The sequence below is a fragment of the Erythranthe guttata genome, chromosome 9 (assembly GCF_056151865.1).
Source record: "Erythranthe guttata isolate IM_541 chromosome 9, IM_541, whole genome shotgun sequence".
Classification (NCBI taxonomy): Eukaryota; Viridiplantae; Streptophyta; class Magnoliopsida; order Lamiales; family Phrymaceae; genus Erythranthe; species Erythranthe guttata.
The window spans coordinates 13,868,575-13,993,038 of NC_142541.1; the positions used below are offsets into that span (position 1 = coordinate 13,868,575).

General features: G+C 35.6%; 21 protein-coding genes across 39 annotated transcripts; 8 read left to right on the forward strand and 13 right to left on the reverse strand.

The window, feature by feature from the left end:
* The first annotated feature begins 1,058 nt into the window (after positions 1 to 1,058).
* Positions 1,059 to 8,132, forward strand: LOC105975943 (Protein kinase superfamily protein). Of its 13 annotated transcripts, none has more exons than XM_088822993.1 (22): positions 1,061 to 1,307; positions 1,377 to 1,430; positions 1,571 to 1,873; positions 2,451 to 2,705; positions 2,882 to 3,006; positions 3,258 to 3,302; positions 3,386 to 3,467; positions 3,567 to 3,635; positions 3,721 to 3,891; positions 3,982 to 4,047; positions 5,154 to 5,222; positions 5,314 to 5,457; positions 5,527 to 5,576; positions 5,758 to 5,907; positions 6,187 to 6,293; positions 6,374 to 6,468; positions 6,551 to 6,592; positions 6,977 to 7,099; positions 7,201 to 7,249; positions 7,332 to 7,375; positions 7,708 to 7,769; positions 7,876 to 8,132. In XM_088822993.1, exons 3-22 carry the CDS (start codon positions 1,709 to 1,711, stop codon positions 7,949 to 7,951), a joined length of 1,989 nt encoding a protein of 662 aa, XP_088679119.1. In that variant the 5' UTR covers positions 1,061 to 1,307; positions 1,377 to 1,430; positions 1,571 to 1,708; the 3' UTR covers positions 7,952 to 8,132. The 13 variants fall into 13 exon arrangements, with proteins under 13 accessions (XP_088679118.1, XP_088679119.1, XP_012856655.1 ...); XM_088822994.1 differs by having other exon boundaries at positions 1,090 to 1,260; XM_088822987.1 differs by having other exon boundaries at positions 1,096 to 1,307; positions 7,332 to 7,408.
* Positions 8,133 to 9,443: 1,311 nt separating this feature from the next.
* Positions 9,444 to 13,896, forward strand: LOC105976129 (very-long-chain aldehyde decarbonylase CER3). Its single transcript, XM_013001423.2, has 11 exons — positions 9,444 to 9,589; positions 9,681 to 9,907; positions 10,834 to 11,066; positions 11,166 to 11,385; positions 11,616 to 11,743; positions 11,840 to 12,090; positions 12,638 to 12,745; positions 12,845 to 13,051; positions 13,205 to 13,315; positions 13,407 to 13,580; positions 13,678 to 13,896. The coding sequence occupies exons 1-11, from the start codon at positions 9,503 to 9,505 to the stop codon at positions 13,831 to 13,833; spliced, it is 1,902 nt and encodes a 633-aa protein (XP_012856877.2). The 5' UTR covers positions 9,444 to 9,502; the 3' UTR covers positions 13,834 to 13,896.
* Positions 13,897 to 13,998: 102 nt separating this feature from the next.
* Positions 13,999 to 15,828, reverse strand: LOC105975570 (ABC transporter I family member 17). The gene is made up of 4 exons (XM_013000771.2): positions 15,583 to 15,828; positions 15,151 to 15,483; positions 14,431 to 14,618; positions 13,999 to 14,329 (listed from the first exon to the last, which is right to left on the reverse strand). The coding sequence occupies exons 1-4, from the start codon at positions 15,593 to 15,595 to the stop codon at positions 14,075 to 14,077; spliced, it is 789 nt and encodes a 262-aa protein (XP_012856225.2). The 5' UTR covers positions 15,596 to 15,828; the 3' UTR covers positions 13,999 to 14,074.
* A 1,312-nt stretch (positions 15,829 to 17,140) lies between these two features.
* Positions 17,141 to 19,781, forward strand: LOC105975997 (uncharacterized). The gene is made up of 2 exons (XM_013001268.2): positions 17,141 to 17,560; positions 17,746 to 19,781. Exon 2 carries the CDS (start codon positions 18,238 to 18,240, stop codon positions 19,321 to 19,323), a length of 1,086 nt encoding a protein of 361 aa, XP_012856722.2. The 5' UTR covers positions 17,141 to 17,560; positions 17,746 to 18,237; the 3' UTR covers positions 19,324 to 19,781.
* Positions 19,782 to 21,110: 1,329 nt separating this feature from the next.
* GNL2 (GNOM-like 2) lies at positions 21,111 to 25,757 on the reverse strand. The gene is made up of 3 exons (XM_013001316.2): positions 25,126 to 25,757; positions 24,503 to 25,053; positions 21,111 to 24,430 (listed from the first exon to the last, which is right to left on the reverse strand). The coding sequence occupies exons 1-3, from the start codon at positions 25,609 to 25,611 to the stop codon at positions 21,349 to 21,351; spliced, it is 4,119 nt and encodes a 1,372-aa protein (XP_012856770.2). The 5' UTR covers positions 25,612 to 25,757; the 3' UTR covers positions 21,111 to 21,348.
* A 610-nt stretch (positions 25,758 to 26,367) lies between these two features.
* LOC105975567 (elongation factor) lies at positions 26,368 to 28,461 on the reverse strand. Its single transcript, XM_013000767.2, has 2 exons — positions 28,132 to 28,461; positions 26,368 to 26,815 (listed from the first exon to the last, which is right to left on the reverse strand). The coding sequence occupies exons 1-2, from the start codon at positions 28,211 to 28,213 to the stop codon at positions 26,601 to 26,603; spliced, it is 297 nt and encodes a 98-aa protein (XP_012856221.2). The 5' UTR covers positions 28,214 to 28,461; the 3' UTR covers positions 26,368 to 26,600.
* Positions 28,462 to 32,534: 4,073 nt separating this feature from the next.
* On the reverse strand, positions 32,535 to 36,030 carry LOC105975995 (P-loop containing nucleoside triphosphate hydrolases superfamily protein). Of its 2 annotated transcripts, XM_013001267.2 has the most exons (13): positions 35,527 to 36,030; positions 35,358 to 35,443; positions 35,229 to 35,238; positions 34,834 to 34,896; positions 34,560 to 34,673; positions 34,409 to 34,470; positions 34,173 to 34,227; positions 33,858 to 34,059; positions 33,615 to 33,721; positions 33,445 to 33,500; positions 33,200 to 33,292; positions 32,969 to 33,079; positions 32,535 to 32,770 (listed from the first exon to the last, which is right to left on the reverse strand). In XM_013001267.2, exons 1-12 carry the CDS (start codon positions 35,852 to 35,854, stop codon positions 32,972 to 32,974), a joined length of 1,284 nt encoding a protein of 427 aa, XP_012856721.2. In that variant the 5' UTR covers positions 35,855 to 36,030; the 3' UTR covers positions 32,535 to 32,770; positions 32,969 to 32,971. The 2 variants fall into 2 exon arrangements, with proteins under 2 accessions (XP_012856721.2, XP_088679104.1); XM_088822978.1 differs by lacking the exon at positions 35,229 to 35,238 and having other exon boundaries at positions 35,348 to 35,443.
* A 1,485-nt stretch (positions 36,031 to 37,515) lies between these two features.
* On the reverse strand, positions 37,516 to 41,219 carry LOC105975982 (4-coumarate--CoA ligase 1). Its single transcript, XM_013001250.2, has 5 exons — positions 40,086 to 41,219; positions 38,914 to 39,112; positions 38,125 to 38,338; positions 37,913 to 38,015; positions 37,516 to 37,794 (listed from the first exon to the last, which is right to left on the reverse strand). Exons 1-5 carry the CDS (start codon positions 41,088 to 41,090, stop codon positions 37,675 to 37,677), a joined length of 1,641 nt encoding a protein of 546 aa, XP_012856704.2. The 5' UTR covers positions 41,091 to 41,219; the 3' UTR covers positions 37,516 to 37,674.
* A 1,702-nt stretch (positions 41,220 to 42,921) lies between these two features.
* Positions 42,922 to 44,252, reverse strand: LOC148768168 (F-box/RNI superfamily protein). Its single transcript, XM_088823557.1, has 2 exons — positions 44,053 to 44,252; positions 42,922 to 43,315 (listed from the first exon to the last, which is right to left on the reverse strand). Exons 1-2 carry the CDS (start codon positions 44,106 to 44,108, stop codon positions 43,063 to 43,065), a joined length of 309 nt encoding a protein of 102 aa, XP_088679683.1. The 5' UTR covers positions 44,109 to 44,252; the 3' UTR covers positions 42,922 to 43,062.
* A 3,175-nt stretch (positions 44,253 to 47,427) lies between these two features.
* ACR11 (uridylyltransferase-like protein) lies at positions 47,428 to 50,740 on the reverse strand. The gene is made up of 10 exons (XM_013001055.2): positions 49,976 to 50,740; positions 49,279 to 49,336; positions 49,080 to 49,205; positions 48,868 to 48,962; positions 48,648 to 48,732; positions 48,475 to 48,534; positions 48,228 to 48,283; positions 47,988 to 48,093; positions 47,819 to 47,887; positions 47,428 to 47,724 (listed from the first exon to the last, which is right to left on the reverse strand). The coding sequence occupies exons 1-10, from the start codon at positions 50,125 to 50,127 to the stop codon at positions 47,662 to 47,664; spliced, it is 870 nt and encodes a 289-aa protein (XP_012856509.1). The 5' UTR covers positions 50,128 to 50,740; the 3' UTR covers positions 47,428 to 47,661.
* A 2,900-nt stretch (positions 50,741 to 53,640) lies between these two features.
* LOC105975577 (cytochrome C oxidase assembly factor) lies at positions 53,641 to 55,610 on the forward strand. Its single transcript, XM_088822996.1, has 3 exons — positions 53,641 to 53,773; positions 53,972 to 54,076; positions 55,310 to 55,610. Exons 1-3 carry the CDS (start codon positions 53,705 to 53,707, stop codon positions 55,349 to 55,351), a joined length of 216 nt encoding a protein of 71 aa, XP_088679122.1. The 5' UTR covers positions 53,641 to 53,704; the 3' UTR covers positions 55,352 to 55,610.
* Positions 55,611 to 56,253: 643 nt separating this feature from the next.
* FRI (FRIGIDA-like protein) lies at positions 56,254 to 59,833 on the forward strand. Its single transcript, XM_013001182.2, has 3 exons — positions 56,254 to 57,490; positions 58,604 to 58,776; positions 58,898 to 59,833. The coding sequence occupies exons 1-3, from the start codon at positions 56,506 to 56,508 to the stop codon at positions 59,681 to 59,683; spliced, it is 1,944 nt and encodes a 647-aa protein (XP_012856636.2). The 5' UTR covers positions 56,254 to 56,505; the 3' UTR covers positions 59,684 to 59,833.
* A 561-nt stretch (positions 59,834 to 60,394) lies between these two features.
* Positions 60,395 to 64,258, reverse strand: U2A' (U2 small nuclear ribonucleoprotein A). Its single transcript, XM_013001321.2, has 8 exons — positions 63,969 to 64,258; positions 63,743 to 63,783; positions 63,448 to 63,577; positions 63,145 to 63,350; positions 62,269 to 62,442; positions 61,850 to 61,900; positions 61,500 to 61,673; positions 60,395 to 60,732 (listed from the first exon to the last, which is right to left on the reverse strand). Exons 1-8 carry the CDS (start codon positions 64,048 to 64,050, stop codon positions 60,727 to 60,729), a joined length of 864 nt encoding a protein of 287 aa, XP_012856775.2. The 5' UTR covers positions 64,051 to 64,258; the 3' UTR covers positions 60,395 to 60,726.
* Positions 64,259 to 69,711: 5,453 nt separating this feature from the next.
* Positions 69,712 to 74,637, reverse strand: ERD1 (Clp ATPase). Its single transcript, XM_013001042.2, has 12 exons — positions 73,653 to 74,637; positions 73,035 to 73,198; positions 72,710 to 72,939; positions 72,481 to 72,589; positions 72,272 to 72,402; positions 71,993 to 72,094; positions 71,605 to 71,886; positions 71,379 to 71,479; positions 70,990 to 71,284; positions 70,668 to 70,901; positions 70,358 to 70,591; positions 69,712 to 70,263 (listed from the first exon to the last, which is right to left on the reverse strand). The coding sequence occupies exons 1-12, from the start codon at positions 74,339 to 74,341 to the stop codon at positions 69,952 to 69,954; spliced, it is 2,883 nt and encodes a 960-aa protein (XP_012856496.2). The 5' UTR covers positions 74,342 to 74,637; the 3' UTR covers positions 69,712 to 69,951.
* A 1,794-nt stretch (positions 74,638 to 76,431) lies between these two features.
* On the reverse strand, positions 76,432 to 81,689 carry LOC105975514 (forkhead-associated domain-containing protein / FHA domain-containing protein). The gene is made up of 12 exons (XM_088822979.1): positions 80,274 to 81,689; positions 79,961 to 80,095; positions 79,739 to 79,883; positions 79,157 to 79,459; positions 78,789 to 79,050; positions 78,328 to 78,494; positions 78,082 to 78,192; positions 77,882 to 77,933; positions 77,672 to 77,778; positions 77,462 to 77,590; positions 77,256 to 77,345; positions 76,432 to 77,121 (listed from the first exon to the last, which is right to left on the reverse strand). The coding sequence occupies exons 1-12, from the start codon at positions 81,524 to 81,526 to the stop codon at positions 76,603 to 76,605; spliced, it is 3,273 nt and encodes a 1,090-aa protein (XP_088679105.1). The 5' UTR covers positions 81,527 to 81,689; the 3' UTR covers positions 76,432 to 76,602.
* A 6,620-nt stretch (positions 81,690 to 88,309) lies between these two features.
* LOC105975792 (respiratory burst oxidase homolog protein C) lies at positions 88,310 to 93,949 on the forward strand. The gene is made up of 11 exons (XM_088822995.1): positions 88,310 to 89,486; positions 89,573 to 89,621; positions 89,928 to 90,041; positions 90,128 to 90,553; positions 90,760 to 91,146; positions 91,234 to 91,329; positions 91,415 to 91,530; positions 91,644 to 91,746; positions 91,930 to 92,003; positions 92,653 to 93,227; positions 93,416 to 93,949. Exons 1-11 carry the CDS (start codon positions 88,774 to 88,776, stop codon positions 93,523 to 93,525), a joined length of 2,763 nt encoding a protein of 920 aa, XP_088679121.1. The 5' UTR covers positions 88,310 to 88,773; the 3' UTR covers positions 93,526 to 93,949.
* Positions 93,950 to 96,993: 3,044 nt separating this feature from the next.
* Positions 96,994 to 99,329, reverse strand: IPK2A (inositol polyphosphate kinase 2 alpha). Of its 2 annotated transcripts, none has more exons than XM_088822980.1 (2): positions 99,054 to 99,329; positions 96,994 to 98,235 (listed from the first exon to the last, which is right to left on the reverse strand). In XM_088822980.1, the coding sequence occupies exon 2, from the start codon at positions 98,184 to 98,186 to the stop codon at positions 97,275 to 97,277; it is 912 nt and encodes a 303-aa protein (XP_088679106.1). In that variant the 5' UTR covers positions 98,187 to 98,235; positions 99,054 to 99,329; the 3' UTR covers positions 96,994 to 97,274. The 2 variants fall into 2 exon arrangements, with proteins under 2 accessions (XP_088679106.1, XP_088679107.1); XM_088822981.1 differs by lacking the exon at positions 99,054 to 99,329 and adding an exon at positions 98,773 to 98,993.
* A 1,485-nt stretch (positions 99,330 to 100,814) lies between these two features.
* On the forward strand, positions 100,815 to 105,301 carry LOC105976009 (Amidase family protein). Of its 4 annotated transcripts, none has more exons than XM_013001285.2 (13): positions 100,833 to 101,211; positions 101,545 to 101,819; positions 101,904 to 102,017; positions 102,094 to 102,318; positions 102,426 to 102,508; positions 102,830 to 102,930; positions 103,030 to 103,153; positions 103,235 to 103,389; positions 103,750 to 103,886; positions 103,968 to 104,138; positions 104,224 to 104,448; positions 104,544 to 104,777; positions 104,880 to 105,301. In XM_013001285.2, the coding sequence occupies exons 2-13, from the start codon at positions 101,733 to 101,735 to the stop codon at positions 105,018 to 105,020; spliced, it is 1,797 nt and encodes a 598-aa protein (XP_012856739.2). In that variant the 5' UTR covers positions 100,833 to 101,211; positions 101,545 to 101,732; the 3' UTR covers positions 105,021 to 105,301. The 4 variants fall into 4 exon arrangements, with proteins under 4 accessions (XP_012856740.2, XP_012856738.2, XP_012856739.2 ...); XM_088822982.1 differs by having other exon boundaries at positions 101,909 to 102,017; XM_013001286.2 differs by lacking the exon at positions 101,545 to 101,819 and having other exon boundaries at positions 100,815 to 101,211; positions 101,909 to 102,017.
* Positions 105,302 to 106,537: 1,236 nt separating this feature from the next.
* On the reverse strand, positions 106,538 to 111,642 carry LOC105975614 (NFU1 iron-sulfur cluster protein). Of its 2 annotated transcripts, none has more exons than XM_013000810.2 (3): positions 107,346 to 107,483; positions 106,810 to 107,243; positions 106,538 to 106,727 (listed from the first exon to the last, which is right to left on the reverse strand). In XM_013000810.2, the coding sequence occupies exons 1-3, from the start codon at positions 107,361 to 107,363 to the stop codon at positions 106,673 to 106,675; spliced, it is 507 nt and encodes a 168-aa protein (XP_012856264.2). In that variant the 5' UTR covers positions 107,364 to 107,483; the 3' UTR covers positions 106,538 to 106,672. The 2 variants fall into 2 exon arrangements, with proteins under 2 accessions (XP_012856264.2, XP_088679109.1); XM_088822983.1 differs by lacking the exon at positions 107,346 to 107,483 and adding an exon at positions 111,520 to 111,642 and having other exon boundaries at positions 106,575 to 106,727.
* On the forward strand, positions 109,079 to 111,769 carry LOC148768170 (sucrose nonfermenting 4-like protein). Its single transcript, XM_088822984.1, has 13 exons — positions 109,079 to 109,180; positions 109,279 to 109,366; positions 109,447 to 109,596; positions 109,694 to 109,831; positions 110,095 to 110,154; positions 110,267 to 110,356; positions 110,462 to 110,599; positions 110,702 to 110,840; positions 110,924 to 111,097; positions 111,180 to 111,243; positions 111,328 to 111,397; positions 111,506 to 111,602; positions 111,678 to 111,769. The coding sequence occupies exons 1-13, from the start codon at positions 109,113 to 109,115 to the stop codon at positions 111,767 to 111,769; spliced, it is 1,368 nt and encodes a 455-aa protein (XP_088679110.1). The 5' UTR covers positions 109,079 to 109,112.
* Positions 111,453 to 113,471, reverse strand: LOC105976085 (Pentatricopeptide repeat (PPR) superfamily protein). The gene has a single exon (XM_013001374.2). The coding sequence runs from the start codon at positions 113,469 to 113,471 to the stop codon at positions 111,813 to 111,815; it is 1,659 nt and encodes a 552-aa protein (XP_012856828.2). The 3' UTR covers positions 111,453 to 111,812.
* Between the last annotated feature and the right edge of the window lie 10,993 nt (positions 113,472 to 124,464).

The following is a 124,464-nucleotide window of genomic DNA, read 5'->3' on the forward strand; positions in this document are numbered from 1 at the left end:
GTTTACCATTTATAATTCACCTAGGTTACACATAAAATATATGAATTTTCCTAAGTTAATGAAATACATATAAAAATCTCATTTTTTACGAAATCATATTAATTTCCTCGCATCAACTAAACGCAAAATATTTAAATAAAACTCCATTTTAAATAATTTCAAAAATACTTTAAAAGATTCTGCGAAGATGGTTTATTTGATAAAGTAAAGTGTGCTGATGTCTAATATCCAAGGTTGTAAAACGCGGGAATTGGGTTGGACCGCCTCACGATTAATCGATACAAATGTAATTAATCAATAATAAATCAGAAATAGATCGGTTTTTCATATTTAATGTCATGCATATCTAGATCTTATTCGTAAATACTTAAAACATACATAAAAAAATACATAAATATGGATATATCCCCATCATTTATATTTCGTAATCACATAACAAAAGTTTAAATTTGTAATATCAAATTAAAATAGATCCACACTAAAAATAAGTACAATTTTCAACAATCCCCAACGTATCCCTTTTGACTTTGATGAAATCGATGCTGATTTTGGTAACAAACTAATAAAATTAGGGTAAATTGCAAAAAACCCCTAATTTTAGGCTAAATAATGAAAATACCCTTACCTATTTATAATTATCAAAAATCCCCTAATGTTTGTTTCCATCTTACACCAACCCCTTGACAATGTGACTTTTCACGGATCTTTTTTATTCATGAGAATAGACTTTACACAATTTCAGATTTTTATTTTTTATTTCTCGTCTATTTAACATAAGGTATAATAGAATGTACACATTTTCTATTAAAAAACTCTATCAACAGTTAATCAGAGGGGGATTTTGGTTTTTACAGATAGATGAGGGTGTTTTTCGTTATTTAGCCTAAGTTTAGAGGGATTTTCGTAATTTACCCATAAAATTAAAAGTCTTGCCCCGTCTTTTTACCATAGAGTCCCAAAAATAAAATAAAATAAAATAAAAAAGAAAAAGAAAAAAAGAGTCGTGGGGAAAGCCAATTGGCTAAAAAGTACATAACGTAACAGGTGGCCGGGTTTATATGTTACAAAACGAACGCTCCCTCCATTCTTAGCGGCGATCCGTTTAACAACTTTCTCTCTCTTCTCTCTCTCTTCTTTCTCTCACACACACTAAAAACACACACACACACACGAGAACATTCAACAAACCCTTCGTCATCATAATCAAAATCCTTTTTTGCTTTCACTTTTTTTTTTCCCCCCAGAATATCTCGCACGCCTGTACGTACAATCGAATCTGTATCTATATTTAACGGCCTTGATTTCAGGTTGCTTCTAATTACTACTATCACGTTTCCTTTTCTTTTTTTTTGAAATTTATTATTTCGTATTTTTAGGTTCACATATTATTTATTGCTTCCGCCTGTAAACGAAACGCAAGCTCGTTCCCCGTGAGTTTCCCCCCTTTATTCCGCCTTTTTACTCGCGCCATTGACATCGCATGCAGCGAAACGAATCGAGTTGGGGAAAATTTCTCTGTATTTTTTTTTATTTTTCTCGGATTTTAATGGGTAATTTTGGGTAATTGCAGTTCGGATCTGTGGATAGCAAGCGGAGCTGCATTTGGAGTGTTCCTCGACGTTGATTGGCTGCAATATATTTGATTTTTTGCGTATATTCGCGTACATTGTGATTTGTGTGCGTGTATATACGGGTAATTTTGGGTGGAATGGAGAAGGAGAGGAAAAAGTATCCGATTGGAGCAGAGTATTATACTCTGTATGAGGAGGTTGGGACTGGAGCCAGTGCTTCGGTTCATCGTGCTCTGTGCACTCCACTCAACGAGGTCGTTGCAATCAAAATTCTCGACTTTGAGCGCGATAAATGTGATCTGGTAACATTCCTTTGTAAGAGATTATGTATATATGTATAATCATATGTATGTGGATACTGGATAGAGTTTAAATTGTTTCGCGTATTTGTTTTCTGTGATCCTTTTTTATTTTAAATTTCTGTCGGAGAGGCTACGATTTTGGAATATGGATGCGTCTTCCTCTTAATTTTGTTGTTTGATGTTTATAGATTTTCATTTTAATATGATTTGAATACATGTGAAACAATGAGTTATTGAATCAAAAGATTATGAGAAACACGGACACGGAATTCTATTTTTGAAGTGACGATTACTAGCTAGGCTGTAAAAGTGTACAACAATAGCCATTGGAAAGTGAATTGCAATGAGAACTGTGGTGTGCAGTTTCAGTTTATTCAGTAGCATTGTAGTTCGATTAGGCTAGACGTCCTGCAGTTTGTAATTAATTGATTTGGTTAATTTAGCTACAACTACGTTGCAGTTTGTCTTAAGCTAGGAGTGCATGAAGATTTGTTTAAATAACAAACTTGGTTTGGTTTATTCCTTCATCTGATGAATATAATATACTGGATGATCTGATTGTTGAATTTTGCCCCAGAATAACGTTTCACGGGAAGCACAAACGATGGTACTTGTTGACCATCCCAATGTTCTCAAATCCCATTGTTCCTTCGTTAGTGATCACAATCTGTGGGTGGTAATGCCTTACATGGCTGGAGGTTCTTGCCTACACATTTTGAAGGCTACACATCCAGATGGTTTCGAGGAGGTTGTTATTGCTACGATTTTGCGTGAGGTATTGAAGGGCTTGGAGTATCTTCATCAACATGGCCATATTCATCGGGATGTCAAAGTAAGTAGTTTGAACTTTAAGCAAGTGTCACCTGCCAATTCAGACAAGCTTCTAAAATAAACAGAGCTATATACTCACAGCATAGGATCGGCATATCTTTTAAGATTGTCGTTACTCGTATATGTACTTTTATCATCTTAATTTGTGCATCTACTCTGTTTTTTGGGTGCTTCCAGGCTGGGAATGTTCTGATTGATACACGTGGTGGAATCAAACTGGGGGATTTTGGTGTCTCTGCCTACTTGTTTGATGCAGGTGATAGGCAACGCATGAGGAATACATTTGTGGGCACTCCTTGCTGGTATGAGTATCTGTATACCTCCATTTTTTTCTTTCCCATCATTCATTATGTTGAAATGTACTATTTATCTGAGGTGTGTGAGCGAAAGGTTACTGAATATAGATGCATGTGTACACGTACATCATAGATAGTGATGCACACATTTTTTGTAAACCTGAATTTTATAAAATTATTTGTTAGTAATTTCAGGTAAACATGTCATCAATTTTATTTTCTTGTCATTCTAATAAGAGGTGGTTTGTGTTTTCTAGGATGGCACCGGAGGTTATGGAGCAACTGCATGGTTATGACTTCAAGTCCGTTCATTTACTTCTCCATTTTTTTTTACTACAACAGAATATTAAACCATTTTCTTATATAATGGATTGGCAATTTACAGAGCTGACATTTGGTCTTTCGGCATAACTGCTTTGGAGCTTGCGCATGGTCACGCCCCGTTTTCAAAGTACCCTCCAATGAAGGTGCTTCCACCGTTACATATATTCCTTATTTTCTCTACACGGAATCAATTTTAATAAGTTTAAATCCAACGACATATACAATACAGTTTACTTCTGTAGGTATTGCTTATGACATTGCAAAATGCACCACCTGGTCTTGATTATGAGAGAGACAAAAAGTTTTCGAAGGTATGCTTGCTTAAAGCGTGTACTTGTCAGCTACTGATTAATGTTTTATCGATAAGCTATTTATGTCAATATATGGTGTGTTCAGTCCTTTAAGCAGATGATTGCTAGTTGTTTGGTGAAAGATCCTTCAAAAAGACCTTCAGCTAAAAAATTGCTAAGGAATTCTTTTTTCAAGCAAGCTAGGTCAAATGATTATATTTCTAGAACTCTTCTTGAAGGGCTGCCAGCTCTTGGTGATCGTCTTCAGGCATTGAAGGTCTGTGCTTATAAAGATATGTTGAGTTAATATAGGGTAACGTGTTCTCTTTATTAAGTTTTATCCTGATAGAAGTATACATGACTTCAGAGAAAGGAGGAAGATATGCTTGCACAAAAGAAAATGCCGGATGGACAGAAAGAGGAAATATCCCAGGTTTGATTCCGTACCACAGAAAATCATTTCTGGTATTATCTAGTAAAGGAGATCAATCCTGTCAATTTTCATGTCATCCGTTTGAAATGCTTTATAAATAAATTCCTTAGTTTATGTAAGGGGAACGTTGAATAGAACTTTTCTCTATTTATGCAAAGCCATTAAAATTTATTTATCAGTGAGTAATTCCTTACTCTGATTTTTTTCTCCGAGCTGGTTTGTGGCTGAAACCGTACATAAAAGCGTTGGCAGAAATTTATAAATGACATAAAAATATGAGGAGCCAATAGTAGGACGTCCTGAAATGTTAATTCAAAATGACTGCCCTGAAATATTTTCTATCAGATCAACAAATAACATAGGAGTGATATGCTCAAATCTCCGCTTTGACTTTTACCTTTAGTTAGATTAGCGGTTGGGTGAAAAAAATTATATTTGATTTGGGCTTACAACTGGAAGGAAAAAAAATTATATTTGATTTAGGCTTACAACTGGAAGGAAACTTGCAGCACAAGACTATAAGATTTCATCTTTCGTGGCGGCAGAGAAGGGTTTTGGTTCTCTTAATTTTAAATTTTCACCACACTTCAGCTCGAACCTTCAGTTTAGGTAGTTATTACTAGTATTCATACTCTTAAGAGCCCACGCATATCTGAGAGTTGTGTCTTCGCAGTTTTGAATAGTGAGACGTAATAAAGACTCACATTCCCTCTGTTGTAGTCTTGTATATACCTCACATCATGGTCTTCAAATTTACCTTTACTTTTGCAGTCTGAACTTTGTCAATGATCTCATCTTTTAGAAGTAGATTGGCTACTACTGAGTATGAGGTTGCTAAAAGTACTTTCACCTGGACACGAGAATAAATTTGTGTTACAGGTGTAAAAGGCCTCTCCATTAGTTAAATGTTCCAGTAACTTGCAATATTGTCATTAGGGAAGGGAAAATATTCTGGGAACTTCGAATAGGAGCGTTAACTGTAGTAAATTTGTTCATTTGGAATTATTTTAGCTTATATGGTTATGTAATTCTTTTTATGATGCCCTATGGTACATCCCCGTAGTTTCTGACTTTCTTGTTTGTTTCCTTTCTTTTTATGTTCGCAGAACGAATATAAACGTGGGATCAGTGGTTGGAACTTCAACCTGGAAGATATGAAGGCGCAAGCTTTGTTGGTATTCACTGTTTTCAGCTTTCGATTAGATGATTTGTTGCTGCCAAAGATTTCTTATGGTGAGAAGATAATACATATTTGCTTGCTTGCAGGTACAGGATGATGATGTGGTTTGTGAAAAAGATGAAAATATGCAAACTAAACAATTGCAGGACCAGCCATCTTCTTCCAAAAGTTGTAAAGTACTAGAACACCAGTTGTCCTTTGCAAGCCAATATTCTGATGCTGAAGATTCCGTAAGTTAATAATGTTTTTTTCCCGGGCAGGTAGTTCTTCTCTTTCTTTAACATTCCAGGTCTTCGCAGGATGATAATACCGTGCCCTTGAACACATCATTGAACTCCACAACTAACATGTATGTCATCATAATTGACAATACTTCTATATTTCCTGTAAAAATATCATTTGTATCCTGTATTATATACCGTATAGCTATTTTTGTGTTGCCTATATCCTTTTCTGTTGTTTCCATATAACATCTAGCTCTGATTATTTCCTTGTATATTCTAATTAAAAATTAATCTTCTCTTTCTTAGTGGTAATTGTGAAAAATCCAATGACGACGGGAGTGTTCCTGGTTCAACTTTAGAACAGCCAAACACGAATATGTCTATTGGCCATGGGAATCGGACAGAAAGCAGTTTAGCGTCAGAGGTGAATAAATCATCAGAGGGAGCTCCCACAAGGTATAATCAGAAGTATGTTTCATTTCTATCTATACTATAATGCTGACCTTACATTTCTTGTATTGTGTTTTACTCTTCTCTTCTATTCTCAAGTTGTTTTTTTTTGTATGTTTACTAGAAGTAGCACCAGTATATATACTTCTGTTTCCCAGAGCATGATCTAGTTGCATAAATAATTTGCTTCTCAAGTTGTTATCGCGATACTTGCATATAAATTTTCTCCTCAATATCACATGTCCTTTTACATTGACAAATTTTATTATGACTTCTAATACTCAGTGACAAGATCCAAAATCAGTCACAGAGTTTGTTACATGCCGGGCCTACCAATCTGCAATCGATAGACTCACAGTCGGACATAATTTCCAAAGGTTCAAAATTATTAGGCAAGTCATCTATCTCATTCAGAACTTTGTCTTACAATGAAGATTGCTCTGTACTTTAAAATTGCATATCTGTAATGTAGTTAATGGTGAAGAAGTTGACGAGAAGGCAAAGAATCCAGTTGTTCAGCAAAAAGGACGATTTAAGGTTACGTCAGAGAATGTTGATATGGAAAAGGTTAATATCAGGTCTTAATTGGAGTAGTGTTTTTCACATTTATGTAACATTTATTTTAACATTGATTATTTCCTTCCTATAGGCTGCTCCGGCTCCTATACTACAGAAAAGCCACAGTGTACAGGTTGGTGTGAAATTTTAAGTGTAATGGAAATGCAAGACATCTCAATTTTTTTTCTTTTGGAATTAACTAAAGCATGTCATCTGTTTGTTCCTAGTTGGCAAGTGACTAAAAATAATTTGATTCTGTGATTGGTCATTTCTTTTGATCTTTCTCCGTATAATTTGAATCTTTAATAAGAGAGTTACTAAAATTTGATTATTGTTGTCAATGAGATCCTCAAAGAAAGAATATGCGTTTATATTTTGTAACACATGATTTCGACCAATTGGACACCAACATGTGTAGACTAAGTCAACTTATGGCTTCCGTATTCATTAAACATCATTAGAATGATATATATGTGTGCATTAGAATATGTCTTAAATTAAGATTTTGGATATTTAGGTGATGGCTCAACTTCCTGGCATTTCTTCACCATTGACTTCTGAGGCTGCTCCAGCAAATTCTCCGGGTCAGGGCTTGTTTTACCCTCTGCAGTCTGTTCTAAATACAAATATTCTTCAAAGGGTAAATGGTTCTTCTTGAGAAAAAAGTTGTCGTTTGTTTTTCTGTCTTTGAATAATTGGTCAATGTCCTGATATTTTCATTCTACGTTGCTCTCTTGGCAGGAGACTATTCTTTTTCTAATGAAGCAAGTAGTTCTTGGGGAAGCTTCAGGTATCATCAATCTATTCACCATAGCATATTGTATATGCATACATAGAATCTTCCAGTATAATGCAACTATCCTTCTTTGCAGGCTCAACGGGCACATTAAACACGGAGATGGCAGAGAAATCATTGGTATGCAAAAGTTTAGGGATATACTATAACCAAGTATGTGGTCTGAAATTGTATTTATCTACACATTGGTAACAAGTGAATAACAAATTGATCAGTGCATTTGGGTTATTAATATAAGTTTGAAGCAGAGACGAAGTATATTTGTCAATTCCTTCCTAACATTCTTTATATTTTTTTCAGCCTAGTACATTTATGCGTACTTTAATTGAATAACGGGTGCCGGTTGTTGATTGATTTTGTTTGCAAATTGTTTTTTTTTTGCCAACTGTTTTGTCTTGCAGATAGTTATATGTTTTCTATGTTCACCAAGTTATTTTTTTTTCCTTTTGTAGTTAGAGACTGCTCACGAAAGGGAAAAAGAGTTGCTCCGTGAGATAAGTGATTTACAGTGCAGGTATTTCTTTTCCCTTTTCTTCTGCAGAATATATGTTATAGCAATCTTACTGAATATAGATAGTTTTTTTTTTTTTTTTTTAACGGGACTGATATCTATTGTGTAGGCTTCTAATCACCCAAGAAGAGCTCCAAAAATATAAATCGATACACGGCGAACTCTCGAATTTGACACATTTCTAGGTAAAGTTTATATATAGCTCTGCTAACTTGCGCAGATACCAACAGGATGCACTTGGTCATGTATTATCTTCCAAGTTTGTATCGTTTAGTTTTACTACTAGACTAGCTTATTCGATTATAATTTACGATTACGGTTTACGATTTATGATTTATGATTTATTAGTATTCTTCCAGCCTATCATTTTGAGCTTTGTTTATCACTCTGCATTAGACATTTCTATTTATATATCATGTGAATGATGCATATTTTCACCAATCAAAAGATAGGGCATAGTTGTTTTGCAGTAGAGCTTTCACGATTTGTTGACACTATTTAGTATACGAGGTGTTCTACTACGAAGAACACGTCGACCGATAAGTATAGATATTAAACTCTGCGTTTTTTTTTGACAAATTAAAAGGGGGAAACGCGTTTTTCAAACAACATCAATCACCGAATTTTCCTTTAGTTTCATGGCAAGAAAAAGTTTGGTTCATGTCATTCGGAAGAGATGGAAAACATGCTTAAAATGTATTCGCCTTTTTTGGTCGCTTTCGCATACCTTAACTATTCATAAATGTCCATATATGTACTAATGCATGTTCACGTTACATGAGCGTTAATGCTATAAATTGACACGTGGCTGCATGCCATGTCACAGCAGTAGTACACACTTTTGGAACATTGTGGGGTGTCTTAGATATAATGAAAGATCTAAGACTCATCAGTTTTTTTTGAGGCACGAAAGAGTCCCAAAAATTAATGAGCTGAAATCAGTTATAAGGATCAATGCCTATGAATTATGATGTTTGTTAATTGTTTCCTCACACTATATCAGTGACCACTTTTTCGAGCTGTAAATCTTTTGTTTTCGACAAACAATAGATATATACTGCACGTAATGTATTTCATCTGATGTAACATCGACCAAACATATGACTTAAGATTTGATTGAAGTTGAGGCCTGGGGCAAGCAAAGAAAAAAAAAGATCCCTATAGAGATAAATACAGCCACCCCGAGATAATTCTAAATTATAAAAAACCCTTCTTATTTGAATAATTACAGCCACCTCCTCAACTATGTAATTTTTTTACGAAAAAATCCCTCATAGTTGAGGGGTGATTTCCCAAACAGGAGGAAGTGCTCGTAATTTGGACTTACCTTAGGGGGTTTGCTGTAATTTGCTCATATGTATATAATATGAAAGAACAAAAGTATTGAACATCTCAACTGTAATCTGCAAAGCTACCATTTTCAGATTTTAGCAGGTTGAAAAACAAAGAAGCTGACAAATAGTAAATGAATAGTCCAATTTTGTGCTAAAAAAAGAATTCCATTTATTGCTGTACAATCGGTTCTTGAGAGAGAGAGATAAGCGAAGGGACAGCATAGACAGCTTCCATTAAAGAAGTAGTTCACAATTAATTGCAAGGTTTTCAATTTCGTTTTCTCTTCCTGTACACATAGTTGTACTTTTGTACTTTGCATATATATATATATATATATATATATATATATATATATGTAAAAGTATTCTTTTAGAACATGGTAGAAAAGTAGAGAGAGAAAGATGAAGAATAAGAGAATCATCACTCCAAACACAAGGGAAGAAGCTCCTCTGTTTTCTTGGCCATGGGACAACTTGCAAAATTTCAAGGCATGCATCTCTTTTTTTCATTCTTTTTTGCTTATACATAATCTGATTAATTAATTAATTTATTTATTTGTTTTTGGTAATTTGTAAACAGTATTTGCTATATGGACCACTAATTTGCAAAGCCCTACATGCAATCTACACAAAAGAAATCACCAAGAATGACAATATTTGGTGCCTACATATTCTCATCTTGTTTTACCATAGAGCACTTGTTCATCAGCTTTGGTCATCTTACACAAACATGCTCTTCCTTAATCGCGCTCGTCGAATCGACCAACGGGGCGTCGAATTCAATCAAATCGACGCAGAATGGCACTGGTATATGATTGCCTTTTTCGGTGAATTACACCTGCACGAAATAACTTTAAGGTCCATGTGGTATCAGTAATTACAATCACCTCTAAAACATTGTTAGAAATCCTGACGGAATACTGCGTTAGATAAGTTATTCCATTAATGTTCTTCCGAACTATTAGTTTCAGACAGTAGTGAGAACAACATAGAGCTAGTGGGTGACATGGCTCCCCCAATATTTCTTAAATCCTTATTATATAAGATTTATAAATAAAGTCTCTGGTAGCATTAACGGCCCGCGAAAAACAAATATAGTGCATATCGGTCCCCAGGACATGAAATCCTGGCTCCGACAATTGTTTCAGGGGTGGGGCTATAATTATCAGTACCAGAGGGACCTTAAAATTATTTTAACATACATCAGGGGTGTAGATGTAATTTACTCTTACTTTTTTTTGGTAAATTACACCTACACCCCTTAGGTATGCTAAAATAACTTTAAGGCCCCCGTAGTATCGGTAATTACGATCACCCCTAAAACATTGTTAGAAACCTTAACAAAATAATGCATTAGATAAGTTATTCTGTTAGGGTTTTAACAAACTACAAGTTTCAAGAGTGGTAGAGACAACATAGAGCTAGGGGGTGACATGGTTCTCCTAACATTTCTTAAATCCTTGTTATATTATATAAGATTTGCAAATTTTCCTCTATGGTAGCCTAACGGCCCCGCAGAAAACAAATATAGCCCATATCCATCCCCAGGACATGAAATCCTGGCTCCGGCAATTGTTCCAGGGGTGTGGCTGTAATTACCAATACCAGAGGGACCTTAAAGTTATTTTAGCATACCTCAGGGGTGTAGGTGTAATTTACCCTTACTTTTTTTTTTTCTTTTTTTTTGGTTTCCCCCTATAAATTTTCTTGATTTTTTGAATATGTTAAAACAGGGATAATTTTCTGATACTTCAAATTACAGTGGCTTCTCTCTCTTACATGAGTTTCTCTCTCTTGGCAAATCTCCCATTGTGGGATTTAAGGGGTATTATTTGCTGCATAATACTCCACGTTGGAATATCAGAGCCATTTTATTACTGGATTCACAGATTATTACACACCCCTGTTTTGTTCCAACACTACCACTTTCTCCACCATAGCTCGAAAGTCGTAAATCCTTTCACAGGTAACCGGAAAAAAAATCGAAAAAAAAAAAAAAAAAACCCATCAATCTTATTGTATCTTGTAACAATTTGTCAGACACGTTTCGGTTTTTATGTTACAGGTGCACATTTGTCGTTCTTGGAGCATATATTACTTTGTGTAGTCATAGGAATTCCGACTCTGGGAACCGCGTTAATCGGATATGGATCGATTGGCCTAATGTACGGTTACCTCTTCGTCTTCGATTTTCTGAGGTGTTTGCAACACAGCAATGTTGAAGTTGTCCCTTGTCAACTATTTCAGGCTATTCCTCTCCTCAAGTATCTCGTATGTACACCGACGTAAGTTTAATATAAATTAGGAATTGTCATTTTCAACTTACAGGTAAACCTCCATAAATTAATACAGTCGAGACCAGACATGAAATATTAATTTAACACATTGTCCTTGAGTCGTGGTCGTGACCAGAAGAAAGTATTATTTAAACGAGGTTATTAATTTATCGAGTATATTGTACATAATTTATTTTTTGTATTTTGCATTGTACTAAAGTTCTGTTTGGTTCTTGCAGATACCACAGTCTTCACCACGCGGAAACGGGGACGAATTTTTGCCTATTCATGCCGTTTTACGACAAGTTATGGAATACCTTAAATGGAAAATCATGGGATCTTCACGAAGAAATTAGTACTAGAACAAGTGAGTGATCTTTTTTTTTTCCTATTGTCTCGTAAACGAAAACGGGCTTATGTTACTTTAAATGCTTATGTTTTTTTTTTTAAATAACCGGTACAGATAGCAGAGTGCCTGATTTCGTGTTTCTTGCGCACGGTGTGGATATTATGTCGGCTATGCACGCGCCGTTTGTTTTCCGATCGTTCAGTTCGATTCCGTTCAGTACAAAGCCGTTTCTGATTGTGATGTGGCCTTTTACTTTTGTTGTGATGCTGGTTATGTGGGCGAAATCGAAGACTTTCTTGTTCAGCTTTTATAATCTTAGAGGTCGTTTGCACCACACTTGGGCGGTGCCTAGGTTCGGTTTTCAGGTACTCTTTTTTTTCGTCTTTTTTTTCGAGATGTTGGTTTTATTACATTATATTAGGTAGGGATGGAAAACGGACAATCGCATTGGAATTAGCACTTTCGGAAAAAAACTGTTTTTTTTTCGGAAGTTGGAAGCTGATTTCAATTATGTTTCAAAAAAATCGGAATTTAGGGAATTGGTATGTAAAATTGCCTCCAAAATCGGAATCTTTTGCATCGAAATCGGCGGGATTCGGAAAATTTCCGATTTTTAATAACCTAAAATATAAAATACATGAAAATTTTGATATTCTAAGTGTAATTTGCAAATTTTTCGAAATTATTTTTCGGAAAATACAATCGGACCAGAAATCGGAATCTAGTTATTCAATTCCAAATCAAAACATAAATTGAAAAATTGAAAAACTGAAAATGAGAATTACAGAATCCGGAAAGAAAAAATTGTTTCGAAATCGGAAATTTACAGATCGAGATTGTCTGAAAACGAAAATTCCGTTCAAATTTCCAGCACCCCTGGCATTATTTCTTATTTTATTTTTTCGGTTGCAGTATTTCTTGCCTTTTGCTGCAGAAGGCATAAACAACCAAATCGAAGACGCTATCCTTAAAGCCGATAGAATCGGAGTTAAGGTCATTAGCCTTGCCGCATTAAACAAGGTAACCCGTTTATTTCGTTTTCATTATGTAATGTGTTACTAACTAATACTCAACTATCACATAGTTACTAAATTCTCGAAATAAACTAACGATTTGCAGAACGAAGGCCTAAACGGAGGCGGGACCCGTTTCACGAACAAGCATCCAAAACTTAGAGTTAGATTGGTCCATGGTAACACATTAACCGCTGCCGTTATCCTAAACGAGATTCCTCGAGACATTGACGAGGTTTTCTTAACCGGAGCCACTTCTAAACTCGGTCGAGCCATCGCCCTTTACCTTGCTCGTCGAAAAGTCAAAGTTATGGTAATAAAAACTACTCACTCAATATACAGTAGAACCTCGACAAATTTCCCTGACTCGATAATTTAATAATTCGCTAAATTAATGGAATTTCCCTAGTCCCGACTGTATTAATTTATAGAGGTTTGACTGTATGTATATATTATTCTGGGGTAGATGCTAACACCGTCTGAAGAGAGATTCCTGAAGATAAAAAAAGAAGCACCACTAGGTTTCGAAAATTACTTGGTTCAAGTTACTAAATATCAAGCAGCTAAAAATTGCAAGGTATGTAATGCTATATTTCGTATTTGGACGATTTCGAATTATCAAATAAGACTCGATAAACTTAATTAATCGTACGATTTTTTTTTTCTAGACATGGATAATCGGAAAGTGGACAACGCCCAGGCAACAGTACTACGCTCCGTCCGGTACACATTTCCACCAGTTTGTGGTCCCGCCAATTATTCCATTCCGACGAGACTGCAGTTACGGGAAACTAGCAGCAATGAAGCTTCCGGAAGATGTCGAGGGACTCGGTTCGTGTGAGGTATTATAATATATATCATAACATATAACGAACTTCACTCGCAATTATATTATATTCCATAAAAAAGTACAATTTTTCGATAATTTTTGTTTTTTAGTACACGATGGAAAGAGGAGTGGTGCATGCTTGCCACGCTGGCGGGGTGGTTCATCTTCTAGAAGGTTGGAAGCACAACGAGGTGGGCGCGATCGATGTCGATCAGATCGATGTCGTCTGGAAAGCTGCACTTCGACATGGCTTCAAGCCCTTGTAGATTTTTCTTTTTTTTTTTTCTTTTTTCTTTCCAACAACAATATATATACACTTCCTTTATATATGTTGTTCTTGGTGTGTGTGTATATATATATATATATATATATATATATATATATATATATATATATATATATATATATATGCACAAGTCACAACAAAAATGTAAAATGCAAAAACAACATAACATTAATAATTTCATAAATAAAAACACACACACAGAAAGAAAAAGAAAAAAAAAATCAAGAACTAAGGTGAAGAAAAGTTTGAGCCATGGGATGCTTAGCCTGAGAGAGGTGATGAGGTGGCAGAATCTCGACGATCTCACCGTTGACAAGTAGGCACGCCACGTCAGCAATCCTCTGTATCTGTTTGATGCTGTGAGAAACAATAACAACGGTCAAACCGATTTCATTCTTGAGCTTCACAAGCACATCTTCTATGTTCTGAGTCGATATCGGATCCAACGCGCTCGTTGGCTCGTCCAGTAACAATACCTTCAAAAATAAAACAAAATCGGACATTCAATCACAAAAAATAAATAAATTAATTATTTTAAGAAATTTAATTTAATTTTTTTTTTTGTTTGTAAATTGACCTCGGGTTCATTAGCTAAAGTTCTGGCAAGAGCAACTCTTTGAGCTTGTCCGACGGACAATTCTGCCCCCGATTTTGTGTAGAAAGAAGAATCGAGATCCGCAAGAGCGAGTAATTTGTATATTTCGTTGTCGCTTAGCTTTTTCCCACTTAATTCCGGTCCGTATCGCACGTTATCTGCAACGGTGCCTGCGGGTTTAACCGTAACCGTAAATTCATCGAATATCTTCCTCAACTTTATAATTATTTTCAATTTTCATTTCGAGACAATGAACAAAAGAGAAGAATACATCAGAGTAGGTACATCATCAAATCTGCATAGTCTTGAAATTTTTGTAAGCTCAGACGTGTCGAAAAATACGGATCCCGACATTACACAAGTAGCACCTTCGGAAAAATTCTAATTGGGTTCCGAAAAAATCAGGAAATGTTGGAAATTGGAAGTATGGAATTCGGAACGAGAAAACTTTGTTCCAAAATCGGAAAATTCTCGGATTCGGAATCGTGGAAACACGATGAATACATTGATATTACAAAGTGTAATTTTTCGGAAATTGATGAAAAGTATTATTCCAAAATCGAAAACATTCTGATCGGAATCTCGTCAAAATTTGAATATTCGGTTCCGATTTCCATTAATGATAATTCATAATTCATAATTCAAAATCGAAAAATATTATTTTTTCATTATTATTATTTTTTTTATTTTTCATTTTTGTACCTTGGAAGAGAACAGGGAGCTGGAAAAGCATGCCGACTTTGCGGCGGAGGGTGAGCACGTCGATATCGCAGATGTCGACGCCGTCGAGGAACACGGTGGCGGAAGCGGGCTCCCACAGCCGGTTCAGGGCCCGTAGAAAGGTTGACTTTCCACTCCCGCTCGGCCCGATGACGCCCATTATCGCTCCTCTCGGTATGTCAACGCTGACTTTGTTCAGAATCACTTCATCCTTGTCAGATACCTTTGTCAGATCCCTCACCTCGATCTTCGCGCTGGCCGAGTGCCACTTATCCGGCGGCGGCGCCGCCGCTAGCAGCTGCTCCTGTGCTTCGTCTAATCAGTTGCCAAAAAAAAAAAAACTTCAAATTCATCAATAAAAACAGTTTAAAAAAAAAAAATCAGAGGATTAAATTCGAGATATGGGGTTTTGACCTAGAAACGGCATTGCAATTTTGCACGAATCAGAAGATGGAGATCTCAGAAAATTTAGTGATGTTTGTAATAGGAAATTAATTGCACATATTCTCTAGTATTTATTTAATTATTATTGAATATTTTAAAGGTGTGGCTAAAGAAGAACAAGAACAAGTAAACCTTCCTGAGGTAGAACAACGTGGGGATGAATAAAATCAAGAATCTGGACACAAGTGTTACACTACCTACATAGTTGTTGAATTCATGTGTATATATATATATATATATATATATATATATATATATATATATATATATATATATATATGTATTTATTTTATATAGATAGAAGCACATTTTGGTATATGAATATATGCAACACCTAATAATTTTGAATAACAATTTGATTCACCATACAACTACATAATTTTGAATTAAAACACTTGATACCGTAAGGTTGTTATTTTTAACTAATGAGATTGAGAAGTAGTTAAAAGTTTTAGGCCCAAGTATTAATTTTGGGGTCGGGCCCAGACTTGGTAAATTCTCGGAGGCCCGATTTATGGACATGTCAAGCCAACTAAAGTCTAGTCCAGAGTAATCCTCTTGATCTTGACCGTTTAGATTAGTTCGTTTAATTGTGTACGTTCACTCAGTCAAGCTTAACTTTCTTCTCTCAACCATACTCTCAGTTTGCATGCGCTGCGCCGTTTCTCTCTCCTCCTTTCTCCATCTCTTTCTCTGAACATTACTTTCGTCATCAACTTGTTTTTTTTTTTTTTTTTCCAGAAACTATTTACAAGTTTTTGCCGTAAATAGTCAACTTTGACTTGTGAGCAGATTTGTTGTCTCCTACTGTTGGTTATGTGCCTATTTATAATGCCCTAGCGACAAATGTACAACTTATCTATACGCGTCTCTAAATTTTCTTCATTCAATGTTCTTCTATAAGTGATTGTATCTCTGAGTGAAAGAAAACTGAGGTTTAGTGTGCGTGAAAGTGTCATTTCGACTGATTAACTGTGAATGTGTTGGTGAGTCAACTCAATGTGAATATTGGAATTAATCTAGAATTTTCTAGGTTCGAGCGATTGTGTCTTGGTGCTGATTTCCGATTTGAGTCGTCGCTTTCTTGGATTTGTGGACTGAACACGAAACAATATAGTACTCAATCGGAAAATTACTTAGAAGTGGAATGTATTCATTTAGGCCAACATTTACTTACCAAAATGGAATCATCAAACCACACTTACATCATAACGGAATCGTTTTCTTCTTCTTCTTCCCTCCCAAAATTTCATGTTTTAGAATCTTGAATTTTGACAAAACCATAACAACAAAAAATGAAAACCCAAAAAAAAAAAAAACAGCACAAAAATAAAATATCTTTAACGTTGTTATCCAATAGTCGCATTTTAGGAGGAATTGTTTATTCACCCAATAACACGAGGACACGTCACTCCTCAGTAGCTGATGCTCTGGCAAGTAGCGCTCACGGCCGCCAGAGGCGCGTGGTCTCCACAAAAAACACTAAGCAACGACATCTAAAAACGAGACCTTCCTATAATCAGAAATTGTTAATGCCCAACTGTTTACACCTCCGCCAAGTCTAGGTACAACCATCTAAGCACAACGTACTACATTATACAATCGTACTCTCTGCATCAATAGTTGTACCCTAGATTAAAATTAGACAAAACCATTACTTTCTAATCAGATACAATACGGGAAGAGAGAGAAAAGGGAGTGTTTGAAGAGGAGAGCGATCAGAGAGAGAAAAAAAACGAAGGAAAGGGGTATTCAATTTTCTGATTCTTCGGAGAAAATCGAAAATGCGAGGCGAAATTTGAAGGGATGAGAAGCAATGGCAGGAAAAACTGCGTGGGTTTCTTCTGAGGAGAAGTGAATAGATACAAATACAGCTTGAGAGAGTGTGTTTTGGGATGAATTTTTGATTATTCCCCCCCTGAATCTCAATTCTGGGAGCTACAATAAGGTCAGCCCATGTAATTTGTCGTTTCTGTGAACTCATTTTTTTGCCCGACGAGTTCGAATTTCTTAGTTCTGCTGATTCGTTGTTTTGTTCGAGTTTGAATTTTTTTGAGTGTAGAAGTATTTGGATTTGAAGTTGTGAATTCAAGCTTGAATCTTTTGTTGATGTGATAGGGATTGATTTTTCAGGTTACCGATAAATTGTGGCGGTTTACTTGAGAGTGGGCAAGCAGGGAAAGTATTCTTTAATTTGAATTTTTGGGATTTAGGTCAATAAAAGGGCTCGTTTGGATTGTAGTGAATTTGGGATTGGCAGTGGAGGAATTTGAATTTTTTTCTTGGAATTTGGGTTTTGGAGGGAGAGTTTGGTTTGATTGAGAAATCGAGATCTCATGGTGTGAACTTTTACTCCGTCTGATTGTTGTAGTGGGTAATAGTTCATCAGCCCGTTGAGATGGGTTTTCGTTCGGCGGTGTTAGGGTTGTTACTGGACAGGCTAAATGTTATTTGGAAAACGAGCTTTCGGAAATGGAGCGAAACAACCCTAATTTAGTTTAAGGTTCCGGGGCATTGTTGTGCATCGTGTATTTCTTTCTGTTTACATGTATATTTAGTGTGGAAGGAGAGATAGAGTGAGAGTGATAGAGAGAGAGATATATATAGATAGATAGATACAGAGAGATGCAACCACCTCATCAGCATCCGCGAATCAATCTTGACGAGCTGAAAGCACAGATAATGAAGAAACTAGGGCCAGAGGGTTCAAAGCAGTACTTGTATTACTTGCACGGATTCTTGAATTTAAAGCTGAATAAAGTCGAGTTCAACAAGCTCTGTCTGAGAATACTCGGGCGGGAAAATATCCCGCTCCACAATCAGTTCATTCGTTCGATACTGAAAAATGCATGTAGTGCAAAAACCCCACCGCCAATAGCAAGTCACAAGGACGATGTTTTGAAACACGTTACACATGTCGGAAGCAAGGAGACCTCGGACCACCAGAACGGGTCCCACATGGTACTACCTGTCTCGCCCCGTAAGGCTAGAACAGGCTCTCGTGATAGAAAAAGTGGGGACCGCCTCAGTGCTCTTGCACCTTACACGAAGATCGGTACTCAATTGAGTGGTTCTCATGTTGTTTTGGAAAACGGGAATTTTCAATCAAGTAATCAAGAATCTACAGTAGTGAAGAGATTGCCAGATGGTTTAGCTCCTGTACATAGCAAGGACCAGACTGAGTCGGTAGTTAGAAATGACGTGGAAAAAACGGCTTCTGCCAGGAGCCCGCTCGTGGCCCCACTTGGGGTTCCGTTTGGCCACATCAGCATCGGTGGGGCCCGCAGAGGTTTGGCCCCGGCGAGTAGCGGCAAGTTTGTACGCGAGGATGCATTGTTGGATAGTGGTACATTAAGGGAACAAATTGAGCAGATTGCTGTTAAACAGGGGCTTGAGGGGGTATCGGCTGACTGTGCGAATATACTTAACCATGGTTTAGATTCTTACTTGAAAGGGTTAATTAGGTCTTGCATTGGACTCGTGGGAGCAAAGAACAACGCCCACGAGCAAAACCCTCGTACAAAACTGATAAACGGTGTGAAACCAGGTCATCATTACCAAATTCAGAATTCGGAAGTGCGAGAACAAAAAGTCAACCGAGCGATTTCCTTGCAGGACTTTAGAGTTGCTATGGAGATGAATCCACAGCAACTCGGTGAAGATTGGCCTTTGTTGTTAGAGAAAATATGTACACATGCATTTGAAGAATAACACGGATTATGAAATTCCCTGTTTTACAAGTTAGTACTGGATCGAAAGGCCTGCTTTGTGGGCCAGGGTGTGGCATTCATTGTTCTCTGTGTATTACGAACAGGGAACAAAGCAGGGCATCTTTATGCCATTCTGCTATCGGGCTTTTCTTTTAACTGGAATTATCGATTATCAAGCAATCATCTGGATGAGAAGAATATGCCCAAGTTAGGCTGCAGTGTTGTATGATTAGCATTATCTCCTCTTATAATTTTTTTTTTAATCCTTTTCTTTTTCTTTCTTTTTTCCTGTAATTTATAGCCAATGAGAAATTCTAGAACAGTTTTGCAGGAAATAATTTGTGTAGTTCAGTTATTTAGAAAGAAAGGGTGGGATGCGTGTTGCAGTAGTCGTATGTATGTAACTTCGTTAATCAAGATTTGTTGAAATTTCTAAATTTAACAACACGATTTGACCAACTGCACACTTGTTTTTAGTTTCATTTTTTTTTCTTACATCATATAAGTTCTTGCTTCGGGTGTGTTTTCGTTTATCTTGCCGATGTAGTATCGTGCAGCCTGGTGGTTATTTGAAATGTTTGCCAAGAAAAGGAATAACTATACTTCATCTAGTATATTAAAAAAACTTTATGCCATTTCATCAATGATATGGAAATAACTTCCAACGAAAAATCCGGATTCTCTGTAGTTCTACACATCTTGCAGGTTATATTGCTTTCCGATACTATATGCTGAGGAATTAAGTGTTCAGACTACACTGGTGAAAGGTCACAGGTTATTTCATAGACCTTTTCTCCTATTTATGTAATTATTACTTTTTATTTTGCAAATTTCATTAGTATCAGAACACGTCTCGGAGCTTTCCGAAAAGAACGAGTATACACTTCTGAATCAATCATCTTATGTAAAAAAAAAAAAAAAAAAGGTTTCTTTGTTTGTTTTACAGCCACAGTGACATACACGACTCTTACTTTTTTTCGTTTATCTTGTATTCCGTTTTCAGGAAAAAATCGCAGTGCTGATTTTCTCTATGTAGAAATATTTGGTGCACAGCTCATTTCTCTAACTTGCTGTGCAAAATTAGGCCGTTCAGCATGCCGGGACAAACTGCGTTTGTGTAAGTTATTTTTTTGTGCATGTGCTTATTGTTTTTCTTCTTTTTTTTTTTCGTTTTCTTTTTTGCTGCTGTTGTCTTTTCCAATGTGCTTATTTAGTTCTAGTTATGTAGTTATTATGTTAGTGTTGAACTTCATTTCTTTCACTTTATGGCCTCGTCTGGGAATGTTGATCGGGATTTTTTAAGTATGCTACCTAGAAAAAGGAAAAATAAATAAATAAAAGGGAGTTGGTTAGGATTACATCGTCCGATGTCCATGATAATATAATGCCATTATTTTAAGATAAGGAAAAAAAAGAATACATGTATCAGTTATGCAGTCACTTAACACCAGGTATTCAGTAAGAACTGAAAATTATAAGCCACAAACTTAAAGAAATCCGTGAAAGATATTCTTTTTTGAACATGAAAATTCTCGTAATTCGACATGCTTTTATCTTGTTTCCGTCGTCCTCGTTGATAAACATTAATCTTCTTGTAATGAACTCATGATTAATGATGGTATTGTCTCTTTTTTTTTTGTCTTCTTTTTCATTATCGGTCACTGCAATTTCCGTTGTGGTCTCTAGTTATCAGATTTTCTGTATATATATATATATATATATATATATATATATATATATATATATATATATATAATCTACATTATTTACGTGGTTTTATGTCGTTCATTTTAATACTGTGCTGCCAATTTATATATTGAAATTACAATGAATGAGAACCGTTCGATCCTTCAATGGTCGAGAATCGAAGCAGTCAACTGTCGATAATTTAACTTCTGCTGCTTACAGATTTTCGTCTTTATTTTTTCACAATCGTTTCTCTGATGCAGGATATGCCCTGAAACATTCTCGCAAGACGAACAAGAATATATCTATATATATAAAATATAAAAAAAATAAAATAACTCTAAAGAAAGGTTTTCAGCCCCTCGGAAAACAACTCATCAGTAAGAGCAGGAGCAATCCACTGTATCTGATAAAACGTCGTATCCCACAAATCATCTTCACCCGCATGCGAAAGTATACCCTTCTCCTTCATACTCGTGACAATCCTTCTCAAAAGGTTCGGAACAATCTCCGGCACATTCGAATCTCCATAAACCCCCAACTCAGCCTTCATGCACGTGTCCATCCTCCTAAGCAACCCTAACCAAAAAGTCCGGAAATTCGGAGATTCTGAAATCGGCCTCAAAAAGTGCAAGTACACTTCTGTCAAAACCTCCATCGACACCTTCAAGGTACCTTCCATGCTCCTCGTTTCTCTCTCCGCATTCTCTCTCCTCGAGTACTGCAGCATCTTCTCGTGCAGGTCGTCCACCATCGCGAATATAATATTATAAAACGAGTTTATGCAATTCGTCGGCGTAAAAAGAAGCTCCTCTGCCAATAAGAAGCTCCTCTGAAGAGAAATCACCGCATGGTTCCTCACTTCCTCTCGTCTTGCTAAACTCGTCTTCTTTAGAGATTCTCCGAGCCTCTGAAATAAACTGATCGGATTCTGATTCCTCGTATCTTCAACCGAAGAAGAAAGACTAGCATTGCTTGCGACGCTCGAACAGCTACCCGGATCGGAATATCCGGTTCTATACCACTCGACCAATAAACTCGCTGACTCAGCTAATAAATCCATGATCTTGATGTTTTTTTCGACTCGGCTATTTCTCAGGGCTACGAATGCGAACGCGCAGTCGATGCAATGCGAATAGTTTGTTTTCGTGATGTGGGTTTTGTCGGACATGAGTGTGATCAACGCCTCGACTCCTTGGTCGTAGGTTTCTGGGTGTCGGCCCGTAGCAGACAGCAGGTGTAAAACCGACATCCATCCTAGTTGCGTTTGCAGTTTTTGAGGATGTTCGGTAACGATTGTGCTAGCCGACTGTAATAGAAACTCGCAGCATGTTTCTAGAATCTCCTTCTCCATTCGCCACATCAGATTTATTGACTTGAATATGAGTTCTTCGGCACCTTCCATTTTATCCAAAGCAAGAATCTTGAGGCACGTCTTCATCAAAGAAACAATGGCCTTTTCGGCGAAAGGTATAGGCGAAAAGAGCGGAAACTGCGCCACTTCAAGCAAGTAATCGTTGTAATAAGGCCAAAACGAAGAGAATCTGTGCGTATTTGCCACAGCTATGGAGCCAATCAGCTCCCAGCAGAATCCGACTGTCTCCTCCTCCTCCACCGGGGTGCTGAACTTCTGCCCTTTTCCGGCGGCAGCAAATATGATGCAGCGGCCGAGGTTCAAAAGAGAATCTTCCGGTAGGGTCGAACTCGTTGTGAAGATGCTTCCGATACGGCACTGTTGGATGACGGTCATGTTCTGTTCGAATTCGCCCATTCCGAGGTTTAACGCTTCTTCGACGCTCTCCATCGACATGAAATTTAGAAACCTTGCCATAATTCCGGAACTATGCCGTTTGTTTCCGAATTTCGGATCTTGACTTGGTTTCTCGACCGGTGTGTCTGAAGGCGAATTTTCTGTCTCGACGATAATCGACTGTGGAAGCAACTTCAGCCTCTTGAGCTTTAATAAACACTCGATTATTGTCCTCCACCCCCCTCTAATTGAGTCTTTGAAAGTATTTGCAATAGTGAAAACAGCTAAAATCGCCATCTTTGGCTTCATATCGTGGCTGAAAGCGTACAACGTTTCATCTGCAGATGCGTAAGGGTTTAACAATGTCGTGAATTTGCAGAACGAGCAGAGGAGTTCGTCTAGTATATCTTCGAGCCCGTATTGTGCTATCCTAGCTATCGAAAACAACGCCTCGATGCATTCATGTAGCATATCCTCATCGTCGGATTGTTCGAAAACTGCCGCCACAGTTGCCACCGCCGGTCCGGCAATGCAGGCAAACATATCCCTACCCAATCTACGGTCGAAATTGCACATGATGAACGGTTGGATGATCTTGGCCCGGTTTATCAGCTGTATCCATCTATTCGGGCTCATTTCGATTATCTTTCCGGGCTGGTCGGACAGGCTTATCGCGTTGCCCGAAATGGAGTGGAAGAGCTCCGATAGGTACTCGCGTGGCAGATCGCTCCCTCCGTTGATCGAGCGGTTGTTTCTGATGAAGTCCTCTTCGGTCATCTTCTTCTTCACCTGCGGGTTGTGCTGGTCCGTGTTAAGCATGATTATTGAGTAGCAGAGGATCATTACCGAGTCCTTGCTGACGAAGATTTCCGACGACTGCTGGTCATAGAATCTCTCTGAGAAAGCTTCTAGAATCCTCTGGATCTTTTGCGACTCCCCGGGCAGTCGGAAAGTCTCGAGGTATGTTCTTAAACCAGTGTCGAGCACCATACCGGAAAACTCGAACGTGTCGGTGAATTCTTTTAACACTCGCATGTGAAATTCTTCTGGATCGCCTAAATAATCTCCGATCATCGTTTTGTCTAATTTCGGAGTGTATCGAAAGAAAACGGCGTATGCTTTAGGGTCCGGTGGGTCCGATATCAACTGAGAGTATTTCAGATACTCCAGTCCCTTCTTATCGTCCCGATTGAAATGGCTCCCCGCAATTAAAATCTTTCTCTTTTGGACTTTTCTCACCCTCACGTAATCGACCCAATTGTCGTTATTGGCGTCGTTGTCCTTTTTTGTCTTTTCCTCCCAAAAGGGTCGGTACCCGGATATCTCGACCGGGTACGGGCCGGACGGGCTCGGGTCGTCTTCTTTGTCGATGTTGTCAGCAATGTAGTGGAAAATTACGGATAGGCCCTCGAAGGCTTGGACTTGGATGCTCGTTAGTAGGCCCCCCGTGGGGAATGCGTACTTGCATAGGAGCTTGCCCATTTCCTCGAAGACGTTCCGGAAGGTGGGGTCGCAGTCGTAGTTGACATAGACTTCGATGATGAAAGACGGTTGCCTGCAGAAACTGATGACGCCCTCAACCGCGACTTCTTGGAGCTGGAGGGGGCTCGTGGGGCCCGCTACCCTAAATAGCACGAACGAGAAGAACGATTCGAGCTGGAGACGAATCGACCTGGTTGTGATCGGAAAATGTTATGGTAATGATTTTTCGAGAATAAAAAAAAACGAAAAAGAAATCGTTTACCCTCGAAGGAAGTGGTATATGTTGAGAACTGTGCTTGAGATCATGGATAAAACGAGTGGACTCGAAGACGCTCCGTAATGGATTAAATGATGGAACAAATCGTCTTGGATCATGCGAAGGAGCTTCGGATGTTTCCCGATGCTGTCTCCACTCAACTCTATAGCCGAGTTGATGAGGTACAACGCGAAGACCTGCGTGTTCTCGTCGGCGATTTGGAAAGTCAACCCGTCGGTCTCCATTATATCGACCACGTTAAGCAAAGAGCAGAGGAAATGGAAGATGTCGACGGCGGATCGGATGCCGTATCGCGAGTCGAGGTTATTGTCCTCGGTGTCGGATTCGGAGTTCTCCCAATCCTTCACCTCGATATCGGGCAACCTCGAGTATATCATCTGTATAAGCTCGTGCATCGTGTGCCTCGCGTTCCGCTGGAGGAGGTCGCCCCGCCCGGCCGACTGCTGGACCACCTGAAAGCACGTGTTCACCACCGTGCACACCGAGTTGTCGGTGAGGAGAATCGAGGCCTCATGCCGCATGATTGCCGTCAGGACCTGCGGTATTAGGTCATTTATACAGCCAACATATATATAAAAAAAAAAAAAAAAAAAAAGAAAGAAAGGAACCTGTAAAATCCTCATCATAACGGCATCCTCGGTAATGGGGTTGGTTTTCTCGAGGCGGCAGCCGGTTATGGCGGTGACGGCGGAGTTGATGACGTCTTTGGCGCCAGGTGTTTTGGTGTCGAAAATGCCGAGGCGGAGGATTTTGAGGATGGATTGGAGGGTGACAGCGGTGGCGACGGACGGAATGTCGTCGCTCTGGATGACGTCGAGGAACGGGGAGAGGTAAAGGGAGGGGTCGACGGAGCGCCATGGTTGGTTGGGGTTGAATAGGAGCGCCCGAAGGGATTTGAGGGATTGGATAATGGCTGGGTCGCATGCGTCGTCAGGGTGGTGGTGGTGGTGGTAGTTTGATTCCGGCGAGCGGCGGATGACGGCGAGTAACGCCCCGACCTCGGTGTTGAGCATGCATGATAGCCCGAGTTCTTTTCGGTTGGATTTGATCTTGTTGTTTTCGTCTTCTTCTTCTTCGTTGTTGTTATCGGCCATGGTAGTGTGTAAAGCTGTTATTTATGTCCAGTTAGTTATGTGTGGCTTGGGAAATTATAGGGGTATTGTTTTTTTGTTTTTTAATTTTTAATTTTTAATTTTTTTTATTTTTAATTTATGTAAGCAGACAAATAGCCGGAATGTTTGCTAATGAAGAGGCTGGCTTGTGAAGTTATGGTTTTTTTTGTTTATTAATTTGTATGGTTAGGATTCAAGAATTGAATATTTCTAACTACTAAGGTTATTTTTCAACCTTAAATAGGACAGAAATAAATACTTACAAATACAAATTATGAAGCTAACTTGCAAGAAGATAATTGTCAAAATAGTCTAGGACTAATCTCTAAGTAGAAAAATAATTTTCAAATATTTTCGATTCAGCAATTATCGAGTACATTTTTTTGGGGGAAATACAGTTTTCGTCCCTCAAACTTGCACCGATTTCATATTTGGTCCTCATGTTTAAAAAATTCAATACTTAGGTCATTTTCGTCAATTTTTCGTTAGTACTAACATAATCAATCGTGTACCCTTCACTGCCTAAACGGACAGACTAACGGTAAGTTGACGAAAATGACCACAAGTGTTGAAGTATTGAAACATAAAGGATCAAATGTGTTTTTTGTGAACATTGGGGACCGAATATTGAATCACTGCAAACTTGAGGGACTAAAACTGTAATTTTCCCATTTTCTTTTAGGTGTGGAAAAATTCATCTAAACAAAATACAAACAGATGGTCAAAAGTCAAAGCAAGTGAAATCAGCCCAGTCAAAGGTTCTTTTCCACTGTAAAAACTCCCTTGCAAAACAAAGTGAATATGTACAAGAAATGACTTTTGTGCAGTCATTTTACAGAGCAGAAACTGAAAAGGACAAGTACATACATACATAACATATATATATAGATATATTATATATATAGTTTGCTTATAATGTACACATAATGGCACATTTTAAGAACCATTGTCATTTCTACCACATAAGAAGACTATATAACCAAACCGGGAACTGACGACGATGCTTCTTGCTGAGCTGTCGTGCCGTGATTGGACCACGCGAAATTTCTCGAGAACCAGCGGTTCTTCCGCTTGGCGTTCTGCGAGATTATTTCCGATTCAGTCCTTCTCAACATCTCCCACATTATCTGAACATCCTCGTACTCACATGTTTGCACATCATCGTGTAGTTTCAGAAGCCCCGCACCTAATTATTAAACAAAAAATAAACAAGAAAATTAAATTGTTAGAATATAACCATCCATTCATTCGCATCACCACTATTTTATTTGAAATATCTCGTCTTTGAAGTAGTTACATTAAGGGTAAATTACAACCACATCCCTAAGGTAAAGACTATTATGAAAAAAAATCCCTCATCTTTTTATAAATTACATCTAGCCCCCTCCAGTTTGTAAATTTCTCATATCCACCCCCCTACAAAGGTGTTAATGTAAAAATCTACAAATGACAGTTGTGGAACGTAATTATGAAAAAATGAGGGTTTTTTTCCATAAGTAGACCTTACACCAGGGACGGTTGTAATTTACCCTATTAAACATTAATTAAGTAAATAAGTGAATGATTAGGCTTATTACATTAGTGATGTCATTTTTTGGAAGCTAGCAAATTTATGTTATTAAATTGATGATGTCTTGTCACACTAAGATCTCCAATATCTAATATTTTAATGTCTTGTGGTGGAATTTACCTAGTGGATTTGATCAATCATAAATCATAAGTGGATTCTTTATATATAATTTACTATCAACCAATATTTTTTTTTAAAAAGAAAAATGACTCTTTGCCAAACCCATCATTATATTAGTGCCTCTTGAATATATATCTAACAAGTGTCATTTTCGACTTGTCGATTATTAAAACCGAAAACTTGTGTTACACTAGATAAAAAACTGACTTTTCGTCCAATAAGCTCTAAAACTCGACCCGACTCGAGCTCGATTAGAAGAAAAAATGTATGAAAAGCCGAACTATTCAAGCAATTCAATTCATGTTATGCTTGATTAAAGCTCGTTCTCGATTTAACTATCAAACCAAGCTCAAACACTTAACTTTTAAAACTCGATAAGAAAAAATATGAAACAAGTTTGAACAACCATACATTCGGCTCAAAACTCGATTCATTGGCAACCCTATCACCAAGGTGTACATGTAATGTAATTATAAGCATTCATCTACACACCACCACCAACATTAATGTTGGTGGACCCATAGGGTCAAGGGGGCCTTGGCCCCCAAAATTTCTCAAATTCCTATATTATTTTATAGGAATTATATAAAAAAATTCGTGTATAATAGCATTAACAACCCCTCGGATTCTTTTAACGCATTCGACCCCGGACTTAAAATCCTGACTCCGCTAGTGCATAAATTAAATAAATAAGGTGTTGCCCTATTCATAAGTTATAAATTGATGAATCAAGAAATCATTATAGAGTAACATAATCAATATATAAATTATTGCGAATAAACACAAAAAATCCCAATTAATTTAGGGCTAACCGTTTTTGCGAGACTTGACACGAGCAGAAACAGAGCACCAAACTCTCCGAACAGGGAAAACCACTCTGTGCCACCACTCCATCACCTTCCTCCGCCGCCGAGTCGACTCACCACCACCGCCACCACCTAACCCGCCCCACAACAACTCTCTACTACTCTCTCCACCCCCTTTCAAATTCTATCCCAAAAAACACTGCAGTATTAGTAGTCTGTACATATACACAAAAACACACACACTTGTTATTTAGAGAGAGAGAGAGAGGAGAGAGAGAGAGTCTTGTGAAGAAATTCTTTGGCTTTTGTTTTGGCACTAAATAATAATAAAGACGTAATACTTTTTGGGGGTTGCGCACACATGTAAACATTTCTTTATGTTTTCACCGACACGTGACACTGTGCGGTGGGATTTTTTTTTTCTTTTTCTTTTTCTTTTTTTGGGGAGGATATTTAATGAAATTAAATTGTTTTCCGACACGTAATCCGTGTTGAGACCCGGTCTTTCTTCTTGGGATTTTTCGAATTTTTATGTATTTTTAAATTCAAAATAAAATAAAATTATATATTTTCTTTATTTAAATACAATCTGTTGAGATTTCAATTCGAAAGAATTTTGACTTTGGTGGAAAAGAAAATTAATAGTGAAGACAAGTGGATTTAGACACAAAATATTCAGCAATAATCAACGATTTTTCTTTTTATTATGGGAGGTGACGGTGGCTTAATTACTTCATTAATTAGCTCCTCCAAAAATTTATAGTAAAAATGACACACAACTTTTTGCTGTTTGCTAAAAGTTATATTTGAGAGTTTAGACCAAGTATTATACATAGAACTTGGTTACATAGTTTAGTGAGAATTTAATTACAAAACTTAATTATACACGGTGGTCATCTACCAAAGGAAGGAATACTTATATAGTTGTAATAATCTTTCTTCCAAATCGTGTATCTAAACAAAGTGGACTAACAAAATCCGTAGATCTGATCTTTCAAATGAGTATTGTGTGAGAACACGATTATATGCATGTGTGTGACTGTGCGTGTGCCTATGGTGTGTGTGTGTGTGTGTGTGTGTGAGACATATGTGTGTGCGTGTGTGTCTAACTATGTATGGAAGAGTTTTGATGATGACATATGGCAGAAAACGAGAGCAAAGCAGATCCCAAGAGCTGCAACAAAGATAATTGGAGCAGTAAAAAAAGAAAAATGTGAATAGAGGACTTCTAGCAAAATACCAAAATCTCATTGATCTGATTTAAAAATGTGTTAGGTGGTGTTTGTAAAAACGTTTTGAAAGTAATTATGGGCTTTTTTTTGCTCATAATTTGTTTTTAAGTGTTTTTAAAATTACTTTTTTTTTTTTTTAAAGTAAGTTGCTTTAAGTTATCATTTTCCAGAATATTTGCAAAAAGTTCCTAACTTTAAGAAATAATCACTTAAAATCAACTTAACTCACAGTTATTAACTTCTATTTTTAAATAAATATTTGCAAACACCAGCTTATTGTTCGAATGTGTTATGCAAATTGCCCAAAATAATTAAAATGCATAAAAAGTCAACGCTTGTTTTTTCAAATAAAAACATGGGTCGTGTCGGCAAGGAAATAGGGCACCTCAACTCAATCAAAATATGGACCTACAAATATGATTGTTGAAAAATACTACAAATTCCTAAAGTTAACATTGTCCTTTTTCTTTAACCAATATTTCTACTTTTATCCTATGCATTTTATGTCTCTTTCCTTTTAAAATAATATTTCTCATTATTTTTATATTATTTCCAAATAAAAACCAACTAGTAGAGTAATAGCTATGGTATTACAATTTTACTCTATTATTAATCGTATCATCTATTCAAATCGGAACCGTTATAATATTTGTCGTAAATTTGTGATTTTGATGAAAACCCTTTTATTGAAAAAAAGAAAAAAAATACTTTTTCGTGATTTTTAATCATCGAATGCATATAATAAATAGTTTTGTTTAAAGTTCTTCGCATGTCATTTTTTCAAAAATAAATATGATCGCATTTTTATTAGTTAGGATGCGTCTCTGAACAGTGCATGGTTCACGTCATTTGAAACAGATGAAATGTGAAATAGTCGAAATATGTTTTAAGAGATTAACCAATTTCGACATTTTAACTTAATTACACATACTAAATAAACTCATTTAAATAATAACTATTTTTAACTATTGAGGACCCCAAATTTGAAACCTAGAATATGAAGTAAATGATTTTTAAATAAGGGGGCAAATATTATCATTATTGCATAGTGGTTACTCTGTCCAATCAAATTCGTACTCATAATATATAGTTGAAAAAACTGAATATCTACGAATATTGGTCGAGCCAAATGAAGTCTTTTTTGAAGTGGGGTTCCATTCTTCAATAATTGAATTGTTTCATCAAATTTTGTCATATTAATTACTCACGTGCTTACCGAATTCAATACATGTATACTAATCGGGACTGAGAGAAATTATTATTTAAGTGATGTTATTAACTTATCGAGATTAATTTTGTTGTATTAAAATTTTGGTGCTTGATAATATTTTTTTCTAACAATCGTAATTACAACGGGATTGGGAAACATCGGATATTTAAAGTTGTTTTAAAATCGAATATTCATCGAATCAGAATGGACAAAATTAAAAAGTTTCACTTTTGTATTCACATGTAATATGAAATACATAATAATATCGATAAATAAGTAAATGCAGTCTTATATATGTTCCAATTCCAATTTGATATGTAACTGCAAACTGGAATTACAAAAAATCAAAATTAAAATATTGTTTCAAATAAAAAGTAAATCAAATCAAAATTGCAGAATTTAAAGATTTCATTCTAATTTTCATCCCTAAATTCGTACACATTTTAGTGCCAAGTGTCATTACTAATCATGAGTAGGGTTGATCATTATTCATTAGTGACATCTAATTTCTATATAATCTCATTTTCTTTTTGACAAAACATATTTTTTCTAAGACAAAGTTATTATTAGGTATTATTCTTATATTGAACTTAAGTCCCACTAAATATATGATCATATAATTATCGATTGTATGGACCATGATTACAAAATATTTTTCAATTTTATTGCATTTTAGAAGATTTGTGTGACAAGACATTATTATTGACTCATGACTACGAGAGATGGTGAATTATTCTTCAAGAATATAATAAACAGTTAAATCTCGATAAATTAATACAGTCCCCAATCAAATTTTATTAATTTAGTAAAATATTAATTTAACTTTATTCAGTCTAAAAGTGGACCTCTGAAAATTTAAATTGAAGGATATTTTCTTGTGAAAATTTAAGGGTATTTTGGTACTTTTCCGTCATATCCAACTTGCCAATTTCATGTTAAAAAACAGATTACTGTAGATGGAAGGTTGCACGAAGTGCTAAATTGTGACAAGACAAAAAGTTAGGTGAAGTGTTTAATTCAAGAAGAAAATGACTTTCTTCTATATTTCTCTCTTTTTTATTTTCTTTTATTGTAATGTCATTATCATCTAATTATACATTGTTTCATATAGCATTAATTAAATGGAGTGAATTGTAAAAAGAAAAATGTTATTTAAAATTACTAAAAAAAACCTCCATCTCTTATTAACATTCAAAAAAGTTGCCCGTATGATGATGCATAAAGGGAGGTTTTAATTTATGATTTACAATTGATATTTTCAGTAAAATTAAGATTTCCAATTAAATTTTGGATCTAACAATCGTGAATGTAATAATATCTAACAATTAAAATCGGATACCAACAATTGTAATGATTGACACAATACCTAATAAATGAATGTTATGACTTATAAATATTGATGATATAAGGTAAAAGTATAATGCATCTAGAGGTGAGCAAATCGAACCCATCAACCCGTTAAATTTGTCAAACTCGAGAAAAATCGTTCTGCTGGGATCGGATATTTAGATCCATCAATAAGATTGGATCTTAGACGAGTTCAAATGTTTTTTAAAAGCCGTCTTGCTCCGCTATATATATAAAACTACGTTGTTTTGTTTGTATTATGTGGTATAATAAATTAATGGTACATAAAGCATCTCTTGTATGGCAAAATTTATATCCATAACGACGAGGTCGTTTCGTTTTGTTTATCTTTTATCTATTTTATTTTAAATATTGTCTTATAAGCTTTGAATTTAGTAACTTCTTTAATAAATTTATGGTTAAAACTTGTATTAATTTTTTATTTACTCTTGACATTCATCATTGGTGTTAATGATATTGGTTTTAATTTAAAATTTTACACTTGATCATTCATTTTCATTTCTTAATAGTTTCGCATAAAACTTATATGTTATAAGAAAAACGATAAGGGATTTTGACCCGTAAAGGACTCGTAAAAAAATTACTCCTACCTAAACCTATTGAAAACTCAGAAATTTAATTCCTTCAAATCAAGAACCGTTGTTTGACTGGACGATACGTATTACATGAAGACGTTAAATGAAATTTGAAGCACAATGTACGAGAATTGGGACCCACTTGCTTTGAATATCAGATGTCTGCATAAAGACAAGTAAACTACCAAAATCCAATTTAATTATCCTCTTATAGATTTTGTGAATGGCATTACTCCACCAAATGCATCAATAATCAACACCTACAAAGACATGAAAATCACATCTAACATTATAGTGCGTTTTTATATTCTTTTTCGGGATGATTTTGTCTAAACCCGAGACCCCACCCTCGAAATAAAAAAAATTAAAACTCCAAATAAAATATAATTTTCAAATTTTTTTTTGTGTGAAATATCGTATTGTGCGCGCGCGCGTGTGAAAGATCAAATGAAACTTACTAATTAATCCTCCATGTTTTTCATGTATTCCTTGGAAAGCTTATTTTCCATGATCAGGTTTTGCTCTCTGATGAGATCGTATCCCGCTTCAAGTAAAGCATCCACAGTTTGCTGTCGTTACACGTAAAACACGAGCAACAATTAGCAGATTATATAGTACACTTAACAAGAAACTAACGAAAAAAATAATAGTAAAATTAATTAATTGCTAAATTTAATTCAATACGATACCGTTGGAGGAGTAAACACTGGAAGTTTTCCATCCTTTTGCTGTTTCAAAAGTCTGCCACCGAGATTATCGGCACCTCCAGCATCGTTCACCCACTGCCTCCCAAAAAAAATAATTAAAATCAAATAGTTAGTTGATTCTGTTTTTACGATCGAAATTGATGACATCATCAAGAAAATTAAATGAACTCCCTATTTTTCTATTTTTCAACGAAGTTGGACCTTGAAATGTATTGATATATATGTACCTTTAGGATTGAACGATCGTATGTTCTTGACCTTAGAGCACCATAAAAGTCCAATGCTGCCACGCAGAAAAAAAATGTATAAAATGAAGAAACGCAAAATGTGAAATTTCTTCGCTCGTATTCATGTGTATGAAATTTTGGAACTTTTTAATAAACAAACGTGTTGTTACCTTGATTAGGAAATTTGCGCACAATGGTAACAACCTCGTCTTTTGTGATGCCGTCTTTTTCGTACATTCTTTGGACAATATTTACAATGTCTTCTTGGGTGGGCTGCCTGTACCAGAAAATGCGATTCTAAGGCCAAATGACAACATTAAATTATTTCTTCGCGATATTCAAAAACATTAACATGGCTGTTTTAGGTTAAGGCGAAAAAGCCAAAAAAAAAAAAAAAAAAAACTCGGAGTTACCAGTAGAATTTATCCATCCTTCCATCACGAACCAACGGAGCATAAATTGTAGTAAAATCATTTCCTGTGACGATAATCGGAATCCTATTCGTAATATCCGTTTCTCTCCAAACTTGCCCTGTACTTACTCTTGTCGGATTGTCCGCTAAATTCATTAGCGTACCCACCACTATTTGGTTGTTCACCGTCATTTGAGTGTTACCTTGCTCAACCCAAAAAAAAATCATATTAATTATCAGGTATATCGAATCATACGACAGTCGAGAGTTTCAATTTGAAAAAAAAAAAAAAGAAAAAAAGACGAATTCTTCTCACCAAATCGACCGAGTCCTGCGTCAATATCATTGACCACCAAACAGCTCATTTTTCCCTATGGCCATTCAAACAAAAAAAAACGAGACTCGTTCTCAAATTACATTGCTAATAAACTAATACGGAAGATAGAGAGAAATATAATTAACAAAATAATACGAAAGCAGTAACCAAAAGATGGAAAAAGAAATGTTAGAAATCGAGAGATACATGGCAGGGAAAGTAATATGGTATCTAACTTGGTTCTGAACCACTTGAGAAGCAGTTCTGTACCGTTCACGTATCAGTTTTCCTGGTTCTCCTACACAGAGTAGAATAAATCTCGAATAATTACCACTTAGTAAATTTGTCGAAAGAAATAAGCACGATTTCCGAAATCACGTTACATACCAGCTCTTTCGGATTCCAATTCACCAGCTGACATAATAATAGGTTCGACTCCCATTGCCTGGAAAATAAGTTCGGTTTGAAAAGTTTTGCCTTGCCCTTTTCCACCCCAAACTCCTGCCACACGAAAAAATTGCAATATTATTCTCCGATTATTGATAGTATATTATATACAAAATCTTGAAACTACGGAAAAATTGTTAAAATGCTAAGTGAATATATTATCTTACGTAAGCATAGAACAAACAAGAAAAAAGTTCTATTCGAATATGCTTACCTAAAATTAACGGAACTTTGACGTTGAGATGATGCGCAATGTAGTTCTTCACAATGTGGCAAACTGCAATTGAACAAAATATAAATGTTGAAAAGGAATGGCTCAAGGCAGAATTTCGATTGTTTCGTTAGTTTTTATTGTGTGCCTGTTTTCTCGAAATTCCGTTTTATTTTCCCGAAATAAAAAGCAAAAATATACCACATCTCCTAAGATAAATCAAACATCCATGGAAAAATAAACACTCCCGATTTCCTAAATTGTAGGATAGACGAAAAGTGGAAACGAACATGCATTCCTAAAACTTATAGCAACGGAAAATTATCACTTCTTATGAGTGCATTTTCTTCGACTTGAAAACCGGTCTCTTTTACGTAGATCGAATCGAATGACCTTACCCACTTTATCCTGTCGTATCAAAAACAAAATACATAGCAAGATCAGGCCAATTACGCAAAATTCATAACAAAAAAAAAAAAAAAAAAAAAAAAAAAAAAAAAAATCAACCGATTAACACAACAATGTACCAGGAAAAGCGGCGCTATGTAATAATCGCCTTGAAGGTACTCGAAAGTCCTCGTCGCCTTCTGCCGATAATCGAACACAATATCCGCTGACCAAATAAACATAAGCCATCAAACTACATTCGATTTCCAAACTCAAGAGATAGATATAGTACAATAGTTACTCGATTACCGTCTTTGCCGAGGAAATTGCCGGTGAATAGGTCATCGATTACGCCAGCCCTAGCTCCGACGGCGATATTCATGTTGTCGGCCTCTGCGCCGAGCCTGTACAGGTAATCTTTGCCCTCGGAATCCTTCGATTCCCACGAAGATTGTTCGGAAATCTTCTTCTGCTGCTTTTCCGCTGCGTTTGAGGTTGGATTCTCATTTCTTTCGCTCTGATTGCAGCAAATTGCCGGGAAATTGGAGGGGTTTCTGTGGGTGAATTGGGGATTGTAGGGTTTTGGTGAGAATTGGGGTTTGATTAAATAAGGGGGGATTTGGAAGCAGAGTGCCATTGTTGTAATTTGGGGGGTTTTTTGGTGTTTTTTTTTTTTTTTTTTTCTTGATATTTCTATTTATTTGATTTTCATTATTGCAAGAAATTTTGGGCCTTACAATTTGGATTTCACAAAATTCATAATTCCGTTAACTTTATCTTGTGTTTTGGCGCCACACCCCATCTTCAGTCTTCACATCCAAAGGCAAAGCAATCAACTTTTCTGTAATTCGAATTGGGAAAATTACAACTTTCATCCATCAACTTTGCACAGATTTCACATTTGGTCCCCTATATTTACCAAAAAACACATTTGGTCCCTCATGTTTCAATAGGTTAATGCTTTTGGTCATTTCCGTCAATTTACCGTTAGATTTTCAGTTAAGCATTGATGGACACACTCTTGATTCCATTATTTTTAAGGGAAAATTGACGGAAATGACTAAAAGTGTTGATTTTTTGTAACATGAGGGACCAAATGTGATTTTTGTGAAATGAGGGACCAAATGTGAATTTGGTGATCACGTGAGGGACGAAAACTGTATTTTTCCCAATTCGAATTCCATAAAAAAAAAAGTCTTAACTTCACTCTGCACCCTCGAAATGTACCATTTTGTACCCGAAAAATAATTTATGGCACTTTGTATCCTCAAAACATATTTAATCGTTCAAAGTGCACCCTTGTGTATTTTCTGGCCATAATTTTCCGTTGTCGACTTATTTTATGATAGTCAACATGGTCATTTTTGTGTATTCAATTGTTTTTTCTTCGAGGTGCAAAATGCAAATGTGTTTTCAAGCATAAATGACTCTATTGACGATCAGAAAATAAGTCGATGATGGAAATTTTGGCTGAAAAATAAATTAGGGTGCAATTTGAATGATTAAACATGTTTCGAGGGTATAAAGTGTCCCAAATTATTTTTGGGTGTGCAAAGTGACAAAATAGTACATTTTAAGGGTGCAAAGTGAAATAAAAATAAATAAAAAATAAACTTTTCTATGAATCAAGTAAAAACAAAAAACAAAAATTGGTAAACATTCAATTTTTGTTTGTTTGATTGATTGTTTGGTAACCAACTTTTATTTTTACTAATCCGCTTTCAATTATTTGTTTGATTTTAGATGTGTGATGGTGGATTCATGGTTCGTCAGAACGGTGCATATCATCTAGGTTTTTTCATTTTTTCGGTTCGGATTTTCGGTTTATCGTTATTTTTGCTCACCCCTAATTACAAGTCCCAAAGTAAAGTCATATCAATTTTGTAATATATGTTAGAAATCAATAAATTTTAATCAAGAATGAAGAAATGTACACTGTTGTATGTTGTCATTGTGCCATCAGCATTGCATCAGGCTCTAACTAACAAATCGAAATTAAAATTAAAATTGATTTTTCACTTTCGGAAAAAAAAAAAAGAAAAAAAAAATTCCGAATGTGCAGATTCTGATTCGATCCATTCTATTTCTACAATAATTATATAGAAAATCATGTGAAATACACACGCGACTTACACCAACATCGATTATATTACATTGAAGATGCATGAAAGTTAAAAATTGTCGATGTTATTTACATTTTCAACCTAACCACATCGATATATGTATCGAGCACACATTAACATATTTGATATATTATTTATATTGATAGTTTGTGCTATACATAAATTCATCTCATAATTTGATGAATAATTCGAAGTGTACTATATAATAAACATTGTCGAATTTTTCGTATTATATTCTTTCACATATATATAATATACAAGCATAAATTTGTACTTGAATTAAAAAAAAAAAAAAATAACACGCAAAACATATGATAACACGTGATTAAGATTCTTAATTAGCAACACCAACTGCTAATTTTGCTCTCAAATCTTTTCTCAATATTTTGCCTGCTGGAGATTTGGGAATTACATCAATAAAGAACACACGATTTATCCTCTTGTAGAAGATCACCTGCCCCAAAATTAAAGAACACAACATTATATTTTTAGTATTAAAAAAAATCATTAATTAATTATTATAAAATCGAAAATTCATTAAAAAAAATAATAATAATAATAATTAGGTTGACCTGCTTAGAAATGAATTGCTTGACTTCATCTTCAGTGATGGTGGAACCATTTGATCTCACAACAAAAGCAACTGGCACTTCTCCAGCTTGCTCATCAATCATGCTGCAATAATTAATAATTAAAAAAATTAATAATTAAAAAAAGCAATAATTAAAAATCCATTTTTATTTTAATTATGTTAAATTTTAATCAATTTATGATTGTAACTTACGAGACAACTGCAGCATCGGAAATGTAGGGGTGGTTGAGGAGAAGGGCTTCGATTTCAGCCGGTGCAACTTGGAACCCTTTGTATTTTATTATTTCCTTTAGACGGTCAACGATGAATAACTCGTCGTCAGCGTCGATGAACCCTATGTCTCCGGTGTGCAACCACCCTTCTTTGTCGATTGTTCTCTCCGTCGATTCTCGATCGTTCAGATAACCTAGACCAATACCAATTAAGAAAGTAATTATATTTTTAAATTGTTTTTTTTTTTTGGGGAATTATGTTTAATTTTCTTTTATCATCCTTTTAGTAATTGAATGTTACAAATTATAATAGTGTGCTGAAAGGAGTAATAAGTGAGAAAACGATTGTTAGCAAAGATTAGGTTAAAAAGATCTTTCCAAAAAAAAAAAATACATATATATATTAGGTTAAAAGAAATCTAATGAGTAGGTATTTATTGCCCAAATGTGTGTCTGTGCGTCATGCTGATGTCAATCGTGGCGTCACGCTGTTGGCTGAATTCATTGTTTTTTTTTTTCAGGAATATAATATTTTTATTTAAATTAAAATTACCAAAATTGAATTGAGACGATTTATTAAAAAAAAAAATGTGTCAACACGATTAATTTGTACGAAAAACAAGCCAAATTATAACTATCATGGCGTAATTATTTGAATATAATATAGGCAAATTGATTTGTAACTTATATATATGTATGTCGAATTTAAAAAAAAAAAAAATTCGAAAAGTTATAAAGATAAATTTATTAATTACCGAATAATACATACCTTTCATAATTTGATCACCTCTGATACAAATCTCTCCGGCGTGATTCCGGCCAAGAGAAGCACCGGTTTCGGGGTCGACGATTTTCATTTCAGCGTTTCTTACGACGGTCCCGCATGCACCTGATTTTATCTCGAACGGCTCTTTCGCAAATGCCAAGCACATTGACAAAACTGGCCCTGCCTCTGTCATTCCATAGCCCTAAAATTTCATAAACACAAAATTAATTTTTATTATATTATTTATTAAACAATACAAATTATTCTCTCTCTCTCTCTCTCTCTCTCTCTCTCTATATATATATATATATATATATATATATATATATATATATATGGGTTGTAATTTATATATATAGTCATATTTTATGTGATTTGATTTTGTATCTTGATTCTTGGAAATTTCCTATGTACCAACAAAGAAATAATCGTTTTTCTTATTAATTAATTAATTTATTTATTTTCAACGCTCCAAATATTGTTGAATTAGTCCAAAAGAGTAAAGACTGCTTCTTTTATTAGGCCGATTTCTTAAACGAATTAAAAATTCAATATAGCAATTCAAAAGGGGAATAATAAAATTTCCACCCTCAAGTTTGCACTCATTTCACATTTTGTGCCACATGTTTCAAAAATTCAATATTTTTAGTCAATTTCGTCAATTTTTCGTTAGTACTAACGGAATCAAACATGTGTAGATCACTGTCTTAACTGACGGACTAATTGTAAATTGACGAAAATGACCAAAATTGTGAAATTATTGAAACATGAGGGACTAAATATGTTTTTTTTGTAAACATGATAGGACCAATTGTGAAATCAGTGCAAACTGTAATTCTCCCAATTAAAAAATGTACTAATATAAATGTGAAATCAAGTGTGTGCCCGTCATTTCCGTCGGTTTCTTCCGTTAGTACTAACGGAATCAAGTGTGTGCTCGTCATTTCCTTAACTGACGAATTAACGGTAAATTAACGGATATGACAAAAAATGTTAAAATATTGAAATATGAGGGACCAAATGTGTTTTTTGTTGACATAGGGGACCAAATGTGAAATCAGTTCAAACTCGAGGGGTGAAAATTGTAATTTTCCCAATATAAACTGATTTTCAAAAAAATAATTAAATATGGTTCTAAAAATAAATAAACAAACAATAAAATATTATTTAATTACCTGGCCAAGTTTGGCATTCGGAAACTTAACTCTGACGGCATCCTCCAGCTCCTTACCCAGCGGCGCCGCCCCAGACATCACCGTCCGTACAGACGAGAGGTCGTATTTCCCGACCAACGGACTCTTCACAATCGCCAAAACAATCGGCGGCACAAACGGCCCAATCGTCACTTTATACCTCTGAATCAGCTCCAGAAACGGTTCGATTTCGAATTTCTGCATTATCAGAATCGCCGCCCCGACCCGCAACCCGCACAGCAGAACGGAGTTCAGCGAGTATATGTGAAACAGCGGCAGAACGCAGAGCACCACATCGCCGCCGTGGATGTACAGATTCGGATTCTCGCCGTCAACCTGCTGCGCAACGCTCGTAACCAAACCCTTGTGCGTGAGCATCACCCCCTTCGGCAGCCCCGTCGTGCCGGAGGAGTACGGCAGCGCCACCACGTCGTCCGGGTTGATCTTCACCGCCGGCATTTCCCGCTCGTCCGCCGAACTCAGCTCCGAGAACGCCACACAATAGTCATCATTTGGGGGCGCGTCTGTACAAACCACCCTCACGCGCTTCTCAAGCGCGTAGTCCCTCACTTTGTCCACGTAGGACGCCTGCGTGACAATAACCTTTGCCCCCGAGGCCTTTGCTTGCTTGATGACCTCAGCAGGGGTAAAAAAGGGATTTGCCATGGTGGAAATCGCGCCTATGTACGATGCGCCTAGGAACGAAAAAACGAACTCGGGGCAGTTGGGGAGGAGCAGCATGATCGTGTCGCCTTGTTGGATTCCGAGTTTACTCAAACCCGTCGCCACTTTACGGGCGGTCAATTCGACTTCCTCGTACGTAAAAACCTCGTTCGTCGCACCGTTTATTAAACACGGCCTCGTACTGAATTTGGAGATATTCTCGAAGCAATACGAGTGTAAGGGTAGATGTTTCGGTATGTATATATCGGGTAGCTTCGATCGGAATATGATGTCATCATCTTGCTTGGCTACAATATTCTCCATTTGTGTTATTGAAATTTAGAGAGAGAGAGAAAAAATATTTGGTATCAACTTTGTTTTGGTACCTAAATTTGAAGGTTGAACATTTTGGAGTATAAATATGGGCAATGTATTGGTAAAGGTTGGTGAGGTGGGGAGGGATTTGATGGGAAATTATAGGTTGTTTTAAGGGTAGATTAGGGAATTGAGATTTTTTTAGGGTAAATTACAACCACCCCTATGTATGGTCAAATTACGAAAAATCCCTGCATGTTTTGATAATTAAAACTACCCCGTAACTATGAATATTCTTACACATCCACCCTTATGATGTCAAATTCAACATAATTTTCTAGATTCCGTGAAATGTTCTCCAGTTTGTATTCGTGTGCAAAAATGCAGTTTCTGATGCACCACAATCTAATATATATATACAAGCCAAAAAACACATTTTATGATCGTCTTGCTTCAAAATGTAGAGTTCGAATGAGATGAAACGGGTACAAAATTGAGAATATTTCATATAATCTAGAAGATTCCACTAAATTTGACACAAAAAAGGTGGACGTGTAAGAAGATTTAATAGTTGAGGAGTGGTTGTAATTATCCAAACAAGAGGGAGGTTTTCGTAATTTGATCATACCTGAGGGTGGTGGTTGTAATTTACCATTTTTTTAATTAGTGAAATTGTGGTGGGGTTGGTGAGAAAGCGTAGGTTTGGGTGGGAGAAAAGTGGGGTCCACGTAGATTAGGTAAAGATGTTATTGAAGTTGACTTTTTTGATGATGGTGTGTGTGGACTTGTTCCACGTAAGATATTACCTACTAATTAGAGCGACGGCCGTTGGACGACGACGTTTTTACCTACTACAATTCGTACGTGTTGTGTAGTATGTTGGCGTGAAATAGATCATTTTTTGTAATTTGCATGTTTCATGAGAATTATAATTTGGATTAAGTAACAACACTTTTAAGTTTGAGAGAGTGAAAATTAGAATGGAAGTTTTGAATTCAGTTGATTTTGATTTGATTATGTTTTGTTTTATAACAATTTTTTTCGTTTTAAGATCGAAATTCGAATGTATAATAATTTAATTGTCAAATTAGTTGTGAAAATTTTCCAAATGGTTTTTTATTTCAAATTTACACTTATAATGTTAATATTACCATTTTTTTTTAATTATAGGCAAATAGCAAAATTGGAATTTCTGAATTTTGTCCATCGATTCAAAATTTTGCAGTTTAATTAGGAACAAACTATTCTATTTCAATTTTTGGACTTTTGAGTTTATTTTATTTTTGAAATTATATGGAATTGTACTGAAATTATTTTTTCACGTTCCAAAGAACTTGCAATTTTTTCTTCACGTGAATGAGAAGTATACATAAAATTATTGGAAAAAACAATTTTCGATTTGATTATAATATATAGTAAATTCTGTTTTTTTTCCTTCCCAAAAGTAGTCGAAAAATGGTACGTTCTAGACTACACCGAATGAAGTACACCAAGTATGTGTGTGTGTGTAAGTGGCAATGTTGTCCGATTGCACTCTCCATTTTCGCCTTTTCTTTTTCTTCCTTCCACTTTTCATGTAAAACGACGTCGTTTCATGTCTTCTCACCAATTTACCCAATATGGACTACATCACATTCATTATATATTATATACACACAGTTAAACTTTTATAAATTAATACAGTCGAGACTATCAAAATTCTATTAATTTAGCAAAATATTACATTATCGAATTAACAATCTAATGCATTTTTACCGAATCGGGACTCGAAATAATTATTACTTAGGCGATATTATTAGTTCATTGAGGTTCTACTGTACTTTTAACCTGTACTTTTAACCGGAAAGATAATACACTTGAAATTAACAAATAAGAAACCATTAGTGGTAGCAATTAAGTTCAATCAAACCAATTACCCAATGTACATAATACACTTGAAATTAACAAATAAGAAAGCCATTATTAGTGGTAGTAATTAAGGTTAATCAAACCAATTAACTGCTCCAAAATCTTTCCCTGCCCCTTGAGGAACATCTTCTATGACCTTCTCTTGTCCCTTCGGGAAATATATTCCGGTCCGATCGTCCCGGACCCACCAACTACCGTCTCCGTTTCTGGCGCCGGTGACGGAAACGGTGGCTTTCTGCTTCACTTCCTCCCCGTTCAATTTCACCGTGTCGCTCACCATATCGGGGGACCCACTTTTCTTGTGATAGGCCTTCCTCAGCATTGGCCTATGGATTTAATTGACAAATTAACAAAATTAAAATGGGGTAAATTGGAAATTTAAATAATAATAGTTTGTTAAATTGTTACCCAAATTTGTAACCTTATTTTTCAGCCAAAGAAGGATACTTCCTCATATGGTCCAATTTAATTATGCTATGCTTAGTGAAATAGCCTGTTTTATCCCCTTTGAGTTCGGTTACATAGGTCAATTAAAGCCATTAAAAAAATATGAATTTAACCAATTAATATTGTAGTATAGATTCACACATAATAAGAATAAATATGAATAAATTTGAATAAATTTGACAATATCGTATATATAGTATAAATCATCGTTAGACTTCACCGGTATATTCTAACAATATTATTTAATTTATATAACTAATTTATAAAATAAAAAATCACCATCCCCGAAATCCAAGATTTCGTACATAACTTTATTACAAGAAGGAAATAAATAGTAAAATAATATTTATAAAAAAAAATTCAAGATAAACTAAAAAAAAACCCATCATATTTTATATCTTTCATCGTTGTCACAAGTCACCGTCTCGATTATTTACATGTAGTGCAGGTTATATATACCGCGTATACGTTTACTCTATGATGTATCAAACAAACTTCATCGGGGTTTAATCATACCGTACACATGTATTTATTCAATACGCGATATGTTACCCTGGTTTATTTCATTGAGTGTCGCATCTACAAAACGAGATCGCGTAATAAGTCGAAAACTTACTTGAAATACATAGAATTCATGGTTTGTGCCCCTCTACCAGCTGTTGCAGAAGCCATTTTTTCTCTTATCTCTTTACCTAAATAATTTCTTCCAAGAAACAACCAATCATATGTTATGCCTAAAAATATTGCACAAATTTATAGTGAAAAAAATTGCACAAAGGGACAATTTATTATCTCCCCAATAAAAATAAATTAAATTAAATTAAAGGTGTTCATCATGCTTGGATCAGAGAATGGGCTGTGCTTGTTTTTTAGTTACTTTATTTTTAATTTTTTTGGATGTTAGTTTAAAAATGAATATTTCAGTTCCATGCTGTTGGGAAAAGGGTGTGGTGAAATACAAATATTTTATTTTATTTATTTTTATCAAAATAATTAGAAGATAAAATGAAGGTATGGGCTTTATTTATGGGCGGGCTTCCCCAGTTTTGCATTCAATGGGGTTAACTTTTGTGGGCTACATTGGGCCGAAGTCAAATTTAGGTAAATCAACCGTTTAGTATGGCAAAATTACAATTTTCGCCCCTTAATTTTATACTAATTCCATATTTGGTCCCTAAAGTTTCCGTAATTAAAGAAAAAAAAATCATCTTCGTCAATTTACCGTTAGCCCGTCAGTTAAGACAATGGCGGGCACACGCTTGATTTTGTTAGTACTAACGAAACATTGAAGGAAATGACTGAAATTGTTGAATTTTTGAAACATGAGGGTTCAAATGCATTTTTTGTAAACATGGAAGACCAAATATGAAATAAATAAAAACTTGAGGGACTGAAAATGTATTTCCCCGTTCATAATTATATATTCTCATTCTAAATTGTATTTTAGTTCATATATTTTTGGGAAAAAATTACGAACGCCAAAAGAAATTGAACCATCTTATTTGAGTAATTATACATTTACCCTCTTTAGCTATGCATCGTCTAACATTTTTTTCCCCTAAGGTAAGGTCAAATTATAAAAAAAAATCCCTCATGTGTTGATAATTACAACTATCCCTCAACTATGAATCTTCTTACGGATAAATTACAACCACCTCCCTGTGGTATGGTCAAATTACGAAAAAACCCCTCGTGTTTGGATAATTAGATGTACCCACCTCAACTATTAATCTTCTTACATCTACATCCTTATGGTGTCAAATTCAACATAATCTTCTAGATTTCGTGAAATGTTCTCCAATTTGTACTCGTTTTGTGCAACAACGCAGTTTCTGATACACCACAATTTGATATATACAAGACAAAAAACACAATCTTATAATCGTCTTGCTTCAAAATGTGGAGCTCGAATGGGATGAAACGGGTACAAAATTGAGAATATTTCATATAATTTAGAAGATTATACTAAATTTAAAACCGCAAGGGTGGACGTGTAAGAAGATTTATAGTTGAGGGGTGGTTGTAGACATGGCCACGGGTCGGGTCTGACCCGGACCCGCCCCGGACCCGACCCGGCGACTGCCCCGCCCCGTTGACCATGGACCCGGCTAGAAACTCGGGTCCACCCGAACCTGAACCGGACCCGACCCGAAAAGAATAAAATTAAATTAAAAAAAAAATTAATTCAAGAACCGATTTTGGACCCGGACCCGGCCCGGACCCGGAGGACCCGAGTGGACCCGACCCGGACCCGGACCCGCCTCCACGCGGGTCGGTTTCGGGTCCCAAAAAAGTAGGACCCGGACCCGGACCCGACCCGGCCCGTGGCCATGTCTAGGTGGTTGTAATTACCCAAATTGGAGGAGGATTTTCGTAATTTGACCATACCTCAGGGGGTGGTTGTAATTTACCCATCTTCTTACACATTCATCATTGCGGTGTCAAATATAGTGGAATCTTCTAGATCATGTGAAATATTCTCCAATTTGTAAATTGTTTAACCCTATTCCAGCTTCACATTTTGAAACAAGATGATCATAAGATTTGTCTCTTGGCTTGTAAATATCAGATTGTGGTGCATCAGAAACTGCATTTTTGCACAAAACAAATACAAACTAAAGAACATTCCACATAATCCAGAAAAAATTCTGTTGAATTTAACATCACAAGATTGGACGTAAAAAAAGATTCATAATTGAGATGAGTGGTTGTAATTATTCAAACAAATCTTTTTTTTTTTTCTGTAATTTAATTTTATCTCGAGAGGTGACCGTAATTTACCGATAGAAAATATTGATTCTCTGCCACTTCAATGGTTTGATGATGGGATAAAAAAGCAGCACCTTATCCCTTTGGCACCAACAGCCAGTGGACTATAAATCTCCATAACAACTTCCTTATCCATCTCTTGTCAATTGTCATCCCACTCTCATTTTTTTTTTCTTTTTTTCAGACATCATCATATTTGCTGTAATAATATTGACAGAAAATATTGTCAATAAAATAAAATAAAAATTAAATTAAATTAAATTGTAAAACCCTTAAATATAATGTTCAAGGATCAGTAGCTTTTCTAATGATCCATGCATGAGTATATATGTATGTATAATTAGTATGTATACAGTTGTGTAGATGAGGATTTATTAGCCACGCGCTGTTCTTTCTAGTTCAATCATGCATGTGTTTAACACAAGTTTGTTACGTGTACGCCATACGCGCGCGCCGAATGAACTTCACTCGATTTATAATATATTTTATAGATTCATATGTATTTTACACACGCTCGCTCACTTTCATGAGTGTGATTGTGGTGGTGTGTTACATCCAATGAAACACAAAATTACAAACTATCATCAACGAACAAAAAGAGGTTACAGTTTTTTTGTTATCGGCGTTTCTCCGTCAGTTAAGAGAGTGATGGCACACGCTTGATTATGTTAGTATTAAAGAAAAATTGATGGAAACGACGAAAAATGTTGATTTTTTTTAAATATAGAGCGACAAAATCTACTTTTTTTGTTAACGAAGATAGAATGTGAAATCCAGTTAAACTTAATGGACGAAAAGTGTATTTTTTTTTCAATTTGTATATAATAAACTTTATATAAAATATTAATGGAAAAATACAGTTTTTATCCCTAAAGTTTGCACTGACTTCACATTTGGTCCCACATGTTCACAAAAAAACATATTTGGTCCCTCACATTTAAAAAATTCAACACTTTTAATCATTTCCGTCAATTTTCCGTCAGTGCTTATCGAATCAAGCATGTGCCAGTAAATGCTTTAACCGACCGATAATGATAATTTAACATAAAGGACCAAAGCGTAAAATTATTGAAATATGAGGGATCAAATATATTTTTTATGAACATGAGGGACCAAGGTGAAGTCGATGCAAACTCGAGGAAAGAAAACTGTAATTTTCCCAAATATTAATTTTTTCAGAAAATTTTCCACCATTGTTTAGATTAAAATGATTAAATCCCCATTTTCGACGAAAAAACGACACTTAATCTGCGAATAATTAATATCCTCCGTTTTAAAAGATATCATTTACATTCATATATAATGCCGAAATAAACAAGTAATACTTCGAAAAACAGTAATTCTTGACATATATATATTTTTTTACGCTTTCTTTTTTTGTCGAATGAAAAATGCTACAAGAAAAAGCATATTCGTTAAACTGGTTTTATTAAGACATCTCCCTCCTCAAAATGTATCAAAAACTCCCTTCCTCTGTGCTCGGTCTCCTCAAGAAGTATCGAAGACTATTCGCAAGAACCTGTCAAATTTTTTAATTAAATTTAAATTAAACGATAATCGAGCCAAGATCATGCTAATTAAGATTTCTTCAATAATGAAGTAGCGTTGCGTACCTGCTGAAGAGGCTTAATGATTGCCTTATTTTTGTAGTTCACATGAAATTTTGCCTTTGCCAACAATCCCTGGAATCGAAAAAAAACAAAACAAGTAACATTTACACGCTTCGTGTTATAAAAAATAACCAGCTTTTATTACAAGAAACGGAATTTCTTTCATTTTTACCTCGGTGTCAAACTCTCCAGATTTAACAGCAATATTTATTTCGGTTATGATCTTGACAAGATCCACCAGTAAACCTGGACGATCCGCTGTCTCTACAACGAGCAAGCTGCAAATAATGGAGAATTACATTTCACACTCCCCCGCAAAAAATATCCATAGCTTTTTTTATTTATTTATTTAATTTATAATTAAAATAAATAATAAATGATAAATGTTTTTAATCATGTGCTTTTTAATTACCTTTGCTCAGGACCATCATCGTAGACATGGATATGTGTCGCTATATCAACATCAACCTGCACACATTAAATGTGTGTGGTTAAATGTCACTATACAAACACACACACACACACACACACACACACACACGAGCGTAACGAAAGGGTAGGATAAGGGATCGAAAGGGTAGGATAAGGGTAGATTAATAAGATATTACATATATATGTTCGATTTTTAGGTAGGATAAGGGATCGAAAGGGTTCAATACATTTTCAGGTGGTGGTATCATTCCGAACGCAGCTCCCATTGCTAACTGAGCACTCGACTCCTGAAAAATTTAACTCGGCAATTTTTAAGATCCAAATAAAAATAAAATCACTAAAAGAATATCGTGTATCAGAAATTCCACGTGCCCAAGAAGTTAAAATCCAAGGAATATACCGGATGATACTCGAGCATATTATTGATAATAGTCAAACGGATCGCCTCAAGCAATTCCGGGTCGTCAATTTTCCTCCCCGTTGAACTGAAGCGTAAAATAAAATAAAATAGTTATAGAATTAATTTGGAAATAAAACAAATTATATAACATAAAAAAAAGGCCAAAATTAGTACGACGAAAAAATGAAATTAAAAGGTATGATATTAACGAAGAACTTACGCTCTAGTGATCACAAACTTGTTGTGCTTGCCAGAAGAATCGAGATACACATTCGCCTTGACAACGTTTAGTCCGAGATTTTTCAGAGCATTCATCTGACACGCGTATCAATAAATGGTCACGGCATATATATTATGCAAATTAGCAATATTATTCGAATACTAAAATAAAATATTTAATATTTAAAACTCGAAAAAAGATTTGTGTCGTACTGTATCGAGTAGAGCTCCAAGGCGATCACCAAAGGTGATTTCGACAATAGTGGCATCTGGATCGGAATCTTGATCTATTGTGACACTTGGTGTGGGAATGACGTCGGTTTCATTCGAGCTTCCGTCCTGTTTCAACAATAAAGATTTTAACTTTATCGAATGTACAAGCGACAAATTCATTTTAGTTGATATTCGATACCTCCACAGCAGTAGCCGATGATGCTTTTGGTATAAATATACTCGTCGAAGATGATAAGCTGACACATAAAAAGTTGCAACATAAAACGACAGACGAGTCGAATGCACGCCCCAATTAACAATTGGCGTACAAGTAAAAACAAAAACTCAAGCAAAGTGTGCATATATAACGGTCCAATGAATTATTAGCAAAATCTAACATCGGGATTTGGATAAGCCGCAAAACAGCACAATCGACCATCCACGATTATCGGAGAGATTTCTAAAACAGAATTTTTCAATTAATGTGCATCACACTTAAATCAATCGGCAATAAGTAACATTAGCTAATTAACAATTCAAAATCTTGAGCAAGATCTTCAAAAAAAAAACATGTCTTTAAACGAGGAGGGTCCTAGTTACTTCGCCACCTCATTCAGATTCGTTTTTTCGAACTGAACTTTCAGCTAATTAAACCCAATAACTCGAACATAATCGGACCAAGTACATCGAACTAAAGAGGCGCGACACCGAATGAAATCTTGAATCTAATTGCACAACTTTACATAAGAAGATAAACAACATCAAGAACCAAAAATTGCCCATACACACACAAAATGAAAAAAAACAAAAAAAAAAAAAGGAAAAACCATCCACACATTTATAGATACATACACATATACATACAAACATAATGAAAAGGGCAAATGAATTTATACCTCTTCTTGGAAACAATGCATGAAAGGTGAACCGGATCCAAGCCAAAAGAGCAAAGCAAAGGAGCAGCCCTCAAATTGGGCTGCTTCTCAATTGCTTTCAAGTTGCTATACATCCCAAAATTACTCCCACAGAAAGCCATTGACACAGCCATTTTTTTTTTCTCTTCAAAAATCCAATATTAACAAAAAAAATTAAAAAAGATTAAAACTTTAAAAAAACCCAGAAAAAAAGATTCAATCTTGATCAAAGGGAATTTGTGATTAAAGAGGAAGGTGAACAAGAATGGGAGAAAAAAATGAAGAGAAGAGGTGGTGGGATATAGGGGAAAAGCAGATATTGTGGGGGCTAGATTCCAGAAAAATTATAAGCTGCTGCTGTGTTTTTTAGTTGGGGTTGTGGTAAAATTTACTTCTTTTAGTAGTTTCCGCCATTACTCATCAGAAAAAAAGGAAAAAGAAAAAAAAAAAAAAAAACTAACTCCCAAATATTTAATTTTATTCTCTCTCTCTCTCTCACAAAAAGATAAAGAATTTATGGGCCTGTTTGCTTTCTCTCTTTCTTTGTTGTTTCTGCTTAAAAGCTTGGCCTCAGAAAATAAATCTATCCATTTGAGCAGAAAAAAAAAAAAAAAAAAAAAAAGAAATCTTTAGTCTTTGCAAATTGCAGTTGGGGAAAGTATATGTAAATCTAGAGAGAGAAAGAGAGGAGAGAGAGTGAGTGATGGAGCTGTTTACAGGGCTGTCTGAATATCCAACGGCTCCAATGGTTTTACTATAGGCTGCGGCTATATGCAAGACTAATTCCACTTGTGCAAGACCAAATTAAAATTTTCAATGTATAAATACTATAATACCCTTATTTATTAAAAAAATAAAAAATTCCAAATATGCAAGACCAAAAATTCAAAAATACAAAAAACCCTATCACAAGACCACAAAACCACAAGACCAACTATCATCTTCTCCATCTTCCAAAACTCACAAGACCTTTCTCCTTCCTCCTTCATTAACCCACAAAACCTAGAAATTCAAAATCATCAAAACTCAACAAATCTTACAAAGATGGCAAGTATGGAGTCAGAAGACATCAAAATAGAAGATTCTACGATGGAAGAACCCAATAATGTATGCATTTATGGGTTTTTTTTAGCTAGAATATCGATTTTTCAAAAAAAAATCCCGCGCAAACGAATTCGACATGTACAGGTCGAATTTTACAGGTAAAAATCGACATTTAGATGTCGAATTTGAGGTATAAAATTCGACATTTAGATGTCGATTTTTAGGTATAAAATTCGACATTTGAATTTGTGCTACAAATTCGACATGTCAATGTCGATTTTTACCTATGAAATTCGACGCTTAAGTGTCGATTTGTAGCATAGTTTTTCGACACCTTGGTGTCGATTTTTGTTTTTTCTCATTATTTGTATTTGGTCTTACATGTGAAAAAAAAGCCAATTTAATTTATGGGCATATTTGTCATTCCATCTTAATAAAATAGAATCTTTTGGAATCTTTCTTTAATTTGGTCTTGCACAAGTGGAATGAGTATTGCATATAGCCGCAGCCTTTACTATATTCGCGTCTCCTTTTTATTGGTAATAAACGGGGAAAAATAGAGTTTTGGTCCCTAATATTTGCACCGGTTTCATATTTGGTCCCCCATGTTCATAAGAAATACATTTGGTCCCTCATGTTTCAAAAATTCAACATTTTTAGTCATTTTCGTCAATTTTTTGTTAGTACATAACGGAATGAAGCATTTGCCCATCACTGCCTTAACTGACGGAGTAACGCTAGATTAACGAAAATAACCAAAAGTGTTTAATTATTGACACATGAGGGACCAAATGTGTTTTTTGTGAACATGGAGGAACAAATGCGAAATCAGTGTAAACTTGAGTTATGAAAATTGTAATATTTAATAAAATAATGATAGTGACGTTAGTGATTAATAAAAGTTTGCAATATAATTGTTTGAAAATAATTTCTGGTCACCAACTAGGGAAGTGCATTATTAGTGTTTCACGTGTGTAATTAACTTTCTAATATATAATATGTAATTCTTTATTTTGTTGAATTGTTAGTGGTTCCTAAAACCCTGTCATCATATAATAATAATTAAACAAAGAATAATTGTCCAAATTATTCAAATTTTGTTTTTATTACAATTTGATGTTGATTTTGAGATTTAAATATTGCACCGACGTTATGTAAAATCTATTAGCACATGGTATAATGGTATAAATTTAGTTTTCACTATTAGCTCTTGTCATTCATTCTATTATTGATAATATGATTTTCAAATTAGTATTAACAAATCTAAGTTGTCATTGACTTATTTATTGCATTAATGTACACTCTATTACAAAATAAAAATACGGATGATCAAACGATTCAAACTCATCACCATATTCTATAAGTAAGATTAGTATTTTACATCTGAAATATTATGTCGTTTTAATTTTACTAATATCATTTTAATCTAGAATATGATTTTGACTATGTTTTACTCTGATTTTGGGAAAACTGAAGACTTGGAAATTGTAGTCATTTTGAATTAGCTCTCTAATGCAACTTGAATCAGTTAAACTGAATGTTGATGACAAAGTTATGCATGAATGAGCTATATTTTGAATTTTATATAACTATCAAAATTATGGATAGTGTTCATTAATTCATGCATATATCTTTCTCAATTGACATCCAATATTGATGATTCTAGTTATATTAGAAGACTAATTCAAAAAAATACTAATTTTGTGATTGAATTTTGCAGAATTAAACCTTATAAATGGTCAAAATTATATTTGAAGTTTAAGCGGTATTATTAACGTTGAAACGACATTTATCGCATCCTTACATCTACAGCCCCACGGGCATGATACAACAGTAACTTATGAAGATTGTAGATTGGAATATTTATACATGTAGTCAGCATACATGTTACATATCTCTTTAACTACGAAAGTCCTTTGTAAATGCGTATAGGTTGTAATTACATCAGAAATTTTCACTGCAAGTGTATAAATTATGATTTTTCGAGTAGACAAAGCATGGGAAGCTTGTTGCCTCCATAGTTACTTAGATGGAGTTTAGACATCTTGATTTAAAAAGAAAATTGTACGCGTATGTTCGATATTAGTTATTACATACTTGTATATATAAAAATATATTTGAAATGTTGGTATCCTCATTGAAAAATAATTAATTTTGATTTAAATTTTGGTAAGTGTTGGATTTTGATTTAAATTATTTACGAAAAGCCCAATCCCGTTGTAAAAAGCTACTTTCAGGCCCAAACTCATCGTCAAAGGCCCATTAACTAATATAGGAGAGAGTAAGAAACAAAGTAAAATAAAAATGGGAAAATTACAGTTTTCACCCCTCAAGTTTGCACTGATTTTATAATTGACCCCTCATGTTTTACAAAAAACATATTTACTCCCTCATATTTCAAAAATTTTACAGCTTTGGTCATTTCCGTCAATTTATCGTTAGTTCGTCAATTAACAGAGTGGTGTACAAACTACACACGCTTGATTTTGCTAGTACTAACGGAAAATTGACGAAAAATGACTAAAAATATTGAATTTTTTAAACAGAAAGAATCAAATATGTTTTTTATAAATATGGGGACCAAATATAATTGAAAATTTGAAAGACTAAATCTCCCAAATAAAAACACAGAGTGAGAGAAACAAATTCTTCAGAGGTTTTAGAAAAATGGCGAAGTCGTGCAAAGGTCTGGCTACGGAACTCGTCAAATGCCTCAGCGAATCCGATTGCGTCAAAGTACAGCGAATCCTTTGTGATTTCTCTTCTTTAATTTCATTTTTTTTTTAATTGGTGAGATGAGATTGGCTAATTGGAAATGTGTAATCGAGAATCGAACCGAATTCGTTTGAATTTAGGTTATATCTTGCAACTGGGGAATTTTGTATTGTAGAATTGGGTGATTTAAATCATGATTTTTTTTATGAATTGATGTAGGTAGAGAATCGGCCGTATAGAGAATGTGCGAAAGAGAAGAGCCCACACATTTCCAGCGAGTGTGTTGGGCTTAGAGAAACCTATTTCAACTGCAAGAGAGGCCAGGCATGTTTTTTTCCTCTCTAGTTTCTTATTATGTGTGTGTGTGTGTGTGTGTGTGTGTGTGTGTGTGTGTGTGTGTGTGTGTGTGTGTGTGTGTGTGTGTTTTCCCCGAAATCACTACGAAAAAGGGGAAGAAGTTCTACACTTGAAAGCTATGAACAAATTATTATGAATTTTCGATATGTTATTCCCCTTGATTATGAGTATAATCCGGTAATTTTGTAAGCTTATTATGTGTCTGTGTGTGTTGTGTGTGTGTATGTGTTTTCCTCGAAATTACTACTAAAAAGGGGGAAGAAGTTCTACACTTGAGAGATGTGAACAAATTACTATGAATTTTTTCGATATGTTAGTGCCCTTGATTATCGGTATTATCTGGTAATTTTGTAAGCTTATTTGCAATTAATACGATACGCATTGAATCTATATGAACGGAAGCATCTTTTGGGAAATGAGTTGCGTTTAGGGTTTTGACGTGGAACTGGGAGAGAGGCAGATAGCTAGTTATCCTCTTTTCGTTAACATTTGGTGCAATAGAAAATCGTTCGTTTTGTGTCCTTTGAAACATGACTATGGTTTTATGGTATTCCTTGAGCTCATTGGCTGCCGTGTTTTTATTCCGACGGGCAGTTATTTGTGTGAGTTTTACTGACGAAATTACGTGTACTCTCGTTGAATATTAATATTTGCTTTGCTTCTATTTAGTAAATGCATCTCATCTTGTTTTCTAGAAGGTCTTCCTCGATTCTTGAATGTTTATGGAAACAAATGGGCGTAGGTGGTATATCCTAATATCCCGATTTAAATCCCGGATTTTACGACTTTACCACCCTCTAGCTTGTAAAATCCTAGTCCAAGCAAAATCATCCAAGATTGGGAGTAAAATCAATGAAGCTTTAAAATGTGTGATTTATATGGATTTTAACGATTTTCTGTGATTTTACATCTGGATAAAAATTGTTAATAGGATTCAACGTGTCTGAATGGCTATAAGCAAGTGAATCCGAACTAACCCACCCACCAGCCATTTTCAGCCCTCCACTAAACGTTTTCGTCCACTCGAATAATACGACTAATTCTAAATTTGAGGAAGACTGAATCCAGTAATCCAATACGACTCAAATAATCACCTTTTTTTTTTGCCTTGAAGATAAATGTTAAATGTGCTTATTCTTTTTTTTTTTTTTTTTTTTAATTTATTTTTTAAGTTTATTAATATTCATTTTTCTTTTCCAGGTTGACATGAGAGCTCGAATTCGTGGAAACAAGGGTTACTAACTGTTGGTGTTTCACATAACCGAAAACGTCGAATTTAAATTTTTTTTCCCGTGTCTTTGTTTTGTCGAATTGTACAGATAGCAAACTCAGAATTTTTGTTGTAGAGCTTGTTGGAGTGGTATAAGTATTTATAAGCATATCAGTTTCGTTTTTATGCAGTTAAATTGGAAGTATTCATACCACTAGTTTTTCTGCTTCTGTCTCAGTTTTACTGTAAGTTTCATTGAGAAGAAATATTTCAGATTTTTTTGTTGGATTATTTGTATTTTATGTCAGATTTAATCGTTTTATTTAATATTTATGTGCACTCATCTATTACAAGATTGGCATTACTTACAGCTTATAAGTTTGAACCCATTTATTCAAATATTTTAGATATAACTTTAAAACTTATAAATTCTAACAGGGTGTTTGGCTAAGCTTATAAGATGTTAAAAGAAGCTTATAAGATGTTTTAGAGCTTATAAGCTCTTCCAAAGTGTTTGGTAAATTTTTAAAAAAAGATCTTAATTTTTTTTTAAATAAGTTGTTTGAAACCAAATAAGATCTTTTTAAATAAGTACATGTACCCCACCTTTTTATTTAAGATCTTATAATGAGTAAAAATAGGAAATAAACTCATTATCCAAACACCTTAAAAATTAATTATAAAAATAAGATGTAACAGCTTATCAGTCCTAAAAACATTTTATCAGACCAGCTGTTTAAAATAAGCTTAGCCAAACACCCTCTAAGTATGACATTCGTATGATCTTACTTAATAATTAGTTAGAGATTATATCCGATAATCTTTGGAGCTTCACAAATTATAGCTTAAAGCTGTTTATTTTAAGAGGAGTGAAAACAAAAATTTATTTTACAAAAGCCTAAAAATAGATAATAAGAAAAAAAGGAAAAAAAATTATAATCCATTTCTAAAAGCTTTTGCAAAAACAGAAGGCATTTTTTATTACGATATTTTTAATTAAATTTTCTTAATGAAAGATAAGAAACTGGCTGCACTGTGGAAATTATTACTGTTCTTGTCATCCTTGAGCCACGTGTTAGCAGAGCAAAATTAGGGCTTTTTTTCCTACGAAAAAAAATAAATCATAATTAGGGTTTTCTGCAAATCACTTTCAATAAAAACTCTACCTTTGACATTGCAAATCCCCATGGCGACCACCGCTGCCGCCATTGCTCCGCCGCCCCTTGTGCCGGAGGAAAATCGCTGCGATATGTCCCCAGAACCAGAAGAAGAGGAAGAAGAAGATCCCGAAGAGCTACCCTTCGACGACGATGAATCAAACAGCCCTCCTCAGTCACCACAATTGGAAACCCTTCCGCCACAGCCGGTGCCATCGCCGCCGTCTTTATTCAATTCGTTAGCCGAATTGAAAGACCTCTCCGCCGCCATTTCTTCCTTCCAGCAATGCTACGACGATCTCCATAATCACCTCGATTCCATCAAAGCCGCTATTTTGTCCAAATTGCCCCCGGAAGCTCCCGAAATCGCCGCACTCGCCCCTTCTTCCTCCTCGTGCAGACCTAATTTACTGGAAGAAACGATTTTGCAGAAGCAGCAGCAACAAGAGGAGCAGAATCCCCCAAATTCAGAGCTTGATAACCTGTGCAAAATTATGTGCAGCCGAGGAATCCGGAAATACATGGCCACTCACCTTCCTCAGCTTCCGAAACTGCGGGAAGAAGTGCCGAAGGCTTTGAAACTGGCTTTGAATCCTCCGAAGCTGGTGTTGGAATGCTTGGGTAAGTTCTATTTGCAGGGGAGTAAGGCGTTTACGAAGAACTCGCCTATGATACCAGCTCGCGAGGCGTCCATTTTGATATTGGAGTGTTTCTTGTTGATGATGGGGATGGATTCCGACAATCACAAAGATGATGGGGTGATGGATATCGAGGAGGCCGTAAAAGGGGAGGCGGAGACAGCGGCATTGGCGTGGCGGAAAAGGTTGTTGTTTGAAGGTGGTCTGGCGAAGGCCAATCAGATCGATGCACGTGGGCTTCTGTTGTTTGTTGCGTGTTTTGGGATTCCGAGCGCATTTAAGAAGGAGGATATTCGGGATTTGGTGATTGCCGGCAATGCCAAGGAGATTTTGGGTGTACTGCAGAAGTCGCACGAGCTAATGAATAAAATTCCAGGTGCTCCTTTCTTTCGTCTGGTTGTTGATATTGATCGTGCATGTTATATTCAGTATGTGGTAATCTTGTGTTACTTTATCGTTGGTTGTTATTTGTGGTTTTTGAATCTATTGATTGCCACTGGAGAAAAGGCGCGCATTTGATAGCAATGTGCATTTGATAGCAATGTCGTATGAGATATTGGAGAAATGTAGGTACAGTTTAGTGTAGGAGACACGTGTCTCTACTAACTGAACGAAATGATTCGTTGCATTTAAAGTTAGTTAACCGAGGCTATTCAACAATGGACCTGAAATGCTCAATTTATCTAGACACGTGGAGTTAATAAGGGTCGTGTATCTGCAAAATCTTGCAAAAACCTATATTGAATGGGGTGTTACCTGTCGTCCCGGTTACCTCCTTATTTTGGTGGCCTTTATAGAAAAGAAAATTAACATAGAAAAATAAAAATATTATCTTTTAGAATGTAATTTGGAAATAAGTGGTTTCTTGATTTATACAGAATACAGGTATTTATTGCATTTCAACATATTCTTTATCTATTTAGGCAATTTTTTTTTAAATTTGAAATATAAACAAATAAATTGAAGCACAAGTTTTAAATATTTGACATGAAGAAGAGCGAAAGATGGTACCCTATTAGACTCTTCCATAGATTTTTTGCAATTTTATAGAATCTGTATTCGACTTTTTTTTATTTCCTTAATTTGGTAGAATCTGTATTAGACTCTTTTAAAGAGTTCTCGCAGTGCCTGTTTGTTAATGAACATTTTTATTATGGTCTTTGCCTGTTGTCTGTCAATAAACGGGATTTTCTTGCTTCAAATAACTGATGTGCAACAAGTCTGCCCTTTCTTCGCCAACAGGGAGCTCGCACTTGTCATCCATTAAACATTGCCGAGCCTCCGTAACACGTGTTTTAACAGCCTAAAATGTTTGGACTAATAATATTTGTATGCGCACGGATATTATCTAGCGGACAATACCTACGTGATGCTTAATGTGTATTTGTGAATTGTTGTTACTCGTCTGCGCACTAGTAATTTAAAGGCGTACTTGGTATAATTGCTTTTTAATTTTAAATTCTAACATCTATTGTGATGGTATCTGCAGAAATAGTGGAAGGGATGATGAAGAATAAAATGGAAGTAGATGCTATTGATATTGTTTACACCTTCGGGCTCGAAGCGAGGTTTAATCCTCATAAAGTTTTGATGCAGTTTCTACGGGAATCTAAAGAATCTTGGAAAAAGCCGAGGAAGGGACAGGGCTCAGAAGCTACGCAGGTAACTAATAGTCTGCATTTTAAAATCATTTCAAAATAAACGACATCTTGGATTTTTCTTTTCCGTTTTCCGACGACTAGTAAACGATTTTTTTATGGTGTGTATCTTGCCTTTCATGCAGAACGATTTAAACAAGAAGTATTTAGCTGCTCTAAAATCCGTCAGCAAGTGCTTGGAAAGACACAAGATTGATCCAACAAAGCTTCTTTCTGGATGGCAAATCAAGGAAAAGATTGCAACTTTGCAAAGAGAAATTGCCGAATCCGAAAAAAAATCGGCAGATACAACACCGAACAAAAGAAAAGCAATCGAAAACGAGACATGGAAGAGGCCGAAACCCCAAGAATTACCAAAACGACCCCGGTATGTTGACCACGGTCAACACCACCAAAGCATTCCTACTGCTCATTTAGACAGCAGAAGGAACTTATTGGATATTGGTCGCCCAATTCACACCAACAATTATCACGCTTCTCAAGCTGCACTTTACGGTGGGCCAGGTGCATTGAGCCACGGTGCCATTCTTTCGACACCTTCTTACGCGGGAGTTAATGGAGGAATGATAGTCGATACAGCTGGACAAATTATAAACCACGGGACCCACCACGGTGGGACCCACTCGTACGACTGGCGTGCTGATTCGGCCCTAGTCGAGAAGTATGCGAGTCAAACCTCTTCGTTGGGGCTTACTAGCTTGTACAGGGCATCGACCTCTGTGGAAGGCTTTCCTGGAGGAGTGGCTAATGCCACATCAGCAGGTCATGGAAATCGAGCTGCTCAGTCTGATCTGTATCAGTTTGCTGATGCAGTTGCGGAGAGTGAATCGTATAGGAGCGGTGTTACGCACAGCGCTGCTGCTCCTACTGCTTTGCCTTCGCATTATTCGTCGTATTTATACCAAGTATAGGCAGCCTATTGTGGATACTCTGAGATATGTTTTTTTTTTGGGAACCATCTCTAGTTAGATAAGAGTAATTGGTGATGTTGTTTATGTTAATTTTATTTATAACCTTTAATAGTACTTTAATGAGAGATGGTAATCTGGTTCGCAATAGAACTGATTTTTCTTTTTTTCTTCTTCGATTTCACCAACTAATGTTAGAATAGCTTGTATATTCAGTTTGATGTCTATAATAATATAGGGTAAATTACGGCCAGACTCCTGAGGTAGGTTGAAATTATTAAAAACACCCCTTATGGTTGGATAATTACAACCAATCACCTCAATTCAGGATCTTCTTACATGTCCACCATTGCGGTGTCAAGTTTAGTGAAATCTTCTAAATTATGTGGAATATTCTCCAGTTTGTATCCGTTTTACCTCATTCGAGCTTCCACATTTTAAAACAAGATGATTATAAGACGTGTTTCTTGACTTGTGAATATCAGATTGTGGCGCATCAGAAACTACATTTTTACACAAAACAGGTACAAAATAAAGAACATCCACCGAATTTAGAAGATTCTGTTGAATTTGACGCCATAAAAGATTCATTGGTGAGTGGGAGCTATAATTACCCAACAAGAGGTGTTTTTTTGTAATTTGACCTTACCTCAAGGGTGGTCATAAATTACCCTATTTTGTAAGCATCTAAATCCTTGTTTAAGAAAAAAATCATAACTCAAAGAAACCATAATACACGATTATAATACCGCAAAATATAATTTCCGAATACAGGTTAATCTACGGCCACCTTTCAACAACTAGAAAGAAACTCAATAAGATAGAATTCATGCATGACTCAATACAATAAGCTGTTTGTTTAAAATGTAATCACCGGTAGCAGCGGAAGTTGCCTTTCGACTGCATTTCTAATAGTTCAGATTCTCCTTCCACAACCATTTCTGAAATCTAATATGAGGAACGAACACAAATGTTACACATGCTTACTACAGGCTGATAGATTTTCCATTGACTAAATTTTTGGAAGAATTCGGAATGCTGTCAGCCTATTCCTGGAAAAGAAAGAAGTAAATAAAAGATGTTAGATCCATTTCGTTAAAAGATCCTGAAGAGTGGAAAGATAATTAATCGAACATTGACAACGAAATTCAACAAAAAACAAAATTGATAAAAATGTACAAGAGTGAAATGCATTAATTAAGAAAATGTAGGTTGTTTAGTATTCACTTCAACGCATTTGTAACTATGGCACGTTGCAAGACACTACTATTGTGAATTCCCTAAGATCTTCTGCTAATTGTGGCTCAATGAGTTATGCATTAAAATGTCACAATGAATTCACTTTTTAGTCTGAGAAGTATCGTAAAAATTTGGGTCGGACTGGCAACCGACTCTAGAAGGCCATGTAGAGAAACGATATATTGAACATGCAAAAAATAGAAGAAATAACATTCCATTTTTTTTCCTTTTGAGGAGACTTGCTTCAGTGAATTATATGAATGCATTTCCATATCCTTCAGTTTCATAAGCATCCCAAAGTTGAAACAGATCAAGATAAAACTCTCTCGTTTAATTTTATTTTCTCGGTATGTTTCTTTGGTAGATACAGAGAATCTACTAAAAAGTAAAATATTGCTCGCATCATGGAAAGGGTGCTGGTTTCTCTATCCATCCAAAGTACAGACAAATTCTAACCGACTTTTCTCTGGTGAAACAGGGAGGAACTAAAGTGTATAAGCACTTTGAATAAAGCCCAAGTGCATATGCAAATTATGATATCAAAAACTATTCATGTGATTATTCTAAGCAATATAAATACCTCGTCTATTTCTGCAGACTCGTCATTTTTTTGTTCAGATTCACTGTCTTTAGGTTCGCCGTTTGCTTCTTTTTCATCAGTGATCATATTATCCGGTTGAGCACTTTCACTTTCAGGTGTAGTGTCATCGTCATTGATATTAAAATCAGCTGGAAGCTGGCCTGATTTGAGTGCCTGCATGCAAATAAATAGTGGAAAGTTCTAATAACAATAATAGGGCACAAAAAAGAAACCAACACCAATTTATTGAGAAGAGTGAGTTGTGAACATATCAAATAATTTATAAGGAACACTGTTTTCCATTACTAAGATAATGTACAGTGTCCATTTGGATTGCAAGGTGACATCACCTGTTCAAGCCTTGCCACTTCCTCAAGAGTTTGTGAATTAACAATGGCAGCCTGCATGGATGTAGCAAACTCTTAAATGGTTTGACAATTCAAATAAATAAAAGGGCATAATAGCGATTAAAAAAAAGCACGAGGATAATTGGTTAGGAGAAGATAAGAAGAAAATGCAAAACAGATGTACAGTTTCTTCTTTATTCTTCTTTTTTTATTAAGTTGAACCTTCTTTAACGCCTCTCTTCATTTTCGAATTTCAGTCTCATAGAAACTATTCGACAACTGAGAGATTCAATGGCAACTCATCTCAGCTTGTCAGAAATCGGCACTTTGATAGACATAAATTTCGTGGAATTACAGCCAGTATAAATCCTGTCGTTGAACCCAGAATAGTAAGAACAATGAAAATAAAACAAAGCATATACCTTAATAGCTAAAATTTGCTGTGGTGTAGGAGCAGATGGTTTAGATGGCTGTTCATCCTCTGCAACATCTTCAGTGCTAGGAATCTCACCAGGTACAAATGTTTTTGCAGATTCCCTTTTAACCTCTTCTTCAGCTTCTTTGGATGCAAATAAATTATTGGCTTCAACTCGCTCCTATTGTCATGTGAAGCAGCAGTTAGCCAAATTAGACCAAACAATCTCATCGAGAGTATCATTTTCAGATGAATTAGTGTACAATGGTCAATTTGAACTTGCTCAAAATAAATTACAGACCCAAACAGATATTATATTAAGAAGCACGTCAAAAAGTTACAAAATTAAGCAACAAAAGGAAGTTTCTTTTATATCAAACCTCAGTTATGCTACTAAAATAACTGAAATTCTAGAGCAAATAGTTGACTTCAACTACAATGACAATTGGGAAAATTCAGAAGTGTGTTTTGAGTACAATAATAAGAGGTTACACTTCACCGCAATCAACCACTCAATAATTGAACTAGATTGGTATACTCTAACCCCACACGATTCTTTTGGCAAGGTTTTGACACGTATTCAAACAAGAATGGTGTGCTCTCTTTTTTTTTCTTTCCCATGTGATTTTACCTGCTTTTTACTATAATAATTAATCTAATATTGACTTGGAAGTATATGATTTTACCTATTTCATTTTGGGCTTAAAAAATGTCGTGTTTTCCGTCAACATTAGTTCTACATAATTCTTAGATTCTTTTCGCATTATATTGCTTCGATTTGGACAAATGATACACATGCACTATCTACAGAAAATGCATTACACAAAAATACCTATGCCATTTTGCAGCATGAAAAGAAAATAAACAGAATTTTAATACCAACCTTTTGTTTGATTTTCCGGAAATCTAGAACACGCAGAGACTTCAACTTGTGGATGACATACAAACGGTAATTTGGTTTCTTAGTAATGTTGTTATCAAGCAAGCTAAGGAACTGCAGCTTCGGGAGCGATGCAAGAGGATCGATCTCGACCAGGTTAGTTAACCTATTGTTAGTCAGTATCAAGGTATGCAATTTGGGCAAAAATTCTGCAATTGTTCCAAAAAACCGAAAATAATTAGCTTATATAGGCAATTTCCAAAACAAAAATCGATTTTTTTTTCAGGTGCCCTAATAAAATTGTACCTCCGAGGTTGGGATTGATACGAGTAATCCTGTTGTTGTTCAACAACAAAGTGCCTAACCGATTCATGTTTGCCAAGTTTTCCAGCTTCACAATCTCATTGTCGGATAAATCAATGGTGTCGAATTGGTCCTGCAATCATATTTAACCAACAAACATTTATTTTAAAAATTCAGAGCACAATCGTCACAAAATTTTCAAACTACATTTAAAAAAACGATGGACTCAAAATTAAAAAAATAAATAAAAAATCAGAAACTATCGAAGTGGGAAAGAAAAGGGGGAAAATAAGTTCACCTCCGTAGCACCAACGTTCTCTATAACAGCAATTTTGTTACCTGTTTGTTAAGAACAAAGTACAGTAAGAGAAATTACTACACATGAACATAGAAAAACAGTTCGCAGAAGGATTTCATTGTTACATATGAACAATAAGGTGCTGGTAAATATGTGTAGAGAGAGAGAGAGAGAGAGAGAGAGAGAGAGAGAGAGAGAGAGAGAGAGAGAGAGAGAGAAGGGAAACCTCGGAGATCTAGTTCTCGCTCGCGAACGGCATTGAAGAAGTGAGGGCTTTTCCAAATCAAATCCGCCGTTAATCTCACCATTGTTTTGCTTTCGATTTCTCCTGTTTTTTTTTTTTTTTTTTTTTTCTCAATCTTCGGTAGCAAGTGCAACAGCGGCAAAACCCCCAAAACGAAAGGTTTAACTGTGTGTGAGGCCCAAAATTAGGAATGCAACGGTAGTCGAATCCGGGCCGGACCCTGACCCGCCCCGAAACCGAGTAAAGGTGGATTTCAAGATTAATAATAGTTTAGAATTCTTTTTTTAAATAAATAAACAGAATATAGATTCCTAAGTTTTGATTTTTGAACTATACTCTTTTTTTTTCTTTATATATATACTAGTAACCGTGCCCGTGCGTTGCACGGGGTCGCATTCAACAAAAGAAAAAAGTAATTGTTTGATTAAATGATAATACAAATTGTATAAAAAATTATGTATATGTGAAATTCAAATTACACTGCTATCACTTTATTTCAATGTTATCATAACCGGACCGGCCACAACATCGGATAGGCATTCGGGTCACGGTTGGACCAGTTCAATAATAAGGGTCAACCTGAGTTTTTTCATTTTTCTATTTTTTTAAATTATTTTACTATTTTTATAAATATAAAAATATTGTTCCCTATGTATTTGTTATGTAATCCTCTTGTTATTTCACATTTTTATTCCAATATTTATAATACAATTTTAATATATCATTTTTTCTCCCTCTCATTTTTCTTCTTACGTCATTCCATCTTCACTCACTTACCTCACCCCCAATATTTCTTTCTTCTTCTTCTTCTTCTTCGTTCTGCAACCTTCTGTTCTTTTTTTCTCTTTTTTCTCCATGTTCAGAGGAAACATCATCTGTCTCATATACTCTTGTTTCTCTTCGGTTTTTTTTCTCCATCTTCAGGCTTCACTTCATCTCAGCTTTGTTTTTTTCTTCAGCCCACAGATCTAGCCAACCACAACTTCGATTGAATCACCTACGACCCAAATCCAACTATCGAAGGCAATCCCCCGGCCAGATCCAATCACCACAGTGATCCTCAGCCGAAATCCGACCATCTACCACCGTTATAGGCTCAACCAGGTTCGTTAACTGGTTTCCGGGTCTACCGGTCGAACCGGAATTTTGATATACTGACTCCAGTTTATGAATTTTCCGGTTTCTGTTGTAGAACATGACCGTATAGTTGGCGGTTTGCGGTCGAACCGGTCGGATCGGCTGGTCCGATCCGGTTCTGACGACATTGCCTTATTTTATTATAGCATATATACACACACACACACACCATGTGTCAATATATAAAATATATGTTAAACAATAAATAATTCAAATGTAACAAACGGGATGGCTATTTCAAATATCAATTGTTTCTCACTTTAATATCGCCTAAATATTAAATAGGTAATGGCATTTGTACCCTTGATGAAAATTAATATCACAAAACATAAAAAGTCTCATTTTTATTTCTTTAATACCACACACACAAACCCCTCGCACCCCTCTGTTTCTTCTTCACAAAGCCTCCCTCGCACGACTACTACTACTTCTTCTTCTTCTTCCTCCTGCTTTTTCTTCATTCTTCTTCCTGCTTCTTCTTTATTGTTCTTCTAGCTCTTCTTCTACATCTTCCTCCTTCTTCTTCTACTTCTTCTTATTTTTCTTCTTCTTCCCCCTCCTCCTTCTTCCTGTTGCTTACTCCTCCTCATTCTCCTTCTTATTATTCTAAATAAATATGAGAGCAACTCCAATGGTACAACATTGAAATGGATCGTTAAATATTTATTTGATTCTCGTTTTATATTTTGATACTCATATACTTCCAACTGCAAGCATTTAATAGATCATCAAATTTTAAATATAAGTATAACTATATTTAAAATTGAGCCATGTAAATTCATGATAGGTTTTTTGGGTAATTAATGTTTTCATACCCTTTTTTTTCCAAGATGCACTTTTACATCTTCGGAAGTTGAATATCAAAATAGCTACCTATTTAATTCCTCCATTGAAGATGAAAAATTAAGTTTTGTAGCATTATAATAGAAGTTATCCATTTAATTCTCATATAGATTCCTCCATTAGAGTTGCTACGAAGAAAGAAAAGTAAAAACAATACTAACTATTAAACAACTTAAAGAAAAAGGGCATGATGAATTATTAAAATACATGATAATAAAGAAATTCTAATAAAGACAAAATTGATAAACGTATATGGCATATACAAAACCCATACACGGGACAAAAAACTGTAAACAACCAACTAATTGCGAAGCATATAATCTGTCAATAAAATAGCACAAATACACCATAATGCAAAATAAAAAAGTAACAGAACACCAATATAGAGTGAAAATTTAACATAACCAAACAAAAGATAGTAACATTATGTCATTAACAATAACCACTAAAGAAAACGGCATAAAGCAAAATAGTGATAAAAATTGAAAACATAAGTAAATTCATGACGGAAGAAAAGTTATATATACCTCCAATCTCATCTGTTAAAAAGGATATTATCAGTAAATTAGTTTTGTGATGTGAGCATTTTCCGATTTGGCCATACGAACAATTATTTACTTAATGAAGGATATATGGGAATAACTGCAAATAATTTGTTTTATATGGTGGGTAGTTTTGTTTTTTTTTTTTCTCCTTTTATTTATTTATCATTTATTTGTTTATATACAAAAATCCAAAAAGTGAAAAAAATATTAAAAAAAAAAATCTACCGGTAATAACATGCATTAATAAGATGTGATGAGTGGGTGGTTAAAAATAACGTGCATTTATGAGATGTTGAACAATCTAACCCAAGGCTTTATATGTTGTCGAAGTCTAGCATATCATCGTTTGACACCTCTTACTTCGTTATTTCTCAACATCCTCAAGACCGATACTTGGGTAATCCGTGACAAAGTGTACGGAAAGACACTTAGTTTTGATAAAAATCATAGAAAAAAATTATAAAAATAAATAAGTAATAAAGTAGTAGATGGACATAGAAATAAGAGGGTCTCAAGATACACCCAAGAATTGTTGCTGGTTACCACCTCCAACGAAGACGAATCATTAAAACACAAAAGAAAATTCAAATATGAACGATTTTCTTGGAACATATATGAATTTATTATATAGTGGATCTGGGAAGTTATTAATTAACGGGAAGTTACTGAAATGGGAGTTGTTGTAAATGTGTGTTATTAGAAAAAAATATAGATAATAAATATTACATAAATAGGTAGGGACGATAATAATTGTAATAAAAATAAATTTAAATTTCAGTAATGAATTAACATTTCTACAAATTTGATAATGCAACATGATAACTACGCAAAATGCTTAACAAAAATTCTTCTATCTCGATTAAGTAGTTAGATCTTGTTGCGGGTCGCATTTTATTGAGCAATTCTTTTCTCGGATGCAGCAAAATTAGTTTCGCAATCACTTCACTCTACAACTAAAATAGACGACTATGTGCAACAAAACTTTGCCATATGAAAGGAAGCATCGGTGAGACATGGAAAAAAAGAGAGAGAAAAATGTTAGTTAAAGTTTTACGAAAATCATATGAAGAAGGTAGCTAGGTTTTGGAAAAAACTTGCATACACAATTCACATTTAATAGAAGAGTAATTGTTTAATCAACCATAAAATGTATCTACTACTCTTAAGTCTTAATACACAGTTATATGGTAGTTGATTTTTATTTTTCCTTTTATGAGAGGCATATAATTTTTTTCATGATATGCACGAATCTTTCATGTTTATTTATCAAATAAAACTATTGGATAGTTTTTCCAATATTTACTCTTGCGTTTTAAGTTTTTTCCATGCAATTTTTTTCCTCTAAAATTTTTGATTGAATTTACAACGATGACAATTCAAATTTATATACAAAAGCTGCAACAATCATTAAAAAGAATGTCAATTTAATTTTCTAGATTAAAAATAATGAGAACATTCACATTAGTTGAGCAAACAAAAATTCACTGCATAAGTTCTCACATCAAAATCTATGCCAACTTTGTCAGAATATAATGGATGAACGAACGAAAAAAGAAATCGTAGATTTGTGTTGCATATTCATGAAACAATAATGACTTTGGAGCTATCAATATATTCACAAACTTAAACCCTAATAATATAAATAATAAGTTCGCATAATTACATGAGCCTAGCATGAATGTTTGTAGATGTACAACATGTTGCCAAGCATGTGGTGTATGATGTGAGATGATGATGGTTTCTTCTCTTCTTTACTGAATTTTTCCCGTTTAATGTCTTAGAATTGCTGAGTAGCTTCAAATAATGGTCTAGAGAAAACAAAAAAAATGCATTAATCTTAAAATAGGGATGCAACATCTCGAACGAATTAAAATATAGCAACAAAGTCTTGTAAGTTATAAAACTTAAATTTTATAAATAAATTATAGAGAAAAAAAGCTTTGAACTAACATAAAGCACATAATAAATATTTTCTGACATAATTCTTTTTCCTTCTATCGAATTGCGTGAGTAGCTCGCTCCAACCACAAATTATTGTTGATACGAACAGGCTTGCTGCAAAAGAAATTTACAATATGTCAAACACATATGCAAAAATAAATAAATAAACGGCATAACACAGTTATTAAATAAACGAAGAAGACGACGTACAAAATTTTAAATTGAGAAAGAAGAAGAAGCTTGGCAAAAAAAAGGTGATTTTTTGTGAAGTTCTCATGAGTTTAAATAGAAGAATGAAATTGGTAGGGGTTAAGATCATGGTGTGATAACTTCTACCATGATGAATTAGTGGGAGGTTTAGTGGGTGGTTAGAGTGGAGTAGAAAAATAAAAAAAATATAAATATAAATAATTAGAAACATACCTACGTTATATTTAAATATAGGAGTTAGTGTTTAAATTATAAATTAATTAATGGTTAAATTAGACATTTATTAATTTACAAAATTAACCCTAAGTTTAGGTCTAGGTTTTAGTTCAAAATATCTTCGTTTTATATATAAGATATATATATATATATATATATATATATATATATATATATATATATATATATATATATATATATATATATATATATATATATATATATATATATAAAGAAAAAATGTTGAGCCTTGGTAGAGGCTATTTATGTCGGATTAATTTGAATTAGATGAGATTATATTAATTTTCTACTAACTAATTATTTCGTTTGTAAAATATTTAGTTCCTTGGGTTAAATCTTATATTAATTTTCTAATAATTAAAACATGCGTTTGGAAGATAAAATGTCGTTTCCTGTTTTAGTCAACTCTACAAAAATTTGTAGGTGGGTCTACTAATTTAATGAAATAGTATCATTTAATTGTGTGGTTCAATATTTATACCGAGTTTGAGGAAGTGCGGATTTTGTAGTAATTTTATAAAATAAAACTATACTTGAAAAAAAAAAAAAAAAAAAAAACTACCCTCAAATTCTTTAAAATGAAAAATAAATAAATAAATGAGGACAATAGTAATCACTTAACAGATTTAGTTAAAATGGTATCAACATGATTTTATATCATTTTCACCAAGTACAATGACATTGATAACAGAACATGTTTTGCTCAATACGAGCTCGAGATCGAGCTCATATTACACCCCAAGTCGACGCTGAATTGCCCAGCATGTTTTTTATCGTCTTCATAATTTCACTAGTATACACCAACGTAGTACTGGAAGGGAAAAAAATAACGTATATCCATCGTGTTAGCAAATACATATATTTTTCACGCCGCATTCGTGCCCTAAAGAATGATACAGCGTTTCTATACGCGCCCGTTATTATACCATAGAATCTATTATTTACACGCTCTGTACAAATACATATATACTCAATAAATATACACCTCAGGACGACGAAACTGCTTTTTTTTTTTTTTTTTTTTTTTTTTTAATATTATTTGGATGAACCCCTTATAGATGGGAAGCTGTATCAGATATTTGGATTCTCTGATTTGATCCATTATACACAACCGGATTACCAGATTCATCCAAATCGACTACCGCAATATCACCATGCTTATAATCCCCAGAGAGTATAGATTCGCTTACAGGATCTTCAATAATATGCGTAACTGCTCTTCTGAGAGGGCGGGCCCCATAGCTCCGGTCATAGCCTTGCTGGCAAATCAAATCCATCACTGCTTCCGATACTTCCAGACCGATTCCCAAAGTGGAAAGACGATCTTTAACCTCACTCAACATTATATCCAATATTTCAAGCATCTGAAAAACGAGTTTGAATTTAAATGTAGTGAATATAATCTTTCCGCGTATATATATAGGCAGTGGAAAAAAGATAGCAATGAAGGAGCCAAACCTGAGGTTTCTCGAGAGGGTGAAACACCACTACTTCGTCTATCCTATTGAGTAACTCCGGACGGAAATATCCCTTGAGCTCTTCCATCACTAGAGCTTTCATTCCGGCATATGAAGTCGAAACGTCTTCGTTAGCGAAAAAGCCGAAGGAATTTGTTCTACCCTTTGCAATGGCAGCAGATCCCACGTTGGAAGTCATCACTATTAGCGCATTCTTGAACGATACTCTTCGACCCTATTAAACGAATGCACAAAATTAGAGAGTGTTTTATAACTTAACCGAAAACACGATCAAACTTTAGCGAATGAACCTGGGAATCTGTAAGATGGCCGTCTTCAAACAATTGCAGGAGGATGTTGAATATGTCTGGGTGAGCTTTCTCGATCTCGTCTAACAGTACAACGGTAAAAGGCTGTTTTCTGATAGCTTCTGTAAGAGTACCTCCATCTCCATAGCCTACGTAACCTGGTGGAGATCCGATTAACTTGCTTACAGTATGCCGCTCCATGTATTCGCTCATGTCCAATCTTAGCATGGCGGATTCCTAAAAAGAAAAGTACAAGTAACATTATCTTTGTTAAAATTAATTTCGTAACGGCAAAAAATAACGTAGTGTGTGAATGATTTCTTACAGAACCGAAGAAATTTGCGGCCAAGGCTTTGGTGAGTTCGGTTTTCCCAACACCAGTGGGCCCACAGAAGAGCATTGCAGCAATGGGTCTATCGGGGTCTTTCAAGCCAACACGGGATCTCTTCACAGCTCGACAAATTGCGGTAACAGCTTCATCTTGACCAATGACTCGTTTCTTCAGTTGTTCATTGAGACTCAATAGGAGCACTCTCTCATCAGCTGTTAGTTTTTTAACAGGGATTCCTGACCAGAACGAAGCAACAGCAGCTATATCCTCCGCTCCAACCACCGTGATTCTGAATGTGGCCCAAAAAAAAAAAAAAAAAAAAAATCAATTTCAAGTGATTAAAGATCTGTCAATTATTTGAAAATACGAGGAAGGGCACATACTCATCATTCGACAACGAGGGCGGCAAAGAAGGAATATTGAGTTTTCCATCCTCTTCTATCCTCGAGGTGACGTCATTTTCAGTCCGTTTCGTTGCTAGTGACTGCTCAAAGACAAAGGCATACGATTTGAATATCAGAATGGATTAAGGTATTTACAATATATATATATATATATATATATATATATATACATAACCTGGAACTACGTAAGGAAGAAATAGCATACCGCTTCATGCATGGCCTGCACAGCTCTAATTTCTTGCCAGTAATCACTCGGAGACTTTGAAAGTATTGCTATTCGCTTTTCCTTTTTCAATTTTGATGCTTCCATACGAGCTCTACTTCCTGCCTCGTCTAAAAGATCAATAGCTTTATCCGGAAGATATCTATCGGGAATATATCTTGCCGAAAGATATACTGCAGCTTTTATGGCCTCCAAAGTGTATCTACATTTGTGATAAGATTCGTACTTTTCACGCAAACCCAACAGTATCTGATATGCTTCTTCCTATACATGATTGGAATCACAGCAGAGAATTGTAAGACTAGATAAAGTAACAATTGCAAGTACTATGTGCATATATCCTTCTCGTGAATACAGATTATATTAGTACCTCGCTTGGTTGTTTGATCAATATAGGTAGAAATCTTCGGGCCAATGCTTTATCCGTCTCAAAATGCAACCGAAACTCATCCATAGTTGTAGATGCAATACACTACCACAAACAAAAAGCAAGTGCAAAACACTCAAAGATCTACCTAATTTTGTTTAAATGCATATAGCAGTTCGATTAATAAATCAATTCTTTTAAGAAACCTCAACTGACATGATTAATACAGTATTACAGCTATATATAAGGCAAAGCAGGCATTATTACGTGAATTTTTTTTACCTGCAATTCACCCCGTCCAAGTGATGGCTTCAATAGATTCGCTATATCGAGACCCGATCCCTTGTTTCCTCGCCCAACCGTGCCAGAACCGATAAGCGTGTGAACCTCATCAATGAAGAGAATAATATTTCCTGAAAGATAGCCTCACCAATCTGAGCAATGATTCGAACAATTTAGAACATTGACACGTAAGCAAAACAGATGCTCACCTGACTTCTTAATCTCCTTTATTAACATGGTAACACGCCCCTCCAATTCACCCCTCTCCTTAGCACCTGCTATTAGTAGACCTACGTCCAATGACATTATGCGCTTTTTCTGCCAAAATAAATAATACCGATAACATATTACAAAACCATGCATCTAACTCTCAGAATAGACCTGACGAATATATAAGTTGATTTAACACTTTTTTTCAGTTGTGAAGGGGAAACCCACCTTAAGAAAGGAAGGTACATCTCCATCGGCAATGCTTATAGCCAGACCTTCTGCAATTGCAGTCTTACCAACCCCAGCTTCACCGAGAAGAATCGGATTACTCTTGGTTCTTCGGCAAAGAATTTGTACCATCCTCTGTACTTCCTTATCTCGACCAATCACAGGATCTATAAATCCACTGCTAGCACGGGCAGTGAGATCGACGCAGAATAGGTCAAGAGCTTTTTTCTCTGTTATGTTAACAAAGTAAATATCAGCTACATTTTCTATGCTCTAAATATATATTAACTGAATGAATGGAGAGCAGGAAAAAACGGATTCACACCTTTCGGCTTTTCAGGGGATCTAGCACGAGTGAGGTTCTCAGGAAAGACGGTATCACGCGACCTTTTGAATGCAGCAGAAGCTGGTTCTCTCCCTTCTTTGGCAAGCTCTCCTTGAAGTCTGGAGACTGCTACAGCAGCCAGATGATTCACATTTACCCCTAATCTGAAATCGTTTCAGCCAAGTTCAAGAAATAAGAAATGGAAATCTTCAAACAATTGTCTCATTTTCAACTCAAGTAGCATAAGGAATGCAGGATAAGGCATCGGGAGGGGAGAAAATAGTGTTCGCAGTATTCGTTCCAGCTCATGTATCATGGGAAGGTGAAATAAATTCAGTAATTAGACCCCATGAAAATACCTATGCTAGAGATCGGAAATCTTGACTTCACACTTAACATCGCCCAATATCAAACACTTAAAATGCAATGTAAACATAATGGAAGTAAGTCAACCTCTTGAAATGCAAATATACGGGAGACAACGTAACACTGCAATACACATCAGAATATCAGCTATGTATACCACTATCATTCATCCAAATCTCTACATAAAATCTTCATCACATGCCAAACAAACTAAATCAGTATATAAACATAGCTTCGCGAATAAGGAAATACCTCTTCAGCACACGATTAGCACTGCCGTCATCAACCGTAAACAATCCAATGGCGATATGCTCAGGCGCTACGAAGTTATACCCGTTATTCCTCGAATACTCAATTGCAGCTTCAAAAGCACTTTTCGTGCTCGTAGAAAACTGCACATCGGTGGCCAAAGTTTCCGATTGCTGCAGATTGCCCCCATTCCCATCGTTCTGATACTCTTCCTGCCACAAACTCTGCACAGCTTCTCGTGCAGCCTCAATGTCGATGCCGGATCCTAAAAATCCGCCGGGGGCGCGATCCTCTGCGATGAGGCCTAGCAACAGATGCTGTGTGAACACCGTGTCTTTGCCCAAAGCCTTGGCTTCTCCTTGAGAAAACACCACCGCCTTAATCGCTCTCTCCGTGAATCTCTCGAAAACTCCGGCAACCACGACGAACGAGCGCTTCGATTTTCTGTGAGGAACCGAATTGCTCCGGTGGTAGCACGCGCCCCGCTGCTTGGCGAGCGAGATTCCGAAATACGAGGAAGAGCTGCTGGTGCTGCAACCATTACTGGCAGGAGCGGCGGCGTAGGAAGAAGAGATGGCGGAAATTGGGCGAGAAAGGACGACTTTGTGGCGGCGGCGGTGGGTGTCCGATGCAGAAACACGGCGGAGTGAGCCGGAATTGACTGACAGCGGTGGCGAATACGATAGCTCCATTTTAACAAAATTAAATAATTACAAACAGAAGAGATTGAAATCTACAGTGTAGCTACAGTGTAATTATTTGTATGTATACATGAGGAAGAAGAAGAAGAAGAAAAATATCAACTGAAAAATGAATTGAGATTTATATATATGTATATATACACGAATTTGTATGTATAGATTTTAGGAGGGGATTTTGGAGCAGAGAAGTACACGGCAAAGGCAAGTTTGGTGATGAGGTGTACTTTGGGTATTGGGTCAAAAGAATCTCCACCTTTATTAAATGTTAATTTATTTGTCAAAAAGTCTTTTTTTATGGTGATAAATAATGAGTATAAATACAAAATTAATAATAATAATAATAATAATAATAATAATTAATAATGAATAATGAATAGTCTTGTGATGTAACTGTTACTTTACATTGACTACATTGTAAAAATTAATTATATATTCAATTAGAAAAATTTATGAAAAAAAAGGAGTTGTAATAGAAGGGTATTTCAGTCACATTCTATATTTTGTTTCCTCCTATAATTCACGTGTATTTATTGATTTTTTTAATATATGTTCATCAACTACAAAAACACTTATTTTGAAACATAAGAAGTAGGAATCAGTACAAGAGCTCGAAGCCTGAAAGCAATCACGAAAGTGGCACGGACCCTATTGAAAGATGGGAGTCGACAAGCGCGAAAAAAGGATGCGATGGATGACACCTAATCGCGGTTTTCAATCAGACAAAGTATGAAGTCTCGTTGGCTAACCTTCTCACTCCTTATTGAAATGGAGGCGATAGTCTTTCTCTCGGTCTTTCATTGGCTAAGTCTGAAAGTCGGTGTTCGATTAACAAAATTCAAACTGATTAAGATCCACAGTAAATTGTAGATACCCCTACAATTTATTTTATAGGTAGTTACTAAATAGAAAATAAAAATTGATTTTATCTCTAAAATGATACCAATTATGATATAATTATTGTCAAATTATGGGTGTTAATTAATCGAGCATATGTTCGGTAAGATATGTCAAATTATGGATGTAATTAATCGAACATGTGTTCGGTAATATGTTATCGACTAATTAGTTACTAATATGTTCGATTAGATTAATCGAACATATTACTAACTAATTAGTCGATAAAATGTGAAACTAAATAGAGGTAGTGAGTCTAAGCACGCAATCTAAATATAAACAAGTGGTAAATAAAACCAAAACGCCATTAAGGAAGGTATGGCTTCAATAGAAAAATATTGAATAAATCCCAAAACAAGTTGAAAAAGAAAAGAACAATTCTATTGATACTTTCCCCCATCGACACAAAGTTGTGTGTGTATACATACACGTCTTAATCTTGAAAAAGCCAACTTCAATTCTTTAAATTTATATCGACATATTAAATTCTATTTTGACTATGACAACTTTTTATTTTTTTTATTTTTCTTGAACCCAAGTTCGATTTTAGTATAATTTTTGCGACCGTAGAAACAAATTAAAGTATATTTCGAGTATATTAATATTTTCTTTTAATAAAGAAACTCTCAGTCAATCATATAAGTGCACTGGGTAAATCTATATTCTCGTGTAGTAGTTTGCAAATTATAAGAGCTATAAATCACACTAGACTAACTATGTTTGATACAGCCAACAGATGCACTGCATAAACCTACAATCTCGTATAGTAGCTTGCAAACTATACGAGAGACGTAAACTACACTAGACTAACGACCGTTGGCGAGGGGACGAATATACTAATCTTTATTTCAAGGAATTAGTTGCAAAATATCCCTTGTGTTATTTAAATCGTTATTAGCATGAATTCCCATTTGTTATTTTTATTTTTTTTATTCCCACTATAGTGTTGTTAATTACTTTTTATTTAAATAACGAATTCAAATTTTGAAGTGTCACTTCATCTTTAGAGAGAGAGAGTTTAGTCCAAAGTAATCAAGAAAGTTCACAACTCTAACCCCACTTATCAATTTCAAAAATCCTAATTATTGGTGGTACCTTGATAATTAAGCTACTAATTACTAATAATTAATGCAGCATGAACAAGCAATATACAGAATCAAAGCAATAACAAGTTGGCAGTAAATCCATTGAAATAAAATAATTCTTTTTGAATTGTATTATCAAGGATTTCCAGTTTCTATTTCACATGTTAACTGAATTACTGTACACTGTTTGCTGTATAAAAAATAATAAAAATAAATAAATAAATAAAAAACAATTATACAATAAAAAAAAATCGTAAACCAACTACCTCAAACTCAAGAGCTTTGCGAAGAATGAACCTGAATCCATAGTTCATCAGCGTAAGCCTTTTCGTCTTCCTTTTCCTTCGTAACGTATATAGAACTTTCCGGAACTTCCTCCTCCTCCTCCAGTTCCGCTACCTCCTCTTCCGTCAAGTCACTAACAGCTGTCGTTTCTCTTTCTTGCTCCGAAAGTTGAGTCAATGCTTCCCTTATTGCCTGTGCTGTAGCGGGTTTGTCTCTTGGCCCGTATTTTGGTGGAGGCACGACAAATGGCATAACAATGTCGTCTAAATTGCCTGTGTTTTGCTTTTTGACGTAGTCTTCTTTTGGGGGTACAATGAAAATTATACCGAGCTCGTAATTGGAGATGTGGAGTCTTGAACCTAGTACAGAATTATTTGTCGTGTTTCGATTTGATTGCTTGTCTGAAATTGGACGGCCCCATGCTGCAGCACTGAAGTTGTGGGACCCACTATAGACCCATCCGGATGAAGATCCGTCCTTTTTCGATTTGAACCGCCTTCGTCCCACCTGATTACAACATTAATCAGAAAGAGCTATATATATATATATATATATATATATATATATATATATATATATATATATATATATATTATATATATATATAGAGAGAGAGAGAGAGAGAGAGGGAGAGAGAGTACCTTGACATGCATAGGGATACCAACCCTGCCACTTGGATAAGGAATTGCATCATGGAGTATGCCGACATTTTCCAGCCTCTGCCATGTTTTCTGTAAAAGTAGTTACGTTCAGTATGTCAACATTTTCCTAGGAACGTACGTAAACCGAATTCAAGGTCCGGAAAGTATGAATTAGAAAATAAGTACTCTGACTTTGGTTTCATTACCTGAGAGAAGCACAACATGCGCCTCGAAGCCATAATTCCGTTTCTGTTGTTTTTCACTGTCTCGATGCTGGGGAAAATAATCCGGACAGAAGGGTTTTTTAACTCTTGGCTGGCACTCCAACAGCCCCACTAGCAGAAGCAAGACCAAAACCAGTCAATGAAAAGTCAATACCGTAAAAGGTGCAATTTTACTAATTTTAATCGTCTCACATCTGGATCCGATTCTTCAGAATCGGAAAATGGTACTGATTTTTTTCCTGCTGCTGCGGAAAATGCAGCAAGAAATTGTGCGTTTACGCATCCGACCGAGGATGAACCTTCATAAAGAAAGGAAAGCAAAATAAAGAATTGAAACCATAGTCAGTGCATTTCATCTCGAAAATGCTTAAAATTACTCGAGACTATATAGAATACACTCACCAAAAAAGAAGTCCGATTCCAAATGCTCGGGCCACTTGTACTGACCTAAAACCTTGGGACAAACAGAAGTGAGAAAAACCAGTACGTTAGATGATATATTTGGCCAAAAGCCAAGTATATACCAACAGTGCCACTAAGGCTTTATTGCATAAAAAAGTTTAAAAAATCACACGGCAACACGCAAGTGTTCAGTGGTTTACCTCCTTAAGGCGCCACAGCCCTGCGCATCTCTGACTCGATGCAACAAGGGAGCATATTGCAGTAAGATATTCAAGTTCTGTAACTTCCGATATAGTAGAAAAGGAAGGGCCCTGCAAAAAAAAAAAAAAAAAAAAAAAGGAAACCCACCGGCAAACTACTAATCAATATGAGGGAGGAAAAAGTAACGCTAAGTTCTTCTGAAAAAATAATGATAGACGAGTCCAGATTTAGAATTACAATCATACCGCATACACGTAAAGAATCAGTTTTACTTTCTTGCTGCTTCCTTCTAAAGCAGTTGCAAGGACTTCCTTAGGATGAATATACCCAGAAAATGCAAAAAGTCCGATATCTGAAAGTGGAGCCACCCATTTTGCAATATCCTTCGGTAGAAACCCAAGTTGAACAAAATCTAGAGCAAGAAAAAAGGTAGAAAGTTAGACGGCATAATTACCGAAAGAAGTGTCTGGTTTAGGCCTTAACCAGGCTACTTTCGGGGAATATTCCACACAACCTAGAAGATTCCACTAAATTTGACACCACAAGGGTGGACATGTAAGAAGATTCATAGTTGAGGGGTGGTTGTAATTACCCAAACGGGAGGGGTTTTTTCGTAACCTCAGGGTGTGGCCGTAATTTACCCTAACTGAAATTTCATGAAATTCTAGCAACTTAACTAACAAGTAACAAGTAATGAAAATTTTACCTCCCGGAGAAAAGTTTTCTGGGTTAGGAATAAGCACACTGACTGCATTCACGTCAGCTGGTATATTCGTCTCTCTCCTCAAAACAATCTCTGACATCCCATCCATATTCTCACGACATTTTCCAAGAAACAATGCCAACTTCTTCAAATGCTCTCCATTAGAATCGGCCGACACACGAAAAATATGGCTTAAACCAACTACAGATGCTTCGACAGAAGAGAGAAATTTTGTACCGGACGACTCGAACTTGTGTCTGCTACCCTAGTATAAGAAACGAATCACATATTCAACTGACAAAAGAATAAAACAAATTATTATCCTAAAACACCGCTTCGACAAGAGAGCAAAAAATAGTGTAGATACTTACCACCAAGTGATATTTTGAATCGTATAGATGAGAACTTCTATGCGAATGAATTCCTGGTACAGAAGCAACTAAATATCCAGTAGCTCCTTCGAAATCGTATTTGGTCAACTCCGTGATCCAGTGGGCCTGGCTAGGCACGTCAACTACTAGGGACGCCATAAATCCAGCCAATTGAGCAGCAAAATCACATTTTGAATCTATATCGATTTCCCCAAAAGACAATTGGGTGAAAAGCGACAAAGAATTGGGAATATTTATACGTGGGAAGTCCTGCCACCAGACTGTATTGGTTACACTATGCCACTGCAGAAAGTCCAATATACGGTCAAACTAAGATAATCCAGGTGGAGAAGCTTTCTTAAAAAGTACAGAGTCTCTATGATAAATTTTCAGGATACATCCTCGACCCAACTATTTATATTTTTCTTGGATTTGACTTTATATCTTCCATGAATTACAATTTAAGATTCAATTGCTTCATTTAGATTCTTGAATCATTAACTATGAGTACGATACACAAACACTGCATACGCTTCCCATTGATTGTAGAAAAATCAAACGTGTCGAGAATAAAACGAGAACCTGTTTTTCGACCAAATTTGCAGATGTGACGACAACGCGTAGTCCATCTTCTCTTTGCAACACAAAGAGCTTCGGATGATGGCAAGCAATGCCTGAGTTCTTTCGATCGTTATTAAAAGCTATAGCTTCAGGAAATGGAGGATACCTATTATTATGAATAGATCGTTAGATAATATCATGCAGCAGCAATTTCAGAACTTACAGGTCGAATATATAACTTACACCACGGTTAAGTTTGGAAAGTCTGAGAATGGAACTGAAGTTCGTTTATCAGGGTCTAAACTCCAACACCTTTCAGCACTGTGACACGCAATCGTCACTGGTAGATGAGGAGGAATCTTGCAGTAAGTTAGGAACCTATACACAACACGCATTGAAATGAAATGATCGTGCATATAGCCCAAAAAAAAAACTATCTACATACTAGAAAAAAAGAAGGTGAACAAGTATTCTCAAAAGTAAAACGAGCTCGAGAATATTGCAGAATGAGACAAAAGTGCACAACAAAACCTAATGGCTTTCTATTTGTGCTTACCATAATATATCGCTAGTAAATGTTGCAATAAATACCCGCTTGAGGTTCTCGATGGGGTGAAAAAGCTCCGGCAGTGAAACAACATTGTTCGTCTCATCTGTGTCTTGACCCCTGAAAGGAAGACGATTCAAATAAAATTTCTTTCCAGGTGGCATACAACCACCACAGTTCTTGTCGTCCAAGAACTCTCTACATGGAAAAGAATCCCGCCTTCCCACAGACAAACCAGTAGAATCACCACTCGCAACTGCATCGTGTGGAATATCAACAACATCAATTTTCATTTGCCTTTCCGTGTCAGCATTAGCAGCATCGACAATGTTAGAACGTTCGGCGTTCTCCTCAGAGACCGCTATAATCTCTTTCAGGGATTTGCCGTCACATTTTTCAACAGCTTCAACCTCCCTCGAGTACACCCTTTTACGGTTACGACATCCAATTTGAAGCTCGGTATTGGAACAAAATTCAAAGCCATTATCCGAAAACAACCCGCAACACTTCTTAAGTCCGTTTCTCAAAGAAAGGTCAATCCCATTTTTCCTGTTGAGAACAATACCCTTCTGTATATACGATATAGGGTCGTCGTTACATATTATATCTCTACACCAACTCACAAGCACACTCGTATTATCTAATACTCTGCGACATTTAAATACAGAACTATTCCGTTCTCGATGTACAGCACACGAATTAAATCGAATCAAACTTCTATTATCAACCTCCTCCACAAAAACAGCTTTTTCCACCACAAAACCGATGCTAGCCCCCGACCCACAAGCTTCTTCACCGACGCAAAAGAGCGAAACCACATCACCAACTCGTAACTCAACAACTCCACTAATCCTAACCCCATTAACAAAAGCCCCATTCGTCGAAACCAAATCCCTAGAACTAGAAATAGGATCATTACATCCACTATAACCGAGTAACAACCCATCCGAAAAATAAATCTTATTCTCTAACGAATCGAAAAACAATTGGCAATGCCTCCTGCTTACTCTACGGTCAGTAAAAATAAAATGGCACGCCTTCAATTTGCGGCCGATGGTATAGGGTTTATAGGGTTTCAAAATTAGGGATTCGAGAATTTGACCGTTACAACTTGAAATTAAGGGGCGGCCGAGCGTCTTGATATGCAAAATTGCTTCCTTAACAGTGTTTCTCCTGGGTTTGCTCTGCGGCGGTGCCGGAAATTTGAATTCCGGCTGTAAATTGTTCTGGAAAGAAAAAGAAGAATCTGAAGAATCGGTCATATTACAAACAATTCAGTGTAATTAATACGAACGAAGAATTGAAACGCAATAACTTCATGAATGGAGAACAACGTAGAAATTTTTTGCAAAAATCGATGAATGAATTGAATGAAAACAAAGGAGGAAGGGAGATTTATGAATTACTCCTCCATATGCAAAGATTGAAATTTTCCCTCCAAGTTCATATATTTTTATATATATGGGCTATCGGGCTGTTCAATTTAATTCTGGTTTGGGCCTTCGGAAAATATTAAATGGGCCGAACTTAGTGTAGTATCTTTTATAATTAATAACTTAATTAAAAAAATAAAGATGACATTTTCGAGGGAGAATTACACTTTTGGTCCCTGATGTTTGGCCTAATCCCACTTTTGGTCCCCATTGTTCCGAGGTCTACAAAGTTCAATTTTAAACACATTTGGTCCCGGCCGTTACATGCCCGTTAACAAGTAACTTAAAACTATATTTTTTGTGCCAAAATTGAAATTGAAATTTTTTTAGGGTTGGAAAATAATTTAAAATTTAAAATATACTACTTATAATTAATTTTTTAACAATAAAAAAAAGAAACTAAGAAACCCTCCGACACCATAAAAATAAATCCCAACCTTAAAACTCCTCAAAAGCCAAACCAATATATATATATATATATATATATACACACACACACACACACACACGTGATATGCAGGTGCAGTTAAATCTCTGTAAATTAATATAGTTAGGCACTATTAAAATCCTATTAATTTAGCGAAATATTAACTCATCGATAAATAATAATTATTAATTTACATTTATTAATAACTTATTAATTTATAAAATTATTTTTATTATATTTTCAAAAAAAATATATTTTTTAAATGTGTTTACATATATATCATTTATTGTATCATTAGTTCAAAGTACTTTAGAGTTCGTTTCTCGAACGAAAGCTCTTAAAGCAGCAATGATATTGAACAACTTTTTTGTTGAATTATGAGAAAACTATATTAGAAATGAGACGTTATTGACAGTAATGTGAACTTCAACAAGAAACAACGGCAATGAAAACATATTTTGTCAAGCTTTCGTAGATCTATAAAATATTTTTATGCACTATTAATCTATATATTATATGAGGCTTCTTAAATTTTTCAAAGTGTGTATTATCTTATAAATTTATCACATTGTTCCCAAGTTAAGACCGAGAAAAATATTTTCAAATACATTATTAATTTATCAGGTATTAATTTATCGAGATTTTACTGTACATGACTAAAATTGACGTCGAGAATTGGCAAAAAGACCTACCCACAATAGATCTATTTTACTTTTCCTACACGCGTTGGGTTGACTAGCCACCAATTTCTACTTTCTGCCTCCCTAAATACGTACATACAAATACATGTATGTATACAAAACAAGAAAAGTCAAAGTCAAGAAATATTTAATATACTTTATCATGTGTTGATTAGTCAATCCTTTCATACAATTCCCAAATAATCGCACAATACTTGTAAAACCTTAGACCACGAAAGGACTAAAAAAAAGAAAAGGTAAATCATTACTTAGTCAATGTTGACTTTTTACTACTACAACAACAATAATAATAATAATAATAATAATAATAATAATAATAATAATAATAATAGTAATAATAATAATAATAGATTAGTAGTAGTTTTATAGCAACAATAGTAATAAGACCTTTGAAATACTAATTCAATTAAAGGCAAGATCAAATTAGAATTATCAATATAAAATTACTATAATGCCCTTATTCAAATTGAGAGATTTTACGGTAGAATAACTCATGGGAGTATGTATTGATGTGTGTGTGTTTTAGCTAGGTGACCATTTTTGTTCGTTTAAAAGAAATTCCGCGAGAACCAGAATTGACATGTGTATGTCGATTTTTGTTGCAAAAGTCGACATGTACGTGTCGATTATATTGCCAAAAGAAAAAAAAAAACACAATTAAACATCGACAATAATGTCGAAAAAATTAGAGAAAAATCGACATGTCAATAATTTACCCATAAAATTGATCATCAAATGTCGACTAACCATACAAAATATCGACATTTTGCAGTTCGATTTTCTGGGTTCTATAGTTTTAAAAAACAAAAAATCATCCAAATTAGATAATTATTTAACACATTAATAATCAAAGTCAACGTCAATCCGTCATTCATGCCTTTGAACGTCTTACTAAATTTGATTTTGGCTTTTTTAATTGATTAATAATCTAGAAACTTGGTGGAAATTCACCTACCACCATCACTAATTCTAATTCAATCTAACTTTATTTTGAACTTGATGATTTTTTTTTTAATGAAATAGTTTCACAATTAATTTCAAACTATCCTATCGAAATCGTGCAAAAACATAATATTTTATGTATTTTGTCGGTGATTATGGTTTTTTTACGTCACATTTGGTGAAAATTTCTACTTGATTTTAGAATTTTTCGGGTCTAAAGAAATCTGCTCACAATTACACATAGAGACGTATGTGAATGTATGTAAAGTATATATATGAATCTATACCTGTGTATTATAATATATAACTCGAAGAAATTTGTCGCACGTGGTAAAACAAGCTGACAATCTCCTTGTTGGACCTCATGTAAATTCGAATACGATCGCAAATTATTTATTTTAAGATTTACAAATAACATTGTTTTTTAACATCCTTAAAATATTTATATTCTTTGTACCAAACATATCTATAATACCTAGAAAAACGGCATCTTTTGGTTGGTATATATTAGAGTGAAATAAACTTAATTTTTAATTGAAGGTAGTATCCATTATTCAATTGCAATTTACAATTATTTGATTAAGAAAACTTGTGTTTTCACATCTCATTCATAACTACCTATTATTCGTCTCAATTGTGTGTCACTGTCATGTATACATACAGCTGCTTCTACAAAGTAATCTAATAATCATAATAATTGTTAATTAAAATCAAGTGCTTGTTAATTTAGCACAAATTTGCTAGTGTAAGACTATATTAATATTAATTAAATGATTAAGAAAGCGTGTTTTCATTAATCAAAACTCGCTACAAATTAGCAAAAAAAAATTAGTGATGATCTTTTGGTAGTCACTAAATTATAACAAGAAATTTTATATTCATTAAGTTATTGCAATATTAATTTAAAGTTATTTTAAAATGTACCTCATTTGATGTGCATATAATAACAGTACAAAATACTAATTATTGGATGATAATTATGTATACTAAAAATCAAATAATGGTTGAAAGAATAATTATTATATTGTTAGATAAACATTATGTGAATTATTAGTTGTTAATATGCACCTAGATGATGAACTATTTTAAACAATTAATCAAATGACAATTATATTTCAACCAATCATACTCAATATATTCAAGTGCATGATATATTGTAATAATAAAAATATTTTTAATAAAATATATATGTTCTGTAAATGAATACGAGATTGGGACACATGCGTCTAAAAATAGTGTGATTTGCATTTTTCGTACAATTTCGAGATGTTGTACGAGGACGGAGTTTATCAACTTACTTAGAGTAACAACATATTCTCTTGTAATAATTAAAAATAAAAGAATTGAGCAGCAAAATTAGACTTTTTTTTGAATAAAACAGTAATTGAAATAAAAAATTGAAATGACTTGTATAAAATCGACATGGCAATAAATTTTTTTTTCCAGACGATATCTTCATAGTAATCTAAACGAATGACTTACAAAACCACATTTCATGATTAAAATTAACGTGGGAAATCCAGTATTTGAAAATAAAAATCTTAATCATTAGTCAAAGAATCAAATTAAACTACTAATTTTGCTAATCTAATGGATTAACTTAATTAATCATTTGATAGTGGACACGTTTTTGTTCTTTTTTGTATTGACATAAATGTCGCGTATATCTTTCTCAAAAGCTTTTGCATACATCACAATTAACTTTAGCAGATGTTGATTAGCTAAACTTTAATAGGGGTTAGTAAACGAGCCGAGCTCGAGTTTGGCTGTTTTAGTGAGGTCGAGCTTCACCGCTTCGTGTTTTATATTTTGAATTTGAGTTCGAGTCTGAGCCCATTTTATGTATTTTTTTATTATTATAAATTGTAATAAAAAAATTACAAAATGGTAATGATCAACTGCAATTTATCTTTTGATTATTTATAACAACTTGTTATTAATTTTATTTATAACAAAAATAAAATAAAAAAATAATAAAAAAAAATAATAAAAAAAAATAATAAAAAAAACTTGCGAGCAATCTCATGGACTTAAGAATAATTAAGAATAAGCTCGGGCTCGACTCTTCACAGAGTTCAAACTCGAAAACTCGAGTCGAGCTCAAGTCGGCTCACCTAGCTAGCTCACGAGCCGAGTCAGCTCATTATTTAGATCTGAGTGGAAATTAAATAATTACGATAATTTATTTAATTATTAACATTGTGGATAAAATGATTAGTGAAGCCACTGAGTTAGGCAGCTGAGTGACAGTCCCACTCAACATTTTACTTTTTTAACATCGTAAGCCCACCATTATCTAGGTATTCAATTAAAACCTTGCAAAAATCAAAATTGTTCAATTAAAATACAATTGATCCCTTGACACAAAAACTTAAAAGTGAAGAGGGACCAAAAATAATTGGTCTAGTAAAGAACGAATAGAACTCAATTGAAATACGAAAAATAGAGGGTAAAATTGTAATTTACCATTCTAGATTACGTGAAATGTTCTTTAGTTTGTACTCGTTTTGTGAAAAAATGCAGTTTTTGATGCACCACAATCTGATATCTACAAGCCAAGAGACATATCTTATAATCATCTTGATTCAAAATGTGGAGCTCGAATGAGTTTAAAACGGGTACATACTGGAGAATATTCCACATATTTTTTAAGACTCCCCGAAATTTGACACCATAAGGGTGTATATGTACCAAAATTCATAGTTAAGGGAGGTGGTGGTAATTTTCCAAACATGAGGGTTTCTTTCGTAATTAGATATTACCTAAGGGGTGGACATAATTTATCATATATACTTCCTCTGTCCCATATTATATGTTTTTTAGAGAGTTTTTTTTGTCCCAAATTATTTGTCATGTTAGATTTTCAATGCATCATTAATTGTATTATTTTCAATTTTACCCTTTATCACCCCTAATTAGTTAGTTGTAAAATAATTAATGTCAAGGATATAATCGTATTTTCTTATGCTTTTCACTATAATCTGTACGCATTTATTGATTTTCTTAATATGTGTGCAACAACCCAAAACGTCATTTAAATTAAGACGGAGGGAGTATCTGGCTAACAACTACTCCCTCCGTCCCAATTTAAGTGACGTTTTGGGTTGTTGCACACATATTAAGAAAATCAATAAATGTGTATAGATTATAGTAAAAAACATAGGAAAATACTAATATATCCTTGACATTAATTGTTTTACAACTAACTAGTTAGGAGTGATAAAGGGTAAAATTGAAAATAGTGCAATTAATGATGCATTGAAAATCTAAAATGACAAATAATTTGGGACAAAAAAAACTCTCTAAAAAGACATATAATATGGGACAGAGGGAGTATTAATTAGCTATGGACTAAAAATAGTCCATTCACATGCATATATATTTAACCAATCAATAATAAAATTCAGACCAAATCGGCGCATATATTATAGACCACGCGTTTTTTATCAGTACACTTGTTTTTGTGACAATCTTTTTGTCCACACACTAACACATTTTTACCTAAATAGGCCATGTGTTGTTTATTACAACATAAAAATAACACAACAAATCCAACCAATTATTGGTTGTGCTGCACTAAAAGAAAATAATTACTACGGTAAATTACCTTTAAAACTAATAGTCTGTTATAAACTAGAACGGAATGAATGAATTGTCTAAACTACCCTTTTATTAAACAGAAAAACTATGGATAAATTACTGGTGCCTCTGGGGTAGATTTGAAAATTCATAATGAATATTCCATGGAATCTTTAAGATTCAGTTATGCAGAACTCCGTAGGGGTGTTATTGTAAGATGAAGAAATAACTCAAGATGTATTTGTAATTATCAACACTACATGGGGTTGTAAGTTATTTAATCTTACATTAGGGTGCCCATAATTAACCGTAATTACTAATAGTAAAAAGAAAAACTTAATTAATTGAGTTATTTTACCGTGTTAATTAGTACTAATAAAACATTTCACATTAAGCAAGCTGTTTAAGACACTTGAGCAGGTTGTTAGAAGTTTCTAAGGCATTTCTTCGCAGTTCCCAGTATTAATTAGTGATTACTGAAAATAGTCAAATACACACAAGTAAATACAAATTCCCAGAACATTATTAATTATACATAAATGTAAATATATAATTAACAATATTGCCAATAATATGGCGATTACTTAAATGTACATATTTTAGATTTAAAATCTGTTAGGGTAGATTTTTTTTAAAATAATGGAACTCAGCATTCACATGTGTGTACAATGCAATACCAATTTACTTTCGTGTCTACTTAAGCCTCGTTTGGTTGAGAACTTCAGTCATAATTAACTACGTAATTGGACTTTTATTTGATATTCCCAATAACTTAATGGGTCGACGCGCAAATATTATATATGTTATCACATGTTATTTTATCTTTCAGGTAGTTTTTTCGCTGAACATCATAAAAAATTCGATATTCTTATCTTACCAACCAAACGAGCTTGATGCAGATCAATCAAAGTTTGGACCTATTATATAAAAAAATGGTCAAATAAAAACAAAAGGAAGAGGTTAGAATAATATGAATAAGTGAATAATAATATTGATTACATGCACAAATCTTGCAGCAGCAGCAAACAAGACACAATCAAAACTGCTTGGTCAAACCAGCTCACCCCTTCACACAACTATACAATATATATATATCCACACAATATATATATATATATATATATTATATTTTTCTTATATATAAACTTCTATCCCCCTCAATTTTCTTACACTAAAGACTTTGTAACAACAATAAAATAGGAGAGAGAAAGAAGAGTAGAGAGAGAAAGAAGAGAGAGAAACCCAATTTTTTTTTATATCAGCAGCTATGTATAAGTTGCAGAAGCAGATTTGAACTTTTGTCAGAAATATAATTTCATTTTTCTTTCTTGATTTTTTTCTTTTAATTCTTGGTGTTTGGGTGAAGATATAAGTGTGTGTGTGTGTGTATATATATATATATACTGTTTTTGTATACACAGTCTAAAATGCAGAATTCGGACAACCACAACTCCGACTCGGAGGTGGTCGGCGACAGAACCTCGTACAGCGGCCCGCTGAACAAGCGGCCCGGAAAGAAGAGCGCCCGGTTCAACATCCCGGAGAGCTCGAACAGAAACTCCTCCGCCGACGCCGACGACTACGTGGAGATCACCCTCGACGTGAGGGAGGACTCCGTCGCGGTGCACAGCGTCAAGACCGCCGGCGGCGGCGAGGTGGAGGACCCGGAGCTGGCGTTGCTGGCCAGGGGCCTCGAGAAGAAGTCCTCCTTCGGATCCTCCGTCGTCAGAAATGCTTCGTCAAGGATTAAGCAGGTGTCGCAGGAGCTCAAGCGCCTCGCCTCCCTCACGCGCCGCCCCCACCCGCCGGGTAGATTCGACCGGACCAAGTCCGCGGCGGCCCACGCGCTCAAGGGGCTGAAGTTCATCAGCAAGACGGACGGCGGCGCCGCCTGGGCTGGGGTTGAGAAGCGGTTCGACGACCTCACCGCCGCCACCAACGGCCTCCTCCCACGCTCCCTCTTCGGCGAGTGCATTGGCATGAACAAGGAGTCCAAGGAGTTCGCCGGCGAGCTCTTCGACGCCCTCGCGCGGCGGAGGAACATCTCCGGCGGCTCCATCACCAAAGCCCATCTGAAGGAGTTCTGGGACCAAATCTCCGATCAAAGCTTCGATTGTCGGCTTCAAACATTCTTCGACATGTAAGAAGAACCAATCAATCACTAATCTTGATTAAACATTTATAACTGCATACGACGTCGTTTTGATGATTCTTGTGTCGGTGCAGGGTTGATAAAGATGCCGATGGCAGAATCACGGAGGAGGAAGTCAGAGAGGTATGGTGCCATATATATATATATATATATATATATATATATATATATATATATATAATTTCCAAATTGAAGTTTTATTAAACAATTTTCTATCGATGTATGGAGCTTAAAGATTGACTTTTTCCTTGTCTGAAAAATTATCTGGTTATTTATATCGCGTGGATTTGGACCGTAGATTTGATTAAATAACTGCCCACGAAGCACAAGTGTGTGTGTGTGTGTGATTATGCGTAATTCATGGAACAAGATCATGCAATTGTACAGATTAAAGAACGGATTTTTATAGGTTTTTTTTTTTTTTTGCAGATTATAACATTAAGTGCTTCAGCAAACAAGCTGTCCAATATTCAGAAGCAAGCAGACGAGTACGCGAGGTTAATCATGGAGGAACTAGACCCGAACGAACTCGGTTACATTATGGTAATTAATTAAAAAACTACAAGATTTTTTCAAATATTCGACAGACACTAATAGTAATAATATTTTTTTTTTCTTCGAAAAAACAGATAGAGAATTTGGAGATGCTGTTACTACAAGGGCCGAGCCAATCGATAAGAGTAGGTGGCGAGAGCCGAAACCTAAGCAAAATGCTGAGCGAAAAGCTGAAGCCTACTCAAGCAAACATCGTACAACGAAAGTACAGAGATTTCAATTACTTTGTGCAGGACAACTGGCAGAGGGTTTGGGTAATGGCGTTATGGATCGGTGTGATGGCTGGTCTTTTTACTTACAAGTACATTCAGTACAAGAATCGAGTGGCTTTCGTGGTTATGGGCCATTGTGTGTGCATGGCTAAGGGCGCCGCCGAAACTCTGAAGCTGAACATGGCAATTATTTTGCTGCCCGTTTGTCGGAACACGATCACCTGGCTTAGGAACAAGACCAGGCTTGGTGTCGCCGTTCCGTTCGACGACAACCTTAATTTCCACAAAGTATGTCTCGACTCTTTTTTTCCCCTTTTGTCTTTTACTTGGGGTCTTGTTTGTTTTGGTTTGTGGGAGTTTTCGAAACGACGAAAAATGAAAATGGTAAAGTAGAGAATTTTAAAATGGTGATCCGAATTGATTTTCGTTGATCCAAACGGAGCCTTAGTTCTTGTATTGGAACACTTATCATTTTCCGATATTTTTTCTAATAGGTGATTGCGGTGGCAATTGCGTTGGCGGTGGGAATACACGGGATTAGCCATTTGGCGTGCGATTTCCCTCGAATATTAAATGCGAGCGAAGAGAAGTACGAGCTAATGGAGCCATTCTTCGGCGACGACCAACCACCGAGCTATTGGTGGTTCATTAAGGGTTGGGCCGGTGTGACCGGCATTATAATGGTTGTCCTAATGGCAATTGCGTTCACACTCGCCTCCCCTTGGTTTAGAAGGAACCGAGTCAACCTACCGAAACCCTTGGACAAACTCACCGGGTTCAACGCGTTTTGGTATTCGCACCATTTATTCGTCATTGTTTACACTCTCCTCGTTATTCACGGTATCAAGATTTACTTGACCCACAAATGGTACAATAAAACGGTTAGTTCTTGTTCTCGTTTTTTTTGGTTCTTGTCCTAATTTAGTATATTTTGTTCAATAATAATACTTGTGCATGAATATTTTCAGACATGGATGTATTTAGCTGTTCCTGTCATACTTTACGCCGGAGAACGATTGATTAGGGCATTCCGATCGAGCATCAAAGCTGTCAAGATCTTAAAGGTAGAATCCCGAAATACGAGCATTAATATTTCATCGTGTATATGTAAATAATTATGACATCATATTTATGTTTTTTTTTCCGAAGGTGGCGGTTTATCCAGGAAATGTGCTAACGCTGCACATGTCGAAGCCGCAAGGATTCAAATATAAAAGCGGGCAGTATATTTTCGTCAACTGCGCAGCTGTTTCTCCGTTCGAATGGTAGGTGTAACCGTAAAATATTTTCATAATTAAATACTATAAGAATTAAAATAAAAATAAAAAATTGCAAGATTATTATTATTGATTACAAGTGGTCCATTTTATTATTACAGGCATCCATTTTCCATTACTTCAGCACCTATGGATGATTATGTCAGTGTACACATTAGAACTCTTGGTGATTGGACCAGACAACTTAAATCTGTTTTCTCAGAGGTAAATTTATTTAATTTATTCACCAATTATTTATATCATATTAAGTTTTTTATTTTTTTTATTTTTTTTTACCATGTGAGAATATCAGACAATATGTTCATGGAAGTATATGCTCAATTTCGAATTCGTAGTTTCCGTTACATGTGCGATTTTTACTAATTTTTTGCTTTATTACTTTTCTAGGTTTGTCAGCCACCACCTACCGGCAAAAGCGGGCTCCTTCGAGCAGATTTTTTGCAAGGAGAAAATAATCCCAAGTAAGTGATTATTAGAATATTTTCAACTTTTTAGATTAATTATTTCAAATTTAATTAATCATGTGCTTGTACTAGGATATGACATTTGATCACTTTCTTGAAAAAGTATAAAGGGAAGAAATTAATTAATTAAAAGAAAAAAAAAGTTGAATTATTTAAAGATGATTCACATCCATAGATCCATAATTGAAGTTATAGTGGCTTAGTGCTCCAATGCAAGTTGCAAGAAAATAACAAGAACACTATTTTTGAAAAGTCATGTGTCGAAAATCATTTTGTATTTGAAGTCTTTGACAATAATCACTAGGGGCGAAAGTCGGATTGGAATTTTCGTATTCTACCGATTTCGATCTGAGATTTTTGACTTTGATTTCAAAATTATGATTTTTTTTTATCTAACTTTTTTTTTTCGGGGATCAAATCAAAATTCTATATTGCTTCATAATCTACTTTTCGAAAAATTATATTATTGGGTATTTTATATCATGGGTGGAACTCGAAACAAAATTCCCTAATTCCGACGTATTTCAATCCGAAAATATCCATTTTCAAAACTAATTCTTTTCCTATATGATTTTAATTGTCTTAATCATATCTAATAATGATGTTTACGACTTTACGTGTACTAATTAATGATTAAAAAAAACAGCTTCCCGAAAGTCTTAATCGACGGTCCATACGGAGCACCCACGCAAGACTACAAAGACTACGACGTGGTCCTATTAGTAGGGCTCGGAATCGGAGCCACACCTATGATAAGCGTCGTTAAGGACATCGTAAACAACATGAAAGCAATCGACGAAGAAGAGAACTCACTCGAAAACGGTGAAATTACCTCCCTACCCTCGAACGCAAGCCCGTTAACACCAATGCCCAAGAAAAAGCCCGTTGGACAGAGCGGTAGGCACAACAACTTCAAGACGAGTAGGGCATACTTCTATTGGGTGACGAGGGAACAAGGCTCGTTCGATTGGTTCAAGGGCGTGATGAACGAGGTTGCGGAAATGGATTACAAGGGAGTCATCGAAATGCACAACTATTGCACGAGCGTTTACGAAGAGGGAGATGCTCGTTCGGCTCTAATCACTATGCTTCAATCGCTTAACCATGCCAAGAATGGAGTCGATGTTGTGTCGGGAACTAGGGTTAAGTCGCACTTTGCGAAGCCCAATTGGCGTACCGTCTACAAACGCATCGCGCTCAATCATCCTAACTCGAGAGTCGGTAAGTCCTTTCTACGAAATTTCGAATTCACAACTTTTTCCTTTTGTCACTTATTCTCATACATTTATGCTTGATGGAATTTAATTTCTCATACATATATATATAAATTTATAAATTATGAAGTAATTTTATTTTTGTGATATATAAAAGATTAATTTTTGGACCACAATTATTTGGTGATATTGCAGGAGTATTTTATTGTGGGGCCCCACCACCAGTGAAGGAGCTAAGACAGCTGGCATCTGATTTTTCCCACAAAACAAATACCAAATTTGAATTCCACAAAGAAAACTTTTGACCTTTTCAAAATCACAATCATCTTTTTGAATGTACAGATTGAGACCACCACCACCACCACCACCACCACCGCTGCCGCCGCCGCGCCACCGCCACTAGGGGAAGCAAATTTCATAAAATTCCACTTTTTTTTTTTATTATTATTTAATTTTGAAGAAGTATATAGATAGTTTTCAAGGAGTGATCTCATCAAGCATCATGCTTACGTCAGCAAGATTTGATTAGTTTTTTATTTATTATTTTAGTATAGATATTATAGATTAGTATTATAGTGGTTGGTGGAAGATGTAAAATAAATTCCACCAACCCACTAATATCATATTTACGGTTGGACCCCTACACTAATTGTATATGTTATTTGTCACCTACTTAGTATGTTTGCAATAATTAATGAGAGTATTGTGGCTTTTCATTATCTTCATCAATTACTTTTGACCCCTACACTAATTATATATATATTTATTATCCTCATCATTTACTTTTGACCCCTACACTTAGGGGTGGTTTCGGTACGGTTACCGAACATTTTGTTCAATACCGTGTACCTACCGTATCTTTCGGTATTGAAAAATTCTATACCGTTACCGTACCAACAATTGCGGTATACCGTTATTCGGTATACCGTTAGTTTCGGTACGGTATGATCGGTACGTGGTAATCTACCGTACGTCATTTTGTTGATGAACTCGGATGATACAATAATTAAGATGAATACTAATTAAATGCATAAATACAACAAATTAAGCAAATGAATATGGTAATCAAACAATTTACATGAATATACATTATACGACCGTAATAGCGTATGTTGCTTCAATTAACTAATGATTACTAAGATATGTATAGAAAAATTGTAGAAACTAATGAGCAAAAAGTTTCATGGTTTAAGTAAGATAAATAAAAAAAATTATGTTGTAATAATGCAAATGAAACAAAAGGGTGAGAACTTAGGGGGGGGGGGGGGGGGAAAGGGAGAAGAAAATTATGGCAAAAAATATTCCACCAATAAGAGATTAGTTGGACTTTGAAACTAAAGAAGTACGTGAAATAAAAAACTTTAACGAGAACCAAATTAAATATAGAGTTTGAATAAATATATGGAAATAATAAAAAAAATAGAATTATGTATATATATAATATATATAATATGTATCATATGTTTATTCTTGTTTTTTATTTTTATTTTATAATACTTGTTGACTATATTTTTAATATTTACAATATAAAGGGTAAAATATATTAACTAATTTTTAAAATACAAAGTTACGGTACGGTACGGTATTACCATGGTTTTGAAGATACAATACCGCTACCGTACCGTAAGATAATGGTACGGTACCGATACCGTACCAAATGTAGTGGTAACCGATAGTTCGGTATTTATTCGGTAATTGTTGGTAGGTATACCGTGGTAATCGGTATTCGGTAATTTTTGCCGAGCCCTACCTACACTAGTTAATTATATATTTTTACTATCCTCATCAAAGTAGCCTAGTGATATTTAACTCGAATTTGAACACACTAGTCGGCACTTTTTAAATCGACTTAATCCCGTATGGTTAGTCTAATATATTTTATATCTCTTTTACAATTTAGTAGATATTGCACGAGAGTTTAGTTTACTAGTACACTTCGAATCACTGCATATTCTCTTGTTAATGATAAAAGAAAAAGGTAAATTACACCTACACTTTCGAGGTATGCTAAAATATCTTCAAGATCCATGTGGTATTGGTAATTACAATTACCCTTCTGAAACATTGTTAGAAACTCAAACGGGATAATGCAATGGATACGTGATTCCGATAGAGTTCTAACGGACTATTAGTTTCAGCAAGTGGTGGAGACAACATAGAACTAGGGGGCAATTTAAGAAATGTTGACGGACCCATGTTACCCCCTAGATCTATGTTGTCTCCACCACTTTCGGAAACTAATAGTCTGTTAGAACTCTATCAGAATAACGTATCCAATGCATTATCCCGTTTGAGTTTCGAACAATGTTTTTCTATGGGGATGATTGTAACTACCGATACTACAGGGGTCTTAAAGTTATTTTAGCATATCTTAGGGGTGTAGATATAATTTACCTTAAAAATGCATCATTTTTCAATATTTAATAATCTTCTCTAGCCTTAGTGGCTACTTAAATGAGTACTTTCTTTTTTTCTCCATGGACCAAACTATAAATCTATATTTATATTCTTTACCCAAAACCTAGATAATGCAATATATCAAAATATAGGGTCATATTTTCCCTAGCAAATCTGGCAGATTTCAACTAATTGACCTAAAGATCTATCACAAGTTTGGGGAAAAAAAGAAAAAGATGATGACCCTTTTATCATAAGAAAACAATTAATTAATTGCACTTCTACTTTAACTATTTGGTTGTGTATAGAGTAAAATGACACTTACACCCTTCACTGACAAATATCCTTTCAAATTCCTAATTTCGACAAAAAATACTATCGGGATCAGACTTTTACGGCAATGTAGTATTTTCAAGGGGCCAGTGCCGGTCCTGCAATTTAAGGGCCCTAAGCGAGCTTTGAAAAAAATGGTCACTTTACGATTCAATATTATTTAACTTGGTATAAAACAAACAAAAACAAATTATGAGTGTGTTTGATTAACTTTAAAATCCTTCAAAATATCTTGGAAGATATTTAATAGCTTAGAAGCTCTTAAAAACTATTTGATTAATAATTTCTTAATATAATTTAAATAATTAAAAAAATAAATGTTGTGTAGCTCATAAGTTGTTTAAAAAAAAGGGTAAATTACAACCAACCCCTAAGGTATGGTCAATTTACAAAAAAACCCCTCTTGTTTGGATAATTACATCTACCCCTCAATTGGGATATTTTCTTACACCTCCACCCTTATGGTGCCAAATTCAACATAATCATCTAGATTTCGTGGAATTTGCTCTAGTTTGTACTCATTTTGTGTAAAAATACAGTTTCTTGATGCACCCCAATCAGATATATACAAGCCAAAAAACACATATTATGATCATCTTACTTCAAACTGTGGAGTTCGAATGGGATAAAACGGGTACAAAAGTGATAATATTCCATATAATCTCGAAGATTCCACTAAATTTGAAACCTCAAGGGTGGACGTGTAAGAAAATTTATAGTTGATGGTTGTGAATGTAATTACCCAAACAAGGGGGGGCTTTTCGTAATTTGATCATACCTCAGGGATGGTTGTAATTTACCCAAAAAAATAAAAAAAACCATATTTATAGAGAAGACCTTTTTCTATCATTAGTTTATCAACGTAGTTACAAAATCAAAATTCTTATACAATGTTTATTTAGAATATTCTATTGCAATTATTATTTGGAAAATAAGCAAATTTTATCTAATAGTTAAATAATAAATATTTTATTAGAATTTTGATTTTGTAACTACTTTGATAAACTAATGATGAAGTAATGTATAATAATTATTAGAAATAATTTTAAATAACACAATAAGAACTTACACATTCATTTAGCAGAAACACTGCTTGAGATTACGGTTGAAACACAAAGTGTCTCTATAATTCTTTAATTGAAAATGTTCATAGAGAAAAAAAAAGCATCATAAAATCTGAGGGTGCGGGTGCTTATTTACTATAAATGTTCACGCGGGCGCCTCTCAAAATAATGCTGACCAACAATCAACGAAATTCCACATCGAAATAAACGAACACGCAGAGCAGAGCAAAGCGCGAGTATCTATTTTAAGCAAGTAAAATTCAAACCGTACTATTTCCAGAATAAACGTGGTTTCTCTGAACGGAATCCTCCAACGAACCATCATTAGCACAATCTTCCGGAGTGGTAAGAATCTCAGATACGAACTTTATCAACGAGCAAAGCCCACCCAAGAAATTATGGTCAATAATACCCTTCCCTTCAACAACATGCGCAAAGTCAACAATCTTGATTTCCGGGCGTGGACTCTTTCCCTTCAAAGCAAGCTGCTTCTCAAACATAAAAAGAATCGAACAAGCGTAGAAATGATACATAGTCTGATCCTCAAACCAAGCCTTCAACTCAAGCAGCTGTGACAAAATGCCAGTGGACCCACCATAAACAGTCGAAGCAAAAGCACAATCCGGTTTCGAATCCGACGTGTTTGAAGAAACAAACTTTTTCAGAAGTAACCGGACTTCATCGGCCGAAAGGGACTGAACCCATGCTCTACTCTCTGGTTTCCAAAACTTCGTTTCTTCGTCTCCATATATTTGCAAACCACATAGCCGAAACCCTAATGGAAGGCTCGAAGTTTCCCTGTCTTTCTTCAAACACTTTTGTACATACTCCTCTGTAGCTTGTGGGGCCCACGTTCTTGAACCGATCTTGACATCCATAACCGATGGATTGGTTCGATCGAAGGTCAGATCTTGTAGAACTAGATGAGGTTGCATGCCTGATCCATCGGATGCTTCGATTAGCTGAGTATCGTAAAACTTGGGGAAGAATCTTGTTATGTGGTCGGGTATTTTTGCGTTTGAAGAGAAAGATGTGTAGAAAGCGGCCTCGTTTTTGCCACGTTCGTCACCTTGTAGAGGCTTGTAGAAACGGCCCGAGTCATCGACTAGGGGTCCGAGTTTTCCTCCGTCGGCTTTGTGACCTGCTACCTGATGGTCCGGGATTTTTAGCATGGTGGCTTTTACGAGAAAGAAGTGATTTCTTCAAAGTATGGAGCGAACCCTTCACGCAACCGAGAAAGAAGATAAAGAGGGGATTAGATTTAGCATTCGATGTATAAACTGGAAATCAAGATCATGCTATGGGAACTAACACGAATAGATAGTTACCAAAAAAAAAAAAAAAAACCCGCGAAAATATAAGTTCTTGAGATTCATATATATATATATATATATATATATATATATATATATATATATATATATATATATATATATATATATATATATTCCAAAAAAAAACTCCGAGCAAAGAATGATATGATTTTGTCAATATTGGATGCTTCACTTACTCTGTACTAAATACTAATGAATTCTACAGCTATCTAGTTATAACTTATAAGTAACGAAGACAAAAAACTAATTCTTCCATTTTCCTTATACTTGGTAACGATCACGATCACAGCCCGCCCCAAAATTTCGGCATCAAATACAGATCGAAGACGCCAAATCGACATTGATGTACCTAATTTGCTACTCTACACTATAATTTACTAACATCAAAATATAAATCAATGTGTATTGAAATTTCTACTCTCACCAGAGAATGGAGCAGTTGAGAGAGGGAATTCTAAAAACCCAATTCGCAAACCCTATCTACATTCATATAAACGAAAACACTAGAATCGGATTCTTTTCTCCACTCCCACATAAGATTCGAACAAAGTTTCAAAATACAGTTCGATTAGAATTAAAAAAAAAAAAAACCCTAAAATCTTCATCAAAACGCTTTGCAAATGGAAGCATCATTTGAACCATAATAATCACTTTTACAGGAATGTGAGTTCTCATATATGTGTAAAATCGGGATTCGATGCATACCTTTGATTTTTTCTGAGGGGGGCGATTTGACACTTAGACGATGAAATTCAATTGCCCAAAAACCCTTGATCTTGAATCTTAGCTTTGGGGATTCAGTGAACAGTTACTGAAACAGCGAGAGACGATTGAAAATCAGAGGCCGAAAATCAATAAGAGAGGAGAGAGAGAGAAGAGTGTTGTGAAATGAGTGGAGCTTCCCTCGTCATTTTTAAGTGGAGTTTATTAATACATAACATAATTTATGTTTACCGTTAATTTCTCTTTGCACCCTTGAAATGTAAAATTTTATCATTTTGAATCTTTGAAAAAATTAATAGCACTTTATATCATCTAAACGCAATAAATCATTCATACTGGCTGAATTCAATCTCATTTATTATTATCTTTTTTTTCAATGTGCATCAATTAGGGGTGAGCAAATAAACCGAGAAACCGAAAAAACCGAGTCGATATTTACTGTCCCAACTTAAAACTGCATATACGGTAAAAAGAATTTGAAAAACAGGAAATATCGGTTTGTGTATGGAGAATAAAAAAATTATCGAACCGATTTTCCGAACCGAACCGATTTATACAAAATGATATCTTTTTGATATATAGTATAAATACTTACCCTAGCATACCTCTATCTTTCGAGCGCCTCCATGTGACATGTTTTTCTATTAATTAATTTTGGTTGTGACGTGTTTTTTATTAGTTAATTTTTTGTTGTTATTTGTTAATTTTCTCAAATAAATATAATAAAAGTCCAAATATATCGGTTTTATGCCGAACCGATTCGAACAAATAGACGAAAATGAAACCGAAAATAAACCGAATTGATACAGAAACTATTAACCGAAAAAATGATTAACACCGAACCGAAAAAACCGACATATTCGATTTTTAAAGTATGAAAAACCGATATTATCGATACGTGTTTGGTTTATTGGAAAAACCGATATTATCGGTACGTGTTTGGTTTATTGGAAAAACCGAGCCGTACCGACCCGTGCACACCCCTAACAAGTAGCATCAATAACAAAATTGACGTGTTATTCTCTTCTACTCTCCAGCCTAATTTCGTGCTTACAAACTACAAAGTATAAGGAAAAAAATTTACAATGAGTTGCTTAATAACCGTATTTACTCACAAAGCAACCAACATTAGAAAAACAATATTAAAAAAATTAATTATAAATAATACTTTAAATTTCTAATTACTTTCCAGTCCCAAAACAATTTTAATTTTTAATTTTGGCGTCAAAATAGTGTTTTTAGTAAAATATTAAAGGACAAGTGACGTCGGGGACCAAATACGTTTAAAATTGAACCTTGAAGGTGAAATTGTTCACTTTGGAACAAGGGGACCAGAAAATGGAATCGGGTCAAACACGAGGGGCGAAAAACATAATTCTCCATAAATTGAAATAAACTAGGAAACACGAAAAACTTCATCAAATTAAAATGGGCAAATTACGGCCATACCCGACTTATAGTCAAATTACGAAAACCCCCTTTCTGTTTGGATGATTACAGTCACCCCTCAACTATGTATTATATGCCCCTCTAGAGGAAATTTGGGGATGTTAATCGGTAAAACTGAAGCGAAATTTCGGTACCCCAACATTTCCTACCGTTTATCGAACTAAATATACGATTTAGTTCGGTAAATAACCGAATTATATAAATTTTATTTTAAAAATATTTTAAATGAGGGTTGACTGTAAATACCAAAACAAGTGATTTTTTTTCGCTATTTGACCATATATCAGGTGTGGCCTTTAATTTGCCCAATTAAAAAAGAAAAAAAAAAAGAGATAAACCTCACCAGTTGACCGGCGCCGGCGGCCCCCAAATTACCATATACTCAAAATAAACGACGGTTAAGTTAATTAGTCTCACTTTCCCAGAAAATGCAGCTAAATTAGATCTAATCAATCTTCTTAGCATTCTAAACTGCTTCAGTTTTCGGAAGTAACAAAGCTTCAAAGTGGCAGCGCAGTTTGCAGACATGTGTCCAAGAACAGTGCCCCTTTGCACGACACGTGTCTTCTTGTATCTATACCTCGTACAGGCATCACTGCTCGTCATGCTAAACTGCGCCGCTTCTTCTTTAACTCAGTTGAATTCCCAGAACTGGGTTCTTGCTCCGGATATAAATTCTGTTTCCTTTATGGTATTTTCTTTCATCCTTTTTGTATATATGTGTGTATATACTGTATGGGTTCTTGTTTATATTACTGTTTGTTTGTTTGTTTGTTCTTGAACAAAAAAGAACTGTTATTTTTGGGTGGGCAGTTCTTACTTTCAGTAATTATTGATCAATTATTTCATACTGCGTATAATCTGTATGACATAATGTCTAAGAGAGACTGTAATGATTGTGGCCTGTTGTTCCATCTACATAGCTAATCATAGCTCCAATTGTTTCCGGATTATAAGTAGTGTAATAAGCATTGATGATGAATATGTAGTCGAAGTAATGTTTGTTTTTCGTTTTGTTTTTCAGTCGTTCGAATTGAAACAGAAATAGTTAATCGGTTTCTTGATACCCTTGTCGGATTAGAGATTGAGCCATTTTTTTGTGGGGGGAAATCAATCCGCGTACTTCGGAATTTGGAGTTAAAAATAGCTTATCGAACCCGGAGAGAGAGAGAGTACACTCGTATTTGCTCTTGATTTAACACTAATAGTAAAATGTACAGTCTAAAAACTCTAAAGCGGGTCGATGTGTATAAAAATTTCTCGAAAATGCTGATGTCTGAGAGTGTCTTCAGAGTTACGGTAAAATCAATTGTTTCTTGATCTTTTGTCTGATTCTTTTGTGGTGTACACTTTCTTGACACATGTTTCGTGTGTGTGGGCCAGGGCAGTAGAGAAGTGCATTCTACGAACCATAGCAAATGCTTGGAAAAAATCAACCATGGTTCGATTTGTAGTGGGTTCAGAATGTTGGATGCCGACTTCTTTTCTGATGCAAAGGTACATACGTATATTGAATATAAATCGACAATATTTATTTTTACGAAGGAGCTCAATATTATATGTTCTTCTGTAGATGTTGGAAATTGAAAAGGGTGCACGAGAGCTCAATGTTCCGATTTTTAGGTCCAATCGGAAATTAGTTGCTTCGGTTAATGGAGGGTTAGAAAATCCGTCATCTTTGGTTTTCAATTCTGCATGGGGTCATGGTGATTCCCAAAATGCCCCTGAAAGATTTAACTACCCTTCTATTTCTGGTGTTAAAAGGCCTAAGAGTGACGAAGATATTGCATTTATGAGTGTAAGTTAAACCCTAACGATTTTAGAGAAAATAAACCGAAAAATTGCTCGTTCGTCGAGAATCTTCTAATCCCGAGACTTTCGGTTTTTTTTTTTTGTTTTGATCAGATTCTTGAATTGGGGGCATTGATTAAATCGAAGCAAATCACATCCGAGGAGCTCACTCGAGTCTTTTTGAATAGATTGAAAAGGTATCTCCAAGAAACGACGACGAGTGTTTAATTATCGAGTTTATTGCATTTAGTACCCCTGTGTTTTCACTAATTGCTAAAAAACTCCACGTTTTATTTTATTTGCAAAACCCCCTTATAACGCATTTGTTTAAGCACACAACCCCCTAAATAGTGAATTTAGAGGGAGCAGTTTGCGAAAAGAAATTGAATCGTAGGGGGGGTTTTGCTAATAAAATATCATGGGGATTCTTTTAGCAATTATAGAAAACATAGGGGGTACTAAATGCAATAAACCCTTAATTATTTCCTTGTATTAATTCATCGGTCGAATTGGTGTAGATATGGTCCAGTTCTGGAATCTGTTGTTACTATAACAGAGGAATTAGCATTCAAGCAAGCAAAACAAGCCGACGAATTATTCGCACAAGGCACATATTTAGGTTCACGACTTCTCTTTTTCTTCGGATATTTCTCTAGAATATTACCGAACACGTTTCTTTAAATAGAATGATTGAAATTAGTGTGACTTCCGTTTTCAGGTCCGCTTCACGGAATTCCGTACGGTTTGAAGGATATAATTGCGGTACCCGATTACAAAACAACGTGGGGTTCTAAAACGTTTCAAAATCAAGTTCTTGATATCGAAGCTTGGGTTTATAAGAGGTAATTTATATTCGATTATAATAATAATGTGCAATATTAAATAGGAGGTATATTGATATTAAATAATCATTTTTTTTTCAGGTTAAAATCAGCTGGAGCTGTTCTCGTTGCGAAGCTTGTGACCGGTTCACTAGCGTATGACGACATTTGGTTTGGGGGTAGAACGAGGAATCCTTGGAATATCGAGGAATATTCCACTGGTTCATCGGCTGGACCAGCTGCCTGCACCTCAGCTGGTTCGTCGATTTTCCTTTTTTTTTTTGTTTTTGCATGAATTTATTCATTTGAAGAACGGATATTGTAGTTAAATCCCAATTAAAAATCCTAGGGTTAAACAAATTTTAAAATCCCAATTTAATTTTACTGGGATTTTAACGATTTGAATTTCGATCGAAAATTGGCCTAGGTTTCAATTTGTCGAACTAGACCCAATTATTTGAACTTCAAAACAAGTGAAATAATTGAGAAATATAAAATTTGGCGTGCCATTTAATTTTTCAAGAAACGTAAAGTCCTACAATTTTACAGTCCCTTCCCGATTTTACTTCAAATTAAAATTACGATTTTGACACATGTTTTTAATTTTAATTATGCAGGTATGGTTCCATTTTCTATTGGTTCGGAAACTGCTGGATCAATCACATATCCCGCTTCTCGATGTGGTGTGACCGCATTGCGTCCAACTTTCGGAACGGTCGGCCGAACGGGTGTTCTAAGCTTATCCGAGAGTTTGGTAAAGAAAAAACAAATTTTAATTTTTTAAATATTTATTTTTCCTTCGATGTTAATTCTTAATCTGTGTCTTATTTCGCAGGATAAATTAGGACCTTTCTGTAGAAATGCAGTAGACTGTGCGATCGTACTGGATATAATACGTGGCAAAGATCCACACGATCTTTCATCAAGAAACATCCCGTTTTCCGATCCATTTGCAGTCGATATAATGAAGCTAAATGTGGGGTACCTCGACGATGCTGACATGGATGTAAGTAATTAATTTAAACCTAAGACATTAGTTTTGTTATTGTAGTTTTCTTGAAGTAACTACAATAGTGTCCGAAAAATGGCAGGTTGTTCGAAAGCTCGAGTCGAAAGGTGTCAATATGATTCCGTTTGAGCTGAATTACACCGTTGATTCTGCTCAAGGAATCTTGAACTTCACAATGGATGTCGATATGCTGGCCCACTTTGACGAGTGGCAACGCTCTGGTTTAGAGGACGAGTACGAAGCTCAAGACCAATGGCCTCTCGAACTTAGGCGGGCCCGCGTCGTGCCAGCTGTCGATTATGTTCAAGTATGTATCCCATACGAACTCTTTGATTTCTTATCTTCTATGACTTTTATTGCATTTAGTTCCCCACGTGTTAAATTGAGTTATTTGTTTCACAGGCGCAAAGAGCAAGAGGAAAACTAATACGAGAAGTGAGAGAAAGTTTCAAAGTCGATGCGTTTATCGGAAACGCAACGGATTGGGAACGGGTTTGTGTTGGAAATCTCGTGGGCATTCCCGTAATTGTTGTGCCGACGGGGTTTAGGAAAATATCCGATCCCCCTACAGAAAATACTCGAAGAAAAACTACAGTCACAACCGGTATTTATGCTCCACCCGAGCAAGATCACATCGTAAGATTTTTTTTTCCGTTTTCATCCTCTCGAATTAATTAGTTCACTTGTTTTTTGTTTATTTTACTTTTTAATTTTTATTTTGTTGGGGGTGAAATTCAGGCATTGGCATTGGCAATAGCTTATCAATCAGTGACGGAAAATCACAAGCAGCGCCCGCCTATCGATGACCTGGGGCCCGGTGATTCGATCCCGAACCCACCTACAAAGGCAATCCCTCCAAGACAACTACGAGGTTTATGATTTTATTATTATTCGAGTTCATTAACCGCATACGCTGACGTGGCATGTTGTAAGAACAATTTTTTCGTTAGGCGATATTCAATTAATGCAAGAGCATCCTACTCTCGGTGTGTGATTGTCTCAACTGCAGCTACTATGTTTTAAAACCCTACCCGATCCGTAAAACCGCAAAATTATCGTGTCAGATATGCCAATTAACACTTCAAAATAAAATCTCAGGACTGGTATATTTGTAATGTAATAATAATTGATATATGATATTTAATTTGTCTGTGGGTGTACTTGTATAATAGGCACACACTTTTGTACACATACATACACATATACACACAATACATGTATCATGTATGTACTTGTATAATAGGGTTAATGGCACTTTTCCCCCCAAACTATCGTGCATTTTGCACATTACCCCCTAGACAATTTTTTTTACCTGAACTTGGAACTTAAACTGTTGCACGGTGCCTCAAATTTACTATTTCTGTTAATTTCTTGCCGGATTCATCGGCACATGTGTCGCATGTGTGTTTTTTGAGGGTAAAAAGGTCCGTTGACTTCAAATGTAACCCTACCCCTCTACTTCTATTTTCCCTCGTTTTTTTGGCTTTTGCCCACCCTTATTTCTCCCCTCTTCCCCGCATCCTTAACCCTCCCATCTCTTCTCACCCTCCAAACACCTCACCGAAACCCTGTCCATAAACAACGTCAAAATCTCCGAATTCCCCACTCTCGGCTATGAATTTCTCATAGTCCACACAATCAACGCTTCTTCAAACTGAATTTCACCCAATTTGACCCAGTACAAACCCTAAATCCAATTTCAAATGCCTGGATTTGGAGACGGCTTCTCGTCTCGAAGATGCGTCTGGTACGTTGAAGTCTCGAGACTGCTCGATCGATTATGAAGTGGACTGTTTTCGTGCATGTGGATGAAGAATTTGTGCCGTTTTCTTGGGATTTTCCCTGGTGTTTTTCAATGTTCACGAGGCATCTGCTACGTGTAACGTTGGGTTGATGCAAATGCAGAGGAGAAGTTAAAAAAACGAGGAAAAATTACAAGCCCAAGGGTAGGGTTACATTAAAGAAAATGGACGTTTATACCCTCGAGAAAACTCACCTGCTACGCACGTGCAAACGAGAAATGAACGGAAATGGCAAATCTATACCGTGCAACAATTTAACAAGTTCCGATAGTTTGTGGGGGCAAAGTACCATTAACCCAATATAATATACACAGAGTGGAAGTGCAAGGATATTGGAAGCCCTTGAGGGCTGTTAGAAACCTTACTAGTCAGAACCGGACTGGACACAAAACCGATAGTCACGGTTCAACCGATTTAACCCGGTTTTTTTTTTCTCTCCATATTTTAATATATTTCACTCAACTTCTCACCTTAATAATATTAGTAGTATATCCTCTTTTTTTATAATCAACTTACAGAAATAATATATTAATAATATCTAAATAAAACAATGATACTTTAGATCAAAAAAAAAAAAAAAGATACAAACACAAATGCAGATCAGATCATCACTTAAATAAATAGACCACATTATTAAAAAGGAAGTTATTATTTTTCGTCTAACAAGTTTTTTTTTCTGGGACGAATTTCAGTGTAATTAAGAAACTAATTAAATTAAACGACAAAGTATTAATTAGGTTTGGGTTCCACTCCAACGTCTTTCAATGTTTCCACACGTACAGGCCTGCAAAATCATAATTTATAAATTTATACGTATATGTATATGTATCTATATATGAATATGTATGTGTATGTATATATTGTACCTGGTGAAAACATCGCCACGTATGGGATCAGACATGACTTCTTGTCGGTCGAAATCCTGCACGTGCGCCACCTTCCTGAAAAAGGACTGCTTCACAAACTTCTCAGCCTCCTCCGCCACGTGCTCCGGCTCCATCACCTCCGGGATGGTCTCCCTCCTCGACTTCCGGACAGAAACACTAGGGTTCCGCCGCAGCTGGTGCACCGCCGTGTACACCCCGAAACTCGCGGACAGAGCTATCATCCCCACCGCCACAAACACCGGCGCAAACCCACCCTTGGGCAACTTGGATTTAATGCCGCCGCCGCCGCCACCTGGAGAGGGGACAAAGTTCTCGGCCGTGGGGGAGTAGGGTTTCATCTTCGGAGAAGTTAACGTTGTGAAACTCGAATAATTCCCAGCTCCCAACTTTTCAACCATTGATTTCCAGTAAGCCTGTACAGCAAATTAATATATAATTAATACTCCAAACATTATTAATTATATATAATTAAGCACACAATTAGCTAATTAAACCCAAATTAGCTGGCTACGTACCGTTTTGCTGAAAGCCATATATTTTGAGAATTATGTATGATGAGCAGTAAACTATCAAGAATCGATCAGAAAAAAGAAGATCAAAAAAGTGATTGTAATTAAGCTTCAGCTTCTGCTTTTAGATAAGTGAAAGATGAATCAAGTTAATTTTTTAATTTATAGGAAATCTAGCGTAGAGAGAGGAGAGAGAAAGAAGTGGAAAGGATGAATCTAGGATACGTGTCGCAAAGGTAAGGGTACAGCATCACCATCGAAGCCTCTTGAACCAACACGTAGATTCTAGCTTATGCATGTCATTTCTATATTATTAATTACTAAAATAGTAAATTTTAGTAATAATATATTATATTACTGAGCTAATCAAATTACGAAAAAAAAATCGTTCATATTTCCGTAATTACAGTCACCTAATAACTATGGCTATGTTTGTTACAGTTTTCAAATTCTTTCCACACTTTCCCCAAAATGAAAATTATATTTCTACACTATTTTCAAAAACTTTCCCCAAAACAAATTCAAATATTTCTCTCTCTAACAAACATGATTAGACCGCTACAGTGAAAATTGTCTTCACTAAAATACAAAATCAAATCACTTTATCTTTTAAATTCTTCTTCCAAAATACCTTTTTCCAACACCTTTCAGACATGATTTAACTTGCTACAGTACAAATTGTCTGCTCCCAAAACACAAACAAACTTTATTTAATTTTCAAATTCTTCTCCCAAAACATCTTTCCCCAAAATAAAATGGAAATGGAAGCCCAAAAGCTTACCAAACACAACCTATGTCTTTTCTTTTCTTACACGTTCATCGTAACCTTATCAAATTTACTCCTTATAGGAGTGTTCATCATGTCAGTAATCCGATCGAACGAAAATTTGTTATATGCCAAATTATCGAACCGGTAATATATATATATATATATATATATATATATATATATATATATATATATATATATATATATATATATATATATATATATATATGTATATATATATATATGAATGGAGGGAAAATTGATGGAGTTTCTTAAAAGAAAAGACAACAATAGTCTTGAATTTCGCAGTGCAATGCATGTGTGTTGAGAATCGGTCATTTTAACTTGAAAACGTGCAAAAAAAGGGCAAAGTGGCATTATTAATTGAATACGGGTGAACTTGTGAAAAAAAGGAATTGTTCATGGGTGATCTGCAAAAACTTAAAAGATTCAGGTGGTTAATGTATTTACCGTTATAACAAGGACCAGCTTGAACTTTTTTTTCAAAATTAACGAACTGCTCTGACATTTAACCCAAAGCTTAGGGGGGAAAAGGAAAAAAAAAAAAAAAAAAAAAAAAAAACAGAAGCATCAAGAATAACCGTTAACGCAATCATCATAATTTTTGTCGCTTGTTTCTCTGTCGGAAAATCCAAGGAAATTCGCATTTCTTAATTTATTTACTAAGGTAAAATAAACGATTTAATTTTCATTAATAATTTAAATTAGTAGTTTAAGGTGGCGGAGTTAACACAGATATTGTCAGGTTTCACAAGTACAGCTTTCTGATAGTTGCATAACTATTATTAAATTGTTATCCCAATATATATAAACAGAAATTAATACAGAGAAATTCTATTAATTTAGTGAATTATTAAATTATCGAGTTAATAATTTAGCACGTTTCACCGAGTCAGGACCGGACCAGAAGAAACTATTATTTAATTGAAGTTATTAATTTATATATATGGGCAGGAGCAGAATAATTGTGAGATACATAACAAATGGTGCAAACTCCATTTACATGGCGGTATGGTGGCAATCAAGTCTTTCTTTCTGGTTCTTTCAATGGGTAATTCCTCCATTTTTCTCCTTATTTATTTATTTATTTATTAAATTGCCTTTGTGACATTACTTTACACTAATGTATGTAATTAATTATGTGTACAGGTGGAGTGAGAGAATAGCAATGGTTTTAGTGGAAGGTTCCAGAACCATCTTCCAGAGAATCATCGATCTTCCGCCCGGTTGTTATCAGGTACGCTATAGTTTAGGTTCGTTTTTTGTTGAATTGGATTTGAATTAATTTTGAATCCCGCTTTAAAAATTGGATTTCAGTACAAATTCTTGGTTGATGGTACGTGGCGAATTGATCAGCACCAAATTTGCGATCAAGAAAACAACATAGTTTTAGTTACCGAAACCGAGTTTCTTTCGACAGAATTTAGTAATGCCAATGCTTTACAGCCTAGTACGAGCCGGGTAAGTGCCATGATCATGTATATATATATATATATATATATATATATATATATATATATACATGATTCACTGATATTTTGTATGTACTATGGGGTTGGGAAAGCAGGGTTCAACTTCAGGTGGGCCCCACAACGAACCATTGCTTCGAATTTCAGATGCAGAAATGGATGTTTTTCGTCGAGTTCTATCTATGCATCTGCTATCAACTACAATGTACGAGCTGATCCCAATTTCAGGCAAGGTTTGAAATGCCGCTTACCTTGTTTTTCTAATATGTTTTCATTTCCAAAAACGGCAGATTTTTTAACTTTGTGATATATATATATATATATATATATATATATATATATATATATATATATATATATATATATATATATATATATATATATATATATATATATATATATACATATATATATATATACATATATATATATATACATATATATATATATATATATATATATATATATATATATATATATATATATATAAATGTAGGTCATTGCGTTGGATGTTGAGGTCGATGTCAAACAAGCCTTTCATGTTATGCATGATTCGGTACAAGTTTTTCGAGTTTTTTTTTTTTTTTTCCGTTTCTTGATTTTCTCTGCATGTAGGTAGGAGCAATTCAAATCAAGATCCGATGTTAAGTTTCATTATCATTTGACAGGGACTTACGGTTGTGCCTCTGTGGGACGAGAACGACGGACAAATGGCCGGGATGCTAACTGCTTCCGATTTTATTTTGATTTTACTTCAGGTACTTCAATTTTTTTTATTTTTTTTCTTTTAGTTTATTTTCTTCCTACGTTTTGCAAAACATGCTTCCGTCTAAAAAGACAAATTTACCCCCACACCGTTGCAGCTTCAAAGAAATCGTGCTGCGTTTGCCATTGCAGAGCTTCAAGCACAAACAATTTCTTCATGGAAAAGCTGCAAACTTCAACATCACAGGGATATAATCGGAACTACGGCTTCGATTCACAGACGGCCTTTAATCCATGTAAACACTCTCTTACAAATGTCGACTGCATTAGAGCTTATCTCTAGGAAACTTAATTAGAATTTTTTTAATTTTTTTTTTTGGTTTTTCGGCAATCTACAGGCTGGTCCAGACGAGTCCTTAGCTGACGTGGCATCAAAGATTCTACAGAACAACATTTCTGCTGTTCCCGTTATACATTCAGTAAACGGATCTAATCCTCGATTGCTACACATAGTGTGCCTTTCTCGAATACTGAAAAGTACGTTGGCAAAGTCACTAACTCTTCGCTTTTTTTAGGTTATGTTTTCGTAATTTTCTTCGTATTTTTTTCAAAAATTTCAGATATATGCAGCCATTTTCAACACCATCTTGGATATCTGAATATTTTACAGCAACCAGTTGGTTACTTGCCGCTAGGTACTTGGGCCGTAGAATTTAGACGAGCAACCGGTCGTCCGTTATTGATATTAAACCCGAACGATACTCTCAGTTCTGCTCTTACTTTATTACTCGAAGGTAATACGAATATATACGCCTATATGTATATATAATACTTTTCCTCACATCCTAATTCTAATTTCTCTTTGTTTTGGTGCAGCCCAGATAAGTTCAATACCCATAGTCGATCACGAGGGTAACTTCGTAAATATCTACTCTAGAGGGTAATATGCTCTTCAAACATTATATATGTTCTTTTTTATTTTAGTTTTTTTTTATTTTTATTTTTTATTTTTATGTTTATGCAGTGATATTATCTCATTAGCATACGCCGACGTATATACAGCTGTCCAACTTAATCAGATGACGGTATCTCAAGTAAGCCCAAATCTATCGTACGTATTGTTGTTCTATGGTAATTGTAGATATCAACTTTTTGAATCGAAATAATCGAATTTATTCCGTAATATATATAAATAAATACAGGCACTGGAACTTACAGGTGAACGAGGCCGAAATCGATACCAGACATGCACTCGGTTCGATTCTCTGTACCGAGTAATGGAACGTCTCTCCGAACCAGGTTAGTTAGTACATTCAACTTTCTGTTAGCTTCTGCATTTTCTACACGTAACCGCATATCGACTCTGTTTCTCAGATGTGCGCCGTGTTATTGTTATCGAAGCCTCTACACTGCGAGTCGAAGGCATAATCACCTTACGAGATGTATTTCGATTTTTTGCTAGGTAAAAAAAAAAGAAAAACCCGATATTCGGTTTCAAACGAAATGTAATTAGGGCACTTCATATTGGTTCAGCTCTAATCCATTCAAAATGGAGTATATCTCGAAAGTGCAATCATGCAAACAATCCCCCGAAACAAACTCGTGCGCGACACCTCCCAATTCAATCAAACTAACACCGGCACTCTTCTTAATCCCCCATCTGCAATCCCGCAATCTCCTCACTTTCACTAAATCTTCCCACCGGTTCGAATTCGCGTACATGTGTGCCAAAACAGAGTAGACCCCACCATCTTCCGGTTTCACCTCCATCACGTGCTTAGCCGCCACCTCAGCAATTTCAAGATTCCCGTGTATTTTACACCCGCCGAGCAATCCACCCCACACGAACACATCACCTCCCATCGGCATGTCCTTAATCATATCAATCGCTTCGTTTATTAAACCCGCTCGACCAAGAAGGTCGGCCATGCAGCCGTAGTGCTTCAGCTCTCGTTGAACTTTATAAACACTCTCCATCTCGGAAAAAATCTTTTTGGCTTCATTTATTAGTCCCGAGTGGCTGCAGCCCACCAGAACACCTAAAATCGTGACTCCATCGGATTCGACACCGTTTTCCACCATTCTTGAAAAGTATTGGAGCAATGATATGCCATCACCATGCATGGCCAGTCCCGCGAGCATTGCGTTCCATAAAGACACGTTTTTTTTAGGACATGACCGGAAAACATCCTTGGCTATCTCGATGCACCCACATTTTGAATATAAGTCAACCAATGCAGTGCCTAAATACGAGTCCAATTTGATCTCGTTTCTTGTGATGTGGTCGTGTATTTTCTTACCTTTTGCCAGCTCACCGAGCTGAGCGCAGGCTGAGAGGGCTGAAACCAGAGCCACATTATCGAAAACCACCCTTGAATCCAACATACGATCGAACAACTCAACGGCCTCAATGCACCGGTTTGATTTCGCGCACCCTGCCAAAATGGTGCCCCAAGAAACCGCGTCTCTCTGCGGCATTTCGTCGAACATCTTCAGAGCTCTATCAACCTCACCAGCCTTGACCAACCCATCAATCATAACGTTGTAACTCACCACATCTCTGAACAAACTCCCCTCAAACACTTTCAACGCGCCGTCAAATTCACCGCCCCTGCAGTACGTGCAGGCAAGCGTATTGCACACAAAAACATCAACCGAAAACCCGAACTTGAGCAGAACCGAATGAACGCTTTTCGCGAGTGAAATCAAGTTCCCCAACAGCCCACAAGCCTTGAGAACAAAAGGGAACGTGTGGGAGTCAGGCGACACCGATTCCCGGCGCATCCGGCTGAAAAATACCACGGCGGTGCGAGGGGAGCGGCGGAGGGTGTGCGCACGGATAATGGAGTTGTAGTTGAAAGCTGAAGGGTCTGGAATCAGATTGAAAATCTTGGCGGTGTAGGCGATGATACAGTCGCCGCCGCCGTCGTCGCCGGAGGGAATGGTGGTGGCGGTTGTTGCTTGGGGGTTTGGGAAAGTGAAGGAGTGGAGAATTTGAGTGAGGAGAAGAGATGGGTGGAGAGAAAAGAGGCCTCTTGTTAGGGTTTGGGCATGGAGTTGTTGGATTTGTGTAATGGATTTGCAGGTTTTTCTGAGAGTGGTGATGAATTGAGATGATGTTTGCAATTGCATGCACCTTATTTGCATTTTGGTGTTTTGGGTTTTCATTTTTTTCGTTTTGGTGCAAATTTTATAAGCTTTAAATTAAATTAAATATGGCTTAATATCACTTTGCACCCTTTTAATATAATAGTTTTACACTTTGCACCTTCGAAAATAATTAATAGTTTTTTGCACTTTCGAAACACAATAGATCATGTACAATGAAGCCTGGATGATTTTTTATGCTAATAAATGTAATTTAATATTTTTAATCATATTTCTCCGAAACTACTTTGTGCAAAAATACATTTTATTTAAAAATTAAACTTTTTTTATAAAAATATCTACCAAATATTTTATTATACAATAAAAAATCAACCAATTGAAGTAATTAAATTTCTATAAGTTCGAGCTCGAACCTAGTTTTCTAGGCTCACATGTTTTTGGATATTTATGTAAGTTTGATTTTTGGGATAATTAGCAATACCCCCTCATCTAGGTAAATGAGTTAAGAAAACCCCCCTCCCAAAAATAATTAGAGAGAACCCCTTTACCTAATATCCTACCCAAATATTATTTAATAATTCCCAAACCACCCTTATTATCCATAACCCATTGCCGTTCTCTTTTTTTTTTTTTTTCTCTCGTCTTCTCGTCTTCTCTCTTCTCTTGGCAATTACTTCGTGCCGTTGCATCTCTCCAACATCCGGCACTCAACGACATCGAGATGCTCGAGCCGCTGGAAGGAGCTTCTCGGCTTGAAGAAGCTGTATCAGAGCAGCAACGCCAAGCAAGAGGATCACAAAACGGCGTCGTCCTTACCCACACACAGCGAAACCAACAAAAATGGCAGCGGCGGCGGCGGCGTTGACTTGGTGTATTCTGTAGCTCCGGTTATTTATTTTATTCTTGTTAGGGATTGGTTTCGAAGGAAAGTTGGTGTAAAAACAGTTAGAATATGGAAGTGGGGTGGTGATGTTGTGGTGTGGCGACGACGTGGTGACGATGAAGAACAGATCTAGGGTTTTTTGGTGGATTGTGGCGGAAGACGGCGCAGAAAAAAAAAATTCGCGCAGGCAGGGCCCTTAATCGACTACGTGGTTTAATCGACTATGTTCAATAGTCGATTAAGGCTTAATCGACTATGTTCAGTAGTCGATTAAGGTTAACCGACTCTAGTTGTTAATTTATTTATTTTTTTTTAATTTTTTGTTTATTGATTCCAATGTATAAATTAATTACAATGTTTGTATTTTTTTTAAATATAATTAATTTTGTATTTTTTTTGTAATTGTGATTTGTTATTTTTAATAGTTAAATTTTTGATCGACTATCCATTAACAAACCTGATAGAGAAAAAAATTTAAAAACAAACTTAGAAACAAAAAAAAAGTTAAAAAATAAAGGATTTCCTTAATCGACTATGAAGCATAGTCGATTTAAGACTAATCGACTATGCTTCATAGTCGATTAAAAAAATGAAAAAAAAAAAAAAAAAAAAAAGTGGAGCGCGTGACCCAGTGATGAGGTGGCGGGCGGGGTAAAGCTGGAAAGCACAATGGCTGAAATTGAACATGGACTTTTCTCAAATGGTCTAAAATATTTTGGGCCTATCCCCATTAAAAAATTAATGAGGGGGTTATGTCAAAGAGCCCCTTGATTTTTTTAATTTGAAGTATTATTATTAATATTTTACTATATATTTCTAATTAAATAAATAATAAGAATAATTAATTTTTAGTATTTACTATTTATATCACAAACTTATTTGTTTAATATATGAACAAGTACTTTTTAGTTTCAAATATTATAATAATATTTTTTTTATTAAAAATATAGCGTATTATTAAGCAACATTTGCCTGAGTAGCCGGAAGAATTATTCCTTCCTTACATGTAAGAGTGTTCATATCTAGTGGCAATAGCATCGGCCAACATATTGGCTGAGCGTTTAACAAATTCAAAACGATAATTATTGAAATGAAAAGACAAAGCCAAGCCTTCCTCTATAAAAACTCCATACGGAAGAGTATTCGAGTTCCAAGTTTGAAAAGCCGTAATCACTTGTAAGTTATCCCCCTCAATCACAATGTCCATCCAACCTTTCTCATTTGTTGTGATAATGGCACTAAGCATCGCATGGGCTTCACCATCTACCACACCGTCGGTCGGCGAACAATCTTCCTAGTGCTCAACCAAATACAAACCCCGTCAGCATTGTGGGCAACAAGGGCCGTTACATGGTAGTCCTTATCGACTAGAAAAGCCACATCCACATTAATTTTCACCGAACCTTGATCCGGCGGTTTCCACATTGTCGGATGATGGCGATTGTGGGAAAGAACCGGCGGAGTTTGAATCACTGTATAATTATCAAGATAAATTCTGCACCAATCTCGGATATCGGTCATGGGGCTGTCTTCTTCTCCATGAATTTCCTTGTTCCTCTTCTCCCAAATCTTCCATGTAATTGTTGGTCGATTACCTACACGCAAGTGCACGTATCGTACAAGTAATATAGTGGACTATTAAGTCCGGATATCGAACCCACAGGGAATATTTAACTATCTAATCCTAGACGCTAAATTCTACCAATTGTTATCAAGCCCACCCTACACAGTCGAAAAAGGATTAATAAACTAAATTAAACTAAAACAATTAAAAACACAAAAAACAAGAAAGCAATTAAAAATACGAAGATTAATCAAAGTAGACAAGCCTAGGATTTTATTCTTCCCCCTATGTGATTATTATTCCCCCAATTCCTTCAATTACGCAAGCAATTAACCCGGATTATTAACCTGAGATGCTAAAATAATCATAACCCGCTTCCGCGTGTATTACGATTCTAGTACTCTAGATTCAATTACTATATTCCTATGCAATTAATTCTAGAACACAGCATTAAGCACAAATCTCAATAATGGCTACCTAAGAGATTAACTATATTCCTATGTTAATACCACAAAGGCTCTTCTACCACAGTTCTAATTATTAACCCGATCTTCCGATTCATGCGATTAACAATAACATAAAAGCGCATAAAGTGGCCAGTTTCATGAACTTAATAAAACAAGTAGAAGAAATAATCCGGAATTAAAACTTGCATAAAATCATAGAATTGGGTTCATAAATCCCACATAGGGTTCCAAATAAAATCCTAGAACTAAGAAATTTAGCTACTCATGATTAAAGGAAAAACACAAATAAAATAAGTCATAAACGATAAATCTATGCTTAGAGTCTTCGAATTCTTCGTATTCGTTATTGCTTTGTTGCTCTCCAAATTGCGTAAAAAGATTGATCCCCAATTGTGTGCTTGGCTTGGTCTTATATAGGATGAAGAACTTGGGGAAGAAGGCAGTTTCCTTGTGCAATTAAAATCCCTTTACTGCGCAACTTCGGGGTATGGGACGGGGGTCCCATAATTTGCCCTAAAACTGGGACGGGGGTCCGAGCCTTGTTTCTTCAGAATTTTGATATTTTCACTTTTGACCCATATTTTCGCCAAAATTGCAGTTTTGACCCCATACTTTTCCAATTCTTCAATTTGTACCTAAAATACAATAAATCAACTTTTTAAGCACCAATTATCGTTAAAACACACCAAAAGCTCAAATAAAAAGTTACGATAAAGTGTAAAAATATACACTTAACACACCCCCAAACTTGAACTTTTGCTTGTCCTCAAGCAAAATCTACCAATAAGCAAATAACACAACTATTACATCTTATCACATAGATCAATGATCAACTTCACGTTTTCAGAACTTGTAATTATAATGACAATTGTTAGGCATTCGCAAGCTCAAAATTCAACAACACTTAGTCACTCACCATTACCAAAAACCACAAATCATACAATTGCTTCAAGTATCCAATATTTGCAAATTAAAGATAGAAAAAATTTATACTTACATGCATAAGCTTGACTCCAAATACTCATCAAATTATTCTACTCTACTAATATCGAATATTAAGCTATTGGGATCATTGGGGCTTTGTGGCTTTCAATTGTTAGGCTCTTTGGTTCGAGGTAGGAAATATGGGTATATGTGGCTATTCTTCTTGAATTGAGGTGATTACGCCAAAATTTGAAAGATAGGCGTTTGAAACAATGAATTCACCTCTACGGACTTTAATAAACTCGATTCTCAAAAGTTCAAAAGTCTCCACTTTTGCTTTTGAGGCAATGGATTGAGTTTTCAAAAATAATTCAACAACTAGTCCTTATTTCTCCCTTCTAGTCTCTTCTTCTTCTCTTCTTTCTTTTTTCTCTTTTTTTTTTTTTTTTTTTTTTTTTATTATTTTTTTTTTAATATATATAGAAGCATATATATTTGTCTTTTTTTTTTTTTTTTTTTTCGAAGAAGAAGAAGGACCTTATAAAAAAATTTCGACCGAACTCCAAGGGGTAATTTTCAAGAATCTCCACCTATTCTACCTTACCCATCGGCTAAAAGAAAGAACACCTTTTCTCCGAGGCTCAAATCAAGGTTCTAAGGAAAATTTCGATAAAAAGGTCGGCTTGAAAGGCTCAAACGGTTCAAAGAAGGCCCAAATCATATCCCAAATCACTCACTACTCAATACGTCGTATCATAAATTTCCTAAGGTGAGTCTTAAAACCGAACATAGCATGATCTAGCACAAATAAATTCCAAATTTAAAATACAAAACATTCAACCAAATCAATGCACAAAATGTGATTCCTAGCAATAATTCGCTTCTAAGTCCCGTTGAATCGAAAGCTAAACAAACATCAAATCCTTATCACACAAAACAAGCAATCTCATCATCAAACATTGATCATCTCTCATCATCATAAATCATTGATGCATTCGACTCAAGCAATTTTTTTTTTTTTTTTATATTCCGGAAAAACGAGAAAAACAATAAAAACGACTAAAACCTAATGCATGCAAACTAAAAAAAATAAGCACAAAATAACATGTTTTTCACCCCCAAACTTAAAATTTTCGTTGCCCTCAACGAAATTAGCATAAAGTTTAAGGATAGAAAACACCTGATTTAGTCGTAGCCGGTGTAAGTAGGGTGCTCCTCCCTCGCTCTCTCACGCTCATGCTCTTTTGTTGGACGACATAGTTGGGAGAACGTTTGGAATTGATGCGGTAAGAATTGGACAAGAATCGACCTCCAAATTTGGTTGAGGCAAATTGTCGAACACATTGTGGACGTGCCTTGAAAGAGTAGATTTTGAAGAATTTGGTTCGATTCTCGAGCCTCCCTATCAATACCAACACAAAATAAGAATTGGAGAGTGCGTGAGTGAATTATGTGTGTGAAATTGAGGAATTTTTGGACGAGAAATTCAAAAATTCGAAAATTCGTGTGTGGGAGTTAGAGAGAACGAAAGAGGAGGGTTTAAGAAATAATGGGGGAGAAAATCTAATTTTTGAAAATTGAAACGCCCCCTATTGAGCTCGGACGGCCGTCCCACGTTTTTGCCTAATTCTCGGACGGCCGTCCGAGAATTTGTCTGCCCTCACTGGTTTGGGGACGGCCGTCCCGGTTTTAAGGCTAAAACTCGGACGGCCGTCCAAGGGTACTTGTTCCTTCTGGTTGTGGGACGGCCGTCCCGTTTTTAAGGTATATTTTGGGACGGCCGTCCCAAATACAGTGCTGCACAATTTTTTTTTTTTTTTTTTTTTTTTTTTTTTTTTTTTTTTTCGGACAGCCGACTCGACCCTCGATTACGTTTTCGACCCTGAAAAGTAAAATTCAAATAATAAATTAGAATGCATGCTTATGATATTAAAAACGGAACGAAAAATTTAAGAAAAATACGAAAAACAATAAAACTCGGGTTGCCTCCCGAGAAGCGCTAAGTTTAAAGTCTTCAGCCGGACGTTGCTTCGTTATTTTCAAGCAAAAGTGACCGAGGTCACTTGGCCTTCTTCACTCGCTTCCCAATACGATTTGAGCCGGCTCCGCTTCACGTTGAACGTACGATTTGAATCTCGCTCCTTTATTTTGACCACCTCGTGAGGAAGAATTTCTTGGACAATAAACGGCCGCGACCACTTTGATTTGCGCTTCCTTGGAAATAACCAAAGACGGGATTTGCACAATAACACCAATTGTCCTTTGTGCAATTCCTTTTTGATTTTCTCCTTACGACCCCAATAGCTTGACTCATCCTTCTCTCGTGACTTGCTCGAGCCTTTGGGTGGCAACATCTTCCTTGCATTCTCATCGTCGTTAATACCTCGACTCGCATGACTTTCTCTCGGAGGATTTAAAAGTGAGTCCATGAAATAAACTTGCTCCGTCCGATTCCCGTTTCCGCCATCATCTCCTGCACTCAAAGATGCTTTCCCATTGTCCAAGATCGAAACATCAAACGTTTCATTATTTGTAAAATCCATAAGCTCAATAGCAAAACAATCATTATTATCACATGGATTTTTATTAGCACTAAAAACATTGAATTTGATTGTTTGATCATGCACAGTCATTGTAAGATCACCACTAGCACAATCAATGAGAGTTTTCGACGTGGCTAAAAACGGTCTCCCTACGATAAGAGGTATCTCCCTATCCTCATCTATATCAAGTATAACGAAATCAACAGGGAAGATAAATTTATTGACTTTCACTAGCACATTCTCTAAAATACCTTTTGGGTAAACTAAAGATCTATCGGCTAATTGAAGAGTTATAGCCGTCGGTTCAATTTCTCCTAACCCAAGATTTTTAAAAGTAGAGTACGGCATAAGATTAATGCTAGCACCTAAATCAATGAGCGATCTAAAATTTTTACCTCCTATAGTACAAGGGATAGTAAACTTACCTGGATCGCCGAGTTTTTGTGGAAGAGGCCGAGTAAGAATTGCACTAATTTGTTCCGTGAGTTGGATCATCTCGTTCCCTTGCAATTTCTTACTTTTCTTCACGAGGTCCTTGAGGAACTTCACCCACTTTGGCATCTTTTGAAGTGCTTCAATGAAAGGAATATTTATGCGAATTTCCTTCAACTTGTCCAAAAATCTTTGATATTCAACATCGAGCTTCTTCTTTATAAACTTTTGAGGATAAGGAATTGGAGGGACTTGTGAAGGCACCGTTGATGGTGGCTCTTCATGAGTTGATTCTTTTTCCTCATTCACTTTCGGCTTCTCGATTACCGTGTTTCTTTTTGTAGGGCTTCCGCCAATTTCTTGCCATTCTTCAAGGTGACTGCTTGGCATGTCTCGACCTCGATCTTTTTCGTTAGCAATCTTTGTGGATATGGGATTGGCTCGACCCATTCGGCTACAGTGACTTGCGGCTTGATTTGAATTTCTTCCATTTTTTCGCTCTTGACATCGATAGCTTGGCACGTCTCGAACTTTTGATTTCGAGGATCTTCCGTATTCGATGGCAATGCTCCCGGCGGGCGGTTCTCTTGCTTCAAAGCTAATTGAGCGAGTTGATTCTCCAAATTTCGCAACGAGGCTTGGGTAGCGGTCATGAATTGGGCCAATATCTCATCCGTGTTTGATTTTTGGGCCGGTGGATTGTTGCCTTGATAGCTTTGTTGAGGAGGGGCTTGATTTTGGAATTGACCTTGAGATCTTTGATATCCTTGGCTTTGTTGATTTCCTCCATATTGCCCTTGCGATCTCCACCCTTGATTTTGGAATTGACGAGGCGCGTTGTTGACGTAGTTGAGCGACTCCACATCTTGTTGGCATTGGAGCGTGTAATGATTTCCACCGCAAATTTCACAACATGGAGAATCGATTGCTTTGACTTGTTGTGGCGGACTTGCTTTGATGTGCTGCAGAAGGAGTTGATTTTGTTGAGCAATTTGGGTCACTTGGGCTTGAAGGGCCGTAATTGCATCTAACTCCAACACTCCGGGAACTTTCTTAGCTCCACTAACCGTCCTCTCGCTTGACTTGGCAAACCGATTTTGAGCAATTTGATCCAACATGATGAAAGCATCCGGTATCGATTGACTCATAAAATTCCCCCCGGTAGATGCATCTAGGACCGTTCGTGCATTCTCGTTAATCCCTTGGTAGAAGATGTGGATTTGCCGCCATTGTTCGACTCCATGTGTTGGGCACTGCCGCAAAAGAGTTTTAAATCTCTCCCATGCCTCGTATAATTGCTCGCCTTGCTCTTGGACAAAATTGTGAATTTCTCGTCGGATTCTCTCGTCCTTCTCGGGTGAGCTATAGACTTTCATGAAAAGGTTGAGCAGTTGAGGCCACGACGAGATAGAGTGGGGGGCTTGGGACATCAACCACTGGCGAGCTCTTCCTTGTAGGGAGTGCTTGAAGAGAATTAATTGAAGCGCCTCTTGGGAAACGCCGTTTTGACGGTGGGAATTACAGGTATCTAGAAAATTGACAATGTGAAGATGGGGATCTTCACCTGCCAACCCACCAAATAGCCCGTTATTTTGGAGCATCGTCAAAAGGCCTTGCTTGATCTCAAAATTGTGCGCCTCAATGGGTGGATATTGGATGCTCGGGCGGAATCCGTCTAGAGTTGGGATTATGTAGTCTTGAAGTGCCCGTGGACGCACTGCTGGCTGTGCTGGAAGTTGAGGGAGAGGGTCTTGGACTTGGTTTCCGTTGGCCTCGAGTAAATTACCCGCGGCCCTGCATTCTTCGTCCTCCATTATATTGTTTTCGCGTTGAAGTCTCCTAGCCGCTCGAAAAGTACGTTCGATTTCGGGATCAAACGGTTCTCTAGCAAGATCGAGTCTTCTATGCATACACAATACCTAAAACAAAAATAAAATAAAACGAAAATTAAATGGGTGAATCGTGAAAATTGTTCAAATCTAGAGCTAGAATAAAATAAATAATTAAAATAGTCCCCGGCAACGGCGCCAAAAACTTGTTGGTCGATTACCTACACGCAAGTGCACGTATCGTACAAGTAATATAGTGGACTATTAAGTCCGGATATCGAACCCACAGGGAATATTTAACTATCTAATCCTAGACGCTAAATTCTACCAATTGTTATCAAGCCCACCCTACACAGTCGAAAAAGGATTAATAAACTAAATTAAACTAAAGCAATTAAAAACACAAAAAACAAGAAAGCAATTAAAAATACGAAGATTAATCAAAGTAGACAAGCCTAGGATTTTATTCTTCCCCCTATGTGATTATTATTCCCCCAATTCCTTCAATTACGCAAGCAATTAACCCGGATTATTAACCTGAGATGCTAAAATAATCATAACCCGCTTCCGCGTGCATTACGATTCTAGTACTCTAGATTCAATTACTATATTCCTATGCAATTAATTCTAGAACACAGCATTAAGCACAAATCTCAATAATGGCTACCTAAGAGATTAACTATATTCCTATGTTAATACCACAAAGGCTCTTCTACCACGGTTCTAATTATTAACCCGATCTTCCGATTCATGCGATTAACAATAACATAAAAGCGCATAAAGTGGCCAGTTTCATGAACTTAATAAAACAAGTAGAAGAAATAATCCGGAATTAAAACTTGCATAAAATCATAGAATTGGGTTCATAAATCCCACATAGGGTTCCAAATAAAATCCTAGAACTAAGAAATTTAGCTACTCATGATTAAAGGAAAAACACAAATAAAATAAGTCATAAACGATAAATCTATGCTTAGAGTCTTCGAATTCTTCGTATTCGTTATTGCTTTGTTGCTCTCCAAATTGCGTAAAAAGATTGATCCCCAATTGTGTGCTTGGCTTGGTCTTATATAGGATGAAGAACTTGGGGAAGAAGGCAGTTTCCTTGTGCAATTAAAATCCCTTTACTGCGCAACTTCGGGGTATGGGACGGGGGTCCCATAATTTGCCCTAAAACTGGGACGGGGGTCCGAGCCTTGTTTCTTCAGAATTTTGATATTTTCACTTTTGACCCATATTTTCGCCAAAATTGCAGTTTTGACCCCATACTTTTCCAATTCTTCAATTTGTACCTAAAATACAATAAATCAACTTTTTAAGCACCAATTATCGTTAAAACACACCAAAAGCTCAAATAAAAAGTTACGATAAAGTGTAAAAATATACACTTAACAGTAATCACCAAGGCCATGTTCAAGGATTCCTTGTCGAGGTGTTTTTTGTAATTTCTCAACCCATTGCCAAGTAGACAATCCTAGAGCCGGGTGATTTTTTATTATCTTGAAATCCCGCCATATATTATCAACCCCTTCACATTCCATAATAACATGCATCGGTGTTTCTTCTGTCCTATTGCCGCAATTCTCCGTCGAAATAGTAGAGATGGCGTAGGTAAAATGTTCGAATTCCAGCGCCAAACAAACAATTTAGCCTTTGGTGGGAGAGATAACTTCCAAATTCACTTTCAGTTTGATTTAACTTCCCCACTACTCGATGTACCGTCCCTTGTGTGGTCAGATTGCCGTGAAATAACATGGTGATAGTAAGAACGGACCGTGAAATTGCCGTGATTTGTGAAATGCCAGATCCATTTATCCTCCATGTTGGTGTTACCGTTCGGCACCGCCCTTATCCGTTCCCAATCAACGGGCCAAAAATAATTCTCGACAATGTTGTTATCCCAAGAGTTGAGTGATCGATGGAGTCTAAAACTTTATTCGGGAACGATGTATGACTTGGTTGACGTGTAAAAATATGCCTGCCCCTGCTATCCGTGAGCCATGGCTCGGTCCAAACCAAAGCTGTTGTTCCATTACTAATCCGTTTTCGAATTCCCGAACGAAGAAAATCTCGGACCCCCCAAACACTCCTCCATGTCGTCGAAGGGCGCTATCCAACTTCCACCGAAAAAAAATCACCATTCAGAAAGTACTTCGCTTTCATGATTTGAGAAAGAAGAAGATTTGGTTTCGTTAATAAGCGTGACGCTTGTTTCGAGAGGAGTGCAATATTGAAACACCGGAGATCCCTAAAGCCGAGTCCACCCAATTATTTGGTCCCTACATAAATTAAGCATTCCACGAAATCCACGCCATCTTCCTATTCGCTCCATCACCCCACCAAAAGCGTCTCACTGCCTTTTCGATATCTTGGAGAAGATTTTGGGGTAGCATAAAACAACTCATAATGTA

Excerpts from the sequence above, each read along its gene's own strand:
- LOC105975943 (XM_013001201.2), top strand. The coding sequence starts at position 1,709 with ATGGAGAAGGAGAGGAAAAAGTATCCGATTGGAGCAGAGTATTATACT. Across the intron at positions 5,920-6,186 it reads CCCACAAGGTATAATCAGAA|TGACAAGATCCAAAATCAGT; the intron begins GTATGTTTCATT and ends TCTAATACTCAG. Across the intron at positions 6,469-6,550 it reads AGAATGTTGATATGGAAAAG|GCTGCTCCGGCTCCTATACT; the intron begins GTTAATATCAGG and ends TCCTTCCTATAG.
- LOC105976129 (XM_013001423.2), top strand. The coding sequence starts at position 9,503 with ATGAAGAATAAGAGAATCATCACTCCAAACACAAGGGAAGAAGCTCCT. Across the intron at positions 11,386-11,615 it reads TATCTCGTATGTACACCGAC|ATACCACAGTCTTCACCACG; the intron begins GTAAGTTTAATA and ends TGGTTCTTGCAG. Across the intron at positions 13,581-13,677 it reads AGGGACTCGGTTCGTGTGAG|TACACGATGGAAAGAGGAGT; the intron begins GTATTATAATAT and ends TTTGTTTTTTAG.
- LOC105975570 (XM_013000771.2), bottom strand. Across the intron at positions 14,619-15,150 it reads GCTCCCTGTTCTCTTCCAAG|GCACCGTTGCAGATAACGTG; the intron begins GTACAAAAATGA and ends TTAAACCCGCAG. Across the intron at positions 14,330-14,430 it reads CTTTAGCTAATGAACCCGAG|GTATTGTTACTGGACGAGCC; the intron begins GTCAATTTACAA and ends TTATTTTTGAAG.
- LOC105975997 (XM_013001268.2), top strand. The coding sequence starts at position 18,238 with ATGCAACCACCTCATCAGCATCCGCGAATCAATCTTGACGAGCTGAAA.
- GNL2 (XM_013001316.2), bottom strand. The coding sequence starts at position 25,611 with ATGGCCGATAACAACAACGAAGAAGAAGAAGACGAAAACAACAAGATC. Across the intron at positions 25,054-25,125 it reads TTATGATGAGGATTTTACAG|GTCCTGACGGCAATCATGCG; the intron begins GTTCCTTTCTTT and ends CTAATACCGCAG. Across the intron at positions 24,431-24,502 it reads ATATACCACTTCCTTCGAGG|GTCGATTCGTCTCCAGCTCG; the intron begins GTAAACGATTTC and ends GATCACAACCAG.
- LOC105975567 (XM_013000767.2), bottom strand. The coding sequence starts at position 28,213 with ATGGAGTGGTGGCACAGAGTGGTTTTCCCTGTTCGGAGAGTTTGGTGC. Across the intron at positions 26,816-28,131 it reads TGTCAAGTCTCGCAAAAACG|GTGCGGGGCTTCTGAAACTA; the intron begins GTTAGCCCTAAA and ends TTTAATAATTAG.
- LOC105975995 (XM_013001267.2), bottom strand. The coding sequence starts at position 35,854 with ATGGCACTCTGCTTCCAAATCCCCCCTTATTTAATCAAACCCCAATTC. Across the intron at positions 34,674-34,833 it reads CAAAGTTCCGTTAATTTTAG|GAGTTTGGGGTGGAAAAGGG; the intron begins GTAAGCATATTC and ends TTCGTGTGGCAG. Across the intron at positions 33,293-33,444 it reads ACGATCGTTCAATCCTAAAG|TGGGTGAACGATGCTGGAGG; the intron begins GTACATATATAT and ends TTTGGGAGGCAG.
- LOC105975982 (XM_013001250.2), bottom strand. The coding sequence starts at position 41,090 with ATGGAGAATATTGTAGCCAAGCAAGATGATGACATCATATTCCGATCG. Across the intron at positions 38,016-38,124 it reads TCCGATGCTGCAGTTGTCTC|CATGATTGATGAGCAAGCTG; the intron begins GTAAGTTACAAT and ends TAATTATTGCAG. Across the intron at positions 37,795-37,912 it reads AGCAATTCATTTCTAAGCAG|GTGATCTTCTACAAGAGGAT; the intron begins GTCAACCTAATT and ends ATTTTGGGGCAG.
- LOC148768168 (XM_088823557.1), bottom strand. The coding sequence starts at position 44,108 with ATGGCTTCTGCAACAGCTGGTAGAGGGGCACAAACCATGAATTCTATG. Across the intron at positions 43,316-44,052 it reads ATGAATTCTATGTATTTCAA|GCCAATGCTGAGGAAGGCCT; the intron begins GTAAGTTTTCGA and ends TTAAATCCATAG.
- ACR11 (XM_013001055.2), bottom strand. The coding sequence starts at position 50,127 with ATGGCTGTGTCAATGGCTTTCTGTGGGAGTAATTTTGGGATGTATAGC. Across the intron at positions 48,733-48,867 it reads AAGTTTGTGATCACTAGAGC|TTCAACGGGGAGGAAAATTG; the intron begins GTAAGTTCTTCG and ends TTTACGCTTCAG. Across the intron at positions 47,888-47,987 it reads CTGGAGAGTTTGACACCGAG|GGATTGTTGGCAAAGGCAAA; the intron begins GTAAAAATGAAA and ends TTTCGATTCCAG.
- LOC105975577 (XM_088822996.1), top strand. The coding sequence starts at position 53,705 with ATGGCGAAGTCGTGCAAAGGTCTGGCTACGGAACTCGTCAAATGCCTC. Across the intron at positions 53,774-53,971 it reads GCGAATCCGATTGCGTCAAA|GTAGAGAATCGGCCGTATAG; the intron begins GTACAGCGAATC and ends GAATTGATGTAG. Across the intron at positions 54,077-55,309 it reads TCAACTGCAAGAGAGGCCAG|GTTGACATGAGAGCTCGAAT; the intron begins GCATGTTTTTTT and ends TTTCTTTTCCAG.
- FRI (XM_013001182.2), top strand. The coding sequence starts at position 56,506 with ATGGCGACCACCGCTGCCGCCATTGCTCCGCCGCCCCTTGTGCCGGAG. Across the intron at positions 57,491-58,603 it reads GCTAATGAATAAAATTCCAG|AAATAGTGGAAGGGATGATG; the intron begins GTGCTCCTTTCT and ends TGGTATCTGCAG. Across the intron at positions 58,777-58,897 it reads AGGGCTCAGAAGCTACGCAG|AACGATTTAAACAAGAAGTA; the intron begins GTAACTAATAGT and ends CCTTTCATGCAG.
- U2A' (XM_013001321.2), bottom strand. The coding sequence starts at position 64,050 with ATGGTGAGATTAACGGCGGATTTGATTTGGAAAAGCCCTCACTTCTTC. Across the intron at positions 63,784-63,968 it reads GCGAGAACTAGATCTCCGAG|GTAACAAAATTGCTGTTATA; the intron begins GTTTCCCTTCTC and ends CTTAACAAACAG. Across the intron at positions 62,443-63,144 it reads TCCGGAAAATCAAACAAAAG|GAGCGAGTTGAAGCCAATAA; the intron begins GTTGGTATTAAA and ends ACATGACAATAG.
- ERD1 (XM_013001042.2), bottom strand. The coding sequence starts at position 74,341 with ATGGAGCTATCGTATTCGCCACCGCTGTCAGTCAATTCCGGCTCACTC. Across the intron at positions 71,480-71,604 it reads TGCAGGCCATGCATGAAGCG|TCACTAGCAACGAAACGGAC; the intron begins GTATGCTATTTC and ends GTCTTTGAGCAG. Across the intron at positions 70,264-70,357 it reads ACCCTCTCGAGAAACCTCAG|ATGCTTGAAATATTGGATAT; the intron begins GTTTGGCTCCTT and ends CTCGTTTTTCAG.
- LOC105975514 (XM_088822979.1), bottom strand. The coding sequence starts at position 81,526 with ATGACCGATTCTTCAGATTCTTCTTTTTCTTTCCAGAACAATTTACAG. Across the intron at positions 80,096-80,273 it reads TTTACTAGCGATATATTATG|GTTCCTAACTTACTGCAAGA; the intron begins GTAAGCACAAAT and ends TGTTGTGTATAG. Across the intron at positions 77,934-78,081 it reads GGCTGTGGCGCCTTAAGGAG|GTTTTAGGTCAGTACAAGTG; the intron begins GTAAACCACTGA and ends GTTTGTCCCAAG.
- LOC105975792 (XM_088822995.1), top strand. The coding sequence starts at position 88,774 with ATGCAGAATTCGGACAACCACAACTCCGACTCGGAGGTGGTCGGCGAC. Across the intron at positions 89,622-89,927 it reads CGGAGGAGGAAGTCAGAGAG|ATTATAACATTAAGTGCTTC; the intron begins GTATGGTGCCAT and ends TTTTTTTTGCAG. Across the intron at positions 93,228-93,415 it reads TCATCCTAACTCGAGAGTCG|GAGTATTTTATTGTGGGGCC; the intron begins GTAAGTCCTTTC and ends GTGATATTGCAG.
- IPK2A (XM_088822980.1), bottom strand. The coding sequence starts at position 98,186 with ATGCTAAAAATCCCGGACCATCAGGTAGCAGGTCACAAAGCCGACGGA.
- LOC105976009 (XM_013001284.2), top strand. The coding sequence starts at position 101,047 with ATGTGTCCAAGAACAGTGCCCCTTTGCACGACACGTGTCTTCTTGTAT. Across the intron at positions 103,390-103,749 it reads AGCTGCCTGCACCTCAGCTG|GTATGGTTCCATTTTCTATT; the intron begins GTTCGTCGATTT and ends TTAATTATGCAG. Across the intron at positions 103,887-103,967 it reads TAAGCTTATCCGAGAGTTTG|GATAAATTAGGACCTTTCTG; the intron begins GTAAAGAAAAAA and ends CTTATTTCGCAG.
- LOC105975614 (XM_013000810.2), bottom strand. Across the intron at positions 106,728-106,809 it reads CGTGGCGATGTTTTCACCAG|GCCTGTACGTGTGGAAACAT; the intron begins GTACAATATATA and ends ATGATTTTGCAG.
- LOC148768170 (XM_088822984.1), top strand. The coding sequence starts at position 109,113 with ATGGTGCAAACTCCATTTACATGGCGGTATGGTGGCAATCAAGTCTTT. Across the intron at positions 110,155-110,266 it reads TTCATGTTATGCATGATTCG|GGACTTACGGTTGTGCCTCT; the intron begins GTACAAGTTTTT and ends ATCATTTGACAG. Across the intron at positions 111,603-111,677 it reads GGAACGTCTCTCCGAACCAG|ATGTGCGCCGTGTTATTGTT; the intron begins GTTAGTTAGTAC and ends TCTGTTTCTCAG.
- LOC105976085 (XM_013001374.2), bottom strand. The coding sequence starts at position 113,471 with ATGAAAACCCAAAACACCAAAATGCAAATAAGGTGCATGCAATTGCAA.